This window comes from Centruroides vittatus, unplaced genomic scaffold (genome assembly GCF_030686945.1).
Source record: "Centruroides vittatus isolate TY-2023 unplaced genomic scaffold, ASM3068694v2 contig_10, whole genome shotgun sequence".
NCBI lineage: Eukaryota > Metazoa > Arthropoda > Arachnida > Scorpiones > Buthidae > Centruroides > Centruroides vittatus.
In genome coordinates, this window is record NW_027120658.1 from 851752 (window position 1) to 995930 (window position 144179).

The 144179-nt window shown below is 31.0% G+C and overlaps 6 protein-coding genes and 2 long non-coding RNA genes across 10 annotated transcripts; 7 read left to right on the forward strand and 1 right to left on the reverse strand.

The window, feature by feature from the left end:
* Positions 1–6487: 6487 nt before the first annotated feature.
* LOC136975542 (TNF receptor-associated factor 6-like) lies at positions 6488–16215 on the reverse strand. Its single transcript, XM_067270958.1, has 9 exons — positions 16040–16215; positions 13438–13602; positions 13275–13370; positions 13047–13193; positions 11563–11637; positions 11423–11497; positions 8028–8123; positions 6765–6827; positions 6488–6554 (listed from the first exon to the last, which is right to left on the reverse strand). Exons 1-9 carry the CDS (start codon positions 16079–16081, stop codon positions 6552–6554), a joined length of 762 nt encoding a protein of 253 aa, XP_067127059.1. The 5' UTR covers positions 16082–16215; the 3' UTR covers positions 6488–6551.
* Positions 16216–28330: 12115 nt separating this feature from the next.
* LOC136976394 (uncharacterized) lies at positions 28331–29748 on the forward strand. The gene is made up of 4 exons (XM_067272030.1): positions 28331–28548; positions 28719–28749; positions 28813–28877; positions 29537–29748. The coding sequence occupies exons 1-4, from the start codon at positions 28462–28464 to the stop codon at positions 29666–29668; spliced, it is 315 nt and encodes a 104-aa protein (XP_067128131.1). The 5' UTR covers positions 28331–28461; the 3' UTR covers positions 29669–29748.
* A 197-nt stretch (positions 29749–29945) lies between these two features.
* Positions 29946–35007, forward strand: LOC136977248 (uncharacterized). Its single transcript, XR_010881105.1, has 3 exons — positions 29946–30108; positions 30197–30258; positions 34885–35007. It is a non-coding gene; the product is annotated as an uncharacterized lncRNA (long non-coding RNA).
* An 8797-nt stretch (positions 35008–43804) lies between these two features.
* On the forward strand, positions 43805–68223 carry LOC136979213 (putative leucine-rich repeat-containing protein DDB_G0290503). Its single transcript, XM_067275184.1, has 25 exons — positions 43805–43886; positions 46749–46817; positions 48204–48294; positions 48378–48434; positions 48589–48660; positions 48747–48809; positions 49610–49672; positions 54563–54625; positions 56371–56439; positions 62721–62783; positions 64381–64467; positions 64573–64659; positions 64888–64962; positions 65064–65138; positions 65241–65315; positions 65417–65491; positions 65592–65666; positions 65768–65842; positions 65943–66017; positions 66118–66192; positions 66294–66368; positions 66470–66544; positions 67701–67784; positions 67868–67954; positions 68071–68223. The coding sequence occupies exons 2-25, from the start codon at positions 46792–46794 to the stop codon at positions 68221–68223; spliced, it is 1815 nt and encodes a 604-aa protein (XP_067131285.1). The 5' UTR covers positions 43805–43886; positions 46749–46791.
* Positions 68224–75139: 6916 nt separating this feature from the next.
* LOC136977815 (uncharacterized) lies at positions 75140–78325 on the forward strand. 2 transcript variants are annotated; one of them, XM_067273737.1, is made up of 5 exons: positions 75140–75345; positions 75423–75468; positions 75560–75781; positions 76351–76458; positions 78128–78325. In XM_067273737.1, exons 1-5 carry the CDS (start codon positions 75194–75196, stop codon positions 78296–78298), a joined length of 699 nt encoding a protein of 232 aa, XP_067129838.1. In that variant the 5' UTR covers positions 75140–75193; the 3' UTR covers positions 78299–78325. The 2 variants fall into 2 exon arrangements, with proteins under 2 accessions (XP_067129838.1, XP_067130468.1); XM_067274367.1 differs by having other exon boundaries at positions 75560–75772.
* Positions 78326–87052: 8727 nt separating this feature from the next.
* Positions 87053–95583, forward strand: LOC136979160 (sialin-like). The gene is made up of 10 exons (XM_067275428.1): positions 87053–87139; positions 87774–87964; positions 88051–88284; positions 88352–88535; positions 91438–91541; positions 91612–91761; positions 91835–91967; positions 92045–92200; positions 95164–95249; positions 95331–95583. Exons 1-10 carry the CDS (start codon positions 87082–87084, stop codon positions 95526–95528), a joined length of 1494 nt encoding a protein of 497 aa, XP_067131529.1. The 5' UTR covers positions 87053–87081; the 3' UTR covers positions 95529–95583.
* A 2950-nt stretch (positions 95584–98533) lies between these two features.
* On the forward strand, positions 98534–103700 carry LOC136980018 (uncharacterized). Of its 2 annotated transcripts, XM_067277054.1 has the most exons (5): positions 98534–99130; positions 99314–99685; positions 99752–99823; positions 103403–103492; positions 103564–103700. In XM_067277054.1, the coding sequence occupies exons 1-5, from the start codon at positions 98579–98581 to the stop codon at positions 103678–103680; spliced, it is 1203 nt and encodes a 400-aa protein (XP_067133155.1). In that variant the 5' UTR covers positions 98534–98578; the 3' UTR covers positions 103681–103700. The 2 variants fall into 2 exon arrangements, with proteins under 2 accessions (XP_067133155.1, XP_067132502.1); XM_067276401.1 differs by having other exon boundaries at positions 98534–99685.
* Positions 103701–128621: 24921 nt separating this feature from the next.
* Positions 128622–141327, forward strand: LOC136981417 (uncharacterized). The gene is made up of 3 exons (XR_010881761.1): positions 128622–128684; positions 137749–137835; positions 141284–141327. It is a non-coding gene; the product is annotated as an uncharacterized lncRNA (long non-coding RNA).
* Positions 141328–144179: the final 2852 nt, after the last annotated feature.

Here is a 144179-nt window from a genome sequence, read left to right on the forward strand (position 1 = left end):
ATAATATAAATAAAACAGTCGCGGTTTTTTCTCTATTCAGACAATCCGAAATGATACTCCGCAAATAGACGACTGGCGGGTGATCTTTGATCTCGTTTAAGATATTTTTCGGGTAACGTGCTCATTCGTATAAAAATATATTCTAAGAATTCTCATTTAAGATGAAAAGATACGATTCAAAATATCGAGTAAATTAAAAAAAGCAATACCTTAAATCTAAATATTTCGCAAATGATGCTTCCTTTTCCTCCGTAAAAACGTTCCGTGCCTGTTTTTGGGGGTTGAGAGGGTTCGAATCTTCGAAATATGCAAAGACCCCAAGTTAAATTTGACAGGATTGCAATGCATCCCCGAGTTATACGGTTAACGGCCGAAAAAGTAAAGGATTAAATTGCCGCCGTGCCTTTAAACCGAATTGTGATCATCCGTAGACAGTTTAAAGTGTACGTGACGAAAAAATCTTTGTATTTTCTGAACTTTCCTATTTTTCTCTCAGAGAGACGTACAAACGTTTTCGGCAATTTTCATGATCTCCCGGTTGTACAGCTCTTGCGTAACGAGTTCGAAAACAATTCTAAAAGTAAATAATGTAACTACCGAGAATCACGGTTATTTACGTAGAGATTACGTTTTATTTTACATTAAGATACAAAGAGATCGTAACGCGAACACAGGGCAGTTAAATTACAATAATATGTAAAAACAGTTCTTTTAATGAAAAGATTTAAAATTTTATTCTAATACCAATACAGGTATATGAGCAAGATTACAATTACGGTTGCAATGCAAAGGCAATAGACGGCGACTGGTAATTTATTACTTCGGGTCGACCACTTCCCGATAATTTTCTATGAAAAGTAAATCGGTTGGTCAATGATATATCTTAAGAACATTAATAATCTTTTAGCGCCAACGAAACGAATCGTTACTTACTCCGTGACGTACGACCGAGCTTTTCTTCTCTTTTGACCAATTATTTTCCTGTTTAAAATTTAAATGTATAAGTAAACAGTACTTATATGTAACAGGTAAAAAAATAGAAACTACATTAAACATGATAATTCGATAATTCAATCGATAAAATTCGAATGTTTTCCTTATCGACGAGGTATTCGAAGATCATCTGGTATTCCTCCATTTCTAGAAAATGCCAAACTATCCGCCATTATTTTTTACGGCTTTGTCTAAAAGTCATGGAGTCGTATGGAAAAGGAGCTAGCGAATTATTACGCATATTTCTAGCCACGGCCGAATAATCGGTTAATTTTAATTTCAACCCACTAGTCACTAATTGAAAGTCATATTACTTACCCTCAACCACCTTGTTTCCTTTTGGGTAGATTGATCGCGATGTGTTACCTGCAAAATGAAAATAAAAAAGAATTCGTAAGAATTATTTACTACTAAAACTTACTTTATACTCTGCTTCTCAATGCCAGTCAATCCTCGATTTTGTTCGGATTCAGAACTAACCACTTGAGTCGAGTAGCCCGTAAATGTAATGAGAAAAAATGCTTACAAAATGAAATATTTCATCAAATTAAATTGAAAGAGGTTTTTCGGCTAATGGACGTGGGAAATGTATTATATAAAAATTATTTTGTTTTTCAAGGTTCTAAAAGTTAACTTTTATTATAAAATAAATAAATAAATTGTTTTAACACTGCATAATAATCAAGAATTTGTATATTATTATTAATTTTTTGACTTCCGAAAACTTACAATAGAAAATATAAGAAAAACGAAATATTTTAATTGTTATAATTTTTTTAAAAAAAGTTAAACGGTTTAGTAGAAAATTCCGAACATTTTTATAAAAAGAGCACTTTTAACGCGTATTTCTGTCTGTAGAATTAGATATTTCTTATCCGGAGACCATTATTGCGCTAATTAACATCGTACGAATTTAAGAGAAAATTTCTAAACAAACATTATTGTTTGTTAAATACATACGAATAATACAGAACTGCCTATTACGGGGAGGTTGTATGATCCGGACCCGACTTATACAAAAGCCCAAAAATATTCTTTTCAAATAATAGGGCCTACTCATTCTTACGTATTGAGGAAAAACCACTTATTTATTGCCGCACAGATTTATTTAAAACTATATAATGGTTTACGTGGTCTTTCTCGTTACACAACGGACATTTCAATTTTCAACGGGAGTGTTGAAGTCAACAATTTGACGTCCTCAACGACGTTCCAACTCGAGTACGAAGTGCTTAGTTCCCATAATTCCATTCTCGGCAAGATGGGTTTTATTAAAATGTGTCACCAATTACCCACAATTCATTAGAAAGTAGCAGTCAACATATCTGTTGAGTGTTGAGTAAGCATTGACAACAGCGCCACTTCAACCTTGAAAAAAGGAACGACTTTTAACGAACGTTGAGATCAGCACTGAGTCAACATTGAAAATTGGAATGTTCCGTAAGTGACGAAAGCGTGACTTATCTCCACTTTCCTCTTCAGGTTTTTTTTTTTTTTTGTTTTTTTTTCTCTCTTTCCGCCCTGTGGGCACTAAGAGGGCCTCTTTTAGTAGGCCCATTATGGGTTCGGCCAGGCCCACAATGGGGCGACCGGGTGGTGAGGGACGGGGCCCGACATATCCGAACGGACCACCCCCGAAAAATTCCTGGGGATTATTCGACCCGTTCGGATTCGATCCCGGGTCCCCCAGAGCGGTAGGCTGCCACCTTTACCGCTCGGCCATCCGGCCGTCTCCTCTTCAGGTTCTACGGCTCCTCCAGCAACATCGGTCGAATGTACAAATTCGCCCAGAGGAATGAAAATCGTTTGACCATTTACAAATTGACGGAAAGAATCTTCTGTTAAACCGAAACCAGTTGTGGGAAATAAGGACGGCAACGTTTTCCGTCGACACTTGCAAAGTTTAACGTTTGTTTTTCGTTTTTTATTACGGATTTTTCCTAGTTTTCAGTAATAATTGTCGCAATTATTTTCGAAAGCTGAGTTTTAGCAGTAAATTCTTTAAAAGTTTACGTTAAAATATTTCAACTTTACTAGGATATGAATACGCAGGGATAGAGACCCGGGGAATTTTTCTGACTTACCAGAATCGAAAGGTAAGAACCACCAACGGGAAACCGAGGGACGATGGACGAGGACGGCTGTCAAATATCAAGTTACGTTTTGATGAATAAGGAACAAGTATCAAAATAAACTAGCAACGAATTGCTTAACTTTCCCGGCAACATTTAAAATTTTAGTGACGCCATCTGTTGATATATTTTATTTAAAAACTTTTTATATTTTTAACTATTATAAAACGGCAAACAGCTTAATTTTGAGGGTAGGTACGACTTTTATAAAAAATTATAAATGCTAATAACGAGTAAAATCGTCTTTTAGTCCGACCCTACTGGATATACGAAACACGACCACCTCCATCTCCCTTCCTCCTAGACCTTTAATCACTAAAATTTAATAGCATCGAGCCCCCTAATACAGAAATCTTGCAAAGTTTCAGAAATTTTCGACAAAAAGCAGGGGAGTTATAACCTTCAAAGAGGGTGAACAAACTCGTGCCCCTACACACATACATTAACATTCATGCATAAAGTACTCCGAATTTTTTCCGTTTATCGACCTTTCAAGGTGTTCTAAACCCCCAAAATGTAAAAATCTTGGGGGGTCATTTTTGACAGATGACCAAATTTCCCTCTGTTATATATAACAGCTAGGAAAGTACTTTTTTTTTTTTTTTTTTTTTTTTCTAACTCTTTCCGCCCTGTGGGCACTAAGAGGGCCTCTTGTAGCAAGCCCATTATGGGTTCGGCCAGGCCCACAATGGGGCGGCCGGGTGGTGAGGGGCGGGGACCGACATATCCGGACGGACCACCCCCCGAAAAAATTCGTGGGGATTTTTCGACCCGTCCGGATTCGATCCCGGGTCCCCCAGGGCGGCAGGCTGCTAACCTTGACCGCTCGGCCATCCGGCCTGCTAGAAAAGTACTGTACTTAGGTGTAGGCAAAACGTAGTTTTTCCGCCATGAAATAATTTCTGCTCTCTGACCGGATTAAATATTTCCTCCTTGTCTAAATAGCGCTTTTTGTTTATTTAAGTTTGCTACAAAATTAAAAATAGGGAATGGAATTACTAAGCGTTTGGATTAGACTAGAACGATTAATTAAACATTATTAGAGCGTACCCTGTGTTGTTGTTGTTGTTGTGTCCGGAACTTCTTTATTTATGGGAATGAATTTCTCCAGTTAAGTGTCCCGGCGTTTCTTCCGAGTGCCTTTCTCAAACGGAGGAACTGTAAATTCGAAATGTATTTTATATTCGAATAATATTCCACGAAAATATATTTTTATACGCTTTATTGAAATTTAAAAGGTTCGTTTCGATTTCTTCTGGAAATATTTTTCTCTGGTTTTATTTCATTTGCCTTTGTGAAAATTGAACAACTTGCATTTCAGTGAAGTTGTAATGTTCAACATGACTGTACTGTACGTCATTATATTCTTCCGATACTTTACTTTCTAAAGTAGCAGAAGAATATAATGACGTATAGTCATATTGAACATTACTACAGTAGAGCGTCGATAAGTGGAACCAATTGGGGACTGGGGTCCTTCCAGTTAATGATTTGTTCCAGTTTCCGACTTTGTACGAAAAAATACATTAACCTGTCCGATGTTCAAATTTTTCTCCGTTGCGTGTCGCTTCGTGTTGAATTTTCGTCGATTTTAAGCCTAACGAAAATTTTTATAATAATCATCGAGGCTATCGTATCGTTAAAAATTATTTCTGCATTTTGTACAAACAAAATAAATATATTAAAGAATATAAAAAACATGAAAATTATACTTTAGAAGTAAATTTAGTATCAAAAACATTCGATTCAGCACGACACAGTCCGACTGAAAATCGTTCCACTTTCCGGCCATTCCACTTACCGACGTTCCACTTATCGACGCTCTACTGTACTTCACTTGATAAAAATTTGCATAAGCCACGAATATAAAACAATTTTTATTTTTTATTGTCTTTTTATGGAAATTGCATTCAAATTTTCATAATGTAATTAATATTTTAATACTAATTTAACTTTTACAAATTAAAATGTCTTTAAGTAGTCGCTTTTTAATGTAACAGAAGTGCAGATTATCATTTATGGTTATTTTATAGTTTGATATTGTACACGCGAGTGTGCAGAAAATGATCGCTTCATTTTTCCACTCTCGTATTTAGTTTAAGCATCGGTACAGAGACGCAGAACGAATTTTGTGGTTTAAAATTCGGAAAAACCATTTATTATGCTAGTATATAATTCAACAAATAATTCTACATTCTTACCAACTTACTAAAATATAGTGAAAAGGTAAACACACACTTATATGATAAATTATTTAACGCGGGTAAAACTTCGTAACAATACGCTGAAATAACTTCAAAATGTATAAGTTCATTTAACGTACAGTAAGGGCTGTTTCACACTATGACCGACTGGACCGACTGGTCCGACTCCAAGTCGTGTTGCCATGGCAACAGTAGTCGGCCGATCGGCTATAATGTTGTCTTTATAGACAACATTAAGTTAAAAAAAAGAAAATAAATCTTGGACGGAGATTTCCAAGAAACTAAACGTTGAAGGTACAGTACGTGATCGACTATATCTAATAAGTTATCACATTGTAAATGGTCAACATATATTTTAGATTCATTAGCCAAGAAAAGGTGGCAGAACATCCGCGACCAGCATAGAAGAAAAAGTAGAGAGAACAATCTTCCTAGTGGTTCTGGAGGTGGCAAGAGACAACAACGGGCTTATTTTAATACGCTCTCGTTTCTGCGGCCAGGTATTGAACAAATAAAGTATATCTTATATAATTATTTATACAATAATTATCCATTTATTCAATTTTTATAACAAAAAATACTTTACCAAATATTTTATTTATTAAGCACATTAAGTAATTTTGTTGAAGAAAAGGACTCTTCCCAAAATTACATAAATCTGGGAGAAGCAATTACAGAAAATAATTCAGGTTTGTTTTAAATACATTCTCTTACTTGACAATATTAAGATATTAATGTTTTATTCTATAGTTTTAGTAATTAAACATTTAATAATCCCACAATAGTTGATATCATACAGAATATGGTAAAGTTTTCTGTTAGTTTAGAAATAAATGGAATAAATAATATTTCTATTTTAAACACGATTGCATGAACGACGTGACGTGTTTAAGTATCACCTTTTTGGTCGGTTATTTCTGTGTTTTATAGGCTAAATAGCCTATACAACACAGTTTTATTTCTAACAATTGAGTTTAAGAAATATATGACGGGTCGTTTAATGACGATTTTTGCACCAATCAATCCAGTGGCATAATACTTCGCAATAATGATTTTCGAATTAGTAATGTTGCCGTTCAATTGGCATTTGTAAAATGAAAAATTAATTTCTATTTATTTTTATTTAATATAATAAACTTGTAAATGATGTGATACTTACCGATGTCGATGCCACTTCCTTTGGATTAGTTTGATTTCCACTTTCTTCGGAATGATTTGATCGCTACTTTCCGTATTACGTTGTCAAAAGATAAAAATGAAAAGTTCTAAAATCACAATAAATTTTAACAAAATTCTATATCGAATGCTTTAATTAAAACTTTTGTTGTATTTCTCTTAATGGGGCGATTAGAAAATAAAGAAAAAATAAGAATAAAATATGTCCCCAATTGTTTTATTTCAGAAAGGTTTTATTAGCATATGAAAAAAGTCTTACCTCTTTTAAATTTTCTTTTATTTTTGTTATTTCTTTCCGGAAATTATGAATTTCTTCTCTCATCTAATAGAAATGTAAAATGTCCTATAAATATAATTTCTATTTTTTTTTCAATTTAAAATCCACTAATAGCCTTATTAAACAGATCCCCAGCTTTGGCGTCACAATCCCCGTTTTTACCAGTATTACAAACAACGAATGTGACATATTCATTAATAAATCGTTCGGGTGTAATGTTCCACAAAGAAAAGTTTTATTCCGGGAGTAAATATGCAGAAAAGTAAAATTCTATTTACAACGACTCGTTTAATAACTGCTTTGCTGGGAATCAATTAGCCTACATCGTAAACGAGGGAATTAAAAACTTGATATTTTATTTTAAACGAACTTCTCGTTCGTTTTACACGTAAAATTCAAAGTTTGAGATAGAATCGAGAGATTAGATAGGGGTTCTCCACCTGGAATATAATACGAATTTTCGGTATACGATAACAACGGGAAGCTAAAGAAAAATATTGGAACACCAAAACCCACGTTACGGCCTAAGAGACCAACATACAATGTATTTACGCGTAGTATAGCTTGGAATATGCGAAGGAAGACCCCAAGAAGACCTCAACGGGTTTATCTGTGTAAATTAATAGAGGTGCTTTTAACATTGATGGACAAATGTATTTTTATTATATTTCAATAAACTTCTGCCAAGTTCATTTTAAAAAATGAAAGAAAAATGCTTTAAAAATTATTAAGAAACATTATTTGTGGAGTTGTTCTTTTCCTCAAATAGTGAACCGATACGAAAAGTCCTCGAGGTCACCTTAAATTTGCTCAAGAAGTATCGAGTAAATTTCAATAAATATCTATCTTGTGATAAATTCGTGATATACACTCGCGTTAATTAAGCATTCCCTAAAAGTTTAATCAAAATGAAAAACGTATCGAGTTAATTAAAAGATGTATATTCATCAAATAAGCTAAATAAAATGAAAGTTAAATAAATGAAAACTGGAACACCAAAGCTCATGTTTATTGTATAGTAGGCTAAAATAGTTTATTATACAATAAACGAAAGTCCAAAGTTACATTTTTTGAGATAGAGTATTCCTGGGCAGAACGGGAATAATCTATTTCAAAAAGTAATGCCCTTAAAAAAATTAATATTTTAGAAAATTTTTGTAAATTTATATATCTTATTAATATTTCCTTCACTGAAAATTATCACTGTAATCTGAATTTAATGTGATTCGGATTAATTATACTTACTTTGATAATTTTTGTATTTTGTTCTGATAAAAATCTCATTAAGTGTGACGAATGTCGTTCGATTTTTTCGTGATTAATCATATTTATTTTTTCATCCTAAAAAAAAACAATAATCAAGTCATGCTTTATGTCGTAATTTATCATTATACGTAGTGTTTCATAATGCAATAAAGAAGTTTAACACCTTATTTATATTATACAATTTAAGATACAGATTTAGAAAGATCCCGCACAAACCTTGTGGTAAAAGTGGTTTCGGTGGATTTGACTAAATCTTTAATTTTTGTAGTTTTAGTAGTCCAGATTAAAGTCCGTAGGCACAAAGTCGAGAAATGAATAGTTTTCGAGTTATCGAGCTTCCAAGATACAAAAATGGCGTGATTCGGCATCTGTTGTAAAGTCCTAATTCGTTTAAATTTCAAAATATAAAATAGTATGTCCCAACAGAGTTCCTTTTCAACCTTTATCAAGTGTCGTGGGGGAGACGGTCGGATGGCCGAGCGGTTAAGCGGCAGCCTACCGTTCTGGGGGACCCTGGATCCAATCCAGACGAGTCGAAAAATCCACAGGAATTTTTCGGGGGTGGTCCGTCCGGATATATCGGGTCCCGTCCCTCACCAGCCGGCCGCCCCATTGTGGGCCTGGCCAAACCTATAATAGGGTTTGCTTAAAGAGGCTTTCTTATCCACAGGGCGGAAAGAGTTAAAAAAAAAAAAAAGGTGTCGGGGAGTAAGTCTCTTCGGAGAAAAGATCCATGCGCCACATAACCAATGCGCTATATCTAATAGCGCGGTATAAATCCAAACGGCTCGCCGTTTGTAAATATCTCATATAAATAAACATAAATATGAAGTCCGAAATACTAAATTTATTAGAGAATGAGAAAAAATTATTAGAAAAAGAAAGAGAGGATTTTTTCGACTCGTTAGATGAATGTAGTTTCGAATTAGTGGTTTCGATTAAATATTTTCGTATTATGTTTTACACTTGTGATTCTTTATTTTTCGTTTTTGTTCACATACTAATGTCTTTATTTATTTATTAATTTTCAGGATTTGCAAATTGATTAGGATTAAACACAATACTAAAAATAAATATCTGTTATTCTACTTATTTTTAGTCGTATAAAAATTGCAAATGTTGCAGATTCACATTTATGTTCTTTAAATACTTTTAATTCTCTTTAAGTATATTAAATAACTTGTACAATTACTCAGTTTTGTTTTTTATTGGCAAAAACTACCCAAAAATAAACAATGCTTTACATTTGAATTCAGAATTTTCCCGTCCTAGATTGCCAGATTTACACAATGCAGCAGGAGTATTGGACTGATGTTTATTGCGTAACGAACGAAATCTCCACAAGAAAATTCAGATACCGTGTCGAACAGCATTAATGTTAGAATTGAGTTTATGACTATTTACAAAAATATAAAAATTTTCGAGTCTTTCTTACATCCTGTTTCACTCCACCACAGAAGTAACAGTGTATTGGCTTGAATAAACTTCAGTAGAACAAATGGTAAATTATAAAAAAAAAATTTTCACACAGTTAAAATTGATCAAAACGCCGACCTTTTATTTGAGGATTCGGCGTCCTTTAAAACTAAAACAATGATTACAACTTTAATTACAACTACCTTGTTCTTTAGCACAATATATTACTGGTTCAGGCCCTCTGGTGGCGGTTTTGGGTAATCCTAAAGTTCATTTGCATACAAGCATACATGATAACATGAACACCCCAGGATATCTTCAATTAGAATTGAATTTATGACTATTTACAAAAATATAAAAATTTTCGAGTCTTTCTTACATCCTGTTTCACTACCCAAACCGCCACCAGAGGGCCTGAACCAGTAATATATTGTGCTAAAGAACAAGGTAGTTGTAATCATTGTTTTAGTTTTAAAGGACGCCGAATCTTCAAATAAAAGGTCGGCGTTTTGATCAATTTTAACTGTGTGAAAATTTTTTTTTTATAATTTACCATTTGTTCTACTGAAGTTTATTCAAGCCAATACACTGTTACTTCTGTGGTGGAGTGAAACAGGATGTAAGAAAGACTCGAAAATTTTTATATTTTTGTAAATAGCCATAAATTCAATTCTAATTGAAGATATCCTGGGGTGTTCATGTTATCATGTATGCTTGTAAGCATTAATGTATAATTTGGCCGGAAGACTTTCCATCAAGACTACAAGAATACAAAATATCAGAGATTCTGCCAAATCCACGAGGACTCATTTCTAAGAGAGTTCGTGCGGGCTTCTTTGTTGTGAAGTATGCGGAACTTGAAGTATTATCGAATCCCATGGTAAATCCACAGATTACTTGAAAATAACTACGTGCACAATAACAGACACTCTACTACCTTGCAGTGTGCTATAAGGAAACTAAACAAAGTAACATGTACAATACAATATGAAAAATATAGGTTATTACTAATCACGAATACTTTACTTACTTAAAAATTACACATTACCGTTTTTAATAAAAATTACGATTACAGTAATTAATCATACATTAATGAAGTTGCATAACTATGAAAATTTTAAAATTATGGTAGATTAATCTGAAACCGACACTTTATTAAATCTAACAACGATATTGTGTTGTATTGTTCTCGATAGTGCGTGTCTAACGCACTATCGAGAACAATACAACACTCTTGCGCATGCGTTCCTTTCATCACCGACCACGGTCAGTTCTCAACCCGGTAAATCCGCCTCCGATAAATAGGGCTGTATGTACAGTACATGTTTTCAATGTGGTGTCCGACAGTGATATGACGCACATCCCAAAAAATTTGACTTCTTGCCATACCTTGTTCGAGAAATCTTCATCGACTAATTTCTAACGATCTCTCCTCCGATCGTTTCCTAATTCCATAGCCAAGCTGGTTGATTTTTGGACTATGCACGCAGAGCTCGTGCATCTGTTTCATCAAGAGACTGTCTTCTAGTGATTTTCTTTATTTATTAATAGTTAGTTTCACTGAATGAGTTATACCATGTCTAAACAATTTTCTAGTTGAGACAGGCTTACCATATGTAAAAACCGTACTGATCATAAGAAGCAATCATTGCATTTCGAGTGCCTGACTTACTCACTTTATGAATTTTAACATCTTTGTCTTATCAGTGAAAATTGCCATTTTCCGAGACACGACGTTTGTGCTACTGCTGCTGCTGGAAAGGTATGAGCTACTTATACTGTTGGAAAGAAACTTGTAGTACGAAAGGATATTTCTCAGTAAACATTACTATTATCCTTTCTCTATTTTCATTACTATAATTTTCTGAACTTATTTACTGCATTATAAAACACCCTTATATCAGTAAAACTTAATTCGATAAATCACGGAAATATTTTAAGGAAAAGTAAAACCTCACCTCGTAATGACAATGTAGTAAACTATATTTACATTTCACTATTTTTCGATTACATGTATCGAGATGTCTCTTTAACTGGAACAAATAATAAAATATGAAAATGATCATCTTAAAATAATGATTTAAAAGATTATTATTACCTCACATCTTTTAACTTTCATTTCACAATATTCACAAGGAATTGGGATCATTCGGCATTGCTTTTCCTCATGGTCCTACAAAGAAAAATTAAAATTTATGAAAATGATATATTTAAATTATACTTGTAACATGTGAATGTGATGACAGATATCGTTATAGATTATTTTTGACTTTCTATATCACAAATTAAAATATTCTGTGGATTTGATGTTTAATGTTCAAATCAGGACTATATAAATATTATACAAGTCATTAGCAAAATGTTATGCATCGATAAGGTGGCGTTAGAATCGATTGTAGGTTTATTAAAGCGAACGTAATGACGTCGGTAATTAGTGATTTCAATATTATAGCAAAGAAATAATTTCATGTTAAATAATGGTACGATTTAAAGGAACCTTTAGTATCTTGTAGGACCATCTCTTTTCTCGATATATGTTGTGATACGGTCGGACAAGCATAGCAGGATGACATTCTGCTTGCAGGTGAAGTACGTACTGTACATCAGCGTTATTGTGGACTAAAGAATGCTGGGATTAGCGTTCTGTCAGAGCTATGAGCGTTATGAAAACTGATGGTCATATTTGGGAACAACCTTACTCCCAGAACTTCAGACACTCTTCGCAAACTTTCACGTTTTCTTTGGTGGCTCACGATTAATGCTTAAACACTAAAAGCGTAGACGAGCGCAGTCAATCAAGTCCCAGCCCGTGGCAGCACGAGCCACGGAAACTTCCAACTTCCTGGTACAGGTGAAATAGTTTTCCATAAGGAAGACTGGGCTTTGCATGTCCCGTACAGTACAGGAGGCCATGGCCTGAATGTCAGAGAGGAGAGGAGTCATACTCCTATTGCCAAACAGTTACCAATGGGAATCGTTTTCCCGCTGCTAATTGTTATCTGCCACGATGAGTGATAGGCAGAACATCTGCTACTCTCATTTGCCTTGCAGAATTGGAAGTGGGAGCATGTCCTAGTAAGGACAAGTGGTAAATTAAAACCTTCCAGTGCTCCGAGACATAGAAAATTGGCACTTCTCTACGTACATTTTACATCGTAATCTAATACTGTACTAACATCTAATTGTAGTTGTAGAATTATTTATAAATTATGATATACAACTGCAATGGTAAAATTGTTTATTTTTTCCAATGTTAGAGTCCCGAGACTTAAAACCACTAGGCTTGTACCCCACTTGCCTAGTGGTGATTCGGCGCTAGTATCCAGTCATTTACGCGTTTTTCTGAATGGTACTGTCAAAAATATATAACTGAAGTTCTACATATATATTAGAACCTAATTTAGAAAACAAAATAATATTTGTAAAATTCCAGATATGAAAAAAATAGAATCAAAATTAATGAAATAGCGTCCAAAATACTCAATATACAGTACATTAAGTTAATATTATCTTAGGTCCGAATACTATCGAAGTTTTTCATTAATAACTAAATGCTTATACTTAGAGACAAATGTAAATAACCTTGGCCGAGCTTAATTTGATTGTTTCGTTGCAATGTTTACAAACATAAGGTCTGTGAATGCAATCACGAGAGAGATGAAGAAGTAATTCTTCAAAAGTCAAACATGTTCCACAGTCGAGTGGACAAGGCAGGAGGATTGTCTCGTCCTATATAAAGAAAATACGTTATTGATTCTCTGTTTCATTTTCTGTAAATTCTATATAAACTTCAATATTACAAAAACTCACTTTCGAAGATTGTTCATTGGTGGTTTCATCGTAGTTTTCGGATTCGTTTAAAAGGTTATTTTCTGATTCGGAGCCGGGAGATTCATCCTCATCTACCTAAAAACAAATTTTGTTTAACGAAGATTATGAAAACGAGAAAATTTGCTAACCTTAAAAATGAAACCTGTCGATAGCAAAAAATGGTTTGATGAACTGGACATTGAACCAATGAATCGGTGAGTCTCGATTTATCCAAACATTTGGCACAAAGTTCGCATCGACACGATGAACATAAGATCAGGCCCGGTAGTTTCGAACATTTAGGATTTCCGCAGACTGGAACGTATTTCTAATAATTGAAAAAAATTAATTGTTTTATTGTAAAGTTAAAATAAATAAATTTCTTAATTTTACTAAATACATGAACTTATTTCAATTTCTTAGAGACACTACAATAAAAATCGTATAAATTTTCTGTATATATTGTAAATAAGATTTGTAGAAAAATGATTCAAGATGATAGTTTTAAAATTATTGATTAAGCAACTAATTACTGTGTTTATCAAAATGTTAATATCGGTGGATTAACTATTGAGATTACGAATTTAAACTACATGTCGATCGATCAAACTGAAAGAAATCTACTTTATCACGTCGTTGCCGGACTTTCCCCGCAATTTTTATTTTTCATTCCTACCTATAAGTCTTCAGATGCACTGTACATAAAATTACTGATACGAGTAATTAGTCGAAAAAAATAGAAATCATTTAACTATTTAAAAAATATTACACTTTCCTACATCTCAGCATGTAAAGGTTTTCCGTCTAGTTTTCACAAATATCACCGTTAATAACACAAAAAATATTTATCTGAAGAAATTTCATAGAAAATTAGTTTCTTTTTTATATTTTTACTCTGGGTCTAGAATTGGAGAAATATCAATTTTTGAAACCATTTAATCAATAAATACATATTGAAAGAAGAAAGAACTTGGTTTATTCTATCGCCAAATTATTAAAAAAACGCTAAAAGTTATTTTAAAAAGTCAATATTTAGAGGGAGACGATTTTTGAAAGAAATTCGAGAAAGATACATTTATTTTTTTAGTAAACTTAAAAGTTTTACTAGCAAAAAACTGTCATAACTCGGAATATATGGCTCCATTCCCTTAATATCCATCGAACCGATGGTCTGATTTTTTTGATAATTTCTAGAAATATTTCCTCTAATACATAAACCTACCTGCAAAATTTCGTAAATTGTCGACAAAAGGAACAGGAGTGACTAAGCCTCAAATTGAGTGAAAAAATCACACACTGTCATTCATACATACAGCAGAACAACACCACCTTTTTTTTGCATTTCTCGAGGTTTCAAGATCCTCGATGTAAAAATATTGAGGGGGGGGGGTCATTTTTTGCCCGATCGCCATACTATATTTTATTATATAAAAGCCGAGAAAGCAAAAGTGAAAAAATGTTTGTTTCCTCCGAATTTATATAATTTAATTTACGCAACTAAAAGTAGAAAAATTGCAAAACTTCAAATTGGAGACCTATAAATTCCCACTGTCGTCCGTCTCTCCGTCCGTCCGTCTTTTCTTAATATCGAGAACGGACTTAGATAGATGAACTCGGAGAGCAAATGTGAAAACCTTAGGGTCAAGAGGCCCGATTAACTGTATATGAATTTCCTATACAAATCAGTAGTCATGTTATTTCAATTCAAAACTTCCCCTGAAAGCAATTAATAGATAACCGGCACGACTCTATTGTTAAAGAAAAAGTATGATGTACAGAGGCAAGCCACTACTAATTTGAGATGGAGAGCATATATTTTAAATTAAATAAATTAAAATTATGATTTAAAATTGCGGTCTGACATTGTGACCATGTCACAATAAATGACTCGTTTTTTTTCATCTATGTCCTTAACGTCTTACTTTTTTGTTTCTATATCATGTATTTGGACTTTGTTTATAAATAGGACTTATTATACTGGTGTAGTTTCTGATTAGCAAAGGAAAGAAGTCTTAGTCAAAAGTCAAAAACAAAATACCGTTATTTTCACCCGAAACTACACGAGTATAATATGTCCTATTTATAAACAAGATCCAAGTAGACAATGTAGAAACAAAAACGTAAAAGTGAAAGCTTTGTTTATTATTTAACACAAGTCTTCATTTAACTTCACTTACGCGAAGTAATTGGGCTGCAATTTTCAAATTTCAAACGTAGATTTCCACTGTGGTCCGTCTGTCCGTCCTTCTTTAATCTCGAGAGTGAAGTAAGATAGATAAAAATCGAAACAAGGTATGGAAAGCACAAAAACAGGAGGCCCAAATTATTACATAAAACGCTCCGGTGTGAACCGGAAGTCACAAAATTTTTTAAATTGAAATATTATTAAAAATTGCAGCCCGATATTGAAACGTCGTCACAATAATTAATTGCTTGTTCTTTATTCTTTATTCACACAAATTTCGATGACAAATAATGTCACTTCTAAAAGTAAAATAATATATTTTACATTTTACATAAAGAATGGTATAAATATCAGATTATCGTATCACTAATTCAGTTTTACGATATTCCCTTTAATAATAATCGATAAGAGTTAAGACAAAATCAGTGAAATCAAAAGGAATTAATTCATAAGTAACTTATAAAAGGATAAAATGAAAAAATATTTGAAAGTATTAAAAACTTCATTACACAAGTACAATTAGAAAATTAAGACTAATCACTTTTAAGTTCGTACAAATGAATATTTATAATATATTTACCTGGAAACTTTCTACCTGAGATGAAGTAGAACTCTCTTCCATATTACTGTTAAAGTATCAACAATCGACGTAGAATTTCAATCAAGAAGTATTTTTATCTTATCGGCGATGATAAGAAAGTCGTATCGTTGTGAACTTTAGTGCATAAAATAATATATGGAAGAATTTCCTTTTACCATTTTAAAAAAATAATTAATTTTGCATTATTGAATTGAAAAACTTTTCAACGTACAGTACATCTCGATTTAAAGTTAAACGATAGATCCTTAAACAAAAGCGTAATTAAAACAATATTAATTAATTCTGATTTTGTATCTCACGGACAGCAATAACTTTTTATGCTTGTTTTTACTTTCCCATTTTATATAACAGGAAAAGTATGGCCATGGTTAAAAGATGACCCCCAAGATTTTTATATTTTTGGGCTCGGGCACTTTGAAACGTCGAGAAGTGCAAACAAATTCGAGGTTTCTCCTGTATCTACGAGTGTTAGTCTGTGCGTATGGGATGACACGAAATCGTCCACCCTCTTCGAAGCTTAATAAATCTTGTGCATTTTGTCAAAAATTTGCAGGGCGGTTTGCTTATTAGGGATATCAACTTACGATAAATTGACTGTAGACCTATAATGGCAGCATGAACTATACACCGTTTACAGAAATTATTGCAAAAACGCTTTGGGTTTTAGACCAAATAATCACATATTCTTAAAAAAATTAACACGATTTTATTTCGAACTGGGGTACAAAGACTGACAAATTTTGATGGTTAAAGGTCAAGGAGGAAGGAAGAGTCGTGTTTCTATCTCCAATAGGGTCAGACTTAATGGCGATTTTACTCATTATCAGCATTTACAATTTTTTCATAAAACTCATCCCTATTCTCAAAATTAACCTTCTTGCCATTTTATAATAGTTAAAAATGTAAAAAGATTTTAAAAATAAAATATCGTAACGGATGGCGCCACACGCAGTTTTAAACGTTGCCGGGAAAGTAAAGCAACTAGTTAATGAATATTTTAAAATAAGTTCAGGAAACAAGTGCGTAAAGTATGCTGGCAAATCTTTGCCTTATAGCAGTGGTTCTCAAAGCGGGTGCCGCGGCACCTTAGGATGCCGCAAGTACGCCACAAAGGTGCCGCGAAATTTTTAAATAATTAAATTAAAATTACTTAAAATAATGGAATTAAAGTATTAAATTAAATAAATAATTAAAACAATTATAAAAAATGAATATTGGTTTTTCTACTAATCTTGTTACATCGCCACTTGTCTCAATGACTCGGTAATTGGCGATACGTAAGTACTATTTAAAATAAACGAACTAGTTACTAGTTGTCTGTTCTTCTGTTCCTGCAGGGAGTAGAAGTGCAATATAAATGCGTTGAATGCAGTAAGTAGTTGTTTTTATTATTGTTATATGTTCAGACAATAACGAGAAAGCATCATATACAAATATTTTTCTTCTTTACAACAAGAACAAATAAATTATTAGCTTGTAATTAAAATTTTATAATAAAATATTGAAGTGAATTATGTCGTTCAATATTTTGAATAATTTTTTTCATTAAAAAAAGAAAACGTGAAGATTCTAATGATCAAGAAGTGGTTACTGGTAGCAAAGCTAAGGAATTAATTAGCACTAGTAAATCATCAAAAATTCAGAGCTCATTTTATCACCAGATATAATAATAACTTTTGTTTTGAATATTTTTGTGTTGTTTGGAAATAAACTATTACTTTAAAAAACTTTTATTTTTTTTCAAAGACTTTTCATCCTTCATATCTTTACTAACCGTAAAAAAGCAAATAATAATAATAATAGGGGTGCCGTAAATTTTATTTAATAATTTCAGTGTGCCACCAGACAAAAAAGTTTGAGAAACACTGCCTTATAGTATTAAAAGTTTGAGCTATGTAAAATTATAAGAAATAGGCCCGTTACCCTTCCTTCCCTCCCTCGTTAACACGGCAACGACCAGTCACTGTTGCCCGGCTTCCTCAACGAGTTTCCGGAAATAGTACGAAAGCTATTTCTGAGTATTACTAGAAAGGCAAACTTTTCCGGCAATGTCAAGAACATTTTGTGACCGAAATTAATCAGGCAGTGTCACCACTCGACATTACCCTGTTGGAATTTTATTTATGTTTTATCCTTACAGAATGTCTCAAAAAGGTTTAGAATTTTAACGATAGGTAAATACAGTGGTGCCACGTACTTGGAATTTAATTCGTTTCAGGAGGCCGTTCGAACTCCGAATCAATTTGTCCCATTAGAAATAACAGAAAGTCAATTAATCCGTTTCCGGACCCTAAACTATAACAACTTCGATAACCTTAAAACGGCGAATACACATAATCTGAGGTAAAATGACACAATACCTAATAATAAATTAAAAGACGAAAACAATAAATAAAATATATAAATACTGTATAATGAAACGAAAATTGCATTTACTGCTCGTACACCGTCGATTTCGGCATCTTAAATGCGAACAATGCGTATTACCACTTTCACACTTGGCGATAAATTCTGTTTTTCATCTACAATCTTTCTCTTTGACTTGGTTGTTTTCACGCATTTCTCGGATGCCACGGGTAATAAACAAAGGATAAATTGGGTTGATCAGAAACTATCCGTGTTTTGAACATCTGTCGTTACCAGGGCCGTGCCAAATAGTTTTGGCTTCCGAGGCAAACCTGACGTTAGTTATACCCATTTTATAATTACACAAAAAAATTTTACGGACTTTTAATTCCACAGCTTATTTTGGTAGGCGCCCGGGGCGCGTGCCCACCCACTTTCCCTTAGTTACTCACCGGTCGTTACTTAATATAATTGCGTGATTTATTTAAATTATAACAGTTATGAAATTTAACACATTATTCTAATATGAGATTGCATTCATTGTTTAGAAGCTTATTTTAAACTTTTCATTTCATGTTTTATTTAAATGAAATCAAAACGAAAAAAGCATATCGGACATAACTTTATGCTTTACGAGTTTCGGAAAGGACATAACTCGGCACAAACAATAAAAAATTCATAATGCGTATGAGGAAAATGCACCTAAACTTCGAACGCGTCAAACGCGCTTTAAAAAGTTCCGTTGGGGAAAATTTTGAACTAAAAGATACAAAACATTGGGAGCGTTCAAAAGCTGTCAAGAGGAAAAATTGCGGAAATAAAGTTGTTAAAAATCCACGAATAACACACAATATATATAACCCAATACATATAACACCGAACATAAAGCCAAGAAAGCATGCTACAGACACGAGCGATAGACAAATTAAGCACCCGAACAAATGGCGTTTACGCTTCGAGCGCATGTTTTCACTGCGCGTATAGTTAAAGCACCGTTCGAACTCCGATACAAATTTTTGTCGAATTTAGTGTTCGAAGTACGAGGTAGCATTGTATCTTTTTAAGTATGAAACCTGTATTATTTAGTTGAAGAGACGTATACTCGTACAGCAGCCTGCATAGACTTCTCGGTAAACATTTCGGTAAGACGATTGCTTATTTTCATTCCTTTCCCGTAATTTGTAATTAAATAATACATTTTTTTGCGAAGTTTAAAATATAAAAATTTCGATATTATTAGTGATTGATAATTATATCGAAATTTAATAGCCGAACTGTAATTACTGTAACATTTTCCTGTGAAGATTGAAATTTTGCCATTAAAATGCGGAAACATTCTTTATATATACATATTACTTTGAATAGTACGATAACGTCTATTTATTCCCCTTATAGCCATAAAATCATTCTATTAAAACTATATTATAATATACTGTAAAATTTAAATGAATATAAATATATTAAATTAAAATCACAGAATGATTATTTATATAAAGATCTTTTGAATAAAACATTAATATTTTTTAATACGAACAATTGCCATTTCTTCATCTATTACTTAAAGATTTAATGATTCGATTTGTTAATTAGTATAGCAAGACATTTTCGATTAATTCTTCGAAAATCATTAGGTAATGTTTGATAAAATGCAGTCTCTATCAGCAATGAAGTGATAAATAACAAAAGATTATTATTTGGTTTTGGTTTTGATTTTGTATTCTTATCGCCGTAAATAATACAACTAAATCATTTTTTTTTTCATTAAATTAGCTTGTGTTCTTTTGTAGAACTGTTTTTATCATTTTATTTATATTTGCTTCTTTATGTATATTTACGTTTTTACGTAAACACTAAAGTTTTTGTAAAATATTAAATAATAAATAACATTTTAATAATATATTATCAAATATATATACATACACATATCTGATACAACATATAAGGGAATTAAATGATAATGTTAAATCAATTTTAATTTATGATACGATAAAATTATTATTGTCTTAACGATATCATTAAGTCGACATAATTCACAGAATTGATAACAAGTTATTGTGTAATTCTAACTACAAACAAAACTCGTATAGCTGAGTCTTTACTATTAATAAAATAAATCAAATATTTTAATTTGATTTATTTTATTAATTAAAAAACACGATAAACGCAAGAGTTTAATAAGTTAAAAAGTGGTGAGAAATTCAAATTAAAGAAAGATAAATCGTTGCTTTTTTATATTTTGTAAAGAATTTTAATGCCATCGTGTAGCACGTCACTATCTAACCGTACCGTAGCATATTCTGTAACAATAAGAAACCAGGATGATTATATAAATATTTTCAAATCTATTTATTTTTATTTAAGAGTATTTTGGTATCGTCCCGCAAAACCAGGAAAAAGTTAAATTCATCGAACGAGTCGGGTTTTCTCTTCAAACAGTTCAACAGTAAACAGACAAACTACCGTTTACAACAAAATCTGTGTACCATTAAAACTGATCATTTCTATCAATGTGAGAAAAAAACTATTGAAATAACTCAAAATAGTTGGGTGTTGATAGGAACGATTAAAAACACAAATAAGATGTATTGATGGAAGGTTCATTTGCAGGAAAATTTCATGAAAAAAGAAGTTTCAGATTTATTGAGAAATATTCGAATGTTCCGTTAAATATTTCTGTTTCGAATTTCAAAATGGATTTTTAGTAATTATATAAAATCAATTAATATAATTCAATTAAATGAAAATCCTTGGAGTCTCAATCATTTCTGTTAATGTGTTTTATTTATTGCTAGATAATTTTCTTTTGTAAATAATTCACTCTTTTCTCAGTTGGAAAAACAGTAATGATCTCAATGTATTATTCAAAACTGAAGATTACTCATATCGAAAATCGCTCTTCTTTTAATTCCTGTTTTGCTTAATGATAAACACTTTATTATAGAGTACGTTTTTTTTTGCTCGGTGGCTTCTGTTGAGAAATCGCGACCCGAGTTTGGCTGGACAATACAAAAAGATTGTTCACTTCCATTAACTGACGTAATGCAAGAGACGAAATTGTGAGTAACTATAAATTTAACAACGAAATAATAAGCGATATTGCTAATTAAATATTGTTTAAACTATTTTCATATTAAAAACTTAATATTGATGCGATTTCATAATGTAGAAGCGTGATGTTAACGATCCCTGTGATACGTTCTGCAAGCAAATACGACGAAAAGTAGTGAGTGAGGTTAGGAAAACCTTAAATTTATCCATACATTAAATTACAGAATTAAATTAGCTAATAAAGATCATTAAATAGATTGTTTTAAATGTTATCATTAATATTTTTAAAAGTATATGAAAATATGAAATGATAGAGAATTGATAAGTATATTAAGTAATCTTTTATATAGATTACTTAATATACTTTATAAGAGTATTATTGTCTAAAGACTTTGTCACTTATTCAGCGATAAGATTTTTATGAAAGCAATCACTTGAACATTTAAAAAAACGATTAAAAATACTGATATCGATATTTAGTTTTGTTTTTGATCTTGCGAGAAAATTCATATCCTGGGTGAGTATAATACTGCAACCTTTTAAAGTAAAACCCTTAATTTATTTATTATATAATAATAATAAACTAAGCATATATATTCCAATTCGGCTAATACGAATGCCTTTTATACTTGTTCTGCAATTATTTAACTAACAAATGCATGTATTTGTAAATTCTTAAATAGTTAAATATATTTAAAATTTAAACATAGTTTCGTAATGTAGAAATACATTTGAAACATATTCAGCCAAATATTTTGATAATTCTGTAACGTTAACTTGTTAAAATGTTATATAGAGTAAATATGGATTTCTTAAGATTTTAAAGAAGTCACTACATTATTATAATTTAATTTATAATTTATAATTTATTATAAAATGTGTAATGTCATTCTGCCAATTAGTATTGTCTTATAGTCTTATAGTCTGTTGTATACATACAAAATATGTTTGTATATTTTTCAGACATTTAAAATATATTTATTGAGATAACTTGGCGAAGTTTTGTTTCAAATATGGACGATATGGACACAGCACCAGAAGGAAATGACCAGTAAGTTTTAATAAATATGTAATTATCAATTTTGATTATTATTCTTCAAAACAGATATATAAATGGCAAGTCTTTTTTAGTTTAAATATTTTACAATAGTTGAGCGTTAAAATGGAATTATTATTCTGAAATTTCAAAAATATACATCTTAAGAAAAAAATGATCTAGACATAAAATCAGAGGCGGACTAAGGCTAAAGCGGGCCCTAGGCAACATTGTAATTCCGGGCCTATTTTTCAGTCATGACACATACTTTGCGTTTGGTAGTTTGGTTTTAAAGCATATAGTATGTAGTTCTATTTAATTATCGGATTCCAAGAAAAAAAAAGGAAAAAAATAATATACATGTACAAAAATTAAATATACATAATTTATTAAAACAAACAATAATACTTAAACAAATATACCCAGATTGATTAGTTATATTGCCTTTTTTCTCACTTTTAATTCTGCAAACTCGTCAATTAGTTTGTCATAATTAATAGAGTTATTTAATAACTCTTTTTCTATATAAAGTAATGATAAACTATTTAATTTTTGTTGGCCTAATGTGGATCTTAAAAAATTTTTTATTCTGGCCATTACTGAGAATGATCTTTCACCGCTTGCATTGCTTATTGGAAGAGGTAATGTGGTCACTGGAGTTTTCATGCTCTGACAATTTTTTATGTACATTTTTCCAATCATTCGTCCCTTTCGTCATTAGCGTTGTTTGCTTGGAAAATAATTTACAGACGTAACAGTACAATAAGTTGTTGGTTTCAGTATAAGCCAACCAATCTCTTTAACTTTTTCCCCGCTATTAATAGTTCTGAAGAAGGAGGCAATAGTTAATTTTCTTGTGATTTGTTTTGACCCTTCGTTGCATCGAATAGAAGATGATTCCAAAGATCCATTTATTGATTTTGGTGGATTTTTTATATAATACTCTCGCATGGCGTCTGTTAAGTATTCTGGCCATAATGCAATATCGTTTACAAAACTCTTAGTTTCATCATTACTTTGAGATGATTTTAAATTTATATTTTCTCCTTTTGTTTCATCTTCACAAACGGAATTGCTTGGTTTCTCCTGCTGGTCTTTTTGCAGAATAGTTTCGGACACAAATGATGTTTCTGGAGTTTGAGCAGGTGAAATTTGTGAAAATGATGACGATTGTTGTAATTGTTCTCCATCTACAGTTAAAAATTTGTCCAACGATCTTTTCATTTGTTTTGCCACTTTATCTCTATCTGCTTTTCGTTTTCTTTCTTCACTTCCACTTAAATGTTTATAGGAACTCATTTTAAAGACCACGTACTAAAAGAAAGAAGAAAATGATCTTCAATTAAATTTATTTTTACTCAATATCACAATCACAAACAAAATCACAATTTGTGGTATTTTATATTATATATTATTTTAATTAAATAATGTAATACTTTTATAAAAACTTACATTTTTATTTTAGGAATTCCAGAAAGTATTAACTGTAAATCTAAAACAATCTATTTGCAATCAAGTCTAGGTACTTAAGTCTTAATTGCACAATTTTCAATCACAACTCACATAAGATGCAATACGTTCAGGAAACACTGATTTTAAATAGCTACGTTTGGCTTTTTAAACACGTGCATAGTAAAGGCTCGATAGGCGCGAGGCTCGATCGTATTTACACACATCGACACTCGCGGGCGTGGATGCATAAGCACGGGAACGCTCGTCCACACTTGTCGACTTTATCAATCAACGATTCGGCATAATTTGGATACGTTTCAGCAATAATTATGAATATCACGTTTTTCTGTTAAATAAAAATAAAAATTAATTATAAAAATTAAAAAATTAAAAACCTAATTTTCGGGCCCCAAAAATTACGGGCCCTAGGCACGTGCCTAGGTTGCCTAGGCCTTAGTCCGCCCCTGCATAAAATGTTGTGCATCAAGGAAAACACGAGACGGAACTGTCGATTTCGTCCAAAGTGTTCCTATCGCTGACACCAATATCATATTGTGAAATGGAAACACTTAGTTTTTTTTATACATATTCAAATTCTACTGAAAAAAATAAGTTATTTCATTTGTAACATTTTGGTCGAATGATACACCTAGCAGAAGTTACCAGCGTTGATGTTTTTAGTTCAATAGTTATGCTCTGGCTAGTGTATCTGACAGACCTACCTTTGTATTTGTGTATTAATTAATAATAATAGAAATAGTAATATACTATCTTTATTGCACAAAAAACAATAAATAAATTTCTAACTTATTACAATAGCGAGTCTACGCATGCACCGAGAAGTGTAATTCGAAAATAATACAAAAATAAAACAAGATTATTGTTTTTTTTTTTTTTTGGTAGAAAAAGACTACTAAAGACAACTATTGCTATTATTATTATTATTATTATTAATACTGAGATACAGAAGCAGCCACGATCTATCGGATACAAGTGCAAGAGCATAACTGATGAACTAAAAATAGCAATGTTCGTAACTTCTGCTCTGCGCGTCATTCGACCAAAATGTTCCAAATAAAATATCTTATTTTTCAGTAGAATTCAAATATGTAATAAAAAATGGGGTTTTTATTTGAAAATATGATATTCGTGTCAGCGATACTAACACCATCTATGAGAAAACCGATACTGTCGTCTTGAGTCTCCCCGATGCAGAACATTTTCGGTGTAAAACATTGTTTTTCGTAGGATGAACATTTTTCGAGATATTTTGAGTAATTAATTAAAATGAGACATCTTGTACATAGGAGTATATACCATATTTGTGTATATACACAACATATACCATATTTCCAGTTTTATTTAATCCTTTTTTCTTAATAATTTGGATTTTCACAATTCCAGACTTTCATAATTTTGATGTACACTTAGAGATCGAAAAGTTTATAATCAAACGGAACTTCGAGCATTATCATATTTTAAAATACCCTCATCGTTAGAAGTCAAATAATACTTTAAGCCGTTAGTTTGTCTTCCGTTTACAGCTGTATAAATTCAATTTTTCTGATTTTCCACCACACGGAGTTTAATTTAGAATTTAAAATATTTAATGGAAAACCACAGTTTTCAACATATTCCTTGACAGCAAAATCGAACACGAGCATCGAAAAATGAAAACAAAGTTAAATTGAGTCTTTTCTCGTTTCAATGAATCGAAAGTGTTGGCGCACCAAAGAAAAGAACCCAATTAGTGGTCTTAAAAGCAGCTGCCGAATGGATTCGCTGTTTTGGTTGGCAGAATAAAAAGTATTTTTGTCTGCTTTGACAATAGAGCAGTTCTGTTATCGCTAGTAGTATAATATTACTCGTCTAATCCAAAAATGCAAAATATACGCTTTCAATTGTTTTGGATTAAGGGTGAATATGAAATCTTGACAATGATCTACCACACTTTCAGACAAAATCTATAATTGATTACCAATTTGCTAATATTTCACAAAAATTTCAAATATTGATCAATGGAACTTTAGGAACGTGGCCATCCTAGACAGACTATGGTCTAACACACATATTGTGACGTTCTTCAAACTTTACAAGGCTGGAAATATTTGATCTTTTTGGAATTTCATGTTTTTCTGCACATATACTCGATGCCACTTCTGATTTCACTTTTTAGTTTTTCGCAAGAAGTTTGCTTCTACTCAAATATTTCACTTTGTCGTATGACATCGACGTACAGTACATTAGCTTTCGTCAAATACGGGTAGAACAATTTTCAACTTCCTTTCCTCTATTCAACACAGGCAACAAAGAAACTACATCAACTCCAGTTATGAATTGATGCAATGTTTAACCGGCTACGGCAACCTCCCGAGCTACCTCTATAGGTTCAAAAAGAGTAGTAACGATCAAATGTCAGTATGACAACAATACTGTCGAGGACATCTACCACACCATATGAGATTGTCCTATTTAAGACAACGAACGTCAGTCACTGATCCCCCATTGTGTTTAGAATGGACAAAATTGGCCATCTAGGATGGACTTTCTATGTGAAAGCAATGAAACTTTCAGGATTTTCAACACCTTCATAACGAACTGTAATTTTCTGCAAACAACAAACAACTATCAACGCATTGAAGATGATCGAACTCTCTCTTCAATGTTGCCTAAATGACATTCGGAAAGTATAAAACAACTGTAAAAATGTATATATCTGTTACATTGTAATTAGCAGTCGCTATAACCTCCAGCCAAAATGGCAGTCTGTTTGTAAATATGTTATTGTATTATACGGTTCATTTAAAATAATTGCGTTGCAAGGCATTCGTTGGATCCCATCACATCTTATCCTTTTTACCCTAATCCTATTCTCCCATCCACCCTATATACCCCATACCTCTCCTTATCCTTCCATCTGGGCTAAGTCTAAGGACAGCCTTCTCTCTCTAAAAATAAAAAATAAAAAAATACATAAGCATTATCACACGTATTTGCCGAATGGACCGAACCAAAGTATTTTGCCAATGGCTAAATTTCATTTGAAAAATAACTTGTTTGAAAATAAAAACTTAAACGCAAATCTTAAAAGAATTAATTATAAAATATACGTTAAAGATATAGAAAATTAAATATAATAATGTAAAACACGTCAAAGTTTCATTATTATTTACAGGAATCCAAATCGGGCTCCACCGGAGGCTAATTATAGTCCCCAACAAACAGGTCATTCAATAATGATCGAGGTAATTTCACTAGCGTTTGTGATTATTTAAATGTTTTTTAGAAATTTTTCGTAAATATTTCGTTGTAATTTTTAAAGCAACCCGATCCATTTGTCGAAGGAAATTGTATTTGCATTTTAGTATATCCGCACGCCAGTTGTTCTCGTTCCAGAACAGTTACGTGTTCCAGTTGCAGATCATCTTTTTCGATACAGCCTTTATCAGTAAGTTATTTTTTTTCCATGAAATAACCAAGCCTAGTCTCAATCGATTAAATATTAACATTTGCTGATGATAATGTATTAATGTAGACGGCCGGATGGCCGAGCGGTTAAGGTGGCAGCCTACCGCTCTGGGGGACCCGGGATCGAATCCGAACGGGTCGAATAATCCCTAGGAATTTTTCGGGGGTGGTCCGTTCGGATATGTCGGGCCCCGTCCCTCACCACCCGGTCGCCCCATTGTGGGCCTGGCCGAACCCATAATGGGCCTACTATAAGAGGCCCTCTTAGTGCCCACAGGGCGGAAAGAGTTAAAAAAAAAAATGTATTAATGTTTTAAATGCGCGTAAACGAGCGAGTTTCTATCGCGATAAAAAAATATCTTATAACATTGCGGAAAACAATTTTCGTATTTTTGAAATTATTTCTACATGCGATTCTTACACAAGTTTTATGTACAATTTAAAGCTTTTGTATTATTTTAATTGTTTCAACAAAATAAATCCTGAAAAACTTAATAATAATACGAAACTTTCGTTATATATTTACATATACATTTTTTTTATTTTTATTTTATTCCGAACTGATTATATCGTTCCATCTTATATGTAGTGATTATGCCATACAAATATTCACACAATTCACTGTATACTATACAAACATACATTCAATACGGCGAATTATCACTTTTTATACCTAATTGACTGTATTATTATAACTCGTGTTGTTTTAAATAAAATCAGCAAATCGAGAGTTATTAAAATATAACTGAAATTGCGACTATTTTTTGATTTTATTGTTGTAAATGCTCACTCTTCTATTAAACCGTTGACTATGATATCGAATGGTTATACAGAGTCTGGCATTTTTAATCAAAACGAACGTATAATTTGCTATAGTTTTTAACGTATTTAAATTATTCTTGTAAACCTCAAATAAAATATTTTAAAAAATTTTTATTAAGTCAGGCTTTAATTGTCGGAGATTCTGTTAAGTGTTTGATAATTGGTCCATACTGTGGCTATAATTGGTTCCACGCATTCATTTATTTACAGAAAGATAATCATAGAATAAATGGAAACAATTTTTAAAAATTTTATATCTTTTAAACATTTTCTAATATGTCTTTTTTTACAGATTCAGCAACGCTCTTTTACAGTCGTAAGTTGTAATTTTAAAATATAAAATATCATTTAATAATTTTCTATCGAGTCATTTATAAGTGACAATTTTCCACATCAGAATTCAAATAAAAAATTCACTGTTTACAAATAAACGTTGTAATAAATAAAGTTAAGTAATAATCGATGTATTGTTCTTTTATTATTTAGGCAAGAAGTGATCCTTTGTGTTGCCACAGAGGTAAATTTACTATTTCTAGCTAAATTACTTTAAATTGAATTATTTACTTGTATTTGATTTTAGAAGATTTAACTAAATTTCATAAGAAGACAAAAGAAAGAGTGGCTGAAATTGAAGAAACAATAGCAGTTAGTACAGTATATAACAGTCAAATTATAATTAATTTAAATATTTGACATAATTTTATATAAATGTAATTTTATTGTATTTCAATACTACGCGCCACTCGCGTATTTTAGTAGATAAGTCACGGCTGATATCAATATGATAGTGATGTTACTCTTGACGTCGTAATGCAAAAATTTCGTCAATGTTAAAGTCTGTAACTGATTTCGTTTTGTACGTTCGCCAGAACAAAAGTAAAACATGCAAAGTTTTTATGTTTTGTTCTCCTTGAAGAATAAATTTTAAAAATAATATGATCGGGAGGGGTCTTATTGTGTATGTAAATAGTTATGTATAATTTATATATATAATATAAATGCAAATATATATAATAGTATCCTTCTCCCGATCATATTCGGCGGTCCAACCGAAATCCGAATAATTAATATACGTACTGTACGTTGATTATTCGGTGCGCAATGCATCTTGTGGATTGTTTTGATTATTCTCAAGATGTTTAAATAATTTTTGTTTTAAATAATTTAAAACCAAAAATAAAGTAAATATTTATTTGCATTGTAGTAATAATTACTTTTAGTTAAAAATTACAATTAGAACAGAATTGTGGAATAAAATCAGATTTGCTAGTTAATATGAAATTATTAACCATTATTGTGAATAGAAATTGAAGAGAAAAAATGACAACAACTGTGAAAAGTTGAGAGAAGTTTTGATTCAGAACAAAGTAAGTACAATAAGAAATGATATATGTTCATATTTCATATTAACAATACTCCAGGGACAAATTCAATAATTTTAACATGTAAATTTTGTTTCATTGTTTACTTAAAACCAAGAGTGGTCGAAACTTGTTTTTTCTAGTCTAGCAATGATTTCGATTAAAATAATGACTTATCCATTCTTAATTTTCCAGTGTAAAAATTTTGTTTTACTTTTTATCACGTTCAGTTTTGCATACTTAATTCGAAGATTTTAGTTTATTAAGTTAACTCTGTTTAAATAAAGATGGACTCATCGATAGTACGAGGATATATAGTTACTTACGTGTATAATTTACGTGTTTTTCGTGTGATGATGCAAGTAGTCAACTCTTAAATACATTGCATTAATGCTAATGTATTAGTATTCATTTATTGTTATTTTATTATTTTTTATGAAATATTATTATATTAATAATTATTTATAATGCAGGAATTAAAAAATAAAATTGAACGAATTCTTAAAGAATCTTCAGTAAGTGGACCGTCTTATTATTTTATTATATACATATATATATATACAAACTCCATTTTTATAAATATAGGAATTATTATAAATATAGGAATTAGAAGAAATGTATAGACGTTTGGAAGAAAAAGTCGAAGAAATAAAGAATTCAACAATGTAAATATTTATGTTTAATTTCATTTTATTTTTTATTTCTTTTTTATTTATTTGTTATCTGTATTTTTAAAATATATTTTCAAGCCAAGAAATATTGAAATTAGGCAATTTTTCGTTTTCATGTAAATTTATTAAATTTACATTAATAACCCCCATCTAGATAATGAATATCGTTAATAATATTGTTATTTGTACATTGGCTACTCTTTAATTGCTAAGATAATCAATAGAGCGTAGAAAATAGTAAAGTAAGCATTTTAATTGCTATTCGTTATCGTAAAATGTGGCTACTTCGCTCCTAGACGGGATACTTTGCACAACTTTGCAAATTACTTTTACCGACCTGTGGTAAGTAAAGTATCAATCATTTGAACATATTTTATCTCACACAGGGCATATTAAAACACATTTGATAATTGAATTGGACATAACACAATTCTTTGAATTGGCTAGACCAGTGATGGGCAAACTACGGCCCGCGGGCCAGATGCGGCCCCCTGAAGTGTTCTATCCGGCCCGCGCAACAATATTCCTAATCTGACGAATAAAAAAGAATACAGGCTATAAGAAAAATAAATATTTTCCTTTTTTTTCCTCTTTTTCGTTTTATATCAGTGACGACATACAAATTTATTGACTTATCCTAGATATTGGGATGTTATGTTTGAGAGTGAGAGGCACTGGCTGCTGGCAACTTTGTAGCGAAGAGTAAAACTGACAACGCGGCTAGATATCGAAACGTTTCTTGATTCAGACCTGTCTTAGCGTTGTTGGTTTGCTAGTTTTACTCTGCATATTGTGAAAAATTTTAGCCCTAAGATGTTATCTAAGAAACGTAAAGTTGATTCCGTGAGTGCCGTGTTTTCAAAGGTAAATGAACTTGGAAGTATTGATCCTTTTTCACAGTTTTTAGGGATAGACCACTATGTCTCATCTGCAACGAAACTGTAGCAGTCTACAAAGAATATAACATTTCACCACCCTTCAATTCTAAGCACAACGATGTCAAGGTTAGAGCCATGACCGAAGAAAGAAAACAAAAAGCAAAAGATCTACGCAAAAAAGTATCAGGTCAGCAAAGTATTTTTAAGAAAGGAAATAGTTCTCAGCAAGCAGCTACACATGCAAGTTATGTTGTAGCATACAATATTACTGAAAGTAAGAAAGCTCTCTCTGATGGAGAGTTTGTTAAACACTGCATGATCAAAGTTTGCTATATTTTGTCCTGACAAAAGAAAAGATTTTGAAGCAATAAGCTTATCTCGGAAAACAGTGACTTCTAAAATCGAAGCAATAGATAAAAACATATTATCACAGTTGGAATCAAAGATTGGACAATTTAAATTCTGCTCAATTACTATGGATGAAACTCTGACATAAATGATACTGCACAGTTGCTATTATTTATAAGAGGTGTTGACGAAAACTTCTGTATTACAGAGGAACTAGCATGCATGAGGTCGTTGAAGGGAACTACAACAGGGTCAGATATTTTTCATGAATCTATGGAAGGAATTTCAACTTTAAAAATACCTATAAATTGCATATGTAGTATAACAACAGATGGAGCGAGAAATATGACAGGGAAAAAATCTGGATGTGTTGGAATCTTTAATGAAAAATATCCAGGTAGCAATGTTATATTTCTACATTGCATCATACACCAAGACGCCCTGTGTAAATCTGCTTTGGATATGAAACCTGTGCTTTACGTTATTGTGAAGCTGGTTAATGCTATTCGATCTCGAGGGCTTGCTCAGACAATTTCGGAAGTTTCTAGAATCCATGCAATCTGAGTACTCTGATATATTGCACTACTCGAAAGTAAAATGGCTTAGCGCAGGACTCGTCTTCGAGCGAGTTTGGCAGCTGAAAGACGAAATAGTGACATTCTTCCTTGAGAAACGGGTCTGTAGACTATAAAATCCTGGAAGATACTGCATGGCTTTCGGATTTTACATTTTTTACGGATCTTCTCTGCCACATGAACAAGTTGAATGTCAAGATGCAAGGCAAAAATCAATTTATCAATGATATCTGGGGCCATCTCAAAGGTTTTAAACTACAACTTGTCAATCATAGGTCTGACAAAAAATTAGATATAATGGACGAAAAAGAAATTATTTATTCATTTAATTGCAGTTGTGATCCGGTTAAAACATATATAGGTGAAACCAAAAGAAAATTAAGTACAAGAATAAAAGAACATATAAGAGCAATAAGGGGCAATTATGCAAATTCTGCAGTCGCAGAACACTGTAATAATTATGGATGCCAAATTGACAAAAATAGTATAAAAATAAAGAGAAAAGAATCAAACAATTACAAAAGGCAATTATATGAACATTTATATATAATAAAAGAAAGGAATAAAATCAATAATAATTTGGGTAGAATAATCAACCAATCATGGAACACCATACTCGGTGACGTTATAAATAAGCATAATTAAGCAACAGAGTTGCTTAATTATGCTTATTTATAACGTCACCGAGTATGGTGGAGTTATTTCACTGTGGAATGGCGAAACGTAAAACCTTAATGTAAGTTTCTTTCTTACAAGTTGTATTGTATTAATTTATCAGTTTATCTTTGGTTATTTATTATGTTTTACCTTTAATTATACAGCAAATTGTTTAATGGTGGAAAGGAAATTGTCAATTTAAGTCGGAATACGTATTTACACAATATCTGTAATTGTAAAACGAAAAACTATTCATTCTATTCATACTTGGAATTGAGATATGTATTCACAGTAGGTTTTAAATTGTATTTTATTAATTTTTAAATATTTTAGATTTTATTGTAACTTACATGTTTTATTGCTAATTATAGTACATAGTGGTAATACTGCTGATGAAGGGCATGCTAGCCCGAAACACGTGTAAAATGTGTACGGATATTGCTACTACAGGTGATAAAATAAATAAATTTTACTGAATTAACTCTCATTACTGTGCCAATACACCAGTACAAGGTCCTATTAATAAATAACGTCCACGTAGACGACTTTAAATAATAATAAATTGTAAGGACAGTAAGGCTTTTCTAATTACAACTTGTCCTATTCGTGAATCAGCTTGCTAAGAATGACTTTTCTCACTTCCCGAGGTTGAATTCAATAGGTGATGAAGGAAAAGCTTAAGAGTTACGAAGATAGTCTGAGAAGACTCCTGGTGAATTTGAACGAAGATTTGAAGACTTCAGTGTCATTGAAAAAGACTCTGAAATTTTTGGTATGCCTTTTAATGTGAAACAGTGAAACCGGACTTGCAACTTGAATTGATTGAATTACAATGTAACACTCAACTCAAACAGTTGTTTTTTAATGTTCCAAAATAATGTTATACAAGTCCTTGTCGAAATCCACTTTTCCAAATATGATAGGCCTATCTCATGCCCAAAAAGTTACTGCTATGTTTGCTTCATCACATATATGTGAATAGGTGTTTTTTACAATGAAAGAGTTGCCTTAGAAGCAGACTGACAGATGAGCATTTAACTTCTCTTCTAAGAATAAGTGCATCTCAGTTCGAACCAAATTATGAGAAAATTTTAGAAATGTAGTCAAATTTTCATTCATCACATTCTCCTTCATAATCTTTCAGTCATTAATAGGGCTTAGTATCACAAAAAATGCAAGAATTTTGTAAAATGTATCATTTTTAATAAATTATATTGGCCCTCCTAAAGATTTTTCCTTTCCTTTGGTCCCCTCTTTAAAAAGTTTGCCCATCACTGGGCTAGACTCTTGATTTAGACTGTAGATTGAAAAAAGTTTAAAATACGGTACTGTATTGGCATTTCAATTTTTGTGTCTATTCCAAAGTCTCAAATGTCTTGTGCCCAGACATTTCAGGCTTTGGAATAGACACAGGAAAACAAACTTTTATTTAGCACAAACAAAACTGTAGGAATGCTTTTTACCTCAGTATACTTAGAACACGAATATAAGAGATTGCAAAGACTTCTGAAGAAAAAATCAAAAAATTGGTGCAACGTACCCCCATTTTACGGTACTGGATATTACTCGAGTACTATTATTTACTCGATAGATAGAATTTTGACTGTAATTTATTCATTTCATTTTGTACATTTTATTGCATTTTTATTCTTTTATAATTACAGTATGTTAATTTTTTATAATTGAACTGTCACGATGGTATTTTTCCATATTCTTAGCATTATTTTATTTGAAATTAGCTTTCTTCTGTCGTTTACAAACACTTGGTAAAATAAGGAATAAATTTGTAAAGAGAATAGACATGAAGTTACGAAACTTTTCTTTGGTAAATTCTAGATATTTGTATGAGATATCTCGAACAAATCGACTATTTTGACTTTATAATCTTTGGTCGCGCAAAATTTCAAATGAAATTGTTTCGACGATAATTAAAATATCAATTCGAAACGCATTTGGATTATTTGTATAGAACGCCATACGTGGGCCATCAGCCGAAGAGGACTTTCTAAGGGCAACTGGCCCTTATTCAAGTGCTAATTAATATTAGTAAAATCTAGTATAAAAATTTCTTGATTCTGAAAATACTATTTTTCAGGTTTTAATCTAAGCATTTACAAATTTATTGTTACCGTCATTTTTAATTTATAACGTTTTGTTTTCAGGCATTGAAAAAGCGATGTTTAATGGAACAAGACAATTTTCATTTTCTCCTTTGAAAAAATTATGTAATCTGCATTTATTCCTGTAATTTATCCATAAGACTAATAAAGACGTTTGTGTTGAAATTTATTCTATTCTAAACCTAAATTTTATATTTAGTTAATAAATAGTGGATTTCGACGAAAATTCTCTGCCAATTTAAATATTTTTTGAAAAACCTTTCGTCCTTTTCTAATAGAAATACGCCATTTTATTCGTCACGCATTCGAATTGTATTGTTTTCTTTGCCAGTGCCAGTTGAAATTTTCATTATAATTGCAATTTGTTACATTACTTAATTAAAATATTAAGGTCGGTGTCTTTCTGACGATTTAAATTATACTACTGGAATCGCAATTACTTGTAAGATCAATAAAAGTAAAGATATGAATTTCGAAAGACTGATTTTTAGAAAAACGGTAAATAATAAAACTACTTTCTAATTGTTTACAGTTATTAGGCAAATTACTTTTGATTGTTTTCCTTTGATTTCTATATCACTTTCTTCCGATTTTCTTGTCTTTTTTTTTTGTCGTATCGATGTGATTTCTTGTCACATTTTTATTCGAAATGTATTAATTCGTGTTTTACTTTTTCGTTTAACTCGTAAGCTGACGTATTATTTGTTGATAGTAAGTTGTAGAAATGAGAAGCAACTATATAAGTTAGCGCACATGTTTTATTTGATAGTAAGAAAATAAAACAATAAGTTAGCAAAAAGCAAATAAAATAGAGTGAAATAGAATAGATATTATTTTACAAGTAAGTATATTTCCGCATATTCCATTTAATCTATGGTTACTAGAGGCTAACATAATTCTGACAGGAAAAATTACTTCACAATAGAACAAACTTTTTATTTCGTAAATTTTTGTCTCGCGAATCATAAAATCACGTCAAATTGTTTGTGATTTAAAAATAAAAATAGTAATAAATCGTATGGATTTTCAAAATTTTAGTGTAAATGTCCTTAAATCTATCTATATCTATGTATACATATCACAAGCAAAATGTTCCTTCACCCGAATCCGAAACCAAAACTAACACTTTTCCAAAGTGCTATAAATAGACTGAACTACGTATGAAATATAACAAAGTCTAGCAACAAGTACTTTATTCACACTCTTCGAAATACACCGGTTTTTTTGTCTCTCAAATTTTAAAAGCACTCGAGTCAATAAATTTTAAATAATCAATTGCCATTTAATTTCTTTTTGCAACGAAATACGGTATTTTATTCCTACCATTGTCCTGGAAACTACCACTGCGGGTGTAACAATAAATACGTCAAGATCCAAATAAGTAGAACAGGTGGACAGATCAATTATCATTTATGTTCTCTTTATGTTCTCCAAAAAAACGTGGTTTATTGGTTTTAGATACTGTCACCTCATTTACAAGTTTCTGTGAATTGGAAATTTCACACCTTTATGTGAATTGACGGTATTGCGTCAATTCACACAAAGGTGTGAAATTTCGAATTCACCCTGTAAAGTGTAAGGAAAAGATTTCTTTATTTCTGAACGGAAAGTTCTAAAATTTTTTACAGTATTAACTTTGTTTTGCTTTTTGGAGAATTTTCATTCTGTAATATTATAAGTTTTGATGTTCTATTATATGTTCAATATTTATTTTTTTTTTTAATTTCAATTACTGTATTTATAATTTTTATTGAAAAATGTGACCGAAGGGTCGGCATTTCTTTTATGCCTCGTCAGGACTGACATCACTGTGTCTCGTTCGACCAACACCAGCTAGAAAACAAGGCCTCTCGACAGGCTTCATGACATAATCAAGCGTAGAGCGTTGACGTCCATACTGATGAATCGTGTACGACTACTTGAATCGCATTCGCTTCTAGAAAAGTAAACGATATATGCAAAATTGATTTTTAAAATGTTTTTACATATAATTCGCGAATTTCCCTGCAAATTAAAAAGCGCTGATGTCAGAATGATCAGTCATTTTAAAACAAGGACTGATAGGTAATACAGTACAACAATTGTAACTTATTTTTCCAAAACTGATTATGTCATTAGGTTATCATTCTGAGATGGAACAATATGGTAATTTTTATACATAATCCATAAATTTATATATTGTTTTATTTATAGAAAACATAAGTATTATGTCAACTGCATTGTCTCATAGTGATAACCCTAATGATACCGTCGGCTTGGTATACCGTCGATTTCTGGAAATTATAATTATGTATATACATATAATTATAATATATAACAATAATTATATTAAGTGGTTGGAAAAAAGATACAGAAAGGAACATTATCTTACCCTTGGGAAAGTAACAGACAGGAACATTATCTTACCCTTGAGCTTTTGGTAGGAACAAAATCTTGAAACAAATTGTTCGTGTCTATTTTCGTCGCAATTCTTCACTTTTTGGGGAGGAAAATACACTCAATTTTGTTCCGTTCTGATGATTTGTTTTATCTCCCGGCACACAACACGTGTAACATATACAAAAGAAATGAAAAGCTACAACATGTGCATGCAGTAATGGCGTCCGTTCGGTCACTTCGATCTACGCTTGCTGACGTCATTGTTACACGAAAATGATGAAATCGAGACAGCAGATTGGAAGGTTACGAGAAGGGTCACTTTCGACTCTGAGAACTTATAAGACGATCTTCTCTCAGGTGTAAAAGTTGACAGTTATCCGACAAAGCTGTATTGTCAAGATGTTATGTTGTGATTTAGTTACGTTGTTAAAAAGTGACGTTATGAGTTCGGATTTTCACATAAATATAAATTACACGAATTTTTAATAAGCGATTCATTATGGAATACAGTGCTGTATAATAAAACCGCAACTGATATTTTGTTTTTATATCAACAGTATTTGCCTTTTAACGCCATTGTTAAAGAAACAATAATGCTAAACGGGCGTTCGTGGTTCGATGTTTATGTAAACATCAATTAATACGATATAACCACGAACAAAATTTGATATAGAAAAACTAAGCTTATTTTATATCAAAAACATGTGCTCAAGAAAGAATAAGGGCTAGAGATTCCATAACATGTATATACTGTAATCTGTTTAGTAAAAGGCAGATTTTTAGTACTCGGTTATATCGCTTCCCCGGATATATCGCGCTTTTTCTTTGTCTCCCGACAAACGCGATATAACGAGGGGCTACTGTATTATGTTTCAGATGATTTGATTTTACTTTAAATTAATTAATTAATTTTGATTTTATTTTAAACTTTAGTTTTAGTTTCGATTTCGATTTTGGTGTAAAGGCCACCACAGTTGTAATTATTACTTTTAGTTTTAATTAATTGGATACATAGTTTGAATAAAGACAACTTTTCTTATAAAACAAATATGCGACAACTTTATAAAAATCTGTATTGTGAACAATTTTTCCGAAATGCAATTTATTTTTTAATAAGCCGTGAAGTAATGAAAACACAACACACCAATGGATCTGTACTACCGAATATTGAGACTTGTTAATTATAAAGCGATGATGCGGTGTTATTCAGTTAAAGTTTTTAAAAAAGTGCAGATCTATAAATTCTCACTGGCGTCTATCCATCTGTGTGTCTGGCTCTCCTTCCTCAATCTCGAGAACGGATTTAGATACACGAATGTCGAGACCAGATACGGGAAACTTAGAAGCAGAAGGCCCTAATTAACTATATACTCACTTCCGATTTGAAATAGAAATCACGTTATTCTAATTTAAACATTTTCTCTTGAACGGAGTTAGATACATGACCGGCACGACTTCATTGTTCACAAGAAAAGTAAGATGTACAGGGGAAAGACGCTAAGAAAACATTCATTCTCCGCGTCAATAATTTAAATCTAATGTGGTTCGCATTACGTGCGCGTGAGTGGGTGCGTAAAATTCGAAACATTAAATCGGAATATTTTAATTTAGAAGTTTTAATAATTTTCAAATAATTAATTTAGCTAAAGTCTTGCATTTACAAATATATATATATATAAAACGTTTCTAACACTAAAAACTAGTAAATTTGAATTCTCGGTTAACTTTAACTTTCACTGTACGTTGTACAGTACATTAATATTTTTCATAAAAAAAATAAAGCGCTGTAAATTGACTATGTCAAAATATTACAAAGACGAATTAATGTAGCCCGCTTAATCTCGAATTTTACCAAAATCTAGGATTAGTATATCGAACTTCATTAAATTAGCTCCATTTTTACTTTTCGGGCTGTTATACAAAAGCGTGCAAAAGTAGGTATACAGTTGAGAATCTGAGAAATACAAATGTTTGGTGTTCTTTATTATTATTTTTATAATCTTTTATTAGTTCCTATTCCTTATTTCTGATTTAATTTGTACATAAAAATAATAACATTCCCTATTTCTTCCTGTATGTTTTTTACATAATAACAACTGTATACAGTAGTGGCAAAAGTAGAGCTACCCTTGACATATGTTTTAAAAATGCAACCTCTATTTTGTTTACCACCTACTACACAATTAATATTGTGATAGTTGAAAAGAGCACAAAACAAAGTCAAAATACTCAATTGAATCAAACGGAATTTATTTTAAATCTGATTCACAAAAGAGAAAAAACGAAGTTTTTATATTTTACACTGCGACAAAAGTAGAGCTACCAAAGTAAGTATGCAGATTTACCCAGTATTTTTAGGACAAAATATTAGTATTTTGTGGTGTAACCAGAGCTTCTGATCACTGTATCACATCTATGTTCCATTGAATCAACTAAGTTGCCTGGAGGAATACAATTATCAAATGATATCAACAGAAAGAATGGTAGATATGTGTTTGAAGGAAAAAAAGACCTTTACTAAAATTGGTAAAATCTGTAATGTGCATAACACTGTTGTCGCGAAAATGGTGAAGTGTTTTCAAATATATGGGATCATTGTTTCTGCCCAAAAGTCAGGTAAACCATGAAAAACAACATCACAGTTGGATCGTTTGATCAGGTGTACGAGTGCAGCCAACCCTTGTTTGACTGCTACATATTAAACACGAAGTGGGTTACTCAGATATAAGCTTAAGGACTGTACGAAGACGTTCGACTAGTTTTGGATTATATGAGAGATAACCAGCAAAGAAACCACTCATCTCTGCAAAAAACAAAAAGTTGAGATTAGAGTTTGCACATTAACACATCATTTGGACCAAACAAAAATGGTCCTAGGTGTTATGGAGTGATGAATCTGTATTATAAACGACTCAACTGACCAGATAATATAATACGAATAACTCTTTATTAATATAACAAAATGTACGAGCTGAATGTACTTGTACATACATTCAGCTGGTTTCCCCGAGCGTCTACCTGGCTGTCCGTTTTTGCCACATCCCTCTCTCAACTCTTTCAACCCGTGTTGCCATCTCGGTACATACACAATTACATTTAATGTTTATTTAAATCATCAACATATATTACAGTATCTAAATTCAATGTCTTCTCTACAGATGGTATACGATTTGTCAGACGACCAATGAACATGAGATATGACCCAAAATACATAGTTCCTATAATAAAGTATGGTGGTGGCTGCATAATCGTATGGGGATGTTTCTCTGCAAAGGGAATTTGTTCAATTCATAGAATTAATGGAATAATGGATCAAATCGTTCATCAGGACATTGCAGAATCAAATGTTTCCTCATGCACGTCGCTCAATGCCAAGTAAATGTATCTTACAACAGGACAACAACTCAAAACAGATAGCAAATTTGGTAACGCAATGGTTTTAACAGAAAAAGGTGAATCTTATGACATGGTCAGCCAAATTGCCAGACCTAAACCTCATAGAGAATCTTTGGGATGAAGTTGAGTGCCGTATATGCCAGCGTACATTGTCGAATCCGGATGAATTGCGGTCTACCATTCAAAAAGCATGATATGAGACTCCCAAATCACTGTTTGACAACTTAGTTGATTTAATGAAACATAGATGTGATGCAGTGATCAGAAGCTCTGGTTACGCCACAAAATACTAATATTTCGTCCTAAAAATACTGGACAAATCTGCATACATACTTTGGTAGCTCTACTTTTGTCACAATGTATAATATAAAAACTTCGTTTTTTTCTCTTTTGTAAATCAGATTTAAAATAAAGTCCGTCTGATTCAATTGAGTATTTTGACGATTTTTTGTGCTCTTTTCAACTATCACAATATTAATTATGTAGTAGGTAGTAAACAAAATAAAGGTTGCATTTTTAAAACATATGTCAAGGGTAGCTCTACTTTTGGCTACTACTGTACCTACTTTTGCACTTCCCCTTGTATATAACAGAAAGAAAGTATTGTCATCAGTCAAAAATAACTCTCCCCCGAAGATTTTTACATTCTTTGACTCTGAGACCTTGAAATTTCAAAAAATGCAAAGAAAAAAATTTGAGGAAGCTTTTTAATTTTGATAATTTAAGGTCGAAGCGGTAGGAAAACAGAGGTAGGAAGACAGTTCGTTTGTCGTATCTCGTATGAGATTGGACTTAATGAAGGTTTTATTCGTTTCTTAGCATTAACTTTTTTTTTTTTTTTTTTTTTTTTGTAAAGAAAACTCGTCTGTACCCTCAAAATAAAGTTTTTTGTGATTTTATAATAATTACTAATATAGAAAGTAAAATCTAGTAACAGATGACGCCAGACACAAGTTTAAAGTTTAGCCAGCAACTCGTTGCTGAATTTCTTAGAATTTTTAGTCCTCTGGAAGTCAGTCGATAATTATTAGAAGGGAATATCGATTTTATCCGAATGATTGATTTGTATAGTATAATATTTAGAATTATATACTCTTCATTGCTTTCCACCCTTCTATACATACACTATATATATACAAAGATACACACCAGCATCGTTATTTGAAGGTATGGAAAATGGGTCATCTATCAAATAATCGAAAATAATGACTTCAGTCGGAAAATAAATCTCGCAGTCGGGAAATTATTAAATAATACAACCACGAACCGTTACAGGTCAGTCAGACAGGCGCGTAAGTACTATATAACTCTGTGAATTAATATATTTAATTAATTACGTTCTAAACATTTGAATTGTCTTTTTAATTTATAAATTGATGTAATAGTTTAAACTCAATAACTCGTTAGTGTAAGTAGACTGGTAGCCATATTCTTTTTAAAACTTTTAAACTCTTCGCTACTGTTATTTTAAATACGGAATAAAGTGCGCAAATTTTAGTTACAGAATCGGCTATTTTTATCGCACAACTCTCAAAACTAACAATTTAGCGACGTCGCTATGTAATAATTATAAAACGTTGGAACACGAGTGGCGAATGGGCACAAATGGTGACGCCGTAATCAATTATCATTTTCGTAAGTCATGTAAGCTTTTGTTTCAACAAAAGAAGTAAACGAAGGGCCAATAATTAATTTCAGTTAGAACTTAGGATATAATAAGCCAATTAATTATATTTTAAGGATTGAATTTCTACAGGAACAAACGTTTGGGCCAAAACACGAACCCGTCTACATCAAAATGTAAATATAAAAATTTTATAGGCAAACAGTATTATTCAAAACGGCATTTGTATACATTGCGAATTTTTAAATACTTTTTTAACCAAAATTCATATTTTAGAAAATATTGCGTAAAGAATTACGAAACTGAAACTCGTTATTTTAAATAAGAATAGTTGCGCTAGTTTAATTAATAAACACTAGGAAACCTTTTTAGAATTAAAGTTTTAAAAATAAAAATTGTTTGCCTCTTCATAAAATTGATATCGTCTATCGTGTTTATGGATAAAGGAAAGATAAGATAAATGCAGTTTTGGTTTCGGATTTGCATATCAATCAGTATCTTAAAATAGAAATGATTTTATTTCCTCTCGGACATCTCTCGCGTGTTTTGTAAAACATATTTTGAATTCAGGTGATCCAAAATGCATCTGATGTTCCGTTAAAGTTATTATTTTTCGTACAAAAGCTGTGAAAAAAGAGGGAAAATAGTATATTTTAACATTAATGATAACACTATTATTGACTTAAAATTATCATTGAGTTTCAAAGAAACTGATAACATTCTTTTTGAATTAAAATTATCATTAATGATATTAAATCTTATACTTCTTATTTAGCTTTCTTCTTTAATTCTTAAAATTAATTATTTTCGTAATTAATGAAACAATGACGCATTACATATAACTGAATTCAAACTAAATTAGGTGTTGCTTAAATTAAATTAATTTCTATTTAACAGATGTCAGAGAAAAACAACTTTTTCTCACTTTGATATTCCAAAATGATTCATACTCAAATCCAAAACTGAAAGTTGAACTGTATCTTTCACTTCCTACTTAGAATTAAGGAGGGTATGAAAAAATAATAATTACTCTTTAAAATAATTTTAATTAATTTATATCAGTTAGACGACATTTCCTGTTAATTTTGATTAAGAAACATATAAAAAATCTCTCAGATTAAATGCGCTACAGCTCTGAATAATGCTAATTTAGAGTGAATAAAATTAATTTGTATTTAAATATCTTTATTTCGCTAATACAGGTATTTGGAATAATGTATACTGCGTCGTTTATTCGTGGATTTAGAAATGCATCCAGTAAAACGTTAGAAACGTTATTCTAGATTATAATTGAAATTTATAATATAACACTTGAAAATTATTAATTGTAATAAATATCAATTAGGAAAATAAATAAAATTAAATATATATATATAATTATAATATATTACTTGTGAATAAACAATTTTGTGCAATAGGATAAAAAAAAAACATTGGGATTTTATTATTTCTATTTACGATCTATTTTGTTGTTGCTAATCAGAGTATAAAATACGTTTAATATATTCTACTTCAAAGTACGCAATCACGAAGCTTTTTATTGTTCTGATAAATGCGACAAAATTAATTAATGTATTAGAAGGAACGTACAAAGTCTACAGATAATGTTTTGAGTTTGCTTATTGTTCGTAGCTATTAAGACCGAGTAAGTACCAATTATTTGTACCATTTAAACATAGCCGTGATAAGATTCTCTGGACGTAAATTTAACTTTCCGATTATTCGTTTTACAAAATACCATTTTTATTTACGAAATTCGGTTTTCGGTTTTTTCGAGTTTTCGGTTATTCGCATGCCATAAGTTGTATCTAGAATTGTGTTTATCATTTCGGTTAAAATATCTTAAATCTGTATTTCGGTCTGGTTTCTCCTATTAAAAGTACATAAAAGGAAATATTTTGTAATTAATCTTTCTTGTGCTATATTAATTTAAAAGCTCGATATATAAGGTAATATATGCGAAGTCCAGAAAGTGTTTCTCGAGTACAATCGAATGTATATTATCCTTGTTTTGCTTTATTCTCCGTTGACCACTTCTTCATTTATTGAACAAAGCGCCGAATAGTTAAAACAATTAATTTTCGTTGTAGAATAATATTAATGAACATATTTTTCATTAATTTTTGCGTTAAGTTTAAATATTTACTGAAATATTTGTTGTACAGTACATCCGAGACACGTTTTTCAGAAATCGAGACTTTTTAGAGAATCTAAATTCGAATATTAAGAGAATTGCCAGTCACTCGCTTTCTAAATAATGACGATTACATTTATTAATAGAAACGCTCTATACAAATTACCGTATTTTATGAATATACAAGATTCATCTCCTTTTCAAAAGAAAATATTTAGGAAAATAGTATTTCAGGTATTTATGCCATCCCGCACTTTCGATACTGGTGCCCAGTACCAAAATGGAATTATAGTACTAATCCAATCCGAAGGTAGACAAATGCATAGCTATCTGCCGACTGTCAGACACGCTATGGTTGTAAATAAATAACGGAACGGGAAATAAATGGTGTATAAAATGGAAAAGTATCAATTATCGAAGGAGGAACTAAGGTTAAAGTACCCTTCCGAAACATGAAAGACAAATATTTTCCGTTTTTACGTATTTTCTCTTTCCAATGAGATCCATCGAAGGCCAGAAATAGCCAAAACTGAGATCGGCTCTATAACTTGTTCGTACTGATGAGTCGGAAAATTCCATTTACATCTCGGCTAATTATATAAAAGTTTCTCGTATTGCGTTATTAGTTTTTGAAAGACAAAGATCAATACAAATACACATCATACAAATAATAAATACCATTTTCGAAGTACCGCCACAAAGTCATTAGATACAGAAAAGTGTTGGTTCTTTCAAAAGAGTTGTAGCTTTAAAAATGCTCGTTTTGAAGAATATCGCACAAACGTCACTGTCTAAAATAGAAAATATTCTTAATAAATTTTATATGATATATACAATGTAACGAGTTTAGAAGCATTTTACAATTACATAATCTTTATTGTAAAGTAAACCCGAAAAAGCTTTATAATAAGCGTACGCAAAATTCGTTACGCTGCAACCCCTTGGAGTACAGAAAGGACACCCGAAATCTTCGAATTTCTTCCGGGAGGCGAACAGACAAACATTTTATGAAACGTAAAAAATAAAATTACATCACAGAATAAATTTTCTGTTTAATAAAACAACGACATAAAAATAGTATTTTAACATTAAGTAACACGTAGACAAATAGAGAACGAAATAAAAATATAGTCAATTATTTATAACATTCGGCAAGGAATCGTTAATGCAAATGACTATAGCAGTTTCCTGTTTGTTTAGATTTCGATTAGATAATATTACTCTTTAAAAGCTACCGACTCCAAATTACTTTTGTCGTTATGATGTTCATTATAAAAATCTTGGTTTCGATTCGGACTCTTAAATGCGCAATTTTCAGCATTGCAAACTTTTTGTCGTTGGGTTTCTTATAAATGAAAATCATTACAGTATTAAAGGAGCAATGTAGAAATACTAGTAATATGCATATATCCTTACTACTTCTATATTACATAGAATATTATTGTTGTTACTTTGAGAGAGAGTAGGACCTTCCATATTTAACTTCAGTTTTTTAGACGAAAATAAAGTAACATGAAATCACTTGTATTCTTTAATAAATTTAAGTGATTTAACTTTACATAATACTTGTAAAATAAAAAGTAAACTCAACTCCTATCTGATCATTCTCCATTTTAAAAGCACAACCACACAAGCGGCAGTCCGCTTACATTTCGGCGCATGCATTCAGTAGTCAAGATGGCAAATGATACCGACACTGCCGCTATTCACGTGTTTACAAATTTCGTTTTGTACGGCTTGCTTTATTTAGCTAGAAGATTTTGTCGAAATTCAAACGAAGATATTGGATTAGAGATATTTTCTTGGTTCGAGAAAGAACTGATGTACAAAATAGGCTTATTCCTCGATCAAGATCTCTTAATAAAGAATACTGTTTCGAGTAAGATTCGGTTGTTTTGTTCTTTAAATTAAATTATATATGATTATTTGTGTAGAATTTGTGTTAAATTTATTATCCTTTCCTCTTTATTCTGATGTTAGTTATCTCGGTTAACCGCGTCGAACTTTCCGCCATTAATTAAAACACCACGTGATTGTGTTTTCTCACGTGACCACCAGACGAACTTTTATTGGCTGATAGAAACGCGTCTTGCGGCGGTCGCCGCAAAAAGTACAATTGAATCAATTTTTGCGGAACGAGAAAAGCGGCACAAAATCGAAAGCGAATGACGTCACTTTTTCTGCGGCGAGAAATTCTGTCGCTTTTCCTTGCCGCGCCGCATGTGTGTATCCTCCATTATCGACACAATAAAATTTGCAATAAGTTTAAAATAATATTTATAAATTGGTACGAATATTAATTTTTTTTATTGAAAACATATTATTTTTCTTTCCATTCCTTGCATAAATTCATGCGTAATATTTTGATTACAGATGAAAACTTTTCTGGCAACTTTATAGCAAGGATCTTATAAATATGGATAATCCTATGCAGGACAGTAGGTAAGTATCTACGTTATTTAGTTAATATTTGTAAATTTATTTCGAATAAAACGATAAATAACATAGCTTTAACTAAGAAACTAATTAAAAGAATAATTTAACTAATAATTAAATAATAAAAAATTTAATTTAATGTTAATTATTTCATAACCAAACTTTACGATTTCTTACATTTTACTTACGGTTATTAAATCATTAATGCGAGAAGTAAGAAATCATATTTTCAAATCTAATAATTAAAATTTTAGCTTCGGTTCTGAAAAAGTTTTAGTAGAAAATAATTTAAAGGATTAATTGAAAAATTGCAATATTTAATAAATTTCCCGAAAATTGTTTGATATTTCTTATAAGATTTTTGTGTAATGTCGAATTCCAAGCAACGAGACCGAATTAAATATTCGTTCAATCAGTTATGAAAAGAGATAAATATAGGGAACAGGTGAAGATGCCACACTTTTCGCTTTTGATGGAAATGCCCGGTTCGTCTTATTTGTGTGCTTGGTTGCCATGCAAATATATGAAAGATATTTCGAAAGTACTTATTAGCACAGAACAACAGAAGATAAAGTTTCGTTTTTGTAATATTGTTTTCTTCCAACGTGCAAATTAGGCGTCTTACTCGGACTGTGGGGGTAAGTTGCCTATATTGTTCGTATGAAACCTAGTGAATCGTTTAAACAAACAATCTCATTTCGTTGTCAGTGGCCGCTGACAATGGAAAACAGTTTCGGTGCGTGTCGTACATGATTTAAGGTGATCGATGTATTAATACTTTCAGATGCTTCACTGAGAAATTTGTGAGCATAGATAGAAGGGAGTTTGTAAATATGGGTCATAGGCTTCTTTCCCTCAAAGAGCACTAAAAAATCTAGGTTCTTAGTACCTTTCTCCACCGCTACAAATGCAAACTGATTAAGTCTTGTAAAAACTGTTTATTTAAAAATTTCTCAAAGGTCAAATCCGGCATATGGTAATGACGATTCTATAGTTGTAAAGGGCATTTGTAAGGTCGGTTGGTTGGAATAAGGCCAGCAACGCCAAAGCCACTTGCCCAGAGGGTGTCTTCGAAGAGGCTTTTTTTTATGGGGTCTCGACCCCTGTTTAAGTGTTAGACATACCAAGTATAAAGCGTGTCGGGACCAATTGTTGCCGCCGGGATTTATCCTCTCGGCCGCTGATAAGGCTTCAAATTATTATTTGTAGTATTTTTTACTAATATGCATCGTCTTATATATATTTAAGTTTTATTGGAAAGTTCTTCAAAATGAATTTTTAATTAATCACTTGAACCTTTGCAGTTTTTCACAGTTGCTCTCCGATCCGAGTTTTTCTGAAATATTATATTTCGACATTATTAATCTTAATAATTTAATTATTTATTTACAGTTACATAACAGTTCTTTTAGAAGATACGACTTGCCATACCTGCTCTTGTAGTTATATTTGTCAAGAATGCAGATTAAACCTAACTACGCAGGTAATGATTTTTCAAATAATTTGTACACGTTTTAAAATATATTATCGTTTTGTTTATTATTAAATAATTTTTAAATTTCATAGGAACCGATGGAGATAACCTGTTCTAACATTTCCGGCCAATTACTTCCGGTTTGTCCAGTAAGTTACAGTTTAAATTATAATTTGTCTTATTGAAACAAATTCATTTCCAACGACTCGATAATCGCATCCTTTTAATTTTTTTTTAAATTTTACAGTTCTAAAATTAAATTAAAATTTTAATTATTAATTATCATGTTTTGAAATTTTTAAGATGGCGACCACAACTGTGGTAAAAGAAAAAAGATTTCAAAGATTATTTAGAGGAAATATAAAGCGATTTATGGTACAGTCAATATCGAATTGTATAAGAGAAAATTTTGATAAAATCTCGTTTCTAATTATTTAATTATTCCTTACTTATTTTCCAAGCGTTTGATCAAACAGGAAATGAAATTGAGCCACGATTTATTGGAAATTGAAGAATCGTACGAGGTCTGTACTTAGGAAATGCTTTTATAAGTACTCATGAAGTAGCTTTCTAAGTGTTTTTAAAAGCATAAAAATTATTTACACGTATTTATTCATTAAACATCGTGTTCAAATACATTATTTAGATAACAGTCGCTTGTGTGTAGCTCTCAATCGATATTTCTGTTTAGTTAGAGTCGAGAAATTATTTAATAAATCGTATTAAATGTTTCTAATAATTTCAAAGTAAATTCCCAATATTCGTTCATTAATAGAATAAACCGAATTTGTTTATATATTATTTCTTAAATGCTAGTATTATATATTATAATATTAGTCTATATGTTAAGCTGAAAGACCGAAATCGGTCATTGAGCGAAAAAAAGCGACCACAACGCGTTATGGTCGTTTCAAAACGACCACGGCAGGAATTTCACTTCGTGGTCGTTTTGAGTTAGCCACATCGCATTGTGGCCGTTTTACAAATGTCACGACGCAAATTTCGCTTCGTGGCTGCTTTGAAACGACCACAACGCGTTGTGGCCTTTTTTTCGCTCAATGAGCGATTTCGGTCTTTGAGCCTAACATATATATATATTATTAGAATTTGTTTAGCAATATATTCTTTAACGGATGATAAATTTTAGAAAGAATATGATAAAAATGAATTTGTCTGTTTTTAGAATTGCATATTCTATGTTAATAAAGCATAATGATATGATATCATTTTTAGATTACAATCAATATTGTTACGAAGAATGATGATTATATGGTCTATCTATTAGTGTTTTATACAATTTTTCTAAAATAATTTTATTTATCAGGAAATAAAAGAAAACAATGTTGAATTTAAGTTAGCACTAATGAAGCTATTAGAAAAAAACAAAGTAAGTTAAATGCTACGATATTATGACCCATCCTAATTTATAATTAATTTATTTACATTATTTTAAAATTCTCAAATTCTGAAGCTATTATAAATGCTTTTTTATGGGAGATTATATAAGTTTTACAGAAATATCCGAGAGAATATTCGAGCATCACAGTTTAATTTCAGAATAAAAATTTCATTCCATTACATTATAATAAAACTTTGTCGATACCGTTCATATGTGGCAACAAACTTAAGTTTTATGCTACTTACGTATAACTTACAAACAGTCGATGCAATGTTCGAAAATAATTTTAATTTCTTCTTCTTTCCGAAATGTTATCAGGAAAACTCAGAAAATGTGTATTTATTTCATATTTTATGTTAATTAGCTGAAACTAGGGTTTCTCGTTTCACGGTCTTTTGATTTTCCCGGGATTCCAGGATAAAAGTGAACTGTTTCCCGGGATCCCGGGAAATCCCGGGATAGAATTAATTATTTTTATGATATACATAATATCTTGAAATCAAATGATATAATTATTTTTCATTTTCTAAAGTAATTTAATACGTTTGCAACCTCTAAAATCATATTAATAACGCTGTGTAAGATATGTATTAAAAATTATCTTTGAATTACGTAGAAATGTTCACCAATAGAAAAAATTTATTAAAGTTTGCTGGAAACTGCATACAACAATAAAAATATGTGACTTTGAATTGAGTTGAAAATTTAAAGAAAACATGAATTTAGATCAAACTTCTAACTTAGAAGGTAATTTTCGTTTTTTAAATAAAACACAATATAAAATATTATTGTAAATTTTTATAAGATTTTAAAAGGCAAAGATGGTCAATACTCCGATCACTCAATCTAATTCTTATTTTAGTAATAAAAAGTCTTGCTACCGAGAATGCCCTTTCCGATTCAATTGATGTGATTGGAATCGTGTTTAATGCATTTAAGAGAAAACAGATGTTATGTGTTTTTTCACCTGTAGCCTGGATCTAGTTCGTTTTCGAGATTGTAGTACTTCTTTTGCTCTCTAGTATTCTTGATTTGTCTACCTTGGCTGCTTTAATAGCGGTATTAAGCTTGTAGCCCGATAATTCGACAGTTTGTTTGTCTTTAATAATTAGGTTTATGAAGAAAAACTTCATACTTGCAGACTTCGTACTCGTTTGTATCCTTGCCGAATTTGCACAACCTGGCGTTACGCAGTTATTGAAGCTACTGGACATGGTTAAAAACTAAAACAGCATAATCACAATTATTCCAGATATTACAGGTTCCGACAAGTAAAGAATTTTCAAAATCCTGCCACAAATAAGCTACGCATTGATTATTGGCCATTTGTGACGTGCCATAACGAGCAAAAATTTAAAAAACTAATAAGTAGGTTTAAAATTAATAAATACAAATTTATTCTGACAGTTTATGAGTTAATTATACTTTCTATTGGCAACATTTTTTGAATTTTAACACAAAGTAAGAAAAAAGTAAATTTGCGGGATTTTTCGGGATAAGAAAAATTTCCCGGGTTAAAAAACAACCGGGATCCCGGGATCCCGTTTGAGAAATCCTAGCTGAAACTAATTACTAAAAAATGGTTAAAAGCTTGTAGAACTAAATCCTTTTTTAAAATTCAATGTAAAAAACAATTTGTATAAAGTTACGCATTATAAACCGATTAAAAAGTCAAGACATCAAGGAAAAGAGTAATTAGAACCGTTTACAGTAGACCCCCCTATAACACGGTAGATACGTTCCGTGTTATATGAATCCGGGTTGTACGAGTCACTTAAATACATGAGCATATCACAGCCCGGCACGTGTGCAGTTTAGGGGCTGCGGCTGTTTGAAAGGTTTTCTTCCGTAAAATTAATCGATTCTAGATTAATTTGACTCAACATTTCCAAATCACGTATAATTTTTTGGGAATAATCCATATAAACTGCTATAAACAAAAAATTGTAGGATTACTTACCGAGTGCGCACCGTTCGACGACGCCATTGCTTAAGCTTGTTTTCGTCGCAGAGCGGCTCATCGAACGGAGGGCGCGTGTTTCCTGATCAGCGAATTTTTCGCAAAAAAATAACTTAACTTTGGAGACATCATTAATAAAAATATAATTTTTATGGCCGTTGAATAATAAATGTTTTTTAGTAGGTCCAGTGCTCGTTTAAACTCAACGGTTTGTACAATATCCGCTATTGGTCCAGATTCGACCAATCCTGTTGCGACACGAGTCGGCGATGACGTTTTACCGTGTTATACGAGTCTTTTTTAGCGTGTTATACGAACCCGATCGCAATTTTTTCGCCGTGTTATACGAATCCGTGTTATATGAATTTGTGCTATAGGGAGTCTACTGTATTTTCTGTATGAAATTATACAAAAAACAACAACAACAAAATTATTAATGCAGCAAGAGTTGGAATAATGACATTTTCAAATTATATCAATTTTTCTCATTGATAGCTCCATAAATTATTTTTATATATTTTTTTAAATTACGTTTTAGGAATTCTTAGCATTGAAAAACGAATTCTGGCTTTAATTTAAGCATGTTTGTTCTGGAATAGTGTACACTATTATGTCATTTCACGTCATTCTTATAGTTATGAAAAACTACCATAATGACGTGAGCTTGACGTAAAATTATAAATTATGTAGACAAAACGAATGCACTTTAGTCTCAACGATATCTATATTCAATTTTTAGGAATTTCTGTTTATCCTCTGACATGTAATTCTTTGAATACAAAATGCTTACTATTCTTTTCTTCATTCCAATTATACTGCAATTCATTATCATTTATTTTCGCCATTCTACTCCAATTACTAATTTCACATCTCTAACAAATTATGTTATTCGTTTATTTCTGAGTTTTCTCGACACGTTTTTGACATCACACGCATTTCAGCAGATGATATATTAATTTCTACTGCCGAAATCCGTTTGCTGTCAAATACAAGATAAGACGAAATGTCGGAGTACGTAATTTTCGGACAATGCCCAAAACGATTACGACAAACCACATATTGTCCAAGAGAGCTTAGATTTGCCCCTACTTCAGCTTTTGACGATAACATAAAGTCTATATACAGAGTGCATAGGAAAGTCCTTTAACCGGAAAATTCTTGCGAACGGAGTGAGCTACAGCTATGCAAGGTAACAGTACGGTAACGGGTATAGTATGAGTATGAGGTACGGTATAGTAAAGCGACTATGCCCGATCTAATGCAAACGACAGCAGCGCCCCTAGTGGCGAAATTTGGAAGATAGGCAGTGCAAATCGAAAACGAAAACAGATAGAGCAAACTTTCCAATTAGAAAGTTTTAGAGCATCAATGTTAGTACGAAACGACATGTGGTTCACACGGTAGATAAATTGTCGCCTGTATACCCAAAAGTGTCCGAAAGCGATGCACGCCATTTTGTGTGACGTTTGAAAGGAATAGCAATAGGTATGAAGAAATACGCACAATTTATTGCATAAAATACGTACTTATGTCAATACAGTTTGATAACATCACACAAAAAACAATGGAAAGGCAAACTGTCACACAGTGATAACAAGTTATTAACATATGACAAACTTGTTATCACTGTGTGACAGTTTGCCTTTCCATTGTTTTTTGTGTGATGTTATCAAACTGTATTGACATAAGTACGTATTTTATGCAATAAATTGTGCGTATTTCTTCATACCTATTGCTATTCCTTTCAAACGTCACACAAAATGGCGTGCATCGCTTTCGGACACTTTTGGGTATACAGGCGACAATTTATCTTATCCGTGTGAACCACATGTCGTTTCGTACTAACTAATTGATGCTCTAAAACTTTCTAATTGGGAAGTTTGCTCTATCTGTTTTCGTTTTCGATTTGCACTGCCTATCTTCCAAATTTCGCCACTAGGGGCGCTGCTGTCGTTTGCATTAGGTCGGGCATAGTCGCTTTACTATACCGTTATCTCACTTGCATAGCTGTAGCTCTCTTCGTTCGCAAGAATTTTCCGGTTAAAGGGACTTTCCTATGCACCCTGTATAAGCCAAGCAATTCACTGTTTCCTATTACATTTCCAGACATAAGCTTTAAATATTTCATATTTAAATCTTCTTAACTATGTATTCAAGTACACAATCAAAGATAATTTGATGCGCTGACAGATTATAAACAAATTAATAAACATCAAATTATTAGTCAAGCTTTAAGCTCTTCTATGACTGCATTATTTACAACACAAACTCTAAGACACCATTTTACTCACAGCCGTTTTTTGATATAATTCAAACGTTTTCGGTTATTTTTAATAACCTTTTTCAAGAACCGTTACAGTCGAATGCGGTCGTAATTTGAACAAACGTCGCCAATACGATTGGCGACGTTTGTTCAAATTACGACCGCATTCGACTGTAACGGTTCTTGAAAAAGGTTATTAAAAATAACCGAAAACGTTTGAATTATATCAAAAAACGGCTGTGAGTAAAAAGGTGTCTTAGAGTTTGTATTAGTCAAGCTTTGTTACAAAATATGCAAAGATTTATTGTACTTAAACACCTTTTACGCCATCGATTTTTACGCCAAAAGAGAAAAATAATTTGTCAGAAATAGTTTTGTGAACGATTCAAAAAACGATAAAACAAGCAGATTTTGGAAAATTTCTACGTTTCGGTGCAAAATGGTGTTTGCGCCAAAATGAATGTCTTATGTATGTTGTAACAGATCCTAATTTTAAAAAATTTAGATGTCATTATCACACCTCCGAAAAAGGTTCTAAAATATTATATTAAATTATAACTTTTATTGCGATATTTATCAATATTTTACGTTACATCGAATTAAAACATATTTTTCGAGATTAATGTAAAGATGTAAAATTTAATCCTAATTGCAGAATTGGGAAAAGAAACAAAAGAACTTAGAGGACAATCTGGAAGAAATGAAAAGAAAATTAAAGGTAATAATACTATTAGCGTGTCAAAATAATTTCGAGTTTTCTATGCCTTATTATTGAAATTAAACGATTTTTTAAAATTTCAAACCAGAGGAATAACTGGGCCCACCAGTGGCCTGGCGGTTCTGTTGCTAAACACTGGGAGCTCAGTCGTGGGTTCGTGCCGCGCTCGGACGGGCTTCGTCGAGTTTTCCGGATTTTCTCCACTTCTGTAACGCCCGAATAGGGGCTAGTTTCCCTTAAAAGACCTCCCGGAAGGCATCATTTCTCTCGCGTAACACCTTTAGCCAGAGCTGGTAACGAGGGGGTGCCACTCTGATCTTAACTTCCCCAAGATACACCTTGGTGCACCACTAATCCTTAACTAACTTGCGCCGGGTGCTTGCCGAAGTCAGAAATGACCGGATATGGCATGAAGAAGACGAAGGAATAACCGATCAAATATGGCGGTAGACAATATAGACTATTCGTAACAAAATTTTGTGACGGTTCGACTTTCCCCTGGGCTACTCTCCTTTGCTTCTCCCGCTTGTTCAAAAATTTCGTGACAATTCACAATTTATGGATTCTCGTACGCCGTTTTATTGTTTTTTTCTTAACGGAAAAATGTGTCATGACGATTTCAAGCTAATTATATATATATATATATATATACACAGTAGAGCATCGATTATCCGACCCGATTAAAACCGCCACATCGGTTAACCGACCGCGTTCTAGTCGGCAAATTCAAATGTCGGCTAGTGATGTGGTGCTACAATATTTAGCTATGCCTTGGCTACTTTAATATTATTTTTGTTAAATTTTTGCGTGTTTTAGCTGGTAACACTGGCTTGACCATAAAAGGGAGGCCAATATTTATTTGGTGCAAAATAAAGAAATAATTTTCAACGATACAATAGCGACGATTATTATTTTTACAAAAAATTGTTAGGCATCAAAATTGTTAATCGTCGATGATAATTCAACGCGAAGTAGGTTAATAGCGATATACTAATATACTAATTGCATAGGATATACTAATATATTAATATATTATACTAATAATGTATTTTTTTATACTTTTCGGTTATCCGTTTTTTCAGTTATCCGACCAACTCCAGTCCACAATTGAGTCGGATAATCGATGCTCTACTACTGTATAATATATATATATATACAGTATATTACATATATATAGCTATATATAGAGAGAAGATTATATGGTAGTATACATTCTGTCAAAGAGGAAATGCCAAATATCTTCTTTTAATTTTTGTTTTGTATGCTAATATCTATAAAAATATTTTGTTTTATATCTTTTCGTTATATAATTCACCGTCTATATTTAATTCTGAAAAAACGGAATCCGAAGAACTTATTCTATGTTTATTAGTTGATTGCTGTATTAGAAAGCAGTGTTAAGGATTCATGAGATATGGATATATATATATAATCTATTAATGTGAATTTAACATAAAATTCCCAGTTCTGTTTGTCGTAGGGTCTATGTAACGTATTAAACAACATAAAAGATGATATTAATAATCATGTATAAGTTAATTAGATATAAAGAACTTAATAGATTCAAATAGTTATCCTTTATTAGCGAACCTTCCTTTTGTAGAAAAAAACATTTCTGACAAAACCAACACACGAATTTATTTTTAAATTATACTTTATTGGTTTTTTTAAAATAATTTAATAAATATTTTATGTTAAATTTGAATTTCAAGGCTTTAATTTTAACAATAGTAAATATATTATAGGAGTATCGAATGAAATGTGAACAAGTCAGTCAAAGCCAAATCAATCAACAGTCGAAAGATGTGATGTTTGTAAGTAAGCATTTTAAAACTTTAATCAAAATGTCATGCAATGCTTTAGAGCCAAAGCCTCGAATGATGTTTAAATTAAATATTACATGCAATAATTTAATAAATTAACATTTAAATAGTAACTAGCATTAAGCTAATACTACACTTTTGCTCAAAAGCGTGAAATAGTTGAATGAGCTGTTTTATTGTAAGATTAAAAATACCAATACATGTTCTAGGACAGTGGTATTCAATCTATGAGTCGCGACCCCATTTGGGGTTGCAGAAAATTAAATTGGGGTCGCACTGTTAAAATGTTTGAATACCATTGCTCTAGGATAATAGTTATCATCTCTACTATTGTTAAATGTGAAGAATAAAAACTATAGCAATTAATTGTAAAAACTGTAATAATTGATATTAAAGAATAAAATAGTTTTTTCCAGCTAGTCTTACAGAATATAATATGAATTTTATTCGTTCAAGTAAATTGCGTATTATATGAAGGGTAATATTCAACATTTTCATTATAAAACTTCTTTCTTCTTCCAAAATTACTTCGAACCCTAAATTGAGGGTTTGAAATACTTTTGTAGTTTGAATTCCGGGAAAGCCTTAAAAATAACGATTAATATGTTGTTGATATCAATTGCATCTGTAATAAAAAATTGAAGTTTAGGACGATAAAATATTGGCCCTTGACACGAACAGACAATTTAGTGGAAAGTTATAATATAGAAAAGCGTAGATAGTCTAATCATCATCAAATTAAACAAAAACTTTATGAAACTTGCACAACGGTTATTGCCTTTTTATTGCACAAAATTCTGAGAATAGGTAAAAACCAACCACCTAAATACAATAAAACTTGAAAGTTATTATGAAAATTAAATTTCTTTTAAATTATGTTTTGAACCACGGACACTACACAGAAGGAAATTGCGAGTATGTCATGACATCTATTCCAATTGAAATGGTATGAATAAATATATGCCATTATTTTTTAAGATCAGTTTTTTGACCCTCGGAGAAGCCGAAGTAAAAATAAACCTCATTTTCGTTTTTCTGGAAAAAATATATCTAACACTTGAAATATGATTTATTTTATGTCTGGTTGGAAGGCTTCCTTTGTATGTTTAGTAAACATTTTTGATCTAAACACAAAGATGTGATATATAATGCACCGATGTTCATTTACAAATAAGTTTAAAAAATCAGAATATTGTTTATTGTTTAACCAGATCTTGCTATATTATCTATTCTTTCTTTCCAAAATAGTCTGGTCAGATCAGCATCGTACTCTCAGTTCTACGTATAATCAGTATTATCTAGTAAAGCTAATATGCATTATTAAGACAATTGCATTTATATGAAAAAGATAATCAGGGTCATAACTCGGCACGTATTATTTTTCGGTATTTTAATTTTTTCGGTATTGTAATTTTCTGTAAGTTTATGCTTTGCATAATTCCGGTTGCAAGGTTATAGATGACGTACATAAGCTGCAACGGAACGTATTTCAAAAAATTCGAAAAGCCTGTTCGTTTTTTGCTTTTGTACTAAGAGTTCGATTTTTGTTTTCTATATTTGTTTTGTTTTTTCTTTTTCTTGAGAAAGTTCATTGAATATGAACGAAAACGTTTGAAAGTAATAAAATTGGGCTGCACGTTCACAAGGTGTTGTAGTAAGTTGTTTAATATTAAATAATGTGCAGTCTCGAACGGATTCATACATAATGGAATTGAAAAATATTTATACACGTATATCTGATGAATATAATAAAATTATCAAACTTAAGGAATTAGATACTAAATTTATATTGAACGATTACCCAAAATTTATTCTTTCTAAATGGAAAACATGTTATTTAAAAAATAGATATAACACGAAGTTTAAAAATGAAAAAACATATATTAGTTTCCCATATATTAAAAATATTTTTGATCATTGTAATAATAGCTTTAAAAGTTATAACATTTGCTTGGCCCCATCTTTGTCGAATAAAATTGCACAGAATATTGATAAATACCTAAATAAAAGTAACAATAATAATATTAATTGCCTAAAAAGTGCTGGTGTTGTTTATAAATTAGAATGCAATTGTCAAAATCCGTATATGTACATAGGTGAAACTGGACGTGTGTTGGAAGCTAGAGTGAAAGAACATGAAGCAGCCATTAGATTAAAGTACAATAATTCTCCTTGGTATGACCATACAAATAACTATAATTGTAAAATAAACCGTGATAAAATAAAAATTATACATTTTGAAAAAGATATCTATAAAAGGAAATTTAAAGAACTTTTAGTAATTAGAAAACAAAAAAATAACTTAATTAATAATTCAGATGGTATGCAAATTGATCACAGATGGTATGATTTGATAAATGACGCTAAAATTGTTAATTCTAGTGATTAAGTCCCAACTCTGTATATTTGTAACATATTCCACTTGTAAATGTGTATCCTGTACGGTTATAACTTTTAATAATATTGTATGTGTACCCCCACATTGTCAACACATGTGACCACTCCCCCAAGTCAACTGACATCTGGCAACCATCCTTACTGTTATATAATGTTTACAATTTGTATCCACTTGGATAATGGTTCGTGATGAGGAAGGTTGATCCTTCCACACCCTACTTGTAGCATTACTTCATAATTTACATTGAGGTGCATTGTAAGTGTTTTATGTTTTTATATTATTGTTTAAGGTATACCATTGTCATGTTTTTAATTCTGTTTTATTTGAACTAGCACTGATGAGGGGTTGCAAAAACACTGTGCCAACCCGAAATGCGTTTGTAGTCCGTTCGTAAAAAGAAAAATAGTTTGCTGACCAGTCTGCTGTGAGATAAGTCTACCCGTCTACAAGGTTTACAGAGACTAATCCACATTCTTTATCTTTCTTATTTCACTTTCAAATACGATATTCGGTTATACAACAGTTTTCTTTTTATTATATTCTGAAGGAAATTTTGCATAATTTGGTGCCCCCTGGCAAACTTTTTATGGACCCCAGGGGGCCGCGGCTCCCCTGTTAAGTACGGATTAAGTACAGTACGTTATATGAGGCACCACTGTAACAGTGCTGCCTCATATAACGTACTTAATCCGTTTCAGGTGCACGTCCGTTAAGTGAAAAGTCCGTTATAAGAAACGCATTATCCCATAGAAATACATGTTAAAATATCTAATTCGTTCCACAGCATAAAATAACCGTACTGTATCATAAAAAAATGAAAATGGAGCAGTCACCAATTATGCCGGGTAGTCAGATGTTGTGAGGAGGAGGTGGAGGAACACATTCTTCACACATTCATACTGACACACACTTTTTACACAATGCAGCAGGTCTCTTTTTATTGTTTTTTAATCGGAGTCAGATTCAGGAGACGCTACCGGGGCTTGCAGAGTCAACTCCTCTTGTTCAATCCTTTGTTTTTTGGTAGCTGGCTTCTTGAAAAACATGCCCAAGGTGGTCTGTTTTTCTTTCTTCTTCAACACCTGTCAGAAATGACGGGCAAGGGTGTCATTGTAGAGATCATTGATCCTGTTGGCCTCAGCTGTGTTTGGATAGTGAGTGTAGGTAAACTCCTGAACCTCTCCCCATTTGACAAAAAAGTCCTTGATGGCAGCAGTTGAAATTGGTTGATTGGATTGCTCCTCCTCGTCATCAGATGAAGCTTTCCTTTGAGCTTCATCATGTTCTTGGAGAGACTCCACAACTGAAGAGCTCTTCTTGGTGTTCTTCAATGAGCTCCTCCACGCCTCCAACTCCCCTCCAACTCTCAGGCCGTTGAGATGATCTCCTGCACCAATTCTGTATCCTCAGCTGGTTCTACCTCGGTCTATTCAGGAACAAGCCTCTTCCAGGCTGAATTGAGGGTCTTCTGCATGACTTCTCCCCAGGTCTTCTGGATGAGTCTGATTGCCACAAGAACATCAAACTTCTCTTTCCAGAACTTTCAGACAGTCATGTCTCCACAAAGCTGACATTCTTCAAACACCTTTATGAAGAGAGCTCTGGTGTACAGCTTTTTGAACAGAACCTAAAAAACCACCCCCTGCTGGCTTTAAACTCCTCTTCTTCATTGCCACTGCTGCTGCTTGTTCAAGGAGTGTTTTTCTTCAACTCGTCATAGATGAGTTTGGCTTTTTGATAGACTTCTTAGGTAGAGATATATCACCTCTCACCTGCCTGTCATGGATCCAACCACCAACAACCTTTCCATTTCGTCATGGAGTGAAGACCTACGCTTCACATAGAAGATCTTGGAGACTCCCTTGGCAACTTTGCTGACTTGATGGCATCTTTCTTGCTTAAAATGGTGTTGATGGTGGTCTTGCTGAGACCAAACTCTTTGACAAGGTTCACTGTTTTACCCCACTTTCACTCCTGATGATTTCTTGCTTTGTTTCAATTGAAATCACTTTTCGTTTTTTTAGAAGCCATGATTTGCACAACACTTGAATAAATGTAAATACCCTGCACTGAGATGATGTACTGTACATAATAAACAAGGGAGCAACCCGAATTCCAACGAGGAGCTCTGTACTTCAGGCAGCGAAGGAGCTCGACCGCCATGGCTATTCGTGAAGAAGAAAAAAAACCAGCTTACTCTTCTGCAGCCAAAGAGCAACTGTTTTCAAAGGCTCCTAAAATACCTACATCAAGAAGCTATTCTGGGAAGCCAAGGGGAAAACATCTAAAAATAGCAGATTGTCGTTGGCACAGCAAAAGAGTGGAAACATCATTCGCACTTGTCGCAGAAAGTCCGTTGCTCGCCTCACGTAACGGCCAAACAGAAAGTCCGTTGTTCGCAGCGTCCGTTATTCGAGGCGTACGTTATACGAGGCACCACTGTATTAGCAAATACTTGTCCGGCTGTAATCCCATTTTCACCTCACCTTAATTCTTAATTGGACTGTACCATCACCTTGACAATGACTTTTACAGTGAAGTTGTTCGACTTTGAACTGTAAGAGTAACATTACAAATTCTGATTTAATACACATATCAGCTTTTTGTTGTTTTTTTTTAATTAGAATTTTTACGGACTTGTTTTCGTTTCAGCATTCAAAGTTTTGTTCGTGTTGTCCAAGTGTCTATTAAACTAGCATATTCTATTTGCTACTTTATAATTTAGTTTATTATTTTATAAACTAATTCATTAATTTTAACTTAAACTTCATTTTTATATTTCTGAATTTTATAAACAGAGTTTAAAACATTTAATAAGTTTTGCAGAATACTTTTTATGATAAACATATTTTCTTTATGATTTTTAGAATAATTCGTAAGACATTTGGCACGTGAGAAAATTTGCATCATTTCGACTTTTGAACGTGCACTTAAAAAGATTGCCCTGTCCTATCACAAAATTTTATCTAACTCATAATACTATACAGTGGTGCCTCATATAACGTACTTAATCCGTTCCAGGTGCACGTCCGTTAAGTGAAACGTCCGTTATACGAAGCGCATTTTCCCATAGAAATACATGTTAAAACATCTAATTCGTTCCGCAGCATAAAATAACCGTACTATATCATTAAAAAAATGAACACGGGGCGCGTTCTTTTATTCCTCCGCGTAACTCTGCGCGAGCGATATCCATTTAAAAATTCCCGCGGAACGCGTTCCTAAATTCCGGTGGGAGTGCACGCTGTCGAACGGCAAAAACGACCGCTTGTAGCAGTAGTTTACGGTAGAAAGCAACATGGCGTCCTCCGTGGCTCAGATAGTTTCGTTTCGGGGTCCATTATGTGGTTTTATGAATGAAAATTTAGAAATTGTGAAAGCGCGAGTTAGCGCACGAGGTGATGTAAGTGTCTTTACGAAATTTTTTCGAATGGTAGCCGGCATTCTAATTTTTTTCGTGGCTATTTTGAATGCTCTTTCAACAAATAATCCATTTTATGGTTGAATTTTACAATTGGGATCCTTCTTTCGCCTTTAAAAGCTCATATTTTAGAATTATAGATTCCTCCATCACAATACTATCGATAGTGCGGGCGATTCCATCTTTCTTTCTTTCACCGTCGTTCCTAAATGCCCACAAACAGCAGCGCACTCCTGTAGTAGCGGAGGCGCAGAGCGACCGCTATTAAAGAACGCACCCACGGAGCAGTCACCAATTATGCCGGAAAGTCCGTTGTTCGCAGCCAGTCCGTTGCTCGAGTCACGTAACGGCCAAACAGAAAGTCCGTTGTTCGCAGCGTCCGTTATTCGAGGCGTACGTTATACGAAGCACCACTGTATTTAATGAATAAAAGTGCTTTTATATTTTTTTTAGGGTTATGAAAGCATGAAACAAGACTTAGAAAAACTGGATGCAATGTTCGAGCAGGCAAAATCAGTAAGCATGATATATTTAAATACCTTAAAGTAGATAAAAACTTAGCGTTAGAGATGAACGAATACTATCCTCGAATACGTGAATACCAGGAATAATTCAGATTCAAATCTCGAATACATTGGCAATAAAAAGACATTCGAATACTATGGTACTGTACCTCCAATATTGCGTCATATGTGCAGACAACGTCTCTTCAGCATTCAGCACCAATTGTTTAATCTGTGTCAAGAAGAGAAGCGTCAGAATGTGTTCTAATTATTATTTTCTTAAATAAAATTCTGCAATAAAAGAGAATGAGAGCACCTATTGATTAATCTGTTGTAGTTGAGATAAGAATATTGCAAAGAAACTACTTTGAAACTCAAAATCAAAATAAAAAGTTTGATGTTTAGAATTTAGTAAATTACAGTCAAACCTGTTTTTATGCCTCTTTTTATGTGCGATTTTTATTTGTGCGATTTTTTTAATGCGAATTTTTAATTTATGCGGTTTTTTTTGTGCGATTTTTTATTTGTGCGGTATAGTTGGCGACTAGTCTCGCGCGATTCGTCATGTCTCACGTTGACTTATTATAGCTAAATAAACTTATTATAGCATAAATGCACTTATTATAGTAATATTATTGCATGAATATGCGAAAAATGAAATAATTTACTTTTTAAGTCAACAAAACACCACCTGGACAAAAATATGTAAAACAGACGATAGACCAGACAATGCAGTCAAGTGCTGACATCTGTTGTCAATAAATTCTATTTCGTACGGTTTTGAGTTATTTTCTAAGTGAGACTTTTTTTATGCGTTCCCTATTCACCGCATAAAAAAAATATTTTTAAATTGTGTTGCGAAAACTATTTTTTACAGCCATTCGTGAAGTTTCGTGCGATTTCTTTTTATGCGTTTTTTTTAATGCGGTCCTTTGAAACTCAGCATCAAAATAACAAGTTTGATGTTTAGAATTTAGTAAATCATTTTTATTTTACTTTATCAATTTGTTTAATACATTAAAATATGAAATAAAGTTATCAATTAAATAAATTAAATAAGATAATCAAATTCGCTAAATACTCGGGTTAAACGATTATCCGAAATTTGATTAATATTCGAATTGAAGAAAAGTGTTATTCGTACATCTTTACATTTAGCTATTTTCTACCTTTAATAAAATTTAATTTCCAAACGTTTATAATTACTTTTCTTTACTTTTTTATTATATAATTTATTGGCATTTTAAGTGTTGTTTCATATTACAATTTATACAATTTATATATATATAAATTATTTATATTCATAATTCACATTTATTTCGAATTCAAGTTGAAATTATTTTTCTTTTATTTTAAATGTATTTAAATTATATTTTAGTTCAATGTTTAAAATCGTTAGATGTATAATCTAAACCGAAAAATTAAATTGTATTTTGTAACATTTCATATTGTTAAGTGTGTTTTTGTAGATTGAAGATAGTCGCTTTAATTTATTCAAAACGTTTAATTTATTAAAGTTTTTGCTTTCCGAACTAAACAGATAAAATTTAAAAAGGAACAAACAAGTTATCTTAAATCATATTACATTTAACAGCGACTTCTTTTTTTAGAAAGAGAACAACAACGTTTTACTATGGCAGAAAGGCGAGAACGAACTGTTAGAAATATTGAACGAAAAACTTCAACAGACAAAAGTAGTAAGCAAGGCAATGCCATTTTACTAAATTAAACAAGTATTCTTTTATTTTCTATTTTTTAATGTTACAATAAAACTTTATTTAACGAGATTAAATACTTCTTAGGAACAAGAAAGAGTAATCTTGCAATTAAAAAATGAAATGAATCAAAAATTTAAAAAAATGGATGAAAAATTCGAGATTATAAAATCAGTAAGCAACAAATATAATAATTTAAAATATTATATTTCTTTAGGAGTACTAAAGTAAACTTTTGCAATTAAAAATAATATAACTGAAGTATTCAAAAATTTGCATTCAAAATTTCAACAATCAGAATCAGTAAGCAATAAAGTGATTTTTTGAATAATAATAATAATAAAATTAATTAAATAACATTATCCAAACTTATTATAAAACTTATCGAACGCTCTATTTCAGGAACAAAAAACTCAATTACATGGGGTGAATGAAGAAATAAAAAATTTGCATTCAAAATTTCAACAATCAGAATCAGTAAGCAATAAAGTGATTTTTTGAATAATAATAATAATAAAATTAAATTAAATAACATTATCCAAACTTATTATAAAACTTATCGAACGCGTTTATTTCAGGAACAAAAAACTCAATTACATGGGGTGAATGAAGAAATAAAAAATTTGCATTCAAAATTTCAACAATCAGAATCAGTAAGCAATAAAGTGATTTTTTGAATAATATTAATAATAAAATTCAATTAAATAACATTATCTCAAATTTATTATAAAACTTATCGAACGCGTTTATTTCAGGAACAAAAAACTCAATTACATGGGGTGAATGAAGAAATAAAAAATTTGCATTCAAAATTTCAACAATCAGAATCAGTAAGCAATAAAGTGATTTTTTGAATAATATTAATAATAAAATTCAATTAAATAACATTATTCAAATTTATTATAAAACTTATCAAACGCGTTTATTTCAGGAACAAAAAACTCAATTACATGGGGTGAATGAAGAAATAAAAAATTTGCATTCAAAATTTCAACAATCAGAATCAGTAAGCAATAAAGTGATTTTTTGAATAATAATAATAATAAAATTAATTAAATAACATTATTCAAATTTAATATAAAACTTATCGAACGCGTTTATTTCAGGAACAAAAAACTCAATTACATGGGGTGAATGAAGAAATAAAAAATTTGCATTCAAAATTTCAACAATCAGAATCAGTAAGCAATAAAGTGATTTTTTGAATAATATTAATAATAAAATTCAATTAAATAACATTATTCAAATTTATTATAAACCTTATCAAACGCGTTTATTTCAGGAACAAAAAACTCAATTACATGGGGTGAATGAAGAAATAAAAAATTTGCATTCAAAATTTCAACAATCAGAATCAGTAAGCAATAAAGTGATTTTTTGAATAATATTAATAATAAAATTCAATTAAATAACATTATTCAAATTTAATATAAAACTTATCGAACGCTTTATTTCAGGAACAAAAAACTCAATTACATGGGGTGAATGAAGAAATAAAAAATTTGCATTCAAAATTTCAACAATCAGAATCAGTAAGCAATAAAGTGATTTTTTGAATAATATTAATAATAAAATTCAATTAAATAACATTATTCAAATTTAATATAAAACTTATCGAACGCTTTATTTCAGGAACAAAAAACTCAATTACATGGGGTGAATGAAGAAATAAAAAATTTGCATTCAAAATTTCAACAATCAGAATCAGTAAGCAATAAAGTGATTTTTTGAATAATAATAATAATAAAATTAAATTAAATAACATTATTCAAATTTAATATAAAACTTATCGAACGCGTTTATTTCAGGAACAAAAAACTCAATTACATGGGGTGAATGAAGAAATAAAAAATTTGCATTCAAAATTTCAACAATCAGAATCAGTAAGCAATAAAGTGATTTTTTGAATAATATTAATAATAAAATTCAATTAAATAACATTATTCAAATTTAATATAAAACTTATCGAACGCGTTTATTTCAGGAACAAAAAACTCAATTACATGGGGTGAATGAAGAAATAAAAAATTTGCATTCAAAATTTCAACAGTTAGAATCAGTGAGCCAACATTTACGTATATAAAACTAATAATGTTTTATAAGGTATGTTGCTGAAATAAGGCCCACTTAACACATTTAAATGTGTAAGGAAAAATAAGGCAGCATAATAACAATGATTAAAACGGATATTTATCGAACGGTGTGTAAACAAAACATACATATTGCAGTGGCATATTATTCAGCAAATAACGGAAATATGATTTTTAAAGCTTTTTATTTGAGCCTTTTTAGAAGTCCCATATTGCAGTGGCATATTATTCAGCAAATAACATCAGCTATCGAAATTTTATGACATTAATTTTCGTCTTACTTTGGGCAAATAAATACACTTATATCCTCAGGCTAATTACTGCTCTTCGTGAATCCATTTTTCATTTTTATTAGAGAAAGTTTGTATAGTAGGCCTACTGATTTTCAGAAACCTTTTTGGATCCAGAGAAACTTCAATGTTTGAAAAATGCAGAATTTATTGTTTCAATTCCTGTTTTCGTGCTTTCAGACAGTGGTCTTTTTACATATTCTCATATCCGTTCTAGCTGTTTTTATTCCCTAAAATTATATCAGAAATGATAAACTTGCTAGCTCCGTTTCCCCGACTATCCTCTTTTTTATAGCATTTAAGGCCATAGCCATATTATCTTCAAGAGTCCAGTTCAATCTAATTTTTTCTGTAGGAGTCATAGTTAAATCTGGAAGAATAAATTTTCTCTGAAAGTTTTTCAAATTTTATATCGCTTCCAATAAGGTCCGTTATTGTTGAGATGGATCTTATTAATAACATTCATAGTGCCGTAAATAACAGTAATACATCTTATCTGTAACGAATTCTTCTTTTCTTTACACATAAACGACTGCCCTTTCCTTAATTTCATTCACAGTCCTGATATTTTATAATTTCTCCTAAATCTGCTAGAAATAAATTTCCATACAAATATTTTATACTAGACAGCAACTATGTGTGACGAGTGAAGATACTGTAATATCATATGCTGCCTTTCACCACGTTAATACGTTATCTGATCCTTATTAGGGGTTGGGCCTTGTTAGGGCAACCGTCCTTATAATTTTATTTTAACTCAAAACACCTCTATATTCCATTCATTAAAAAAAGATTTTATGTACATATGTTTTAATTATTTTTATACCCTGAAAAGAAACAAGAAAGTGAGATTTCACAATTGCTGAAACAGAAAACTGCGTTAAAGGAATTGGAAGTAAAACTCCAGGAAGCAAAATCAGTAAGCAATGAAATAATATTTCCATTAATAAATACTGAAACATTTTAAAGTGAACGAATAATAATATATTTTGTATATCTCAGGAACAAAAAAGTACAATTTCATCATTACAAAATGAAATAAGTGAAGAATTAAGAAAATTGGATTCTAAATTCGAACAGTCAAAATTAGTAAGCAAGTGACGCGATATTTGAATGAAATAATAACTAATTTATATAATATTATTCAATCTTCTTAATATTATAATGTTTATCAGATAGAAGAGATTTTTTTATATTTATTTCAGGAAGAAGGAGATAGGACTTCGCAGTTGTACGAATACGTAAATCATGTTACACAACAATTAGAAAAAAAACTCCAACAAACAAAATCAGTAAGCAATAAACTAACATTTCCAAATAAAAATAAAAATACTTTAGATTATAAAATAAAATTATAAAGTTCAATAAAAGTGATTTACATGCTTTTTAGGAACAGGAAAAACACAAGCCTGTTGCATTTCAAATTTCAATTCAAAGCCAATACGGGAGCCGATATAAGTTTTCATCTATTTCCACATGAAAAAAGATTATTTGAAAATCAGAATTCGGAGAGTTCGTAAATGTAGCCGACAGATAGTGCATTCAACCGTTAAGATTTGTCAAAACGTTTCCTGATTGTCTAGCTCTACATGAACCAGAAACGCTATCAATTTTATAAGATTTTTTCTTGAAATTTGAAATGCCAATAATTTTGTGTGGGACAATGTCAAAGCTGATTTTGAACACAAAAAGCACAAATATTAGAACGATCCGCTCATTTGTTTCGATAATACTACAGAAAATAACATGTTCCACTGGTAATAATTGTTTATATATTAAATTTGTCGATAAACAGCTACAAGCAGCATATATTATTATATCGGACAGTAATATATAATTAAATCTATTAAAATAAATTTTCTTAATGTTTTTTTATCTTTCTTAATTTACCAAAGTCAAGTATTTATTTAAAATTTAAGATTCGGTTTTTTTAACTGACAAGTGAGATAAATTCGAAAAGCTCGAACCCATCGACTGACAAAAATACCACCATCTCTTATCAAAAATAATAATTAATTTTTCAGCGTATTAAACGAAAAATGCAAATAAAAACGTATAGAGGCGACCAAAGAACATTCCATTTATCTCGAGTTTAAATTAAACCATTTCGGCAATGTTCTCGATAGAACCAAATGTAAGATCTTCAGCGTAAGTTTTACTATTTATATTTTTTTAATTTGATCGTTTTATTTTTAAACGTTTACAAATTTTATTGTTGTCTTCCTGTTTATACTTTTTAAAGGAATATACGGATTTAAATTTTCGTTAAAATTCATTATTGAAAAAGTAAGAGCGTGCTCGGTGTGGACGAGTAGACCGTAGAGACAGATACAAGTATATAAAGATGCTCGTACAGGTGTATAAAGATGTATGAACGAACAGACAGCATATTTCTTATAATTTTTAAATAAAATTCATGCGATTAAAATATCACTTCTTACGTCGAAAATGACGTTTAGGAAGTAATTAGTACTGCCATATACGGCGTTGCCGGTTTATCTCGCGTGATATTGTCGTATTAAACGAAGATAAAATTGGGAACACGTCAATTGTACAGATTAGTTCGAAGGATACAATCTTTATGGCAGACATTTCCCAGATATTTGAAAGTTTTAAGATTTTACTTATCTTAAAAGCTTGTATAAAACCCAATTGTGTCAATTTTCGCATTTTGATAACGAATTGAGTTTGTTCATGATTCAAAGAATGAATTTCCTTATATGAATGGCATAAGGATTCGTAAAGGGGGAAATCCATTCTTTGAATCATTGAATGATCCTTCATAACCCATGTATGAATCGAATAAGGATTATATCTGGATTGCGACCACCCAGTAAAACCTGTCATGGCGACCACCCACGGTTCCTTCAAAAAGTGGTCTTTTAGACAGGTGGTCGTCCAATACAGGTGGTGCTATAATATCGTATTTCCGCACGTATTTTGCACACAGATAGACTAAAAGCCATATACAGTCAAACCTGTTTTTGTGCAGGGATAGGGACCGCATAAAAGAAAATGCATAAAAAAAATCGCGCGAAACTTCACGAGTGGCTATAAAAAATAGTTTTCGCAACACAATTAAAAAAATATTTTTTATGCGGTAAATAGGGACCGCATAAAAAAAGTCTCACGTAGAAAATAACTCGAAACCGTACGAAATAACTAGGAATTGCTTTTTTAACTCCTTGGACCTTTTTCTGCAACACCTAATGGGGAAAAAAATCCTCTAAGAATTTTAATTTTTATATTAATTAATTATTTCCCTTAAATACGAATTTAACATTAAAAAGTTAAAAATAATCGTTAAATAATGATTTTATTTGATAAATATAGCTGCAGGAAGTGTTATTTCATTTAACAAGGCGTGAAATTTCACACCTGCAGTCTAAAGCTGGAGGGGAGCTAACTTACCGCATCTGTTCAAATATAACATAATATTTATGGTTTTTATGCTATTAAAATAAGAGGGGACCGAAATAAACGTATGAGAAAAAAATTTTACTGAATAAAAAATGAAAAAACCTGCTGATGTCTTAGAAAACAACCAATAGAGTTTTTAAAAATTTTACAGGAGTCAATTATGTTCCAATTTGATTGAAATTTTCATATACCACACAAAAAAATCGCACAAAACAAATCGCACAGAAAAAGACCGCACAAAAACAGGTTTAACTGTATACTATGCAAAACTTGAGATGAGCAAAAGTAAGCGAATTTTTTCAACGATAGAACTATATTGGTACTGTATTTTATTCTTATCCCATAACTCTATTAACAGAAGTCGTCGTGATTTTATAAGACAGATTTAATACCAGTATTTTAAAGATTAATACAATATTCTCATTTTCTCGATTATAATGCACACTTTATTTTTCCCAACTTAATTAATTCAACTTGATTCTCTTCGTTCGCTCCTCAGTTACGTGTACAGGTATTTCTCCACCACGTCGGTTTTAGTTTTGGTTAGTTTAATCTTATTTTAACTTTAAAAATACTGTATTTTTAAATATTTAATATTTTCTTCAATACAATAAAAAAAATTGTTAATTAATAATAAAACGATTCTATTATTTCTTCTCATAATACGATTTCATTATATCAATGACAATCGCGGAATCGAAAAAGAAAGGTTACCTGTAAAACTGATTTTGTGTTAGTGTGTATTGTTTATTGTTTTTGTGCGAAAATTACTTGAATATTGTTTTTCTAAAAATATCGTGGAAATAAGATAGGTTGATACAGAAACTATTTATTGCACATGTACTGTATATGAGCTTCAAAAAAATAAAATAAATTTCATCAAAAGATGAGATCAGCCGATTAATTGTATCATGTATACCTAACGTGTCCAGACGTCCCGTTTTGAACGGGACTGTCCCTTTTTAGAGTTACGAGTCCCGGTGTCCCCGAAATGAACTCTGGGACGCAAAATTGTCCCGTTTTCTGAAACCGCGCGAAAATTTGAGTAGTCGAGCCGGCCGGACGGCCGTCGCGCCGGCGGCCGAACGCGATCGGTGTGCGAGAGCAAACCGCGTCGTCGGTTGACGCGACGATAGCCGAGAGTGGCGAAGACGTCATCGCTCGCGCTTTGTTGACTAATTGTTTGGCAGATTTTTCGTTCGCCCACTTCTCGATATTTGTTTTGTTGTTGTTTGATGCTCGTGTACCTAGTAAATAACTTAAACTTCTTTTGTTTTGGAATCATAAGTTAAAATGCCGAAACGCAAGTGTACGTTCAATGTTAACTTACAAGCAAAATATCCGTTTATCAAGCAAATAAATACTCCCTCAGATGTCAGATGTGAAAAGTGTCGTACAGAATTTAGCGTTTCCCATGGTGGTGCCAGTGATATTGAACAGCATTTAAAGTCTGAAAAACATAAAAATGCCGATCGTACCGCCGCTTCGAGTTCTTCGATGTTAACCTTTTTCAAGAAATCGGACGCACCAACTTTAAAGGATTTGGATATCGCCGCGGCAGAAGGCGTCTGGGCTTATCACACGATACAAGAAAACCACAGTTTTCGCTCTAATGATTGTGCGTCGAAATTAATTCAATCATGTTTTGATCCCAAATTTACATGCGCGCGTACGAAATCAGAAGCTATTGTAGTAAATGTTTTGACGCCTACAGCAATGAAAGAATTAAAAGATGATCTTGATAAGTCCAATTGTATTACAATACTAAACGACGCTTCAAACCACGGTAACAAGAAAATATACCCTATTCTAGTGCGCTTTTTTCAACCTTACGTAGGTGTGCAAGTAAAAATTTTAGATCTCCAAGACCAACCAGGTGAGACTTCTGACATCATTGTCGATTATTTAAACCAAGTGTTGACAGATAATAATTTGACAGCAAAAGTCGTGGCATTTTGCGGAGACAATGCCAACGTCAATTTCGGAGGTGCGGCTAGGCGAGGAACTAACAATGTGTTAACGAAATTGCAATCATCACTGAAAAAGCCATTGATAGGTATTGGATGTGGAGCCCATGTAATTCACAATGCAATAAAATCTGCTGCAGACAGGCTACCCTTAGATTACGAAAGCATTATTGTGAAGATATATTCATTTTTTTATATTTACACGATTCGAGTTGAAGCTCTAAAGGAGTTTTGCGCCGAAACTGAAACGGAATATCAACAAATGCTCGGCTATAGCAAAACTAGATGGCTTGCTCTTATGCCTGCCTTGGAAAGGGTTTTAAAAATGTATCAGCCATTAAAAAACTACTTTTTGAGTATTGAAAAATGTCCCCTGTTACTAAAAAACTTTTTTGAAGATCCCACATCCGAATTGTGGCTTTATTTTTTACACGCTCTGTCAGCAAGTTTTCATCAAGCTGTATTGAAACTGGAAGGTCAGACTGTATCGGCAATTGAAGCTGCAAAAGAAATCAATCAACTAAAAGACAATTTGACTCAGAAACAGACCAATCAGTTTCTTTCATTTATGGTCCGTCAATTAATAGTGAAATCGAAAGATAATGTTACTGACATAGATGAAGAGTTTGTGAAAAGGGCGGCTACAGAATTTTATCAAACAAGCCGTGAATATCTGGAGCAGTGGACTTGCTTTCTTACCAAAGAAATGGAGATATTTTATTGGGCAGATTTAAAAAAGGTCCCCGCATGGGAAGACGTTCAAAAATCTCTGGATGTATTAATTGAAAAGGAATATATTGACTGTAATAAAGATGCAGAAGTTTTTGACGAATTTTCGTTAATTTGTAACTACATTACATCGGATAAAGTAACCGAATGGAATAATCTAAATGTTTCCACGGAAACTCGTTGGGTGGAAGTATTCAAACACTTTCGAAGCCAACAATCTTCAGCATGAAAACTTTTCTATTTTAATTGAATATATTTTATGTTTGCCTGCTACAAATGCTCCAGTAGAAAGAGTATTTTCTATGATGAACAAATTGTGGCCATCTGAGAAGACCCAGTTACAAATTTCAGTTCTAAAGGCGATGTTGATAATTAAGGTGAATATAAAAAAAACGTGCCAAGAGTTTCATTCTTACTTAAAATCATCACCAGCTATATTAAAGCAAATTTGTTCCTCTGATAAATATAAATATAACTAAACGTTTCGGGTATATATATTTTTTAATTCGTAACTTTTAAGCTAACTGACTTTTTCTGAATAAATAACTTTAAAAAAGTGTTTTTTTTATTGACTACCTGTTAATTAACCTAAATAAACCAATGTCCCGTTTTGAGTCAAAAAATAAATGGTCACGTTATGTATACCCTAAGTACGTCTACCGTAAAATAAATTTCGTTTTCCCATAGTTAAACTTTGCCGCTAATTGCCGTTGTGATAAACCATTTTCACTTTCTCTGATAAATTTAATCCGATCTTTTAACGACAGCACTTTGTATTTCTTTCGTTTTTCGGACAATTTCGAACAAACTGAAATGAATTTTCTTTGTTGCTAGATTAATTCATTAACACCTGCACTTAATTTCAAAGGTGGAGAATTTCCCGAAGTGTGTTCGAACAAGAGTTTAGACTAATTCATTATATTAGCAGAAGGAAATGTTGTTGAGATAGGTTTGAATAATAGTTTAGACGCGGAAGTTGTCGCTTATTACAGTTGTTGTATGTTGTTTCGGACCAAAAATCGATGTCCGCGGTCGCGTTACACAGGTAGTCGTTTAATACAGGTAACTTATACGAAGACTTTATGTATAAACTATTCCGTGCCAGAAATTTTTGTCCGTTTTGACAGGTGCTCGTCGAATGCAGGTGGTCACCCAAGCAGTTTTTACTGTATAATAAATTCAATTTAACTGAATTAAATTTATCAGTTTAACGACAAGAATCATTTTCTAAAAAATCTGTTTGTTAAAAGTCACGAAACTCAATTGTAAAGTAGAAAAAGCAGATATCCGTTGTTATAAGCATTCTCGTGTAACGCGATATCGAAAAATCAAAATACCCATAGAATTAAAATCACTCCGCATCCGTATCGACGATTTTCTCGACTTTTCCACCATTTTACCATTTTATGTCAAAAAACAAAAGTTTTCGTCCAGAGCGAGGAAAAGACAATCCAAACTCGACTTTTGTATCGATTGATTTATAATTCAGTTACGAATTATGACTTTTGTTAGTTAATTATTGCTTACAGTAAGATAGTTTTAGTGTTAATCTTCATTTCGAAATCGCTATTTAACATAGGTAAAAGTGGCTTTAAGCGATTTCACGCCGCCTTAGAACCTAAAATATGAATCACGAAATGCGAAGGATAGATACTTGTATAAGTTTAATTTAATTTTAAATAAATTGTAAGAAATATAATAAAGTTCAAATTTAAGTATTTAATTTATATTTAAATTTTATGTTTAATAAATTATATTTTGTATTTTTTTTCATTTCCGGATATCTGAAATTAAAATTAAATTATTATAATTATGAAAATTATCATCAGGTGACGGCCTAACCGCCTACTTCTAAAATTACGTTTAAATATTTAATCTCCTTTAACAGATTTAAAATGACTCATTTAAAATGTATTTTAATCGATGCAAATCCTAATAATTTATATAAATAAAATGATAGATACCGGAATAAAATTCTAAAAAAAAATAAATCATTAATTAATTTAAACGAGTGAATTTTACTAGAAATAAAATGCGTAGTGTTTACGTAGCTCTGGTCTATTTGACTCGATAAGATTAACTCAAATAGAATATCTCAACAACGATATTATTGTTTTATTACATATTGATGTCATAGGAATTATCTTTAGATAATAGATTTTGCACTAAATATATATTTAGATGTATGTTCCTACATAAATCACAACAATAGATGATATATTGTATTGGTGGAGCCATGTCGAAAACGTTTTATAAAAGCCTGGATATAGAAGAAGAAGACGTTTTAATCTTTACATTTGCATTTGGATTATTTTTAAGTATAATCTACATTTTCAATAAGTTTACTTTCGATAAAGATAAAAGGTAACTGATACTAGACGTTTATAGTTATATGTATAGAGCATAGCTATTATTGCATCTAAATTTTTTATATTTTGTAGCGATAAGAAATGTAAAACGAATGACACTAAAGTCGAAACTGTTATTGTAAGTAAATTATATAATAAGTGAATATATTGTAAAACAATTGTTTGTTCTATTTATATAAATGCTAAAGGTAAATTTTACGATTATATAGAGATACAATTTCGATGACGACGGAGTAGACAAGATCAGAGATGTGTCGGGATTAGGTTTGAGAAAGGTAATGTTTGTATTTGAAGATTATCCTGGATTTTGTTGCCAATCCTGTGGACCGATCTTTCACGTGGATATAGAGGTTAAAGATAAATCGGAATTTCTGCGCTGCTCTTTATGCTCTAAAGGTCTTAGATTTGAAGAATGTGAACAGGTGAAAAAGGTAAAATGAAATTCTATTGAATTTCTTTCTACTTTTTTAATGTTATTTTCACGTTTTTTATATACAAAATTATTTATTGTCTTTTCTTCGGTTGAATATTTGGCATAAACAATAACAATTAATTTAAAATAAAAGAATTTAAAATGATTAGCACAATTAAAAACCTGTCGAATTGTTATTAAAAAGTTGTTTCGGCTCTGTAAATCCGTTACTAAATTATCGTATTATTAATATACGACAATTCAGAACAAGCGACAAATAAGTTAAAAACTACAGATCTTCCGTAGGAGCTTCGTCATCCATTATTAGTTTAAAAAATGTGTTTACGAATTCGTCAACACATCTTTGTCTTATTTCAATTATACAAATCCTGTATTTTAAATTATTTATAAATTATCTTTTAATTGCAAAAGAAAAATAAATAAATTTAATTAAATACGTCACTACATCTTTATTTTTATTGATTTGTGTTTGAATTGTTAATTTACGTTAAATGTTTTCTTTACAGAATAAAATTCAAATTTCAATAGATTTTTAATTTTTTATTGTTAATATATTACTACTTACAGCTGATAGAGATCTCGAAGCTGTCATCCAGGAAATTAGGAAATTTATTAGTAAAATGCAGCAAATATACATTTGGATGCAATTTAAATATTCAACTGAAAAAATTAAAGGTGATTATAAATTCTGTATTGAAAATTTTAATTTTTTCTCGAATTTATAAATAATTTCTGACGCAAAAATCCACAAACAGCAAAATGATAAACATTTAACATCTTAACTTACAAAAGTAAAAAACATTAAATAGAGATCAGTTTATAAAAATAATAAATGACGTAAACTAGGCTTATATCAATGAAAATATATCTATTTGAATAATATCAAAATTGTTAAATTGGCCGAAAATGAATAACAAATGATTGTACCAGATCTATTAATAAGAAACATAACATATTCATTTTTTAAATCTTTGAATTTAGTCCATACATGGCGACATTTGCTGTCGACATATATGGCCTTAGAGTAGTGTTTCTTCTCTCAAGAAACAACAAGTATTTATTTTGACTTTCCCGGCTATTGAATATAACAGAAGAAAGGTATGGCGATGAGTCAAAAAATGATACCTGAAAATTTTTACATTTTTGGAACCGGTTAACCTTGAAATGTTGAGAAATTAAAAAAACAAAAATTAATAACTTTTGCTGTACATACGTATGGATGTTAGTGTATGTGTGGGACAAGATTTTGTTAATCTAATTTGATGCTTAGTAACTCCTGTGCATATTGTCGAAAATTTCTGAAATTTTGCAGCAAGGTTTGCTTATTAGGGAATCGAGGATTTTAAATTTTGGTGATTTGATGAACGTCTAAGGGGTGGGGAGATAAAGGGGAGTCATGTGTAAGGCAGACTTAATGAAGATTTTACTCGTTATTAGCATTTACAATTTTTTCTTTTATAAAATTTGTCTCTACTCTCAAAATTAAGCATTTTGCCTTTTCATAATAATTAATAATATAAAAAAGTTTTTAACATAAAATATCATACTAGATAGAGCCAAACGCAAATTTAAATGTTTTGACAAAAAAGTTATACAATTCATTGCTGTATATTTTTCACCCTTTCTACTGTATGCACTGTAAGAGACGGCAGTTATAAGCTTCTCTTATTAGCGAGGTTGAGGTCGAAGTTTTAAACGCGAAAACGTGTACGTCGGACGTTTAGCGTCCTTTTCATGTAAGCCTAGAAGTTTGGCAATGTCTGTTGGAATGTCGAGCATGATTCCACTGACTTTCCAAACGCCATTGTCAAACTTCTAAGCTAACAGGAAAGCGGCGCTGAACGTCCGACGTACACGTTTTCGCGTTTAAAACTTCGGCCTCAACGTCGCTATTATTACAGTTAGTATTTTGCTTTTCTGTGGACAGTCACGCGTTGAGATTTATTTAACTCATTACAAAATCGGAAAATTAAACACAATGTCCATCATCAAGATTTTTCGGTATCAGGCGTCTACAGACTCTACAGACTATGTCATTAGATATTCGGTTGGTACGACTACATTTCATTATTGATGTGATTAATTTTATGTGTGTAATTTTAACATAATCACGTATTAACGTGATTATGTTAACTTTATATGTAACAAAGGACGGGAGATCCTCCTACAATAGGAGAACGGAAAAACAGATTGCTCCTTCTCCAGCTTTCCATACCCTTTCTTTTTCCTCTCTGCTGTTTTTCGAATAATAATTTTATAAAGCAAAATTCTTTTGTAAGAAACTATTTGAATGGAAACATTTGTTATAAAATATTAGACTAATTTAAACTAATTTTTATTACAGGAGCATTTACAACACTGTCCGTACATCGTAATTCCTTGTCCTCAAGAATGTGGCAGTAACGTCGTAAAGCGGGAACTTTTAAACCATTTAAGTAATCACACTGGATATGGCGGATATTCAAACGAACCAATAATCCCTTCTTGCCCTCCACCTCCTTATCCGAAAGAATAAAACTACTTATAATAAAATTTTTAAAAAGTAAATATTTGTTGATTTTATTAAGACTATATTTATTAAATGAAAAAATCAATCTCTTAACGAGAATTAATTATTTTATATATTAAACAAAAAAATTTAATTAAATTATAAATAAAAAAGCACATTCTACAGAAATTACGTTTTATATGAAAGAAAACACTATAACCGAAAAAATAAGCATCTAGAAAGTAAATAAAATAAAAATTTGTATTGAAATATTGACTAAATGATCATTGTACGAGTGATGAGATCAATCCAAACGCACCTCGACTCAAAAGGTTAATCATGCACAAAGGTCATAGGGCGAGATGTCAACCATCAACGTCGTAAAGCCCGAGATGATATTCTCGCTTAACGTATTTAGGCCATGCAGGCTAGTATGGATTCGGATTCACCCTGTCATTATTTTTAAAATGTTTTCTGTTTAAGGATACGATCGATAACAATTACTCCTGAAAGCGGTTCGGGCCACACATAATGGGTATGATGGCATCGCACTAACATTAATTACTACTAAAACGTATAAAAAATTTTAAAAAATTAAAAAATTCTAAGGATTACTGTTACGTACGAATATTGAGTGATAAAATATTTTAGTCGACCATTTAGGTGACGGTGAACATATGTATGTTCTAGCGGAATAAATAAATTATTCAAAAAAAGTACAAATGCAATTTAATTAAAATCAAATGTAATTAATCAAGAAGTAAAAAGTTTACGAAATACAATTTTCAAAATGTTTGTCTTCACACTTAAGTTCTGTAGGCGTTAGTAAAATCGAACAATAATACGGTGTCAGACCTCTACCGTATTCCTTTTCCTGAAGCGCTCCTGAAGAATCTGTAGGTTTTCCACTGGACACACATAGACTTTATCTTTAGTTACTTCCATACTACCAACATCGCAAAGTCCACGGAGTTTAAATCGGGGCTAATAGGAAACCCTTCCGTACCAACTCCTAGCCAAACACTTGTGGAGTAACAACTATCAGGGTATCGGACACCCAAACACGACTTATTTCTAACAAACTGTGCAAAAATTACAGTATTCTGCAATCGGGACATATATATATATATATCCCACTCTAAATATTGTAAATTAATTAAATACAGTGGGTAATCGGTTAAGGAACAAATCGGATAACGAACATTTTCGCTAAAGACTTTTATCTTCGGACAACGAACACCTCACAGAACAAACACAAGAAGAAGCGACGTTAAATAATGAATACCGATTGGTTTTCCCTTATCTTCAGGCAACTATTCGAAACTTTTCGGAGGGCGGGAGACGTCGACATCGACGCTCAATCCGGTATATACTGATCAAATAGTATTCCTCGAACTTTGAAATACTCTCTTGTAATTCCAGCCTTTTGTTTTTCTGCCAGAAACAATTCTTTTATAGTATTCGCCAGACTGTCAGGCGGTCACTCGTTAAGTTCTGCGTCGGTTTTTATTTTCGAAAGGCGAGTGTATAATAGCAAAGGTAGAGTGGGCAAAAGATGTCTGACGTTGCTGAGCAGTATGGCTTAAACAGATCTACAGTAGACCGCAGTTCAATCTTATCTAAGAAAGATACAGTATAATCAAGTCTCAAGCAGCTAAAGATGTAACAAAAATTACATCTGAGAAATAAAGAGCATTGAAGAGCTCAAAATGCATTGAAGAGCTCATAATGGAATCTGAAACTGATCTGACGACAGAAGAACACCAAGAACTCTTGAACGAAGAACAGCAAGAAACTCGGCGAAATATGTTTTCTTCTGAAAAAGGGGATTAATGCCGATATCTGCTATTAAAATATTTTGAAAAAATGGGAGGATGTCAGAACAACGGTCTTAAAATGGCATCCAAATCAGGTTGAGGTTAATAGGCTTGGGGTACAATTACAATGCTATTAATTACTTCTGAAAAATCCTGAAGAAGAGAGAAAAGAAATCGACATTGGACAAATTTTTTTAACCCCCACAAACGGAAAAAACATGACAAATAAAAATGCAAGACTGTGTATATATGTATTTTTATTGTTACATATGTAAGATTTGCCGACTTTCAAGGGGGTTACAATTAATCCCGCGTCAGAATGAACCTAAGGGAACCCGCGTATGTGGACGGTTGCGAAGGAGGCAAATGAAAACAAGTGTTTACATGCGAAAAACCGTTTATTTAGACGAATTCATGCTTACATCGAGTAGACTATTCCAAATCTCGGCGATCTTCCGAAATGTGAGAGTTCGGTTGGTTGATCGTAATCCAGTCCCGGGCGGACGAGAAGGGCCGTTGGGCGATGGGGACGATCGTAGATACCCTGAAATGTCTCGAGCGATGGGGACGAGCGGAGATACACTGAGATGTTCCGGGCGATGGCACTACACACACCGTCGGCATCACAGTTCTTAATTCGGAAGAGAGATTCCTGTTCGACCTTGAAGTCCCAGTTTTTAAACATTTTTCTCGTGTATTATTCACCTTTCGGATTGGTCCCTCGTCCCTTTCCTCGCTTCCCGATTGGTCCCTCGTCCCTTTCCTCGCTTCCCGATTGGTCTCCCCTTTGCTTTCAAGCGCAAAACGAGACCATGTCGGGTCGCGGGAGAGGTCGGATTTGAGGTGTCTATTTGACACCCTTTGTCGACTATGCTCGGAGATTGTTGATAGAACCACAACACCTGCACTCATAATTTAATCCGTTGTTTATAATTGATGCCATTTTGGAATTCTAACGATCACGCGATATCTTTCTATCCTCCAATTTTTCCCTTTTTCTAAAATTGTTTTCCTAAGTTGAATTTTTTCTTTGAGTACTTGTGTCAAACTTATACCTATTTGTGAGGGCGTGTGTCGGAGTTCTACCTTTGGGTTGAACATTAACAGGTCGTTTAACACGTGTTGGCGTCGTCCCGAGACTCGTTGTTTACATTTTTCGTCATGTTGTTTTGATCAAGAGTTTTTTTTTTCTCTCTCTCTCTCATATAATTTATCATTATTTTTTTCATAACAGAATTCTGCATTTTTGCGATTTTAGACCTCGTTTGGGTCCTCACACATATAAATAAACGTAGTAAGAAAGTATATAGTTTTTATTTTGGGGGTCTTCAGAACGAATTAATCAAATTCTCGTAAAAACCTATGTCACTAAGAAATCGACCGCCAGTTCCAGCATTAAAACTTAGAATATAGTTGCTAAACCGCCGAAATACTTCTCTTTACTGAATATTTAATGTCTAAAAACTCTTCCCTTCCACTTTGGACAGGTTTTTGGCTCATAATAATAAACTTAGCAAATCGTTCCATTCCGAGAATTATTTTCTCTTTAGAGAGGTTTACGTTTTATAGAGGAGCCATTACAAACAGATTTTAAGTAATTAACTTATAAACATACGTATATTATATTATTACAACACTAAAAGATCCTGTGATTTGTTCACTGACAAGTGAGTGTTACTTTCTTCTAAAAGACAGATTAATAAAGTACGAAATTATAATGAGTACTGAAATATATTCGATCTTCAAATAATCATAGCAGAAGCTCCATATTCACTAACTGCGCATACTTACAAGAATAGCTGAAACAAAGAATCCAACGATTTTTAACGGGATTTCTTTCCCTTACAGCTCTTTTTTTTTACGTTTTTTCACTAACTTTCCAACATATTTTCTAGCAAACTTTTACTATTTCAGTATTATAAATAGCCAAGTAACAGTGCTTTTTCTTAATCTTAAACATTTAAAAACAGTGAATAAACAAAAAGTTTCAGGATTTTGAGAAAATTTATGATTATCAATATAACTTTTTTAAAATCCAGCAACGAGGTGGTTAACTTTCCCGGCAACATTTGGTGGCGCAATCTATTATTATCATAATAATTAAATATTTTTATTTTTAACTATTATAAAATAGTAAAAAACCTTAATTTTAGGGTGGGGATGAGTTTTATAAAAAATTGTAAATGCTAATTTGTAAGGGTTGTGGTAGGCGCACACCGGAAACTGCGAACGAATTATAAAATGAACACTTAAGCCGATGTTCCGAAAAATAAAAACTTTAATGCGATAATATAAAACAATTTGATTATTACAAACTTTGCATTTACGAATGAAAATCGCTAAATCCACATCTTGACATTTTGAAAAATTATATTTATAATATATCGACTTATATTCATAAACCTCTGTTTATGATTACAAAAATAATAAATTTGTTTAGAGAATAATTTATAATTTCTATTTGTAGATGTTATCTTTAGCTTAGGTTATTTGAATTGTATTTTTATATACAATATATAAGGGTTAAGTATGTAAAATTCACCTCTACTCTTTTATTCTACATTCTATTAATAACTAGTTAATATAACTTCTGCAATATACGAAAGATATCTTTAATCTACTTTATATTTATTTTTTACATACGTTACCCACAAATATTAAAATTTTTGGGAAGATTCGCTAACATAAAGTCGGAAAATGCCCGGCGTCAAAAAAGTTTCTCAGTTATTATTGTCGCCCTCCTCTTCACTTTCCACCTTGTGTAGCTCTGAACTTAATAACAGTTCGGGGCCAAAGTTATACAGTATACGGATCTAAACGTGTAATTCATGACGTGATAGAAGAGATTTGTGAGCTATATGGAATATGTTAGAATATTCTGATAATGTTTTATTTTTGTGATAATTATTTGAAATTGATACCTCTCTCTAGTTTAAAAAATTCTATTTTAATAATGTTTATGTTGCTCAAGTAATATTTTCAGTTGTTCTTTGGATAAAAATGAAAGTTTTGCAGAAAATATTTTCCAAGTTTACATAAACATTATATTATTTACTTCGATCATCTTTATTGAAAAATATAGTTGAAGAGAATCCAACGATATAAAAAGAAAATCAATACAACAACATATAAGCACAATTTAACTGACATTTTTAGGAAATTTGTCGAATTTAATACGTCATTTCGCCGACGATTTATATGAATTACTTATAAAATGAGAAACTTATTCTACATTTAGTAATTGTATTGAGTTAAATATAAAGCACAATTTATATTTTATAACTAATTTATTTACAAATGTTTTGTTCTTAAAGATGAATTCTTGTTACGAAAAACACTATTCCGGATCTTCAGAAGGACCGTCGACAGCTTATATAAGGTCCAGCCCGGGGTACATTTTCCATAAGGCGTAAGTGGAGCCTCACTTTAAAACTTCGCTCATTACAAACAACTATGTAAAAAGATCGTTTTGAATGTTAAGTGGAGCTAAAAGTATTAATGACAATGAACTATACCTTCAAAAATACTATTTAAGTGAATTGTTGTTTAATAATCTGCTGCATACCAAAAATTGAGTATCGTGTGAAGCTGCAATTTCGCTTCTTGAATTATGTCATCGGAGATCTTTTTATTACAAAACTAAGAAAGCGAGCAATTATTTATTGTGACATGGTCACGATGCCGGGCTGCAAGTTTTAATCATAATTTTAATTTATTTGATTTAAAATATATCCTTTCCATCTCAAATTAGTAGCGGCTTTCCCTGTACATCCTATTATTCTTTTAACACCGTCGACTTTAAATGATGTTATACATAATTTTCAACAATAATAGAAATGCAATGATAAGGGACGAAACTTAATTGAAAATAAATAAAATTCGACAAAAATACAGTAAAATTTTACTTACCTGGTCACTTCCGGGATATACAGATTCCGGCCACGTAAGCGAGATGGTCAATTAAATAGAATTACAAAAATTTGACGTACAAAATTGTAATTAAGAATACTGTACTGAATCCTGTTAAATGTTTAATACAGATTTCGGCACACTGTTATGAAACTATAGCAACAAAGTCAATTCAGTTTAAAGTAGGTTAAGTTTAAGAACGCCGAACTTTCCTGCTGTCTTGGCCACGTAAACGTTTATAAATGGCACTTTACCACACTTTGGTAACTTAAATGAGGTGGACAATAGCCACCAAGAAGGAGTTTGATTAATATTAAAATTTTACGAGGAGTAAAACTGCACAAATTTTAATATTTATCAACTCTTGAACTCTTGAAATCTCCCGATTTCGTGGGTACATACGTAGCCTATTTTCGGAACACCTGGTATTTCAACGAAAGGAGAAGTATACAGCGTTAACAAAAGAAGTTACAGTTCAACCTGGCCAGAAACCGAAGATTGGATCCATTCTACATAACCTATTTTTATATCGTGTATATTATAAGATATACAGTAAATGATAGGTTTATAATGTATTTAACAGAATGTATACTTTACATAATTCATTCTGTACGTTGTTATGGAATGTGGAGCTGTTGACGTATTGATACGCATTTAAAAACTTTTATAATTGGCTGGCACGTTTATAAAAGAATCTGCATTAAACGAATTATTTAAATATTTTTATTTTATTTTTGATAATATAATGTCTATAATGAAGCAACTAATATATTATCGTACATTGATTTTTCATCCTTCACACTTTTTGCAATAATTTAAAAATTAACGCGTCATTATCATTTATATTTATATTATCATTTAATTTTTAAAAGACAAAATATAAATATTTTCTTGTCGCTATACAAAACTTGTACAGTATATATATAACTGAGAAAAATGATAAATTAAGTGAAATCTTAATATATTAAAAATACTTTATTCAATTTAATTTAATGAGTAATTTATGTTTTAATCCATATAAATATAGTTTATTTAGCAATCATTAATATTACATTTATTAAATTATATTCACTGGAAGTTTGAAAAGTTAGAGAAAACAAATTAAAAGAAGAATAAAATGATCAAATTTTATCCTTTCAGATAATAAATTAAAGATAAATGTAATATTTATACCCTGGAATGACCTTAATATCGCGTTGTCTTTTTATCTCATTTGCAGAACCACTTAAATACAAATTTTAACGAGATAACGAATAAAAATGATTAATAAAGAAGGAATTTATCAATAAATATAACCATCGAGACACAGAATTTTAAATTTAATTTCTAATTCTCTTAATATAAACCCGGATGCAATAGTAGATGTTGACATTTAAAGAATTAAAGCTCGTTATTCCAGGCTGGACTTATATTTAATACTTGTCGAGGCCCCAAACTAAAACTTGTAATGGACCTCTCTCCTACGCCAAATAATTCTCTTTTACCCTTTCCTCCACTCTTTAATCTACGTTCTATTGGCAAAAAAAAAGGTTTTCCACTTTTCTGGAATTTTTCGTCCGTTAAATCTAAGGTTTATTGTACTTTCGTATTCCTTCATTAACAACAGATCATCAAATTTTAATACAATGATAATGAGTTTGAGAAGTGACCTTAAACGATTATTTATCGTCTTATCAGACTCGACACTTTATCAGGTTTTGACAGCTGTTATCTGCATTAAATTCTATCAGAAGATCGAATTAGAGTTTATTATTTTCCTTTATTCTCAGATCCCATGTTTTGTCTTGGATTCGACCTTCAAATCTAATAACAATGCTTATTATTACAGATATTGTCGCTGTTCCAGAAAAATCGGTTTTCTCCGAAACACAATAATTAATTTTGAAAACTATAATTTCGGTTTGTTTAATAACTATAGTTATATATATATATATATATATTTATTTATTTAAAATTAATTCAATTCGAGTAAAACGAATTCTGTATTTTGATTTCTTATATTCTTGTAATGTAAAAACTTCTGTATGTTTTTAAAAAAAACCACTTCGTTAGTAATTAAAAAAATTATTAACAATTATTTTCTGTCACTAAATTATTACGATAATGTTATGAAATTATTTTTAAATATTAATTCATTTACCTCTATGTCTTTACTCTTATACATTTCTGTTTGTATCCCTGTCCACTTGGACCTTCTTCATTAATAAGACTTATTAGCTATTTGCTAATAAGTCTTAGAATGCTAATCGGAAATTATACCAGTATAGTTTCCGATTAGCAAATAGAGGAGATCTTAGTCAAAAAGTCATAACAAAATATCAGGTGAAAATAATAATATTTTGTTTATAATTGTTATAGAAGAGGATTTCTTAAGCAATGAATGACTGTAGACCAAGAATGGCACACGTGCCCAAAGTGGCACGTCGGAAAAAATATTTGACACGCAACATATACAATTTCGTTTACTTTTTATTGTATAAATTTAAAAAAAACTGGCTTAATTTAGAGTTTTTATTATAGTTTTATCTTCAGCTCAATATATAATCATCCTTTTCTCAATTAGCTTTTTTAAAATTTATGCTAAGTATAGTATACTCACTTCATTTCTTTTAAAAACAGTTGTTCTGACTGTAAAACTTCGATACGAATAAATTATTTGAAAGATGATTATGCTTACTAAATGGCACGCAGACTCAAAAAAATTTACCATTTCTGTTAATATATACTCTAGGATAAATGTAGGTTGAAAACGTTTCGTATTTCGATATGTTAGAAGAGTAACAGTTACAGCAAAAGTACGGAATTTGCAACCAATGATTGCCGTTTTAGTCCATTATTTTTCTTCTAAAATCTATGATTTATGTATTGTATTTTTTAGTTTTGTAGCGTATCCAGCCAAAAACAGTTATCAAAATTGCATATCTTCGGTTACAACTAAAATCCAACCGGCAAGCGTTCAACTTAGTATCTATATTTTTATCTACAGAAACTTGATCTTCATTCAAAGTCTAAATTTATTAAATAGATAATTATAAATGTTAGCGATGTCATTTAAATAAGACAATATAATTTCTAATTAACACTATGAATATATCCGAATCTAATGAAGAAATTTTGCCCCTTCTTAAAGAGAAAGTAAAACGTAAGTTAATTGAATATGCCAGCTTAATTTCATTTTTCTATTCGATCTATTTCGACGTTTAACAGACTTTTTCTTATTTGTTCGGGAATTTGTAAATTTAGCACAATAACAAATTTCTGTCGGAAAAAATTAAATTAAATCTTAAAATTTGTATTTGATCTGAATGTACTTTTTTTTTGTTTTTTTTTTTAACTCTTTCCGCCCTGTGGGCACTAAGAGGGCCTCTTTTAGTAGGCCCATTATGGGTTCGGCCAGGCCCACAATGGGGCGACGGGGTGGTGAGGGATGGGGCCCGACATATCCGAACGGACCACCCCCCGAAAAATTCCTGGGGATTATTCGACCCGTTCGCATTCGATCCCGGGTCCCCCAGAGCGGTAGGCTGCCACCTTTACCGCTCGGCCATCCGGCCGTCTATCTGAATGTACTGTACATTGTTAGAACTAGATTTATAGTCCCACAAAGATGGATAAAAGTGCTATTCAGTTCTGGTGTAACTGAAATTAAATAAATTAGTAAATTAGTTAATGTATTACTAATATATTTTTCCTTAATTTTTGATAATTGATTTAGATTTAGTGTACTTATATTATAATATACTAAAATTAATAAAAAGTATACATTTTAACTGTAGAATCGTGTTCACAAACGTCTACGATCATATTCTGTTTATTGGGATTTTTTGGAAGTTTCAACCTGACATGTCTTAAAACAAACTTGAGCGTAACTATAGTAGCCATGGTAAAAGATTTCCCTAATGAAAACAACATTATTTATTCAGATTGTCCTTCTCCCTATCAAAATTCATCGATAAAATTAACTAAAGTAAGTTTTTAGAAATGTTTTTTTACATCTAGTTGAAACTATTTTTAATGGTATTAATATGATTTATCTATATTAACATTGCACAGCAAGGAGACTTTTATTGGACTTCCGAAGTTCAAGGACATATATTAGCTGCATTTTTCTACGGCTACTGTTTCACCCATTTTCCTGCCGGAATCATAGCCGAAAAATATGGCGGCAAATGGATTTACGGTCAGGGTGTTTTCCTTACTGCTTTTTTAACACTATTAACGCCTTTTGCTGCGAAATTTAGTGCCGTGGCATTGATTATTTTAAGGGTCTTGGAAGGATGCGCGGAGGTAATATATTTGTACGAATATTATTCATTTAATGATATGTGGTAATAGTCGATTTTGAAAATAATAGGGTGTCACGAGTCCGTCGATGCATTACTTGATCGCCACCAGAGTTTCGAAGTATCATAGAACTATGGCTACCAGTTTTATTTATAGCGGCGGTCTAGTTGGAGTAGTCGTGTCTCTATCTATTTCTGGCATATTGTGTGATGCAGAATTTTTAGGAGGTTGGCCTGCCGTATTTTACATCTTTGGTACGTGTAATTAAATATACTTTTATCGTAATGTTATAGATAAGATTTTTAAACATTTGGCTATATCGTTCTGTCAAAGCAATGAACTGATACGTTCGGAAATGAGAAACTAATACGTTGCCGACTTTCAATATTTCGTATTTAATAATTTTGTTTCCTTTGTTATAATAGAGTAAATAAATATAAATAATTAATCAATAATTGATATTTTGTAATTTATTTACTTTATTATTATTATATATTTCATTATTTTGATATAGACTAGCATATTCGGGAAGTGAAGGTATGTAGCATGATGCAGGCGGTGCAGTTCAATGGGCCGGGATTATTGGGGAGGCCTGATTGTTCACTAAGACAATGGGAAAGGAAAATAATTTTTAAATACTTCGCACAAAAATACAAAATATTTGAATATATAAGAGAAGAGGTGGAAATTTGAGATTTGTCTAATTCTGACGATAGTTTCATACTGATATGAGACACTAATTGCAAGATTATTCTAAGCGCCCTTTGTTGATACGATGTGAAACAGATATGTTGGCTGCTGCTGGCTTCAAACGTCTATGTAGAGTTGTGCAGGAACAGAAGTTTAGGTCATGGAATTTTAACTTCGCCCGCTGTTAGGCCTATATATAACAGAGAGAAAGTATGACGATCGGTCAAAATGACATGTGAGATTTTTACATTTTTGGACTCAGAACATATTGAAACGTCGAGAAATGCGAAAAAATTCGCGAATTTTTTTGTATGTATGAATGCTAGTGTATGTGGCACGATTTTGTTCTTCCTCTTTCATGCTTAATAATTTCTGTGCTTTCTGTCAAAAATTTCTGAAATTTTTCGAAAAAATTGTTTATTAGGGGGCTCGATGCTATTAAATTTTAATGTTTAAAGGTCGAGAAGGTGGACAGATAAAGGGGGTCATGTGTATCTCCGGTAAGGTCGGACGTAATGTCGAGTTTGCTCGTTATTAGTATTTACAATTTTTTATAGAATTTATCCCTACCCTCAAAATTAAGCTTTTTGTTATTTTGTAATACTTAAAAATATAAAATGTTTTTGAAATAAAATATGATTACAGATGACACTACCAAATGTTTCCGGGAAAGTTAAAAAACTCGTTGCTGGATTGTTTTCTTTTATATTGTACGGTGATGTTACGTTCTACCAATGAAGCCTTGTTATTTCTTTTAAATGTTTTAAATCTGAAATTCTCAATATTTGTCGAATAAATGCAGTTTAAAGCGAAACCACAAGGCGGTAAGGAAAAGAGAAATATTTATTAATATACGTGGTAAAATAGGATAGTATCTCATATTCGTACCATTTATGATTATGAAAAAGTTCAATTAATTGTGGTATTTTCTCATAATATGCATTAATTAAAACAACCAATACAATTTTGAATAAAAACTATAAACGAGTGAGAAACAACTACAGTGAAGACGATACGCAAACAGCCCTAGAGACTGTAAAAATAATAAAAGAAATATGGGTGTCTAAAGGCGGCAAAGTATGTACCTAGATCGACTTTGACAGGACTGTGTGCAAATAGTTAATGATGAAAGAACACTCCAAATTGTCGTTGCCACAAAGTTACCCAGGAAGCCAATTCTAGCTAAAAATTTAGAAAATCGTCTAATAAGATATGTTTATGGTTTAACAAGATCCGACATCAAAAGTATGGCATATCAGCTTGCAATGAAGAGCAGGATAGAACAAAAGTCCCAAAAAGATGTTCCAAAGCACGCTTAGTCCCAAAAGGACTTTCCTTTGGAACTAGTCATATTGGAATAGGATGGATAGGAAAAAAAAATGGTTATCAATACGCAAACCTGAGGGACATTATTTTTCAGATCTTTTCTTAACATATTTTTAGGAGGTTATGGAATTAAAATTTAAATAAAAAATGAATACAGTGAATACTGTGAATACTTCATTTGGTAAAATATGTAGTGTCTCATATTACTTTCTCTTCCCTTACGCTGTACAGTACAGTTTGAACTTGTTTGTTATACAATAGATTCTCAAAAGTATGCAAAGATTGTGCTCCAAGTAGGCGAAGTCTCTTATTTTACATTTTGTGTAATACAAACAAAATTTTACCGTTTAGACTAATGACAAATGCCATAGTTGCGCTCTGCGTAGATAAAATAGCAAATAATGGATAGTCGAAACCAGAAATGATTCGAACAAACGAAAAGTTATGATCGTCGGATTTAATTTATCTTTAGTTCAATTGTTGTGTGTTTAAAGGTTTTAATTTGTAAATAGAAGTCCCATTGTAAATTTGAATAAAAGTTGGTAAAGGAAAGTTGTACGTAGAATAGTAGCCTCGTGGACTTTATCTAAATCTGGTATACTAAGAAAAAATTATTATTTAAAGTTATCACATTAAATTAAAGATAAAAAGCGTTTTAATCTTTCCATCTTTTTTACACTTTCGGGATCCAACAACATTTTTAATTTAGTGTCTCTTCTACGAATGCTATAATTAACTATTGTCCTGGTAATTTATTTATGTTTGTATTCTTCAAAGTGTTCGTTGCATCGAACTTTTACCATAAGCCAAATAGAGTAACTATGCTGCGAATGTAATTTTGAATCGTGAAAATATGCATCTTGAGCAATGCATGGTGATTTTTCTAGCGCTTTATTTAAAATTTTATTTTAAATGTTTTTAAATTATGAGTATTTCAAACACTTTTTAAGAATTTAAGAACCCTTTGTACAGTGTTTACCTCATATAGCTTAACAAAAATATAAATTTTGTAAGGCGCTGGACGCTCTTGCACACAGGCTTCATAGTTTATAGAAGATTAAAATAATTTTAAGTTAAAAAAAAAAATTATATAATTTTGTAATTAATCAAATGTTATTTTTTAATAGAAATTTTTTTTAGGTTGCCTGGGATGCGTTTGGTCTATACTTTGGTTTCTTTTAATTACAAACGAAGAATCTCCGAGCAAGTTGCCAAATTCATTTGGAACTGTAGAACCTCAAAAAGTATAGAAAATTAAATAATTTATTGTCATTATGAAATTATCAGATACATTTTGAAATTACTTTACAATAGTATTCTTCTGTGCCTTGGATATCAATTGTAAAATCGCGACAAGTGTGGATCTTAATATTCGTTCATTTCGGTCAAGGATGGGGAGCTCTTCTACTTTTAACCGAATTACCGACATACATGAGTACCGTGCTGTATTTCGATATAAAACAGGTAAGAAGGATTTAATTGTAATCTGCAAACTGTATATAATATAAATTTAACACTTTATAACATTAATTTTCAGAATGCATTTCTCTCTGCTATTCCTTATTTATTCCAAACCGTCACCGGGTGGATTTGTGCATGTATTGTCGATTATATGCTCAGAAATGCGTACGTCCAGTTAAATTTCATACGGAAGACGTGCAATACAATTGGTATAATGTACAATATCAAACGATTTGTCACTTATTCATAGTTAACAAATATGTAAAACAGTTATTTTCCTCACCAGGATATATGGGTACCGCACTGTGTTTAATAGGAGTCGTTCAAGTTGGCTGCGATCATACTATCAGCGTATTGCTTTTTATTTTTGGCATGTCTCTTAATGGTTTCGTCAATTCGGGATTTTTTGTATCTATTATAGACATGGCACCAGATTTTGCAGGTATTTTTCAAAATACTATTGAATTAAATATAAAATATCTTCAATAATTTTATAATTTTTACAGATATTTGTATCATTTAAATTCAATTTTTATTCCTATCGCAGAAATTAAAAACAATAAAATAAAATTAAGATCTATAAAATACCTTTCATTATTTATTCATTTTAATTAATTACAATTTTTACAGAATTTATATCGTTGTATTGAATATATTTTTGAATTAGGATTTTTTTAGCATCAAGTACTTTTTAATATTCAGCAATTTTCCATTCGGAACACTACATAATATTGATTTTTCTCTTTCTCTCTCGAAACTTATATTATGCTCTATTTGCGTTTGGCTCGGCTTAAATATAAAGTTGCTGATTTAACGATAATTTATAATTCAAGTTTATTGTATTAATGTAGTTAAACAATATAATAATTGGCATTAACTAGTCGGTAAATTGTAAGAATTAATATGCATGACTTAAGTCTACACACCAATATATCAACTATAATTAATACGCTCGACAACATCCAAATATCGAAAAATCCATAAAATTATTGTGGCATCGTCATAAAGCCGGGCTTTTAAAATTTTTTATCATAATTTTAATTTATTTAATCTGAAACATACGCTCTCGATTTTACTAATGGCTTGCCCCTGTATATTATACTTTTCCCGATATCAACCGAGTCATCCAGGTCATCTATCTGACTATACTCTGGAGAAACATTTTGAATTGAAATAACGTGGCTTCCGCTGAATACCGGTCATTCATATAAAGTTAACCGGGACCTCCTGCCCGTACGGTTTCTATATCTGATCTCTATTTTCATCTATCTGACATTATTGTCGAGATTAAGGAAGGACAGACAGACATGACAGTGGACATTTATAGTCTACAATTTCAAAATTAAGATAACAATGAGGTAAAATATGTTACAGATTAATAAACGATCTCAAACATGCACATCAAATTGATAATTAAACATCTTACGTGCCAGTGAAAAGTATCCGCAATTTTTCGAATCCAGACAGCTGCACGACTAGATGAAACGACATCGTGAGATATTTTTTTATTGTCCGTATAACGAAATATTTTCAACGCGTGATACCTAGAAACTCGCTGTAATCGATTTTCCGATTATTGCTTTAAAACCAAATTTTCCCCATGCATCGGCACGTTTTAAAAGGAATATATTATCAGAAATATTATATAGAATAAACCTGTAAAAAGTGCAGAATTAATACGAATTATAACAATTTCATCGAGCCTCTGACCATAGAAGGTAATTACAGGAAATCAATTTTTGCTATTAATTATGACTAAGAAAAAAGCAGAGTTGGAGTATATGCTGCTCGAATTCCTACGACTAAACCACCCCAGAAGATGTCTAAAAGGCTACATTTTCCGTGAGAAAAGACAAATAAGTATTTGCTTCAGTTAATTTCGCCTTTTCTATATTTAAATAAATAGAATAAAAACTGCATTCTAAAGAAAGAGTTTTATCAACGTTCGAATATACAAATTTTTTATTTTTTAATAAATAAATGTGTTTAAACAAGCATAATTAATTTTTCCCAACTATATTATTACATTCCAAGCCTGTTACAATAGTCAAAAGAAAATACACTTTTCATTAATGTACTGTCGACTGCCAATGTCAGTACTATTAATCAACATTAAAAGCAAGCTTAATAATGAACACAACAGTATTACCATACATATTTAACGAAACAAACGAATAACTTCACACATAATTTGATGATTAATAACATTATTTAAGCGAGCGAAAAGCTTTCGGCAGCAAAATCAGAGTAATTTTTAATTGTGGAGCAGTTATCTAAATGATCTGGGTGACAAATATAATAAAAATTCAGCATTGCATTGATCAACTTTCCCGGCAACATTTGGTTGCACCGTCTGTTATCATATTTTATTTTAAAAACATTTTATATTTTTTATTATTATAAAATGGCAAAAGGCTTATTTTTGAAAGTAGGGACAGGTTTTATAAAAAATTGTAAATGCTATTGATAATAACTAGTAAAATCGTTTATTAAGTCTTGCCCTAGTAGAGATACACACGACCCTCTTTATCTCAACACCTGTCGACCTTTAGCCACCAAAATTTAACAGCATAAACCCCCTAATAAACAAACCTACCTGCAAAATTTCGGAAATATTCGACAAAAAGCACAGGAGTTATTAAGTTTCAAATAGGGTAAACAAAATCGTGCTCCTCACACACACATACAGAAATTACCTCCGAATTTTTTTCATTTCTCGACGTTTCAAGGTGTTCTGAGTTCAAAGATGTAAAAATCTTGCACGGGGATATTTTTTGACTGATCGCCATACTTTCCCTCTGTAATATATAACAGCGGGAAAGTAAAAATCAACAAGAACAATGTATTATGATTAGTCTTGTTCGTGTTTTTACATGAAAGAAATAATTATAATTCTGGTTTTAAAAAAGCAGTTTTAGCAATTACAAATTGTAATATCGTTACTTTAATTTTATATCAATATTTAGCTAATTATTTGCCATATTCGAAAACTGCGAATCTCGAATTATAAACTAATGATTTCTAAAAAAAAATTGTTCGTGCCAAGTTTGCTCGTCCGGAAGAAGAGTGGCACAACTCAAAAAACACAATTTTCCAGAAAAAGCAAAGAAGCAAAGCTCTATGCAAAAGCTAGTCACTTTTCTTTCGGTCGAGCGAATTGATTGAATTATCCGGCAACATTTTTATTATATTTTATAAAGTAAAATAATTCTCTAACAATTTTTAAAGTACTGTAGTATTTTAGCTGAAATGAGATTATGCCAATTTTTGTTGTTGAATTTATTTTCAAATTAATTGAAATACTTTAAAATTTTATTAGAGATCCTATCTCTTGTATAATAATAATTAATAATAATAAAATTAAATTAATAATAATAATTAATGATTGGCATCTCTATTTAAAAGGTATATTACTTGGAATAACATCGACATTTGCATCCATACCCGGATTTTTAACTCCTTTAATAGTCGGGTATATAACGAAGCACGAGGTAAACACATTTTTTAAAATAAATAATTTAAAACTATTTTCATAAAATTTCATACTAATAAATTAATAATAAATGTTGTAGCAAACGATCGACAGATGGAGCATTATTATTTACTCGACGGCAGGACTTTACATCGTAACAAATTTCATTTATGTTATTTTTGGTTCGGCCGAACTTCAACCTTGGGGTATGGCTAAACCCGAAATCTCAAAGAACTCCATTGAGGCCGACCAGTTCGTAACGGTGAATTCTGAAGATAAAACTAAAGTTTATCCGTAGTTTATCAGAATAAGTTTACATTGTATATATTATTATTACATACACAAATTAGAATAGTAAGAGATCGATCGATTCGTGAAACCGAACTTCGTCTCATTTATTAATAAACTATATCCATTGGGTTCTATACATTAAAAATATCTACGTGTCTCAATATTTTGATTTGTGTGATAGAAAGATTTGTAAAATACCATCGTATAAATTAAAATAATGTAAATTGATATGGATTATCACTGAAAATGACGCGGTGCTTTTTTTGTACAAAAGACTGTAAAAAGCAAATCTGGTAAAAAATTTTTAATGCTATTGACTGATTTATCGGGAGAATATCTTTCATCGGAACCCATCTTCTTTATACTCAATAATAATACGGATGCCATTGTTATTATTACGTTACACTCTTGCTAATTCGGTCCCTAATTATCCGGCATACCCCAGTGTATTAAGTGCCTGGGGGCTTCCATTTCCAAGAAGACGTTAGCCATGTCACACACCGCATTTTCCCGTTTACTGAATTTTCTGTGTTAGAGCACCCTGTCATTTTTCTTCCTGTCTGCAAAAGAATCAGTATTGAAGGATGAAACGGTCACGTCATTTGTTTCTTGTTGATACGCTTTAGGCCTATAAACTCTCGGTAATCCGATGCTCTCTTTTATCTGACATGTCTATGTGCGAGAAATGGTCAGATTAGCAAAAGCTTGTTGGGCTTCAATTTGAAAAAATTCTAGACATAAATTCCAACTGTCTTTCCCCCGAGAACGGTGTTAGATAGATGAAAGACAAGACTATATATGGAAACCGTAGTGGACGGAGGCCCGGACTACGTGTATATTAACTTCCGATAGAAACTGAAAATCGTGTTATTTCAATTCAAAACTTTCCCCTGAAAACAATTAATAGATGACTGGCACGACTCAATTCATAGCAGAAAAGTATGATGTACAGGGGCAAGGTACTACAGTACTAATTTGAAGTGGAGAGCGTATATTTTAAATTAAATGAATTAAAAATATGATTAAAAATTGAAGCCCGGTATTGTGACAATGTCAAAATAATAATTGTTCGTTGTACTTATAATTTATATTCTTGGTTTTTTTATTGGATAAGTTTTGTTAAAGTTTTAAATTGTTTTTATTAAGCTGATTTAGATTCTATATACTTTAATAGCACATAAAAATTGGTCTTTGATCTTTCAAAATACTATTTATGTTTACAAGATTTTACAAAACTTATTTTTACCCTCAAAATTAAGTCTTTTGCTATTTTGTAATAATTAAAAATATATAAAGTTTTAATAACCAAATCTCATAACAGATGGTGTCACATACAACTTTAGTTATTTATTTTGATTAATAATACAAATGTTATTTATAAAATAAAATCTCATAAAAGCCGGAAAAATTACGCAACTGGCTGCTACATTTTTTTATAATATTGTTTATGTTGTTATTGTTTATAATATTTCAGCGAAGAAGTATTTTCAAGTTTAATTTTATTCCTTCATATAGTTATTTATAATTATATTAATATTAGGTACAGTACATAAGTAATTAATATTAGATAAATATAAATAAATTCGGATATTACAAAAGTTATTTAATTGAAATTATTAAAATTGATGCACAAGCTCCTGAAATAATTCTAGATAAAATTAAAAACCGCTTATATCTGTGTGTATACATATATATATATATATATATATATATATATATATATATAAGTCAATTCACAAAGGGACGGCTTCTTCTCAAAACAAAGAAAGAAAAAAGTTTTCTCCCTTGAATACAGGATCTGTTAGTTGGTAGAACACAACTTGCAGAGGAGTCTGGTACTGTAAGTACTAATAATATGATTGGAGAACGCCCAGGTAAGTTACCAATTGACTCTTATATGTCATCCACGCCTTGTATGTTAGAATGATCAAAATGGTCAAATTAGAATAGTCAAAAATTGATTCCATTCTCTAGCTATAGTAGCGGCTAAATTGTTAAATTATGCCATTAGGGCAGTAGGAATGCTTTTAGTCAGATTCTAAAACATCTTTGAAAAATCGTGCCAAAAATTTTAGTTTATAATTTTTTTTCTGGCTTTTCGATAATCTAAAATGTGAATCGATAACTTTGTTAATGGATCAAACGAAAAGTTTTTGTATTTTTAGGGGAAAATCACTACGGCTTTTTAAAATTCATTTAATTTGTCAATAATTTTTTTTTTTTTTAATTTTTTAACCATTTTAATGATTCTATAATTAGTTGAATATGGGAAAATTGTAAGGATCTAAATCGGGTGAGAAAATGGAAAATTTTCGCATTAAAAACTTTTCATGCTGTTTAAAATTCTTTAAAAATATCAAATAAACTTATTTTAAATCAGTTCTTAATTTTTAGATATTACTTTCCGAATATACAAAGATATCAATTCTTTATAGAAAATTCATTTCCATGCATTGTTGTAAATATTCTAATATTTTTAAAGTCTATGTCACAAAGTATGTTCATTGATCGTCACGTTAACCTGTTTGATCAATTCCTAGATCAAAAGCATAATTCGTACTTTATTCGACCAATGAGAAGCAATTATTATAAGCGTTTAAACAATAATACTACCACATCGTTATAATAATAATTCGTGTATGAAATAATTAAAAATGTATTTTTAGCGTTCTAAATTGTTTATTTATGTTGTAATACACTCGTAATATATTATAACAATTAAATGACTTGGTTAAGGTAAATAGTCGGAAATTCCAGTACGTAGTTTCCTTTAATACATCCCTACTCGATAAGTGCTGCCATCTTTAGTAAAAATTATAAATTAAACGAAAGTAAATCTTACTTACGACATAACTTTCGATATTCAAATAGAAAAAATCACCCAACTTAATCGTAAAACAATATTAATGTGAAGTGGTATTTTTGATAAGAGAAATTAGTAGTCGTTCCTTAAATAGAAAAACTTTACTCTGCACCAATTGAGTGTTTCGATTTTCGTCGGTAACACGTACAAGGACGTGATTCCGTTTAAGATGCAGTTGTTTACGTAACAGACCGATGTTGGGCACGATGGACAACGTGGGACTTTCCAGAAGAAACGATAATTCTCTGCCGACGGTCGAAATTATAGAAAGAGTTTTTCAGTCGAATATGGTCCCGATGGTAATTAAAACCGAAGAAAAGCAGCATAAGGAAGAAAAACCCGTCGAAGAGGACGAAGACTGTGATTGTCTGGAATGTGTGATAAGACCGACCACCGATGTATTGATATTATTCGGTATGGATTTTTCTCACAGTCACAAAGGCAAAAATAAACCGACTCGGCAGGTCTTGAGAGGATGCGTCATGTTTTTCGTTCTACTTCATCTCATGGCTTTCATAAGGTCTTTTACCGGAGCTGTCCTCAAGCCCGAATTTATGACCTATTTAAACACCACGCCTACTTTTAGCCATTTCGGAAAGCAGATTATTACGGCTTACTGCGGATGGTCGCTCTTCGTTCTCATTTCCATTTGCATCTTCGCCGTGTCCGACAACAAGACCAGCGTCAGATTATTTACCAGATTATCAGACGAAACCGGTTCTCCCGAAAATGACGAAACCCTTAAGGTAAAGTTACTTTATCTACAAAATAAATTAACTTGCATCTTTTTGCCTGTCACCGTCATCTTAAGCGGTATCGTCAGTATTTTGGGATTAATGTCGCTTATTCCGACGTTCCAAAAGCTGAACGAAATGAATGTCGACTTTATGACGGCGCTTTATTTATTCTCCCTGGCTTCTCTGATTCAGGAAATGACCCACAGTATTGGACTGATTGCCTTTACCGTCCAATTGTTCCTCTTGATGTTGCTGGCCGTTAGACAAGAATCTGCCGAACTGTGCGAAGAACTGGCCAAGTTTGCCGAACTCCGAATCGACACTTTAGATTTTCGGTTGGTCCAACGCGATTGCCATAATCTGAGTAGAATGGCATATGCCGTAGATCAGTTGTTTTCGGTGGTCTTCAGTTTGGCTTCTATCGCATTTTTAATCATATTCACTTACATGCTACGCACCATAATTTTTGCTAGTATCTTCAACCGAATGTTCACGTTTATAACCTTGGTGTTTTTGTTTATGCTGGTGACTTTATGGCTAATAATGGCCATGCTGTCGACGGCAGTAAGTATGACCGTATTTACAAAAATCCTGGTAAATAAATATTGCTAAAACTATCATTTTTTCTAGGTTCAGAAACCGTACAAGCAACTGTGTAGAATTAGCTGCATTAATAAATTGAGTATTCAAGATATGGAAAGGGTAAGTGAAAATCAAATTTGTTATATCTTATAAAGGCTAAATAAAAGCAAATTTACAATTATAATTTAAATTTTATACAGAATATCAAAATGTATATGCAACATGGTATAAAGAATTGAAAATATAAAACCTACACTTGCCAAAATCATATTAGCCTAAATCCTGTACACGCAATGCCGGGCTCATTCGTATTTATTTATTTTTTAACTTTTTAATACTTTTTAGTTATTTCATCATTTTTAAAGCTATTTTTTAATAATACGCCCCAATTAACGTTGTGTGATATAAATAATTAGAGAAGAGACTAAACTGTATATTTTTTTATTGTCTACCGAATTTTTGTTCGTCCATTTGTGATGAATTTGTTAGTACATTTTCTTTCTTTCCGATTTTAATATCAACGCACTGGCCGTAAGTACATTAGCAATAAATAAATTAATTATACAGTAGAGCGTCGATAAGTGGAACCAGTTGGGGACTGGGGTCCTTCCAGTTAATGATTTGTTCCAGTTTCCGACTTTGTACGAAAAAATACATTAACCTGTCCGATGTTCAAATTTTTCTCCGTTGCGTATCGCTTCCTGTTGAATTTTTCTCTGTTGCGTGTCGCTTCGTGTTGAATTTTCGTCGATTTTAAGCCTAACGAAAATTTTTTATAATAATCATCGAGGCTATCGTATCGTTAAAAATTATTTCTGTATTTTGTACAAACAAAATAAATATATTAAAGAATATAAAAAACATGAAAATTATACTTTAGAAGTAAATTTAGTATCAAAAACATTCGATTCAGCACGACACAGTCCGACTGAAAATCGTTCCACTTTCCGGCCATTCCACTTACCGACGTTCCACTTATCGACGCTCTACTGTATTCGTATTTGCCCGAATCCCAGCTTTCAAACTGCTAAAATAATTTTTAGTAATTTTCATTCGTCGTATCACATTTTATTCAGTCATCCACATAAGCTCGCCAACTGAGGCGCCTCCGCGTTATTACTATTTAAAATGTGTTTTTCGAGTTAAATTAAATCATATTATATTCGTTTCAACTATTACCGATGACTTTTTATTACTTTTTAAATAAATAATTAAGTTGATTTATATTCTCATAATATTTTCTTAATGTTTTCTATCGGCCGATCTGCTTATCAACATCCTGATAAATACTATTTATACAACGTTAAAAGCCCGAAACAACGGCAACAAAGTTTATCTTTTTAACAATCAAATAAGGCAAAAAGCAGTTATATCCCCCCAAAAAAAGTTTGCAATGCAAGGAATGGTGACGAGGAGATAGAAAATTTATGTTATTGTGATGAAAAATAAATTTTCTGTCTCCAAGTCGTCATCCTTTATATTGTCAATGTTTTCGGCGGTTGTTTTTATTTTACGATACGAGTTCAAACAGAATTTTTTACACGTTTTAAATTTTCCTAACTACTACGAAAATCTTGCCGAGTACCAAAATTGGCACGTGTACGGTTGATTTGACATCACCGTAATGCAGATTTACCATTACAAATTTTAAATTTTTATTGAAATATTTGTTATTCGTTTGTGAAATTACTAAACCTACATTTCTAATTCCTTAAAAGTCTATACCGGTAAATTGTTCCAGTAGTCGAATCTGTTGATAACCGAGTTGAGCAGATATATTTTTAAAAATATTTTCATATTGTAAAAAATTTTGTAAAAATTAGCTAATATTAATTAAAATAAAGTTTAAATAATTCGGCTGCAATTTGAAAAAAATTGTAGACCTAAAAATTCCCACTGTTGTCTGCCTATTTATCCTTTAATTTCGAGAACGGTGTTAGATAGGTGAAAGTCGAGACCAGATATAGAAAATTTAGGGGCAGGAAGCCCCGATTAAGTATATCCGAACTTCCGGTATATACCGGATGTCACGTTATTTCAATTCAAAAAATTTTTCCCGAAAGGAATTAGATAGATGACCGACACGACTTTGTTGTTATCAGGAACAGTATGATGTACTGTACAGGGCACAACACTACTAATGTGAGATCGAAAACATATATTTTAAATTAAATAAATTAAAAATGTGATGAAAAATTGCAGCCCGACATTGTGACGATGTCGCAATGATTTTTGTTGTTACTTTTACATGTTTTTTTAAAATAAATATAAACACGCTTTAGAATAGTTAATTTATTAAATTTGTCAGATAATTAGGAATTGCTTATAATAATTAATAATGCATTATATATAAATTTATGTATATCAGTCTTATATTAGAAAATATAATGCGTTTTACATTAACATATACAGTACATATACATACAACATTTCAAGTTATGTACTATACGTTTATATGATTCTTTTTTCATTGAAATAGCAGTTGACATTTCGTTATTATTACAATACTAATTAAACTTGTAAGAAACAATTATAACAACTTCTATACTGAAATACTTTAATAGTTTTATTGATTTAAAAAAAATTAAATGTAGATTGAAAGTTTAATATTTTTCTTTACTTTTTCTATATATATTTTCTTTACTAAGAATTGAATTGACATATTGATTAGAATTAGGAAGCAATATCGCGAATGCACGTAGAGAATGTCTTACGTAATAGACTAACATTATATCGATTTATAGCGTTTATTATTTAACCCGGCAATTTTATTTATATTTTTTATTATATTTTTTCTTAATTGTTCATTGTTTTAATAATGTTCTTCATTTTAAAAAAATAATAATTATAAGAAAGTACAGGTAGACACTGAATTACGACGGTTGTTATTACTCCATTTCAAAATTACTCTGACGTAAAGGGATGCATTTTAATCCTTCCAATTTCACCTCACTACATGCAATGTGTTCTTTATGCCGGTGCCACACGAGGTGAATCGGTCGGCATTGTAGGTGTAGTGAATAAGTAAAGGTTTTTGTGCGACGTTAAATTGGTTGTAATTATTAATTAAGGGTCCAAAGCGTGAGTTAGAGTCTGATCTAAAAGTAGTAAAAACTCGCCGCAAAGCTCAACAATCGATGAAAACTAAAAATGATTCGTTGCGTGGAGACTAGACGGCGTCTTTAGGCCTTGCAGCTTCGACAGTTATAACAATAATAAATACCCTTCAAGCCTTATTAAAATATGTCGTACGAACAAAGTAGAATCAGCACAAACAGCAGAACGTGCAGAGTCCTCATCGAGGGAGCCCGCAGGGACAGCGGAGTTCGTCGACCCCGAGGAGTGTCAACTAGGAATTTTCACTAATCTATCACTGCTTATATTTTTCTAACTACTATACATTCTGCTTGGCTATATTTTGTGAGAATAAATATCCTTGTATTTGTGTAAAAAATAATAACATTTGCCTGTTTGTGGTACTTTTTTAGTCTTGGAACTTTAGTCTAATGCTACCTTTAATTGTTTTGAATTAGAACTTGTGTGGCTGAAACTAATCCCTGCATAAATGGCGAGCTATCTATATAGAGAATAATAAAAATATACGAATATATAGTATTAATAATAATTTTCTTTTTATTTAATTTCTTTTAAATTGTAATTTAAACTGGAATACTTTCGTTAACCATATTTATTTTTAAGCTGCTGTATTTGATGAATAGAATTGGCGGTCCACCAGTAGGTATTACCTTGATGAAAATTTCGGTGGTGACGAAACCCACAGTACTAAAGGTATTATTATGTTAAATTTAAATGTAATATCAATGGTGAATTTAATAACATTCCATATAATATAATTTTAGGTTTTCAGTTTAGTTGTATCGATATTTGTGTTTCTGTTACAATGGAGGCAATTGTCTGTTTCCGATAATTCCATCGAAATAATTCCTAGCTCACAAGATGATGAAGGCCTGGAATAATAGAAAATGAGAATTCACCGTAAAGAAATGGTTTATTATTGAATTATTTAATTTAATAAAAGCAGCAATATAATAGAGTTAACATTTATAACAGTTCTTCTAGTAATTAATTTATATAATAGATACCTTTTGAGCAAATGCATTAAACAGATACTGCTATTCGTCGTCTAAATGTAATGAATTATAATGTTTTTTTTAAATTTATTTATCTACCTGTATTAGATAGTTTAAATTATTTTCGATTTTATAAGTACTCTTTCTTCTTAAATAAATTGTTAAATCTTTAAAAATTTGTTTACTGTTGTCAAATACATTCAAAGATTACGACTTTTGAGTAATTTTATATCTATATTTTTATTTTAATTGTGTTCGGCATTTTAGACTTAGACTTTATTATAAAGAGTAATAAATTTATTTAAAAACCTCATAAATTCATATAATAATTCAGGATTTCATATTTTATGTATAATTACGGCATTCTCTGTACAAAACAAAAATTTCCAAAATACATCGTCTTAAGTAAATGTTTCCATAGATCCATTCGAAGTACTTTACATTGTCAAGTTTTAATAAAATATTTAATTCCTAAGAAGATCGTTTCAATATTCCTACGTCACAGCACTTTTCAATGTGACTTAAAAATATATACGTTACAAAATTGTGTAAGAAACGTAAAACATATCGAAACGTTTTAATATTATTTAATTTAAATTTAATTAACAAACTACTAATAAATTACTTTAAAACTTATATTAAGCCTGAGATTATTTTTTGTATACAATGTGCACAGAGAGAGAGAGAGAGAAAGTGACTTTTGCTTTCCCGGCTGTTATATGAATATAAAACAGAGGGAAAGTATGGCGATCGGTCAAAAAATGAACCCCCAGATTTTTACATTTTCGAACTTAGGATACCTTGAAAGGTCGAGAAATGTAGAAAAATTCGGGGGTAATTTATATATATATGTATGTGGGAGTCGGTGGTACGATTTTGTTTATCCTCTTTAAACCTTAATAACTTCTGGTTTTTTGTCGAAAATTTCTGACATTTTGCAGGAGAGTTTGTTTATTAGGAGGTTGATGCTATTAAATTTTGGTGGTTAAAGAGTCGAGTGGGTAGGGAAATAAAGGGTGTCGTGTGTATCTTCAGTAGGGTCAGACTTAATCACGATTTTACTCGTTATTAGCATTTACGATTTTTAATAAAATTGAAAATTAGGCTTTTTGTCATTTTATAACAATTAAAAATATAAAAAGCTTTTAATAATAAAATATCATAACAGATGGCGCCACATACGCAGTTTTAAATGTTGCCGGGAAGTTAAATAACTCATCGCTGGACTAGTCTAGTCTTTATTTATGTTTCATTAAATTTATTCTTATTTTACTTTTATATTTAAGCATAATAAATTATTAAAACAAATTCAAAAACTGTTATTGTAATAAATTATGTAATTGATATTTAATAAAATATATAACAAATTTATCACAATTAATATTGTTTAATTTCACACATGATAATAAACCAAATAGTACCGGTAAATTTTCAAGCACCTAATTTATTGAAACTGTTTTTTAAACTTAATCTTTTGGTGCTTTTGTTGGCAATTCTTAAGTTTTTATTAATTATAAGCGATATTCAGCAAATCCCGCTTATCTGCCCAAATCTTCCTCGGAGCGGAAAAAACTCGAGGATTCTAATACCCAAAGAAAGAGAAAGGACCGGCTAACTCAAGCATAACAGCAAAAATTTACCTATCAACAAAAACCGACTTCTCCCAGTTTGCGGAAAGTTCAGCTAGTCAATTTAATATGGGCAAGTCAAAAATTACAAAATATTTTACTGCAAAAATCTCTAATGGTAAGGAATCGAGTGATTTGTGAATATTACGGATGGATTAAATTCACAATCGCAGAAGACGTTAATTGTCATTTTGTTATGGCTTCGAAGGATGAGCTATAGGTGAACGAGAAGAGCCAAATGCATCGAACACTGCCGAAAACCTACGTTATCAGTTGTTAATTCGATATCCGAACTGTATTGTTAGCACCAGCCGTTTACATCTAAGTCTTGCCTCTTTCAATTAATATACGCGTAAATCATTTTCCTGTTTAGTACAAAATTTAATTATAAGTAGGCCTATATTTTATATATCAATAAAAATAATAAGTTATATACCTGGAAGATTAGTAATTTGCATGTCGGTGGAAAATATGATTCGTCGTGTAATTATACTATTTGGTTTTTATATAGGCTAATACTTTTCATACTTTAATTATTAAAAATATTTATATTAACTTCACATAACGTATGAATCTAGTTTAAATTTCGTTATGAGAAAATTCATTGTAATGAAAAGTCATAATACAGTTTATAATGTTTAAATGCAAGTTTCTTTATGAATTCGAAAATACAAAAGATTTTACAAAACAAATCATACCCCCTCCCTTTTAACCACTAAAATTTAATGGCATCGATCCTCTAATATGCCAAACTCCCTGCAAAATTTCATAAATTTTCGACGTTATCGAGCTTCAAATAGGATAAGCAAAGTCTTGTTCCCTACACACACACACACAAACTAACTAACTAATGAAAAAAGAGCGAATTTTTCTGTATTTATATACAGAAATATCCCCTCTTTTTTGCATTAGTCATGCATAGAAATCTTCGTTTGATGATGGATCCATAAATACATAAAATATTTTCGGATTAGGAAATCTCGAAACATCGAGAAATGCACAAAATGGAGGATATTTCTGTACATACATTTTGTATTTATGGATCCATCATCAAACGAAGATTTCTATAACGTCAGTAATGTTAAGTTAGCGTTATCAAGTTATATTTTAAAATAGTTTTCGACCAATCGCAATGTTACTTAACCACTTTGTCCTTACGATAAAGTTTATCGCGACTACGTTTGCAGCAGCATTTTATCGCAACTTTTCTCTCAAAAGTACAACGCGCTGTTTATTTCTCCTGGAAAATCGCTGTGGCCAGCCGTATACAAAATATTATACATTTTTTATTTAATCATTCAATGTTATATATTTATAAAATCGGGTAAATTGGATATGTGCTAATAATATGGAAATAACTGATTGAAAAAATAATGTTTTTATCAGTTATGTGAAAGGTACTCATATTAATAATTGAAAATGTTTCTTATCAGTTACGACAAATTTCGCTATCTTTTCTAACTTCGGGCGTTTACCAATATTGATAAGAAACCTTGTCTATCGTCAATGCACACGTAACAAAAATAGAATAAGTGCTTAATTTCTGTTTAATTTTTTACTTACAAATTTACAGAAAAAAAAAAATTAAGCCAGTGATTTCGATGGAAGAAGAAACGTGGCATTTAGAAGTCTGTACTTTTTATAAAAGGATAAAATTTGTATAAAATATAAAATCAAATTAAAAATATTACTTAACCTCTAGAGACAAGGGAGAGATTTATAAAACGTCAACAAGCTCTTTCCGTAAACTTATAAGTCCAGTACGAACTTCGATCTGGGCCCACTTCCTTTTATACAATTAGGTTTTAAAATGAAAAAAAGTTTTTATATCTTGTATAAAAATCTTTTTCATTTATTTCGTATTTTTACAGTTCTTTTATGGAATAAGTGTTACTATATAAAAATGCATATAGCTTATTTATTGTCATCGATGCGTTTTTTTTTTTTTTTTTTAATAATAATAATACTCATCTCACTTTGACAAAGACTATTGAAAATTTCTAGCTAACATTATTTGATCATGTTTAGTATTAGATAAATAAGTAGAAAAATATAAAGTAAATAAATAAAATTTTTTATTAACATTACTCTGATAACTTACTTTCTGTTTTAAGTCAGATGTATCAAAGAAATAAAAGAGAAAACTGATGCAGAGTTATATTATTGTATATCATATGGGAAAATATACGGATGAGTTCATGGAATATAAAAATTCCACGCAATTTTGTCTAATGTTTTTTATGAAATAATTTAACAACTATTTGTTATAATAATATTATAAATTATCTCCGGTAAATCGAGGTTTGGTATCAAAAGTTAATATTTGTTGAATCGCAGATTTGTTAAATATAGAGTGGTTAAATAAGGTTTCACTATAATATTAGAACATACGTGTATTTATTCGTAAATAGAGTAACTATACCAGTAATTGCTATTTATAAACTAAAAATTTTTAAATAAGGTAGTGACAATTGTTTAGCTGTCTACTGTTAGAGAATTAAGTGAAAATACAGTGTAAAAACTGTTTCGAAGAGGAGTCACTCGGCTTTAATTCTCGAATTCGATTTTGACGTATCAGTTAGGGGGTGAAATATTACAGTTGAGAGAGAATAAGGAAAGTTGATCAAATTTGTATATTATTTTAAAAAACTCTTTTAAGATTCAATTTGTATTAATAAAATACGTATAAAGACTAAAATGTCTACACTTTCGCCATGTCCAATCACCAGGAACAACAGTGTTCCATTGCGGAGATGACCTTTTATTATAGGCTACGCCTCTGCGAAAACATGCATAACAGTCTAAAAATTCGCTGGTGACAAGCCAAACAATCCAAAGGTCGTGTAGAAATTATAGTCTTTCTATGTATTTTATTAATGTAAATTTGTCAGCCATTTTTAAAAGTAAAAGTTCTATTTGTAATTAATGATATTATATGCGTTACGTATTACTTATTACTTATATTAAAATTTCATTTAAACTACCGATTTAGTTTTAGTTGTAGATGGCAATTACTAGAACAAGATATGCCAGTTATTCCAGAAATTGCTATTAGTGACAATTACTGGATTTTCTTGACACTTGTTAAAATGCCATTTCTATTCTGATTATTTAATTGGGTAAATAAATCCCACTTAACAATGCACAAGCGATATTTGTTGTAAATATAGAATTATATTAGTGGCCTCGTTCCGAACAACACCCATGTCATGTGTCGGCGTTTAAGCTTCTGTCAGAAACATGGAAGAACAATTTCATAATTCCATTCCGCAGAAAATAGAATTATTTTAAAAATAAGGTCATTAAAATAATTGCTGTATAAGGTCATTATACAACATATTTTAATCTACGTGTAAATAAGAGGATAGTTTCCAGTTAAATGTATGAGGAGAAAATGTAGAATTCTCGTTTGTGTTTAATATATAAGCCAAAATAATTTGAATTAAACTTATAATTATGAAAAAACATTTAATATTTTATTATTATGTTTACTTTAGAATTTTTTGTGGTTTTTCTTTTACGCTCGTAAACGTAGACGGTCATCGATGAGTGTAGAAATCTTGTTGCAAATATTTCTCTAAAGTATAATTCTCAATCAACTGACTTAAGTTATCAATCAGGACATTTCGTACAAATTCAAATTTTCTACCATAGAATATTTATCAGACTTTCTGCAATGAAAAACATTTTAACCATTTTTACAAGTAAAGGAATGGTTCTATCGAAATCATTGATTTACTTGATTAAACGGTTTTAGTTGTTGCACGTCGAAAAACAGTGTAAAAGATTTTTCAAAGAAATCCAGTTAATTGCAGTTTCACGAAAGGCAACTTTTAAAAGTCAGTTATCAGCCGTTTTCATTTCATTCATTTCAATTTTAATTTAGGTAGATAAAGGTTATCATAGTGATCAATTAATTGTAGATATTGTGTTGATATAAAGACAGGATGTCTAGACTGTAAATTGCATAGTCTAGACATTCGTCTAATCGACATCGATATGCATATTTATTGGTTAAATTAAATGTCCTTTAAACAACTTTCTAATCTTTTTGCCGCCGATAAAATAATGATCCGAGTTTTTTCAACTTTTAAAATAATAAGATCCGAAGATTCTTATATGAATTTAACTCGTAAAATAAAAATTGTAAAGCACATAGATATTTCAGAAAATATATCCTGTATTATGTAAATTATTTTAATGGAATATTTGAAAAATTAAGTATAAAAAATTTGTATTTGATAAAACAGATATTAACTTTACCAAATCTTCATGTTTTTATTACTAGTAAGAACTAACAAAATGATATTTTACAAACTTTTCGCCAAGATCATTATTAAAACCATTACGATTTCTTGTATGTAAACTATATAAATATAATTTTGACTTATTATAAATATATAAATGATGCGACTAATGTGATCAATGCGTGTTAAATTGCATGTACTTATTTAATCGTTTAGAAATTAGTTAAATTAAAGAGGATTTACATTATTTTTTCTTGTTTAAAAATTATTATAACACCTCGTATAACAAGTTTCTAAAGTTTAACAATGATTCTCTTGATAATTTTCTCTGTAAAACAAGTTAATTTCATTCATAAATTGTTTAAACTTAATATAAAATACATAAATTTTATGTTCTCAACGCTAACTTTGAATAAACAACATTATATTCAGAAAATTTAAAGTTTAATTTAAATTTTTTAATATTAATATTTTTATGAAACAATATTTTAAACTTCAAAAGACATTCATATTTTAAATAATCTGTGGAAAATTAAATAATTTAAATTTTTCTGTGAATAAAAATATTTATTATTAATTTTAAATATCCAAATATTCATGTACAGCTTTTTAGAGAAGCACAGTACATAGTATATGTGATTAATTCAAGGAAAATGAAAAAAACTGCATTGTACCTATAACTGATTTCCGTTTACGTTTCTGCCATGATAAAAAGAGTTCTGATAAAAAGTATCCATAAAGCGGGAAAATCAAAATAATAATTACGAGGTAGAAAAAATTTATTATTAATTCAAGATTAACTTATTAAATAGGCGTTATATTTCCTTATTTACATATTAGGATTGGAATAAAACGTCCTTATTCATATTACTATTTGAGGTAAGTCTTTCTGTTCAAACAATTTAATTCGTCCAGGCATTTAACTATGCTCGAAAATCTGGGATCCTAGATTGCATGAATGTTTCTAAAAATTTATATTCAATTAATATTGTAAAAATTGCTTGCATTATCTTTAAATAAACTCCATCAAGTAAGTTTTTTCATACATAAGTTATAGTAAAGGCTATTAAAAAGTTACGATTATCATTTTTTTAGATTTGTAGGGGCCTAGAAAATTTTTGCGGATGGCCTGAACATTAGTTCAGGTCACTTACTATACAAGCATTCATATTTAAAAAGTTATGAAGAGTCAATCAGTCAGAGTTGGAATATTGTGGAGATTTTGTAAGCAGTTTTCACTTAAAATTTATCTCAGTTCATTATTCTTCCATTTGTTCGTAGACTAATTGTTTTTCATTGTGGTTTCCGTCACCTCTTCTCTGCTTAATTCGGTAGTGAAGGAACTCGATAGTGTTATTTACTGTTAATCAGAATTGCTGAGTTACCTTTTACAAACTTGGGTAAGATCGCTGGTAAAAGGCTGGTCCTTATCGACTTTTTAAAATACTATTTATTTCGATAGATTATTATTTTAAATTTCTTATTGATCTTCTACCGCCAAATGGAGTGGATCTTCGAGTCCCGACAACTAACACTCGAAACGTGCATTACGAACATGCGTATGCATAATGCAACGTGTATTATTCCATGCAGGAACGTTTAAACCTTAAAAATTATCAAAATATTTAACCTTTTCGTTTAATAGGGAACATCAACAAATATTGAATTGTGTAACCTATTTGTATATCAAACACGAAAGTGGTAATACAGTGGACCTTCGTTATAGCGCTGCTCAATATACCACGCACTCGGTTATAGCGCGGGCGATGTTCGCGACGCGATAAGTTCAAACACGTTTATACAGGTCCGTGAGGCGTTAGTGAATAGTGCATTTTATTGTTACTGCGTATTGAGTAATTGTGTATGTATTGAGTTCCTGAATGTATTTTGAATAGTGTTTAATTATTGTATGCATGATGAGTAAAAGAAAAGCTTACAGTGTGAAAGAAAAGCTTGATATTATTGCTAAAGTAAAGAGGTGAACCGCGTTACACCGCGCCGCTCGGTATAACGCGGTTCACCTTATAACGCGGGTGTTGTTTCCCGCCCGACATGCGCATTATATCGGGGGTCCACTGTAATTCCGAAATGATTTGGATGTAATTACTGTACATAGCCTATAGAATGTCACGGAACAATGACAACATAGTTCAGAGAAACACTAATTTCTTCGCCAGAACATACAGTCAATATATAACTAACACCTATAGAATAAATAAATGATATTGCCGTATTCATCGTACCATAACTCAGTAAAATTAATTAAGTACAGTAAAACCTCTTCAAAACGATAACTGCCAAAACTTACAACCGTGTTTGCCAATCCGTCTCAAAACAAGATTTACATGATCCGAGGATCAATCGATCTGAGCCGTGCCTCGTACTTTCGTATTCACCACGTTTTATTTATGCCAACTTAATTGATTCTCGTCTCAAGCCAAAGAATTTTGTTAGCATCGACGTGATTTACAGGCCCGTCTTTGGTGCGTGCGAGGCCCTAGGCAAAGAAAAGCTTGAAGGCTCCTTAAGGAATTCGTAATGGAGGGTTAATGCTCATAAATTTTTTCAATTAGCTTTCTCTGCTAAACATATTGTTATATTTAGGTTTAATAAGACTTATTAAACATATCTTTTGATTGTTTACTGTTTATAATAATTTTAAAGGCTCCTGTTCAGGCGTTACAGGCGTAGAGAAAAGCCGGAAAACTCCCGGCTAAATAACACGTGATGATAATAATAGTTCATGTTTTTGTTTTGTTTAAGAACCTTGAAAACTAATTTTTGAAAAATTTTAACTACATAGATTGCTATATTGATTTCGTATGATTTGAAGAATTTTTAGTTATGTATCGTGCAAACGTAAAATAGTCCGCAACAATATACTTCTAAGGAATATTTTTGAGTTCTGCTCCATAGAATATTAAAAAAACTTTTTATTATATACTTTCAGCGGGTTTTGGAAATTCAACTTAGTTCTATTAGGTTTCGTAGAATAAAATTTGTCTATACAAATCTCCATTTCCCGAACTCTGTAAATTTCTCGTATACAGCATTATTCGCGGCAATTGTAATCGTTTTACCCCTAGATCTTGCCAGGAACTGAAAACAATGTAATGCTTCTTTGCGTACTTAATTTATTTAAGATTAAAACATTAATTTTAAAAAATATAATTAGAGAACTAATATTATAGAAATTCTTAGACATTGTTTCATTTAACATCTTTATAACACAAAGCAGTCTTCAAAAATATTTCTTATTTTCAGTGCTGCGTAAAATATTTAAATTTGTTAGAGTTCATTTTTTTCTAATATTGTAATATTGTAATGGGTATTTTCTAATAGCATTAAATCCATCGAGTACTTTTGGTCGTTATAAAACGTACTCAACAACAAAAGAAATTGCATGCAAACTTTTAAATCAATTTCATCATAAACAGAATAATTTTCTTGTGTTTACGAAAAAAATATAAAAATGAAAGTAGGATAGGATTTCTTTGTAACATTAATATGAAAGAAATAAGAAACGAAAACTCCTTTAAAATTTCATATTGATAAATGATTATGTCTTTTTAGTTAAATTGCTTTTAATTTTCATAATGTTGATTCATATTTAAATGTGACAAAAAATAATCAGTTTAATAAATATTAAAATAAAATACATAATTTCAGATTTTTAATTTTATGAGAACTGTATCTACAATTAAACTTGGAATGCGTATGTGGAGAGTTCTTTTAACAAAGACTTTATTATTAAAGGTAAAATAAATATTTTTAATTAACATTACACATTACCGGTATATAAAAAATAATTTTAAAGGCTTACATTTTATTGGTTATTATATTTATAAAATAAAGCATTAAAAAACATTGATCAATACATGGAAATTCGAAAACAATTCTACTATTGTAAATAGATATTGCAAATAAAAAAATTTTCTTATAATATTTCTTAATCTACATATAAATTTTTCCGGTTAATAATTTTTACAATATACAAGTCGTCTAATTAATAATTAATGTGTTTTTATATACTGTATATATATATACATATATGTATGTATATATATATGTATACATACACTGTGTCTTCCAAAAACAATTCTACCATTTTAAGTTATTGTAATTACGTTAATTATTACTTGAAAACGATTTATTATATCTTAAAACATAAAAAATTTTCCCAGTTTAATACTTGTTCGTTACAATTCTTCAACATGTGCACCTTGTTTCACACGACACACATCCAGCCAATAGCCAATTTTTTCCCAGACGAGCTGACACATACCCATTGTTTTTTAAGCATAGTGGGGGGTTGATGAGGGGAAAAAATACAAATGTAAAACTCTTGGTATTAAATACAAGACAATAAAAAATTAGAACAAAATAACAGTGATTAAATTAAATTAAAATTAAATTACATTAAATTAGGGAGAATCTGCCGGTATAAAAACTACAACAAATAAATAATAATAATATTTCTTACCTATAAAAGACAAAATATCAATAACGAAGCCACCAATTGACAGATGCTACTAAACTTCAACAGCAGTAGAACCAAATTTAAAGCCAAGAATCGCGGTCCCTAAGACAAAAGATCAACAGACTCTTTTAAAAAACAAAATACTTTGAATTGAAAATAAGGATCAGAGAGAACTTTAAGGAAATAAGACCTGGAGAAAACAGTGTAACCAAGACGTTTTTCCCGTAGTGATTTAAAATGCACGCAATTAGCCAAAATCTCTTCTTTTATACAAAAACTAAACAGTTCTCTTGAATAATTGTTTAGGAAATATAATGGATTTCACCTTGCCTGTATGAAGAAAATACAGAACAATAAGAGACACACCTTGATTATATAATTAATTATAAAAAAATAACATTCGATTCTTTATACCAACTATTATACGCGCTATCATTTATTCTTCTATTAATATCACATAAAATTGTCAAAAATGTTATTTAGGAGGACAGTCTATCAACTACTCATTTCCACTCATAAGATTAATGCCATGTTCATTATACATGCTAATGAGAGAACGATCCAATCTATACAATCCTTGCCAGGTAAAAATTTTAAACATACTTTACATAAACCAGAGTCATCAAAGTTATAAATCCTAATAAGCTTAATCCCTAATCTTCTAACGATTAAAAGTTTTATAGAAGTCAAAGAACATTCCATCATAACTAGAAAATCTGGTGTGCAACGAAGTAAACAAAATACGTTTCCAATTAATTGGATCAGTATACCATTACCATTACCATTAAATGAAAATTCCCGGATTTTTGAAGCGTATAACTAAGAGGGGCAGAACCACAGTGTTCATTAAGCGTAAATAATCAGTAAAGTTTCGCAATCTGGCAGACTTCCCTAATTGAACAATTTTATTCGTCAATAGTCTACCACGAATTTTCTTATTGGAGTAATGCATCCGAAATGCACCGTTGGTCGGAAAAGTGACTCTTAAATATTTATATTGATATCTTTTTAACCAGTAGTTTATAAATGTTACCTACGGTTTTAATGTGTTTGTAAGCCTTTATTTATCGAATTGTAATTTGCGAAAAATTTCTGGTTGGTTATAAAAACATGCACTCCAACCTGCAAGCCGAATTGTAATTGTTAATATCTCCTGTGCTCCTGTATAGAAGAAAAAATTGGTTAATACTAATGCTGATTCTATAATAAGAATTAAATAATTTTCCTTTGTCTTATTTAAAGGTTACTATCTTGTAGTACTACATAAGGAGGATGTTGTGATAATGTTCTGCTGTATTTATATAACAAGCTTTTTGGAAAGTGTGTACCGGAGTTTTAAATCGTTCTGTACTCTCTATCACTGAAGGGAGGCTAAAACACTAGATTAGCCGAAATGCATTTTTTGTAAAAGTATTTTTAAAACTTGCCACAAATAAAGTGTTTCGTCACCTAACTTGGAGTGCTGCTGTGAGAAATATCTACCTAATAATAGGATAAAAGTGATTTAGAAGATATCAATATTATACAGCATCCATACAAATTCGTAGTCATAAATTTATAATTCGAAGAGACCTGAATTGGGAATCCTTTAAACCACCATTTATCTGACTTCAAATTTTTAACCTCTTCTTCGGAAAATAACCACCTTAGACTTATTAAAATTTAATTTCAAAACATTATTATCTAAATAAGTAGTCATCAAAGCAATCATTCTTTGAAGTCTAACCACAGAATCAGATAAAATTACTATATCGTCAGCATAAGCGAGTATTTTAATTTGAAAACTATTCACTTCTATACCATCTCCTGGGGAGTTAATAATGTTAATAAAAACGTTCAAAAAGATAATAAACAAAATTGGGCTTAAAATACAACCCTGCTTAACACCGGTTTTAGAAAACATTAACGAAGAGCAGACACCTCCATCTCTTATTGTAAATGAAGAATTTTCGTACAAAGAAACAAGTAAAAAACAAACTGGTAACTTAAACAATAACGTAACATTTTTTACCATAACAAGTTCTGATTAATGTTACCCTAGGTATACAAAATGGCGGCTCGTCTCTGACTCCAGCATACAGAAGCGAGGAAACAGTGGGGACGCACGTTTTCTAAACCTAACCTATTCTAATAAATTATCATAATTATTAGCAACTAAATTATTAGAATAGGTTAGGTTTAGAAAACGTGCGCCCCCCCTGTTTCCTCGCTTCTGTATGCTGGAGTCAGAGACGAGCCGCCATTTTGTATACCTAGGGTAACATTAACCCAAGTTCTTAAAAACACTTTCAAATACAGAAAGATAAATCAACAAAGAACGCTTTCTTAAAAAAGTCTTTTGAATAACCGTATATAAAATAAAAAATATTATCTAACGTTGAATATCTTGCCGAAAACCAGCCTGATTCTCATGTAGCACACTCTTATCATCTAACCATAGAATCAATCTATCGTGGAGAATAGTACAAAACAATTTCGAAACACATGATAACCATATCCCTCTATAGTTATCAAGGACATCTTTCCTCCTATTCTTAAAAATCGGGATTACAATACTCTGGATGATTTTAAAGAAATAATGTCATTTTAACTGATTTAAAGAGCGTAATATACTGAAAATTCTCAAATATCCCTCGCACCACGTATGTACAATATAAGTTATAAATACAAGATTAGTTAGTTGAATTCCATATTTTAAAGCCTGGAAATGCTATTTAAAGATTATTTTTTTTGTATATTATTTACCGTTTGTTTAATTTAAGTAAATATAGTAAACAAATAAATAATTCAAATAAACAGATTGAAATTAATTTAAATTTGTTTACTTGCATGTAATTACAAGGAAACCGCTTTAAAATCTTTCAAGGTTTATATAAAGTAAAGATTAGTCGAGAGTTTGGATATTCAGGAACTTTTATTAAATAACTTACATAAGTATTAATATGAAATTGTTTGTTTACTTGAAATCTGTATATCTTATTCACGATATTTCTCACTAAACCTCGATAAAATTTTAAAAACAATTTATAAATTTTATATTTAAAAAAGTGAAATGAAATATAATAGTAGGAAAAAAACAGTAGAAACGATGTTCTAAGACTTGAATCTTGAATTGACTTTTAATCTTTTATAAAATGAATTAAATTAAGTTTAAATAATTGTTATAAAATTAAAATGTTATCTTTACTGAACAAGGATTTCTTTGTAATACGAACACTTCGCCTCTTTATATAAAAGCAATAATTCGAAACAACTTTACTGCTTAATGCCAAAAAGATAGAAACCATACCAGAATACAGAATATTGGAAAATAAATTTTATTTTTTATTTCGTTCAATTACTCTCAGTCCTTATCCCCTTTTGTGTGTAAATATAATTTTTTTCTATTACAAATAAAAAGTAAAGCAGTTTCAGAAACCAATACAAGTTTTGCCACAAATATATAAATATTTTTTTTCATTGTTTTTATTATATACGTTTGATATTTCACTATAGAAATACGTGTTGAATGATAATATTAGAGAAGCTGTATTGGAAATTATATTACATTAAAAAATAACATCATGTTTTTCAAATTTTTCTATTCAATGGTCTAATCATTTTTGGGCTGCAATTTGAATAAAACTGTAGACCAACAAATTCCCATTAACGTCCGTCCGTTCGTCCGTCTTTCCTTAATCTCGAGAACGAAGTTATATAGATGAAAGTCGAGACCAGATGTAGAAAGCTTAGTGGCGAGAAACCCCGATAAACTAACTATATATGAACTTTAAAGTCCAAGTTCCATCAAAAATCATGTTATTTCAATTCAAAAATTCTCCCCTGAAAGCAGTTAATAGATGACCGACACGACTCCATTGCTAACGGAAAAGTATGATGTACAGGGGCAAGTCATTATTAATTCGAAGTGGGAAGCATATATTTTAAATTAAATAAATTAAAAATATGATAAAAAAAAAATTGCAACCCGGCGTTGTGACCATGTCATAATAAATAATTGCGCGTCCATTATATATATATATATTTTTTTCCTCATACAATATAACTGCGAAAAATCATCTTGAATGGTTGAATTACTATTTCGATTCTTTAAAAAAGCTCTTAAGGCACTTTAGTGTTATTACCCAATTTCAAAAAAGCAATAATCATTGAACTGCTCTAATGTTAATGCCTTTTAGCGTAGGGCAATAATATTCGAATGATGCAATAGTTACTAAGATGTGCACTTACACTGACATATTTCCTACATCAATATCAATCTATGTTTTAAAACATCTTTCCGAAAAATATCTCTAGAGACGAGTTTATCATTATTTCTTATGGTCGTAATTTGTATCTCGATTCGGCATAACCCAACAACCCTATTCGTGTTTGCCAAATACAGTTAAAGTGTGACAATGGATATATTCACCTAGCAACCGATGATTCAGGAGAAATTAAAATCGATTAAAATAAAAGGATCTAAAATTATAAATTTCACTAAACCGTACGGCCACATTAGAACAAATAACATCACCTGTAACAAAGTGAAACGTAACATGAATGAAACAAGATATGGAAAAAGAAATCACCGAGCCATTTATCTTCTTGGACTCGTTGTATCGAATATTTTATCTAATAAAGCGGGAAGAAGGATAAAATTGTATCGAATTCTCTCATCTCATAGAGTGAATATTCGTAAATCGAGTTCATACTGTATTACAGTCTATAAATATAAATGAGGATGTTTGTTTGTTTGTTCGCTAGATACGCTTAGGCCATTCGACTAATTGCTACGAAACTCTGAAGTTACGTTTGTATACCTGTAATTCGGATAATGTCGTACATCTTACCCAAAATATTGATGATTTATATATATTGATTAATTTCTGTCTACGTTCGATTTTCTCGCTTTACATGTAGCGCCATCTAGTGGAAAAAATTAACAAATGATAAAATAAATATAATACAAGAAAGGATATAATTTCTTAAAATATATATTATATTCACTTAGTTACTGTGACAATGAATATAGCGCGAAATAAACACTCCATTACGCCGTTACTGTAACAGGTAGCACATAGCACTTGCCAGTGTAGAGTGCAGTAGTGTTTTTCCCCTACATTATACTTTTCCTGTTATCAATAGATTCCTGCCGGTTATGTATCTAACTCCGTTCAGGGAAAATTTAGAATTGAAATAACATGACTTTCGGATCAAACCGAAAGTTTGTATATAGTTAATCTCGACCTCCTACTCTTAAGCTTTATACATCTGATCTCGAATTTCCACTAACTTCGTTCTCAAGATTAACCAAAGCAGGACAGACAGCAGACAGACTACAGTAAGAATTTATAGGTCTGCAATTTTTTCTAAATGCAATGCAATGAAATGAAATGCAGCCCAATAAGTACCCTCCAGTAACCAAGTGGATCAAACCACCGAACATCGATAGCCGGTCGTGGGTTTCGCGCATGGCCAAACGGACTGGCTAATTGAAGTTTTCCGAGTTTTTTTTACGTTAGTAACATCTAAATTGGTGCCAGCTTTACATAAAAGTCTTTCCAGGATGCATCTTCCTCGGCAAATCGCTGAAATGTCGCATTGCCGTAATCAAATAAACCAACCTAATTCTATTATTTTTACTATAAACGCAATATTTACCAGGACGTACTTAATTACCACGAAATCTGGCTACCCCGCCCCTTCCGATTTCATCTTCCTTATTAACTCATAAATCCATTGCCCAAACTTCTTTTACTGCTAATGCTTAAAATATGTTTCATAATGCCGAGTTTAAATATTTGGTTTATTTTTCGCGAAATTTGATTCGTTAACAGATTACCATGTGATAATCGGCTGTGAGTTTGTTAGAGCTAATATTATAAAAATAACGATATGTTGAAAAATTTAAGATATCGTATTTGCAATTGGTGTCTACTTGACCAATAAAACTGTGCCATTTCGTACCATTCGAGTATCGCGATAAACGTGACAATGGTAAGCTGAAATAATCACTCTTTACATGATTTTCGTTTTACTGTTAGTCATGTCAAAGTATTTGATTTTTATAATAACAAAGGTTACCTTACGTAAGGATTTATCACACGGAGTGACCAATCTAACAGATTTTAAAAATTCTTTAAATTGTGTAGAGGAATAAAGAACTTTTTAAATGTGTTAGATTGGTCACTCGGTGTGATAAATCCTTACGTAAGATAATCTTTCTAGTTATACAAATCAAATACTATAATATAATACAATATAATAGACGGGTAATAAGTACGAAATAGGCTACTAATGTTTGTTCTTATCTTTTGCCAGGGCAACGCCGGGCTTACCTGCTAGTATAATACATACAATTATAATTTATTGTAAATGTCTATAACTGAAAAATTATTTTTTAACAGAAATTGTGCTCTAACATATTTAAATTAAGCTTTGAAAATTTTCTAAATGTCGTTGGGAATTACGCATATTAGTAGCCCGTTATGTGATAAGAACATCGTTGTAAGACTATAATCATAAACAAAATTTATACTAATGATGGGAACAAACTGAATTCTTCTTTTAAAGAGAACGTAAATTGAACGTAGCAAAAGAAGTCACAGTTTATAGCTAAGTAGATATTTATTACATAATTTTTTGTTATTAAATTAAATACGTTTATTTTGACATTTCCGAAGAGACCTGTAATAACTGATTTCAGCTTAACTATATTTATTCTAAGATCTGTTTGCATTCCATTTTGTTTATTTAAAAAAAACTAAAAAAAGAAAGAATGGTTTCCTGTTTTTATTGAAACTATATGTATTTTTCCAAGAGTTTTTTTTTATATAAAGTTAGACTAAATATTTGAATTATTTAAAGGGACCTCATAAATATTGAAATAATTTAACCGGACAGGAATAATCTGTTATTTTGTCATACGAACGTAGACACTCCAATGCGGGTAAAGTGTCTACGTTCTTATATTATCTATCTAATTGTTGATCATATATTGTGTACAATTAGATTGAAAGGGTCCACGGAGAAATAAAAAGAAATAATTGCCTCTCCTGAGATTTTATTATTTCTTTCTACGATGAATAATTTCGTAAAGGAAAGGCGTACGAATAAATTTACAATATTTTATAACAGTCGTTACACTGAAGTACCTATTAGAGCGATTAGGTGATCTTTCAGTTTCTTTCAGTTTTGTAAGAGTGTACTGTTTAGAACACTTTACTTTTTTCATTTTTTACAACAGTTGAACATTTTGCTTGTTTTTATACGTATTTATTATTTACTTTAGAAAATTTGAGAAACTAATCAGAATTTTTTCTTTATAATGTAAGTCGTCTTTTTTTCGCCATGTCCAATTATCAGAAAACAATTATCTATTATTGTTACCCATTATTGTTTTCCGATGATTGACTTAGTTTCTTCAAATTTTTTAATTTTTTGAAAATTTTGCCAGCCATTTTAGTTATTGTTACATCTGGCCTTGGATTTTTTTTGAACGGTATTTGCGTAAAATTAAGAATTTTGTATGTTTTAAATTTTTCTTTTATAAATCCAGACAATGCCGGTGTAACAAGCTAGTAAATTTTTATTTTATTATTCCTGTTATCAAATAATTTCTTTACGTGTTCTATATAATGTTCATTTTAATATTTGCTTAATTATAATATAAAATCGTTCATATTTTGAAAAGATTTATTCAAATATTTAATTTTTTTCATTTTATTATGATATTTATTGCTGTTAGTTCATTTTTTATTTTTATTAAGTAATAGCGAAACATAATTTGTTGTTTCTGATACTAAGTTATTAGGCATTATTTTCCTCAAGAAGTAGTTTCCAAATTATAATTTAATTTGAAAAAGAATATGTGAAAACCCCACAAAATTTTAATACAAAAATGTCGAAATAAGAAAAAATATTACGTAACGAGCTATAACTTATTGTGACATCGTCACAATGCACTCAATTTTAGTAGTGTCTTGTAGGGTTTCTCAAACGGGATCCCGGGAAACAGTTCACTTTCATCTCGGAATCCCGGGACAAGCAAAAGACCGAGAAATGAGAAACCTTAGTGTCTTGCCCCTGTACATCATACTTTCCTGTTAACAATACTGTAACTTCCGATCAAAATCAGAAGTTCGTATATAGTTAATCGGGACCTCTGTCGAAGCTTTCCATATCTGATCTCGTCGTTCATATATCTAACTCGTTCTCGATATTAAAGAAGAACAGACAACAGAAGACTGAATTTATAGGTCTGCAATTTTCGAAAATTGCAGCGAAAAAATACTAATTGTAAACAATAAAGAGAAATTACCTTATTTATTATTCAACGTATATAAAATTATTTTATTTGGTCATTTTTGTTAACAATTATTCTGGATTATTGTTTTGTAAAGAATTGTTAATATAAACTAATGAATGCATAAAGAAAAAATAATTTTGTCTGTGTGTGTGTGTACATGTGGGGGCGTGTGTGCGTTAGACGTGTAGTTGTGTGTGTGAAAAATCAGTTTTTTGTTATAAAGTGAGTCTGAACTTAAACGTTACATACAAAGTATATAGAAATGGAATAAAGTTGATAAAAGTTTCAGTTATTTATTATCTTCCTACATTGTCATACCAATATGAACCTATCTCTAAAAACATAATCCAGGAAAATAGTTTTTTCCAAATAAACGGCATAGGTAATGAGTAAAAACAAACATTAAAAATGATATGTACTGTACTATAGTTCATCCCACGTACTTTTTGAAGACAATATTTTCTTAATCAGTAATTTGGAAGAAATAAAAACAATTATATCTAAGAATTAAGCATAAGTAACTAAATATTAAAATGTTAACATAATAAATATGATTTTAAATCAGTATTATATGCGAGTAAAATTTACATAAAAGTCGTGTTATTATAGTTTACACACATCTATTATACAATTTTACAACTTTTATATACTTTTTATACTTACACTATTTAACTTCAATTTACATTATATTTTAAGTTCTAAATAGTATTGAAAAATAAATTGTTTGAAAATATTTTTAATAAATTAGGTATTATAATTACTGAATTAGAAACTGTAATATTGCAACATAAAATTAATATTAATTTATTTTAACAGATCTCAAATTTCTCTTGTTCTTCCATAACGCTTTTTCTTCAATGGCGTCAACTTCAAAAGAAGTCTAAAACATTTTAAATCTATTATTTCAGTTCTTAGACATTGAATTTTATCTATTTTAAGTCAGCAGGAACGAAAAATGCGACACATAATCTGTAACCCTACAAATTGAACTTTATTTGCCTCTATTGTACTGTACAATAAGAATAGTCTTGGACGCCAGCCACTCTGAGGAACGTACACGATAATATTCATTAATATAACATTTGACCTAAACATCTTATCAATCGTTTTTTTTTTTTTTTTTTTTTTTAAATTTATAATCCATTTACGAGTTGTGGAAAGAGAATTACATTACACATAAAAACAAAGACACTAATAATATAATTTTAGAATACCTAGAAATAACTATTTTTCAATAAATAAACAAAACATGCTAAAATTGGATTTGCATCATTAAACGTTTTAAACATTTCTAACTTCGAATGTGGAAACCGAATTATTTTGAAGAAGACTCTTCAAAATAATTCGGACGGTCTACATTCAAATAAGAAGAGAATTTACTAATAAAAATACACTAACTAAGATTATTGTAATCAGTCTACTTAACAATTTATTATTACATATACTATTGTTATATCATATGTATATGTTTGTGTATATAGAAATTTATGAAAAATAAAACAAATTTTAAAAGCTATACATACTTTTGTCCTTTTACGTTTAAATAATCGGCTCTCTTCCGGACTAAGTTTCCTTAATGATTCATCCTATTTAATCGATTAATTTCTTACTTGTAGAAAGTGGGAACGATTTTTAATTTTTATTGTAAACAAATGTCCATAAATAGTTACATTATTAAAATATTATTTATTTCTCTACCGGCAACTAAGTTTTGCGTTGCATTTCCACCACCACTACTAATAAAAGGAAACTGATCGCATGATGGCAATAAACATCGGCACGGGTAAAAGTCGTTTGTTGAGCGCTGTTTTCATGCAAAATGCATAATCGATAAGTTATAGATTTTATTATCATCAGTAATTTTGAAGTTTGTTGTCCTACGGGAAAACAATACGAGAATACAGTTCTGTACGAATACGGAAAAATTCTACAACAACGGCCTGATAATAGGGACTTGGTAGAATCTATCCTTCAAATTTTCTTTCTTTTGAGATTTTTGTTAAAAGAAGAAATGATGACAATTTCAGTAATAAATAAAATCAAACTTTGTAATTGTTTATGTTTTCAAATTAAAATGCAACAACGATGACACTATAGAATAAGTAGGAATACATATTAAAAATTTCAGATGGATTAAGTACATATTCGATATCTTTCGTTTCTTCGTATTTTTTTTTTCATTTAAAGTTTTTATTTCTCCTTATTTAGAAGTTTCGATCTGTAAAAAATTTTTTAAACCATGAATTTTCTATTTATTGTTAATGTTGTTTATTTTTTCACAATGTTATATTCTTTATCACATTATAATATAACATAAAGCATTACAAATATAAACTTGTTTTTATATCATTATTAATTAAAATAAATAAAATTGTCGCGAGTTAGAAATGAGGCAGATTTAACTAAGCGGAAATATCCCAATTGTGACTTTTCAAAAAACAATGAAATATTTCGTTTCTGCTCATCTGCAGACACGATAACGGTGCATTGTGCGATCACAGCCGGACATTGCATAAGGGACCTGAGGATAGAGCGGGCCCCTTACAAGCTTAGCGATTCTTTTAAATTATTTTCTAGTATGAAAAACAATATTTCGATATGCGAGCCACAAATATTTTACGTATCCATATAACGTATTTATCCGAGTATAAGATGCTTTTTCTCAGTAACTTTGGCACTGTAAAAATGCCGCGCGTTCTATATTCTGGAAATGTTTTCCACAACTTTTTCGGAACTGCAGCGCCGTTTGTAGGCACTCCTGGCTTTTTTCGATTAGAATATTCTATATCGTCAGCATCCGGGGAAGAACCTTCCAGCCATTACACTTAATTAATTACTAAAATTTAACAGAATATGCCGCCAAATAAAGATTCGAATGCCGAGGGCTATAGATGATTAAGATCAATTTTGTCATCAGTCGAATATTACAGCCGTACCCTCAGAATGAAACACTAGGCGGCGCAACCTGGAGTCATTCGCTCTAAATCCAGCCTTTCGTCAATTTTAGCTTAGACTTTTACATGGACAATATCGTGTATATTCGCAGAAGGTACGGAACTTCGTTCTACTCCGGTATTCGGAAGAGTTAAGCATGGACGTATACGCCTCTACGAGTCGAAAAATCGCCACCTCGTCTTACCCTTTCGCACACCACACATGAAAATAACCAGTTTTTCTAACGGCCGTATTGACCGCGGCGCGACCGAAGTTTTAGAGTTACACGAATTAAGTAATAATGCTAATCCGTACGTAAGACGACCGCAACGACAGGAAAAATAGGTTTCGTTCGGAATCGAGACAATTTAGATGATGGCGAAATCCGATTGAAGTATTGATTGAACCATTGACTCCTGAAACTTTCTCCATCGTCGACCTCTTCCGGGATTCCATGATCTTTTCTCGGCCTCTTAGTTTTCTTGTTAATTTAGACAATCAAAATAACAGCAGAAATCAGATTAATTACTGGCTCGTCGGATTTAGTTACAAACATTTTTCATGCAAAAGGTCTTACAGTAATATACAACATTCTGAACTATTGCGTACTTAACCTACTGCACTAATTTTTATGAATAAATTTTAGTTGCAATTTAACAGAAATTATAACTAAAGTTTGCATATATATATGTGTGAATATACTGTGAAATTCGTTAATTAAAATACATAAAATTCATTTTACTTACGTTAAAATTATATTCTGAATAGTATGCCTGATTAAAACTGATAAAAGTAAATATATAATATAGGTTATTATATAGAAAGCTAATTTAAAAATGCCAACATTTTAATACGAATTTTTATTATTAAACTTGATTAAATAAAAATCAATTTACTCCTAAACGATAAAAATGTGTATACAATGTTGTAAAATTTTGAATTTGGGCGTATTAAGTTAATACACATTTATATGTTATGTGAAGACCCGAACAGGGTCGACTGGGAGGTTCGAATGTGGGATATCAATCGAGAAATTAAAAATCTCCCTTTCAGACTCGAATAGGAGGAATTGAATGTCTCGATTGAACAATGGCAGTTTTTTTTGTAAACTATTTAAACAATAGAAAAGACCAAAGTCAAGAAAAACGTGGCTGGAGAGAAGTCGTATTCAGTCACGACGTTGACCTCTCCCGCGTCCTCCATCGGGTTTCGAATTGTCACCAGGTGACGATGAGAAACCAATGGGGAGGCGACTTTGGCGGAAAAACTAATAAAACTGGCGTTTCAAAGAGTTCTTAGTTCTTGGTTTCCGGTTGTTGGTGCTCGCCATCGGAATTTGCCGCCGTGAGGACCAACATCGACCCACTAGTCGACGCCTGAACTTACCATCGTTCCTGGAGACAACGGGTTTCTACTGGATTCACCCTTCTCCCGAACCTGCGATTCGAAACTGTGCCGCACGCCCTGGGGCCGTCCACCGAAACGTACGTCGTCGAGGGATCGAGAGAACTTCAGACCGAACGTTGGACTTTCAAGAATAAAAACTTTTTATTCGCTCCCAAAGTTGGGTTTTGTCCAAGCTTAGAAGAAAGTTGTAAGAAACTTCTATTTTTTTAAACGGTTTTAAGATGGAAAACCTGTCTTAGTGAGTCTTTCCACTCCCACACGACAGTTTGACCGCTCGATTGTCGTTACATCATTCCATCCAGTCGATAAACCTCATACTTACAACATTAAGTATATAGTATATCTAAGTAAACATTTATAAGAAATATCGATCGAAATAATGATGCCACGAGATTCATAATACATGTGCTTGTATATATGTATTAACTTTCGCTTATCGATTTCTTTAGATCACAAATTTTAGTGTGTTCGTAATTACAATTACATTAGCGTAGAAGCAAAGATGTAACGACAAGTTTCTTTAAACGGATATTTTCCTTCGAATTGTTGGTCGTGTTCTTATCAATTTTCTCAAATTCTTTCTGAATTTTGGAACAACGAAGCATTTCGGGTTGTTTGAAAATTTTAAATAATTATTCGATGAGGTAAGTATTCATTTTAAACAGGTCTGAGTATTTCCTATAATCAACATAGGCTCTATACGTTTATTTTTATTAATATTTTAGGAATATAAATAAAACAGAAGATTCTACTTCACAAAGTTGTTTGTGTATCGAATGCGTTTTAAGTCCCTCTTTAAATATTACTAAAATGGTAGCTGTGTATTGCACGCAAGAAGTACCTTCTCTTAGGAAGGCGTTTGCATTGCGAATATATACAATATTTTTGTTTATTTTATATTTATTGGGATTTGTCAGGGTTACAATTGCATATTCTCAGAGTGACAATCACCCTCTGTGGATAGTTCTAAGAAAAAAAGAAATATTTCGTGCATCGGGAAAATATTTATATGGAATTTACTCTACTTGGTCTTTTTACTTTGCTTTAAATTTATTCGTTATTAAAGCACTTAACAACGAAACACAAGTTTCACAGTTTTTTAAGATGTGCGACGATACAGGAGAAGAAAACAGTAAAAAAATATTAAGGAAAAAGTTATTATTTATTCAGAATTTCGTAACTTTGCCTTTGTCGTTTTTAATTATTATTTTAACCGCAGTTATAGGAATTATTTTTACTCGAGAAACATATTCTGCTTTTAATGAAAATGTTTCGCTAATTAATTCCAATTCTATAAGTTATTGGTTTTCTATATTAGTAGCACTTTTTCCTTTAGAATTAATTTTAGGCGCTTTCACTATAGCAACTATTAGTTTCCTTACTATACTTATGATCTACGCCACCATACAAAAATTTCAAGATTTAAACAACTGGCTTCGAGCTATAACGTCTTCGTACGAAATGCATTTCGAAGGCATATCTTTGCATTATCAAAGACTTTGCCAACTTGTGGATTGCGAAAATGTATTTATCCTCAATATTTTTAGTGTACTTTCCCTGTTTATGACATTTAACAGTTATACCATAATTATTCACATTATTTATAACGACGGTCCGCCGAATACAATTTTAATTATTACATTATCGTTATATATCATGTTCTTAGTTCCTTCTACTTATTATGGCTCGCTGATATCAACTAACGTAAGCATTTGCATTCTTTATCTATAAATCTCTATATACCTTACTCTATATGTAAGTTAAATAGAGATATTTTATATCTAGAAAGTAAAATAAGACTGATATTATTTCGTATTTCTTGACATTTACAGAATAGGAAATTATATATTTCATTATGTCGCTTATTAACTTTATCGGATTTAAGTGAAGCGCAAATGATCCAAGTAAGTGTTTATTACTATCATTCTCTATATTTTCTCTATTATTTTATATGTTGAGAAATATCCTTATTAAAGTTTTTCTTGTACCGATACCTTTAATTCTTTCTGTTATCGAGAGGAAATTAAACGCATGTTATAACTACGGCAAGGGCATCTTAGCACTAAAATTCATATATGCTGTAAGTTATATAACTATTTCAGACAACTCGGGGAAGATGGTTAGGACCTCAAAGTTCGTGTTTTTTTTTCTTTTCTTTTTTTGACGACGTATGGTTTCACTACCGTATTCACAACACTAAGAGCATCAAAAGCATTCCTGTGTGTTTATTTCCAACATTTTTTCTGTGAGTATTGTTCAATTTACAGCGATTTAAAAATTTGTAGGCAGGAAATTAGCGTCTGAAATTATTGCTTGCTTGTTCTAGAATGCTCTCTAGCGGCAAAACCTAAGACAATCGGTATTAACTTTGGAAATAATGAAAATAGAACACTTGTTACATGTATCTGTTGGTGAAACAACAAGGCAACCATGTTCAATTGTGAATCACGTAAAAAACCATTTTCCCCCATATATTGGAATAAGATGGATAATACCATATTAACCATATTCTCCCATACTTTGGGATAAGATGACATTAACCATCTTATACGTATAACTATTAACCATCTTATACGGGATAGAATGTGAAAGGTCAAGGACGTGGATGCGTGAGACGTATACAACCGCAACCTTCTACCCCGACAGCGACGAGATTGAACCTGGTGATGACAGCACAACAGATGGAGGTGATCTAGAAGAGTTTTCCGAGTTGTAGAATAATGACTAATTCAGCTTGTTTATTTTTTATGTAAATAAGCTAAATGTTTGTAATATAATGTATATTTTATTTTTGGTAAATTAACTTGCATTAAAAAGCTCTGTGTAATCACCTTTTCTTTCATCCATTTTCCTCATATGTTGGGGGAAGATGGAAATTCGCGTTCTTGTATTTGGATAATTTTCCTCCAATAGATTAATGTAATAGATGAGAACCATGTTCACCTTCAAGACACGAAAAGTACAAGGCATCTTATGTGCCTGGTCATAGTTTATAAACTATAAATCCGAGAGAGGTAATCATATGCAAACAAAAGTATAACCGTCTTTCCCGAGTTACTATATATGATTTTTAATGCCTGTACGTTGTAGCTCTAATGATAAACGAATGTAATAAGCACGTAAGATACAATTTATTTATTTTCTTATTTTCTTAATATCACTTAGAAATATAATATATTATGTATATTATACATTAGCTTTTAATATAGATAACATTAGAATAAACTATTACTGGTGTATATTATTTGTCATATTTTAAGTTTGTTCAAACAATCCGATTAAAATACAATTAAAATTTTATTATTATGTGATTGAGGATTAGAGAATATATACTAGATTATTATTATTAATTTTATTTATTTATTTTTTAATTATTTGAATTTTTGATTATTTGAATTTCCATTTCAAAATCTTTAACTAATGCAAACTTTATTAATAAAACCCATCCCATTTGGTTAATAAAATTATAAAGAATGCTCACATTTCGGTAATTAAAAGATTTCAAATAACTTAGAAGGAAAACTTTGGGATGTTTTAATCTGCAAGATTCTGAATTAGAAATAAATTAAATTTAATATATTTATAAATTATTATTATTCATATTATAGAAAGATTTGATTTTGCATCATAATATCAGCCAGAAATGACAACTAAAAATAAACATGGTTGATAAATTTTTTTGGCTCTCAAACAAAAAAATGTGCTACTACTTAAACAAATGGTTTAAATGGATAAATGCTAGTAGACTGCACACGTAGAAAAACGCAAGGTCTTTTGCATTTTTATTCTTATCACACCACAAGGAAGACGATTTCACATTTTAAATTAAGGCGGATAAGAGTCTGAAAATAAAAGTCGACTTCGCTGTGTGTCGCTGTTGTTCCTGTAACGTGATAAATTCCAATGTAAAATTTTTGTGTTTATTCCACGTGTGCATTTTACAGAAGGAATTTGTGTATCGGCATTTTCCGTTTGCTCCGACTTTGTGTAGTAATAAAAATGTTGCTATTATAGTTTATCAGATGACATAAATCACTAAACACGCAAATTTACCGATCAAAATTATACAAACTGAAGTAGCTCACAAAATTCCGCTCGTTCTCAAAACTTGATGGGACGATTTTGATAAAAATTTTCCATTTTCCGTTAATTGCGATGAGGAATCCAAAAAATGTAATAAAAATGATGGCCCAATGTTCAATCTATTAATTTAAAATTTTGAGTAACTGTCTGTGCTGGTAGAGGTTAATTGCAACCATGCAATGCGCGACGAAAATTTTAAAAAGAATATTTCAAAAATTATTTGTCTAAGTATTTACTGAATGTGAACACCCGAGTCAATCTTAACTAGTGAAGAGATTCAATTAATATACTGTATAAGATTTTACGCTCGGTAAGGACTGAAATTTTAATGAATGGTCATTATCATCGAAGATAATTTCATGCGATAAGCTTCGAGAAGTTAACCTTTCTATTTAATCTAATTTAGTGCATTAAGGAAGTCGCGTAAACGAGCCTGTCAGTTTTGAAAGAATCGAGCGAAAGAAAATAATAGAATATTAATTGTACTTCTTATAAATTACAAATGTACAAATTAGGTTCAGTGGAAATGCAATGTCTCAATTCAATTTTACTTCAGCTAAAATTAGACTTACCATAATATTTTTTTCTCAAACCGGGACAATTTTGAGAAAATAGTCACAACAGAAAATAAAGCCTACTAAGATAAGAACCTATGATTGAAAAAGCTAAATAAAAAAGTTGTTAACGAGTAAAACAACGAGTTAAAAGCAGTTTTTAATAACTCGACTGAACATACCTTATTATTAAGAACTTATTAATATTTATTCGTGGCGTGCTTGGAAGCGATGGAAGCGCCGATTCCACCTTCCAATGACCTTCCCTTGTATTTTATAAATTATAAATTTTCGTATTTTAACGTACTTTGAATTAATTAAAATTAATATTTTATTATAACTGTATTATGTATCTTTTACAAATTTCTATACTACATGTGAAAAAAAACGATAAGATTGCTATTGTATATTCGAATAATTCGGTGGAGGAAGGAATGTCGAAACCGGGTCAGTTTCCAATCAGCCAGATTATATAGGCTGATTGGAACATCGGGTTTGGCACATGCGGGTTACAGAGCACCAACCTCACCGGTTTAGCTGGTAGAAGCAACACATGCATAAAGCATCCAATTATATCCCGGACCGGTTCTGGGCTGTTAGCCGCCTGCCTGCTAGATATTCGGCCGCCCTCTCCCGATTATGTGAATCATGAGTAGACTAGATCAACGGCGGGAAACCCCCGTCCCGCGGGCCAGCTACGGCTCGCGAAAAGTTTCTATCCGGCCCTCGAGATCTTTAATAGATTATTAAATTGGAAAAATAACTAATTAATAGTTATTTCTCCAATTCTTTGTAATTTTCGAAAACGATAAGAGAAATAAATGTGGTAATTAACTTTTTATTTATTTATTTCATATTTGCAGACTAAAAAAATTACAAGTCACAAGAAGGCGTCAATTAACTACTACGGCCCGCGGAAATAACGTAAAATTTATTCTGGCCCATGTTATAAAAAAGGTTGCCCACCCTAGACTAGATTTATAACTTAACCCAACAGATAGGAATTTACTGGCATGTTTTTATGATAGTTCTGTGTAGTTGACAGGAGTTAAAAAAAAAAAAAAATTCATTAAAATATTTGATATTTTTATTTTGCTCTCCCATCTTATATTACTTACGGATTTCAATATTAAACCAGTGATGTTACGATTATAGTATGTCCCATCTGTAAGGGAATGCAGAAAAAACGTGTACAATTCTTGTATAATGTTAAAAAATTAACTGTTACTTTGGCAGCATCATTTACAACTAAATTTAATGAATGAGACGTACAAGGTACAAAAAAGCTCTAGAATTTATTTTCCTTAAATTTACGATTTGTATATCCGTTGTCATAAAAATTTGTCTTTCCAATGTTTTCCCAAGACGACAGATATTCAAGTACAAAGTAACTGGTTCGACTTATTTCTACTAAGAAGTAGTTAAATAATTAAGAGATTAGGGAATGGGGACATAAATAAAACCCTGCTGAAAAAGCCAGAATTTTACTTAAACAAAAGCTTAACCCAACCAATCACTGGCTCAGTACAGCGGGGAACTGATTTCCGTGTACACCTGGTATTAAAACGAATTAGTTAGAAAACAAATGACTATCAAGTTTAACATATTTAGATTTTTACAGCTATGGTGAGAAACGTTTAAAATTTACAACAGCCCCGTCGCGTCCTTTGGGATATACTAGTGATGTGACAAAAGAGGCATTTGACATTGACTGATATCGGCACCCTCGGGATTTGGCAACCTGCGTGCATGCACGCGCCGCACACCTACCAGGACGTCTCTGACTCCATTCATTAGCCACTCGTAGGGAGCTATTTCACTAAGTGGATTGTTTTAAGATTTAAAAAGTAAAGAATATTTTGTTATTTTTTATGTACGTTTCTTCACAAAGTTATATTTAATTATAAGTTTCTTTAAAAGTATATTCATACAATTGAAGAATTTTTTGTACTAGGTATGTATATTCATCACACATTTTGTTTTACCAAGTAATTTGTTTTTTATAATTTTAATTTTAGCCCTTATATAGTGGCTAATGATTAAAAAATTTATTTTCAAAAAGTTTTGGCTCAAGACCGTATAATGAAATAGAAAACATTATTAAAAGAGAAAGACCAATACCTAAATTAAATATAAATACGTCAACAAAAAAATTTCGACATTTTGACGATAAAATTTATGCTGAATGACGATTCTTTTGTAAAATTGAAACAATTTGGAAATCAAAATAGAATAGAATTTAACATTGGTAGACAATATAAAATAAATATTGAAAATTATAACAAGATAATTACGATTAATAGATGTATCTAAATTAATAAATGTTATATGTTTTTTCTCAAAGCAAGAATTGGCATTTAGAGGGCATAGGAAATTTATTGAATCTAATAAGAAAGTTCAATATAATGACCTCTGTTATTTATTAAATACGTCAGATAAACTATTAAAAATACATTTAAAGAAGTGTACGGTTTTTACTGGCTTATCGAACAAACGAACACGAACGGGCCCTGACGCGCAATTAATTAATTGCCCCTGTTAGTCGGCTTCTTACAGAAACACAGCTTCCCTATCATCAAATGTCACGGCACGCCACTGATATTTATCATTAGTGTAAACTTTCTTTAAAAATTCTGTCACTTAAATCTCTACCATTAAAATATGACAATATATTTGAGAAAGTTCCTTCCGCTGCTACGAGGCTTGCCTTATGTTTCGCACATTCCAAGCGATTTTTAATGTCAGAACGCCAACCATGAACTACTGAAAATTCTGAAAAGTACAGTTCACATTTCACTTTCTCAATACGAACGCAAACTTTTTCAAAACCGATAACCCTTTTTTAATTCATCAGTAAACACACTGTTTCTTTTGGCATTTTGGAAATTAAATTAATGTACAGTACAAAATAATCGCGAATGCCGATTAGCAATTCCAACTCGACTAAGATAAAACGTGCACAACAATGACGTGACCAAAATAAGTTTCAGTGTTGCCAATTCTAATTGAAACAAACTATCTAAAATGAAATAAAAATATCTGGATCTCGTAGGCTACATGCTATTATAAATTCTGTGAAAAATATCTGAATAAAAAAATAAAACATCTAAATTCATTAGGCCACATGCTATAAATTGTAGGGGGGAAAAGCTAGACAACATTAAAAGTACTTAGATCTAGATACAAAATATTTAGATTGGCAACAGTGAGTGTAACAGAGGAGACATTTTAGTTGTCAAATTCGCTATTTTACTCCAGGCTGCATATTTTTACTTCTTGTATATTCGGCACTTTTAAAATTTTACCAAATAACCGGGAAAAAATGACAAACCAGCCGAGACGCAGGGACACATCATCAAACCGAGACAGTCCCGGTCAAAACGAGACGTCTAGTAAGCCTAGTTAAAATAATTAATTATAGGCATTAATTGCAATATAGTAATATTGATGATTTTATTAGGCACTAAAGTTCAAAACTTAGCTAAAATTAAATCTATGTATCTATATATCAATTCTTGTTGGTTTGTTGGTTTGTCTTTTATACAAATCTTTATTCTTAAACCGATCTGGACCAAAGTTTGTATGAGTATTACTTATGCCCCGAAATCGATACTAAGATATATATTACCCCCGAACCATTGTGGTAGATTCTGCATCGTTTACATGTAACGTTATCTGTTGCAAAAATGATAAATAAATGCTAATTGTTAGTTTTTTTATTATTGATAATAGGTTGTTGGTTTGCCTGCCGACACTTGCCGAGTAGCTTAACGCCTGCCTCAAAGCATCATCACTGTGGAATAATATTAAAATGTTGTCCCTATAGATGAGGATCCATCTATTGGGAGACAGATCTGCAGAGAATTTTGCTAAACAACTTTTGTGTCTCGGTGATAGCAAATTCACTGAAGATCAGGATACTAATTTGATAACAGTTACTACATAAACAACAAACAGATATACTAGAGAGCAATATTGGAATATAAAAACAAATGCGTTGCCGCACGTACCTAGTGGAATTTTTAAACTCCTTGGAACTAGCTGGACTACCACCTCACAACCTAGAATACAACGAAACGATAATAATCTTTTATATTTGTCCCGCAAGCCCGAGCAATTTTTTGTTTTTTTAGTTTCATTATTATAAGTACTCCAGTCAATAAATGCATAAATAAATTTTAGTTACTACGACCATTGTTTTTATCATCCTCTCTCAATTCCATACCCTTCAAACACCCGAGTAATGCCGGGCACACGTCGCAACTTTTAATTAATTTTTGAATTTTAGTACTTTTATTTTTAAAAATATTAAATACATGTATTAGAATTTTTTATTTGATGAGTCCGAAGAGAATTTTAGTCATTTCGATTCAAAACTTCTTCAAGTAATTATCAGAGATAAATAATAAGCAGTAATAATCTGTGAAGGTTTATAAGCATTTTGAAATGTTCTGATTAAATAGTAAATGAAAAATTGTGATTATGAAAGCAAAGACAAAATGACTTATTTAACTTTGAATGCAACTTAATCCTGAGTAAATGATGATCCTGCACAAACAATTTGTGTAAAGGAAACATGTAGACAAAGTTGAAAAACGAAAAATCATTTATATCGTCACAACGCCGGGCTGCAATTTTTCGTCACAATTCACTTAAGTTTAGTAGTGTCTTGCCCCCGTACATCATACTTTTCGCGTTAATAATGGAGTCATGCCATCATCTAACTCCGTTCAGAAGAAAATTTTGAATTGAAATTTTGTGACTTCCGGTCCAAACCAGAAGTTTGTACATAACTTAGTTAAGCAGGACTTCCTGCCCATAAGCTTTCCATATCTTGTCTCGAATTTCATCTGTCTAGCACCGTTCTCGAGATTAAGTATGGACAGACACCAATGAGAATTTATAGGTCTGTAATTTTTGAAAATTGCAATCCAAAAACACGGCCGACAGGAAATGATCGAAAGTTATTTTTTGTAGCGATTTATATTAAAATGTAATGAAGTATTTGGTTGAAACAGTTGTGTTAGTTATAGGATTCTGCTTCATGTTTTCTTATTTAGTTTTGCCTGTTTAACTAGACAACTAAAATAGCAAGTAGGCAATTTGTTTCGCTATACATCTTAATTCCAAGAAGTTTCGGCTTTTCTCAAATACATTAGGATATCTGCTTCTTGACCTTCCTCTCTGTATTAGTATCCATTCAATCGTAGTTTCACATAGACATGTCCTGTCTGTCAGAGGAACCGTACTTTAATTGGCCGAGCGCCAATTAAAATACAGTCAATAATCGTAAGCTTTTCCTAAACAATAATAATTAGCTCTTGCTCTCACCGTAATCTTGCCGTAATTAGTCGCAATTCATCAATGATGCAACGCGTTGAAAATAACTTAATGCAGTTTTAAATGCTCAAGTGACCAGGCAATTTAAAAAATATGCAATAGAAAAATTGCAGATGACACGTGATAAAACAGTCGCGGTATACAAAATATGTTTTATTTTATTTATTTATTTATTTTTTATTATAGCGTAAATCGTACTCTTCGTGACATATCGACTTCACTTTACGGCATGCAAGAATTTGAACGCGTAATAAAAATCTTAATTGATCCTGATTGTGATGTTGGATCATTACGAGATCAATAATTTCAATCAGGCGACTCAAACGAATAATAGAAATCAATATATTTTCGTTGGAAATTTTATCAGGAGTAGATAAAAATTGTGGATCTCGTGGTTAATGTATTCACTAGTTTAATTTTATTTGTTTACGGCAACGCAATACATGGGCAAACTGCCAAGAGAGGACGCCTCTCAGAAGAACTTTCTTTCTATGGGAAACTTGCCTCTATTCGGGTGTTACAACACGTGAAGAAAATTTGGAAAACCACGTGTTCGGCCCGTTAGCAACCCACGACTCATCGAACACTGATTCAATGTTCAGTTGGTCGTAGGTTTGCGCCATCCGGCCATTGGTGGGCATTTTCGCATTAAAATTAATCAAATTGTATTGAGGGCACCTAAAAGTATGCATCCAAATCTCAAAGGCATTGTGAAACTTTTACATCGAACTTCTTCATAAACAAAAACTTTATCTGTGTACTGTACATACATTATATATTATGAATAAATTTTAAAATTGAAAATAATGTAAGATTACTTCATGTCATTAATATGAAAGAAATTAGAAAAGAAAAACTACCTTTAAAATTTCATGTCCATAAATTGCTATATTTTCTAGTTAAACTGTTTTTATCTTTATCATATTAAATGATAATTTTATATATTTAAAAAAAAAACATAATTCGTTTGATAAATATTACATAATTTCAGATTTTAAATTTTATGAATACTGTATCTACAATTAAACTTGGAATACGTACATGGAATTTTGTTTTAACAAAGACTGTGTTCTTACAGGTAACGTAATTTTCTTCAAATTACACATAATATAAAATCAGCCGAAATAGACTATTATTTTATTAACACATTGTTATTCAGGGTGGGAAAGAAAGTCACATTTAATTACAAATTTACAATTTTATACCCGGGTAGATATTTATTACATAATTTTCTTTTATTAAATTAAACACGCTTATTTTGACATTTTCTAAGAGACTTTTAATATCTGATCTAATCCTTAATTACATTTGTTCTAAGATCGGTTTATATTTCATTTTGTTCATTTCGTGTTTTTTGAAAGAACGATAGCTTCCTTTTTACTTTTCCGGCTGTTATAACAGAGGGTAAGTATGACAATCGGTCAAAAAAAATGACCCCTGAGATTTTTAATTTTTGGACTCGGGACATCTTAAAAACGTCCAGAAATGTAAAAAAATTCGGGGATTTTTTTCTGTATGTATGGATGTTAATGTGTGGCAAAATTTTGTTTACGCTTGCTTTTTTTCGATAATTTCTGAAATTTGGCAGGGAGGTTTGTGTATTAGGGGACGATGCTATTGAATTTTGGTGATTAAAGGTCGAGAGGGTGGGGAGGGAGATAATGGGGGTTAATGTGTATCTCCAATAGGGTCGGACTTAATGATGATTTTACTCGTTATTAGCATTGACAAGTTTTCATAAAATTCGTCCTCGTCCTCAAAATTAATCTCTTTGCCGTTTTATAATAATTAAAAATATAAAAATTTGTTTTAATAAAATATGATAACAGATGGCGCCACCAAAATTTTAAGTGTCGTCGTGAAAGTTGAGTAATTCATTGCTAGTTTATTTAAACTGAAACTACATGTATTTGTCAAGAATTTTTTTAATATAAAAATTAGATTAAAAATATTGAACTTATTTAAAGGGACGTCATAAGTATATAAATTAGTTTAACCAAACGAGAATAATCCGTTACGTACAAATGTTTCGATTTGTCATACGAAAATTAACACTACAATGCAGGTGAATAAATTATCTATCTTGTTGTTCATAATTTTAATGATTGTGTATATTGATTGAAAGGGCCCACAAGAAAATTAGAAAGAATAAAACAAATATTAAGAGGACTAATTGCTCCTCCTGAGATTATCTTTATTTTAATTTCTCCTGATTAACAATTTCGTAAAACAAAGGTATTTTGTAAAAATAAAGTCGTTACATTGAAGTAGTTACATGCGCGACTAACTTAGGTGACTCCTCCAATTTTTTCGACTTTACAAGAGTGTACTGTTTGGGAGACTGTACGCTTTTTTACGATTAGTATAAAAGGAAGGTTGTAACATTATGAAAAAGGCACACGTGTGTCAGATCTGACGGTCGTGTTTAAGATACCGAAGTCCACGATGTGCGACCATTAAATGCAATTTTCATTTCATTATACGGTGTTTACGTGTTTTATTTATTGTTTTCGTGTTTATTAGTTAGGGCACTTAATTGTGTTATTTTTTATCATCAATTATGTGTATTTGCCATCTAAGTTTATGGAATGGGTATTGTTTAGGGCAAGGATGGCAAACCTTTCAGAGTCTCCGTGCAACGCGGTGAGTGTAATTATCTTTAAATATGTTTATGCGTTTCGAAGTTTTAAACTTTCAATAAATAAAATAAATGAAATAAATACACTTTAGTTAGAATATATGTAAAGATAACTGAAGAAAGAGATGATCGGGTAGGATAAGTGAAAAGAACACGTGATAAACCGAAATCGTATGATTTGTTACGTGCCGGATGATTTCTCCCGAAGAGTCACATCCAGGACAGGCGTGTCATATATTCGCCATCCCCGGTTTAGTGACTGGAAATGGATTAATTCACTTTTCATTATTTTTAATGCAGAAAATTGATTCGAACTTCAAAAGGCCTGGAACGAATTAAATTCGAAGTACGAGGCATCACTATATAAACATTTTGAACAAAGATAAAAATATTAAAAATTTATAGATGGTTCAATTGTAAACAATACAGACCATAGATTACATTTTATTTTTTAATTTTTTGTTAACAATTATTTTGATTTATTATTTTGTAAAGTACTGTTAACAAAAACCTAATTAATGCGTAACGAAAAAGTAAATTGAACAATCAAGTATTTGTTATAAACTGAGTCTGTACTTAAATAATCCAGTAACGAATTGCATAACATTCTGGCAACATTTGGTCAAGCCATCTGTTATTATATTTTTCATTTTAAGAACTTTTTATATTTTTAAATATTATAAAACGGCAAAAGGCTTAATTTTGAGGGTAGGGATGAGTTTTATAAAAAAAATTGTAAATGCTAATAACGAGTAAGATCGTCATTAAGTCCTACCTACTGGAGATACACACGACCTTTATTTTGTCCCCATCCTCCCGACCTTTAATCACCAAACTTTAATAGAATCGACCCCCTTCATAATCAAACCTCCCTGCAAAATTTCAGAAATTTTCCACAAAAAGCACAGTAGTTATTAAGCTTAAAAGAGGGTTCGTGCTCCCCACACAAACTAACATCCCTACATACAGAAAAAATCTCCGAATTTTTTGCATTTCTCGACGTTTTAAGATGTCCTCAGTCCAAAAATGTAAAAATTTTGAAGTCGTTTTTTGACCGATCACCATACTTTTCCTCTGTTATATACACCGTATTAGTAAATATAGATACGAAGTATGTAGCAAAGACATAAAACTTGTAAAGGTTTGTCTTCCTATATCACTTACATTCCTATATTGCGTAATCAATAGCGAGGTTGAGGCCGAAGTTTTAAACACGAAAACGTGTACGTCGGATGTTCAGACAATGGCGTTTGGAAAGTCATTGGAATCATGCTCGACATTCCAAACGCCATTGCCAAACTTCTAGGCTTACAGGAAAGTGGCGCTGAACGTCCGACGTACACGTTTTCGCGTTTAAAACTTCGGCTTCAACCTCGCTAATATGAATGTCTCTCGAAACACCTAATTTAGAAAATTATTTTTTATTCAAAGTAAAAGTAAATGTTTCATAGGTAATGAGTTAAGAAATCATTAAAAATCTATTTATTATTTGCATCCTACATACTCTTTGAAAGTGATGTTTCTATAATCCATTAATTTGGAATTTAGAAACCATTATAAGTATGAAATAACCATAAATAAATTTTGAAATTTTAACGTATACAGGATTGTTTTAATCAGTTTTTTATGCATTATTACATTTCATATAAAATTTATATAAATATTTCTATTTTGTAACATTATACAATGACTAATTATAGAATTTTACAAACTAATAACTTTTTATGTACAGTGATTTATATACTTACAATTTGCTACTTAACTTATAATTTTACATTATACTTTAATGTAGAAATAATATTAAAGAATAAATTATTTTTAATAATTACCCATTTACAATTGTCGTATTGCTGCTTAAAATTGATAATACTTTATTTTATTTTAACAGGTCATAAGTTTCTATTGTTCTTCGATAACGTATCTTATTCAATGGCATCAACTTCAAAAGAAATCTTAAAACGTTTCAAATCGTTTATTTCGGTTTTGTAAAAATAATTATTAAAAATATGATCATATTTTAATTAAATTTGAATTACTTTAATTATCGGTGAAATGTAAACAGTTTTTATATATTTATAATATAGATATAAATTATTTTAAAATGAATATTTTTATTATATCTAATTCCTGTGTAAAATGATTTCATTTTTATCTGTACATAGGCCTATTTTGTATTCGGTATTACAGATAAATTAAAATTCATAATTACACATCAATTAAAAATATTTTGTTTACGAAAGCAGCCATTGAATTTTATCTATTTTAAGTCAGTAGGAACGAAAAAATGCGACATATGATCTGTAACCCTACAAATTGAACCCTATTCGCCTGTATTGTACAATAAAAAGACTACAATATTACATAAGATCAGAAATTATGAGTCATATAGCAATCACGTGTGGCTTGAGAATATAACGTTCTGCTTATGTATTTATGCTAAACGTTAGCGTTTACGTAAGGAGGACGCATATAAACGAAGTTATATTCTCGTTGAAATTGTTTCGAGATCACATTGTCAATGAATTAGTTAAATTTAAAACTCCAAAAGACGAGAATATCTGCATCTCGAAAATGAAGAAATTTTCATTATTAATGTCTAATCTTCAATAAATCATCTAAACATTTTCCAGCTTCCCGACTCCAACTGTCGTTCCGATCCTCAGAAAGGAAGGAGGAAGCCTTTGTCTCTTCAGCCATCCGCCCCTCGATTTAAATGTCAGATTTCGTCGTTTAAATAGAATGTTAGGTTATTATTAATAGTATTTAAAGTAAGTGGTTAACGTTTAAGTATTTTCCATTTATTTGAATGTAGATGTCAGACAGTCTTTGCCCAGAAGAATGTCATTCGCATACCTTTGTAATAAACAACTCCGGGATTATATAAACCATCTTATTCAACACTGTAACTACGTTTCCACTAACTTTAAGGAAATTTCAATCTGTTCTTATAAGACTATATTTCGACTGTAAACTTTTATTAACACCTGCATAGCAAGGGGTCATGCACACGGGGAAGGTTTTGGGATTTAACTTGTCCATTTGGAAGGGAACTTAAACTTAATCAGTAACTTATATATAACTTTTTTTCTGTATAAAAATTAAACTACATTATAAACAATGTTTTGCCTATTAAACGCATGGCTTAACAGTTAATATCTAAGCATCTATCGTATTCGCAATAGTAACAACAAGATTTTAAATATAATTTACAATGTAGTCTTGTTTTAAAAAATTAAATTTTATCATCGCAAGTATCAATATATATTATATAATATAATATATACAAATACTTGAGATGTTATGCAATTAATATATTATATTATATAAATATTTACAAAATTGACCAAGTAAATTGTTGTATTCTTTAAAGTTACGATAATAAGAATATAAAATTGTAATAATTAAATCTTAACAAAACAGTATAAATAAATTTCTTAATATTTTATTTAGTTTATTGAATACATTTTTTTTAGTCAGAAAAGTTTTATTTTTGTTGTTATAGTGGATTAATTAAGTAAATAAAAATGTTTCTAAATTTGTAAAGAAACGAATCAGTATTTTCTCAATTCACAAACTTCTTAGCTTAAACGTTTTTAAAATACAAAGTATTTTAAATGTTTTTTAAATATGACAGCAAAAACTAAACAAGCACCTGATCACTCGCTGAGAGATATTTATTCTTAACACAAACGTTTTCAATCCAATCAATGGATCATCATCAGGTAAAATTAGAACATTACAAAAATAGAACAACAAGTTCAAAATACAAAAAATATAACGGCTAACCAATATGTAACTAACAGCACAATAACGTTTCTAAATATCAACAAATTAATAAAAATGCTGCTAAAATTAACAATAAAATAATAATATATAACAAACAAATAGTGTATACAAAATATTAATACCTCCGCCTTAATAAACAAATTAATAACACTAAATATTAACACTGCTTAATAAGCTGTACAGAGTTTTTCATTTAACTATACATATTAATAAAGCTACCGTTCTTATTTGAAGTTTATAACTGCAAACTTCCATGCGGAAGGAAGCCCCTCGGCATCTCTTGCGTTGATGCAATTCCCTTTAAGCTTGCTTTTATAGATTTCTAATTTTTCGGCCGTTCTTGCCAAGGTCGGGGAGTGTATTTGCTTCAGTATATCTGCTTCATCCCATCTTACTACTGAGCCTTCTGCTTGTGCCATTTGTGACAATACTGTGGCATTAGAACCTTTTCTAACATCATATCTGTGCTCTTTTATCCTTACCCCTAGATTTCTAGTAGTAACCCCAACATAATCTTTACTTATTCCTAACATCTGATTCTCGTATGGAATCCTATAAACGCCGGACCTATCTTCTTTCTTAATTAACCCTTTATCATTTCTGAGAATTCTGTACAGATTCGGAGCTCTTTTTAAGATTATCTTTGTATCCTTTATATGTGCGATTTCTTTCATAATGCTTCCTAAGCGCTTGTTGTACGTAAATTTCGTGTATGTGATGGACCACGCCCACGACCAGGTACTGCATCGGTACTAATCGTATCCGGGGTAATTTATTATAACCAACTCATAGCCCACTTTATATTCCGGCTGGCTCTAACGATCCCTATAAATATAAATTAGCAGCGTTTAGAGCGTTAGTTAGGAGGGCTTTTTTATACTGCGAAAGTGTTATAGACAGGGATGCAGAAATAGAAAGAATCACGCAGGTAGCAGAAGCATTGGGCTATAAGAGGAATGTTTTAAAGGGGATTATCAATAAATTAGAAGTTAGTACCG

Coding starts and splice junctions, on each gene's coding strand:
- LOC136975542 (XM_067270958.1), bottom strand. CDS start 16,081: ATGGAAGAGAGTTCTACTTCATCTCAGGTAGAAAGTTTCCAG. Junction 13,194..13,274: donor CCAATGAACAATCTTCGAAA/GTGAGTTTTTGT, acceptor TTCTTTATATAG/GACGAGACAATCCTCCTGCC. Junction 6,828..8,027: donor AAAATACAAAAATTATCAAA/GTAAGTATAATT, acceptor CATTTCTATTAG/ATGAGAGAAGAAATTCATAA.
- LOC136976394 (XM_067272030.1), top strand. CDS start 28,462: ATGGAAACAATTTTTAAAAATTTTATATCTTTTAAACATTTTCTAATA. Junction 28,750..28,812: donor TCCTTTGTGTTGCCACAGAG/GTAAATTTACTA, acceptor ATTTGATTTTAG/AAGATTTAACTAAATTTCAT. Junction 28,878..29,536: donor AAATTGAAGAAACAATAGCA/GTTAGTACAGTA, acceptor TATTGTGAATAG/AAATTGAAGAGAAAAAATGA.
- LOC136979213 (XM_067275184.1), top strand. CDS start 46,792: ATGGATAATCCTATGCAGGACAGTAG. Junction 48,295..48,377: donor GATTAAACCTAACTACGCAG/GTAATGATTTTT, acceptor TAAATTTCATAG/GAACCGATGGAGATAACCTG. Junction 65,316..65,416: donor AATTTCAACAATCAGAATCA/GTAAGCAATAAA, acceptor CGTTTATTTCAG/GAACAAAAAACTCAATTACA.
- LOC136977815 (XM_067273737.1), top strand. CDS start 75,194: ATGATATATTGTATTGGTGGAGCCATGTCGAAAACGTTTTATAAAAGC. Junction 75,346..75,422: donor ACTTTCGATAAAGATAAAAG/GTAACTGATACT, acceptor TATATTTTGTAG/CGATAAGAAATGTAAAACGA. Junction 75,469..75,559: donor CTAAAGTCGAAACTGTTATT/GTAAGTAAATTA, acceptor ACGATTATATAG/AGATACAATTTCGATGACGA.
- LOC136979160 (XM_067275428.1), top strand. CDS start 87,082: ATGAATATATCCGAATCTAATGAAGAAATTTTGCCCCTTCTTAAAGAG. Junction 88,285..88,351: donor TCTTGGAAGGATGCGCGGAG/GTAATATATTTG, acceptor TGAAAATAATAG/GGTGTCACGAGTCCGTCGAT. Junction 91,762..91,834: donor TGTATTTCGATATAAAACAG/GTAAGAAGGATT, acceptor ATTAATTTTCAG/AATGCATTTCTCTCTGCTAT.
- LOC136980018 (XM_067276401.1), top strand. CDS start 98,579: ATGTTGGGCACGATGGACAACGTGGGACTTTCCAGAAGAAACGATAAT. Junction 99,824..103,402: donor GTATTCAAGATATGGAAAGG/GTAAGTGAAAAT, acceptor TTTATTTTTAAG/CTGCTGTATTTGATGAATAG. Junction 103,493..103,563: donor CGAAACCCACAGTACTAAAG/GTATTATTATGT, acceptor ATATAATTTTAG/GTTTTCAGTTTAGTTGTATC.